The 121,896-nt window shown below is 41.0% G+C and overlaps 4 protein-coding genes across 6 annotated transcripts; 1 reads left to right on the forward strand and 3 right to left on the reverse strand.

Annotated features, from left to right (window-relative positions):
* Positions 1–22,188: 22,188 nt before the first annotated feature.
* LOC137295699 (uncharacterized) lies at positions 22,189–31,128 on the reverse strand. 2 transcript variants are annotated; one of them, XM_067827194.1, is made up of 2 exons: positions 30,991–31,128; positions 22,189–24,266 (listed from the first exon to the last, which is right to left on the reverse strand). In XM_067827194.1, exon 2 carries the CDS (start codon positions 24,257–24,259, stop codon positions 23,660–23,662), a length of 600 nt encoding a protein of 199 aa, XP_067683295.1. In that variant the 5' UTR covers positions 24,260–24,266; positions 30,991–31,128; the 3' UTR covers positions 22,189–23,659. The 2 variants fall into 2 exon arrangements, with proteins under 2 accessions (XP_067683295.1, XP_067683294.1); XM_067827193.1 differs by lacking the exon at positions 30,991–31,128 and adding an exon at positions 24,615–25,112.
* Positions 31,129–41,206: 10,078 nt separating this feature from the next.
* LOC137295884 (A-kinase anchor protein 7-like) lies at positions 41,207–54,268 on the reverse strand. Its single transcript, XM_067827446.1, has 3 exons — positions 54,099–54,268; positions 45,188–45,346; positions 41,207–43,651 (listed from the first exon to the last, which is right to left on the reverse strand). Exons 2-3 carry the CDS (start codon positions 45,342–45,344, stop codon positions 42,516–42,518), a joined length of 1,293 nt encoding a protein of 430 aa, XP_067683547.1. The 5' UTR covers positions 45,345–45,346; positions 54,099–54,268; the 3' UTR covers positions 41,207–42,515.
* A 1,961-nt stretch (positions 54,269–56,229) lies between these two features.
* On the reverse strand, positions 56,230–60,093 carry LOC137296163 (leukocyte receptor cluster member 9-like). 2 transcript variants are annotated; one of them, XM_067827865.1, is made up of 3 exons: positions 59,934–60,093; positions 59,244–59,449; positions 56,230–58,499 (listed from the first exon to the last, which is right to left on the reverse strand). In XM_067827865.1, exons 2-3 carry the CDS (start codon positions 59,398–59,400, stop codon positions 57,067–57,069), a joined length of 1,590 nt encoding a protein of 529 aa, XP_067683966.1. In that variant the 5' UTR covers positions 59,401–59,449; positions 59,934–60,093; the 3' UTR covers positions 56,230–57,066. The 2 variants fall into 2 exon arrangements, with proteins under 2 accessions (XP_067683966.1, XP_067683967.1); XM_067827866.1 differs by having other exon boundaries at positions 56,656–58,499; positions 59,982–60,059.
* A 10,603-nt stretch (positions 60,094–70,696) lies between these two features.
* LOC137296029 (sarcospan-like) lies at positions 70,697–118,999 on the forward strand. The gene is made up of 3 exons (XM_067827666.1): positions 70,697–71,182; positions 115,259–115,345; positions 116,547–118,999. Exons 1-3 carry the CDS (start codon positions 70,775–70,777, stop codon positions 116,898–116,900), a joined length of 849 nt encoding a protein of 282 aa, XP_067683767.1. The 5' UTR covers positions 70,697–70,774; the 3' UTR covers positions 116,901–118,999.
* The last annotated feature ends 2,897 nt before the right edge of the window (positions 119,000–121,896 follow it).

Consider the following 121,896-nt stretch of genomic DNA (forward strand, 5'->3'; position numbering starts at 1 on the left):
TGAAAACATTCCACGTTTCCGTCAGTATCCGCATTTGGCGTATGTTGGACAAGGAGACAGTGTAGGTGGCAACATCGGGTTTAGAGTGAGTGAGTGAGTTAGTATAGTTCTACGCCGCATTCAGCAGCAATATTCCATCTACATGGCTGCAGTTCGTATTTAGAACGAATTGGCCTTGATCCGGGTAACAGCTCGGCTTCAGGAACCCATCCTTGTCGGAAGAAGTCGTAGACGATGGGTTCGGTGGTCAGGTTTGCTGACTTGGCTGATGCATGTTATCGTACCCATGTTGGTCGATCGAATCGCCAAAAGACAGTCACTCGATTGTCTGATCTGGACTCGGTTATTCGGTGGACACCGTCATATAGCTGCACTATTGATTTGCATAAACAACAAACAGACAAAACTTAAGGAACATTTCCGCAGATATAACACCACTTACTTTTACTCTCCAGAAACTATCATTTGTTAGTCTGACTTTTTCACAAGATGATGTTTTGTTTGTGGTCTTGTTTGTCTGTGTTTTTCCTAAATCATAGTTATGAGAAAGCTCGGAGGGTGTTACTTGGCCCGCGGGATGGTCGCTATGTGGGTGAATGTACTTGGGTTTGTAGCCATCTGGTATGCTCGTGTAGATTGGAAGGTCTCATGAAAAGGGTGGCAATGACCTATGCGCGCCCACAGACAAACATCCCTTTCTAACTTAGCTGTATACATGTCTTCCTGTGTCTGCGTGCAACTAACCTTTTGAGATATTCATCGGGATCATATATCACATGACGTGCTGGTGTCCATAAAATTTGATGAACGGTTACACAAACCTTCAATACACGACTACAAACGATCCCCTCAGTATGCTGCGGTGACAACATCTCCACGACAACCAGAATCAGTCCCTGCGATTTGACTCTATCATACGTAACTTCACATAAGACGAGGGTCGGTTGCCACCTAGCGGTGCACAGACTGCTGAGCTGATCCCGGCACTCGGTGACGACGTCTAAAGGGGTGATTACAGAGACAGGTAACTAGTCTTTCATTATCTCACACAAACGGTTCACGGCGAGTCGACTGACACTAAACGTTGTTAACGCAGAACGTTGCTAACACTGATTGAACCCTACAGCACCACGTCTAGTCGGACGTCCGGGCAACCAGCCAGGAACGTCTTTGATGGTGATGACGTCTTCAGCAAATGTTGCAATCACAGTTGAATTGTTGAAGAAGATTCCCTGATGGAGATACCTGAAACCTGCAGGAAATCATCGAACCTTAAAGACGACATCGTCTCGCTATATTTTAAGATTCCAAGCTACTTGGGTATTGTTCAAATGAAGTCATGCTTGTGGCGGTATGTAGACAGCATGGATGGGCCGCGTAGGGCAGAAAGACTGTACACTGTGTCTTCTGGTCGAAAGATGACAATATTCAGACAACCTGTTTAGAACAGTATAGAGGGGCGGCAGGATAGCTTAGTGGTTAAAGCGTTCGGCGAACGGGTTCGATTCCCAACATAAGTACAATGTGTGAATCCCATTTACGAAGTCCCCGCCGTGATATTGGTTGAATAATGCTAAAACTGGCGTACAATCCAACTAACTCACTCACTCGGGATATAAAGGATGATATACAGACTCTCGGCTCAAGGTGAGTGAGTTAGATATAGGAATCGGCATTGCTTCAGCGATATCGTGATTATTAAAGCTGTAATATTGATAAAAACAAACCTGAACGATATAAATATGTCAAAAAAAAAAAAAGAAAAGTAGCAAAAGTAGAATTGAAGAAACACATTTAAATCTAAAACTAGCATCGAACCATAAAAAGGATATTATAGCCAGCATCAAAATATAAAGCTGGAAAAGAGCTGTGTTTTCGTGAATAGATTAGTGAATAGTGTGCATAGTTGTCATCGCGGAACAACGTGACATCCAGGCAACTTCGGTATTATGTCATGTGACATCTCTCTGCAAATTCCACGCAGTTTCCACATTTTGCCAACAATGTGTACATTCCCATTGGTTGATTCTGCCGGTGGATTAATAAATTGGTAAGTGGTTGGGCAGTACCAGCCCAGTAATCCAACTGACCCGTTACATGCCGAGATCGCGGATCCTTGCAACAAAGGGTTTATAGGTTTACACACTTGGTCAGCTCGTGCCCCATGTGCGACCTTGGTGATCTCGAGAGGCATTGTGTGACATATGGCGACGTTGACTTGTTCGTTGCTAGCGACAATTTCAAATGGAAGATTAATAAACACTTTTTGCGTCACTTATCACAAAATGTGGCTTCTCATGGCGACTGCACAGCCGTTGTAACGTTCAGCTTGCATCTAGGTATGTGCATATATGGTGTTGGACGCGCTCTGCACCATTATGGCCTGGACTAAGTACTAGAGATGCACGTGCGTACGCGTGTGTTCGTCAGATAGGGAAGTGAGCGGCCAGTCGGTGCCCGTGATGTAAAACTAGTGCACACATGATTTATAAAGTCGATGTGAGTGAGTTTAGTTCTACACCGCACTCAGCAATATGGCGACGGTCTGAAAATAATCGAGTATGTACCAGACAATCCAGCGATCAATAGCATGAACATCGATGAGATACGATGGAATGTGTCAACCAAGTCAGATGGCCTGATCACCCCGTCAAGATATTCGCCCCTTACCACAAGCATGTTTCACTGAACATCAGTTCTAACCCGTATCTTCACAGGTCGTTTTAAATCGGAATTTATATCAATACTCCAAACCAAAGAGTATGCGTGCTTCGACATCATATGCACGCGGACTTGACTCTGCATCAGAAGTATGTCAAGACATCCGACTAAAGACTTCACATTGTGGTAATAACATTTCATTGTGCATGTATGTGGAATGACATTTGAGTGTGGTCACACGTGTTGGTTGTTAAAGCAACCAGTCTGTGTGACGCAAATATGCATTCAACACCAGTTACGTATATAGCCGGGAGCCGAGCTGTGTCACCCAGGCAATATCTACAGAGTGTCATATCCAGTCTGCACCTTTACACCAAGCGTTCTGTTGCACCGAGACCCATAGACCGTGGTCGGTCAAAAACTGAAAACGTTTTCTTAGTGTCCACTTGCAGACATGCCGGCGACCTTGCACATTTAAAGGTCACTTGCAACCAAAAACTCAAACATAATGAAAGCGCAATTATCATTATTCATCACATATAATATGCATTGCTGATAACGAAAAAATCACAAATAAACCAAATTATAAGTGTACAACCGCAAATCAAAAGTGTTCAATATTTTGTACTTGGGTCTACTACGCTCGAAACAAAAGACCCGGGATACCGAACCCAGTCACAGCTGTTGGGTGTGCACTCAAGTGTTGCGACATCTTTTCATTGGCTGGTTCACTTAGCCGGCTCTTTGTTTGTGGCGTATAAGCCCGAGAGGTGTTAATTTCAAATTGCATGTGGTCAGCGATTGAAGTTGTGCATTGCGTATTGTCAATAGCAGAGAATAAGTGTCAGTAAAACAAACATTGAGTTTTCTCTGTGACATAGTCTGCTTATCACAATCAACATTTTTTTTACTTAACGAGTAGATTACTGACATGTTTTTGTACACAACGAAGATTAGACTGCTGCTCACGACCGCTTACTCCCAGCATGCATTCTGTTTCAAGCTCCGCGAATCTATTCACTGCGTCATACTTAAGAACGCAGGGCAGCACTGCTGTTGAAATAATTTTTTTACCCAGGGCTGAGTGAAAATTAGTGAATCGTTTGAACACCGATTTCGCGGGCTTTTTTTCATCGCGCTTTTCAGGTTGAATGGGCATTTTTGATGATTTGTTGCGATAAGTGCATACCGTAAGGTATCAGAATCTACAAAGTTGTGCTTTACGTTGCATGTGACCTTAAAGTAAAACAGAGTTGAAAACGAACACATCGTTTTTTACGTAAATCGTGTTCATAACTGAATATCCAGATGTCGGGAGTTTTCGTTTTTTTCACCTCAAGGAAAATCCAAAATGTTCATGATCATCAAACCTTTATTATTTGGACATTAAAATTTAAGCCAGCATGACAGCATAACACTTATGGTGATACCTTTATATTTACTCTGTCTTGAAAAAGTCTTTCTGTTATGGAGATTTTGTCCAAGATGTCACGGTCGCCGATGCTGTCAAACCAGCCGAGGAAGTTTTTGTGACGTTTCTTTGAATCAGCAAATGAGCAGTGTAGTGAAGCTGCCTGATTTTCTCTTGTATATTTGCGACCATGTGGATGATTCAATGACCCCAATGGTTCACCCAGTGGCAGATATGCCTACTACTCACCATCAATACCCTGCTGACTGGTCGAGTCATTAATCCCGATTATCGGCCGTTAGCGTTTTCGCTTTCACCAAAAGTGTCACCACTGTCAAAATTAGAATATATATATTGTTTATGGTTATCGCGGGGATTTAAGTCAGATCGTCCTGTTCGCTAACACGAGGGCGTTCGTCTTTTGCCAATACTCAATTAGACATCTATCGGCACATACATAATTTGATCCCGACCGAAGAGGCAAGAGCCCTCCGTTTCAGATATTCTTGGCCTTTGGCCGTGCTAATACGGATTATTGGATACTTGAGGATAAACCTTTGCCTGACACAACCACCCATTACCAGAACACTATAAGCAACCAAAATCACCCATCCCTGCATTCAATGCATCATCGCTCGCTTCGGGCAGAACTTTGGTCCTCTTGACTCTGTAATATAACCCCCGACTGCTGTTTCTGATACTCAGACAATATAGACATTGGCGAGATTACCTGATTTACACATTCCCCGCTAGATGGCGCCGAACAGGCGGACCTGGATGTAACTGATTTGTCTTGTATTGATTAATGGCGTTATTTGATGATCGTTACACAACGCTACAGAAGACGTATTGCTTTTATCCGACACTTACACACGTGCAGATAGCTTGGAGGGGCTGGAGCTCCGTTGATAAGCTGCTCGGATTGATTCGTGGCGTTATGGCCTCCTGAAAAGTACATACAAGGACGTAATTGCATTAGACACGACAAAACTCCCTTACTGCCCCAAACGCCACCAAAATATATCACTAATGGCCTTATTTAAGTGCTTTCAGTGTATTGGCCGATCACGCCAACAGAACAGGGCCATAAAGCGTTTAATGAAATTGAGTTAAATGTATTACTCAGCGTCTTTAAACGTTTTAAAAACGGACATTGACTTGACGAAAACAGCGGACTGACGGAAGGAATGTCATTTACTGGTTTAAGCTCCATACATCAAAGCCGGCTTGACTTCTTGGTGAATGTCAGATTAAAAATGTTATTTCAGTTCAAGGACTAAAATAAGCCCCATGAATGTCCTACACACTATAAAAATGGCTTAACAGTTTTCATTTCGGTCATAAATATCAGCATAAGAGAAGGTTATTTATTTCTTATAACTGGGAGCTGTCTTAGTCAGTGCAGTTTGTAGATTAGCCCTGGTCAGTGTTAATCCTGGACGTGACTGGTTCCTGGAATGGTAAACTAAATCTAAATAAGAGACGAGACTCAGAGCGAAGTATATGTCTTGCACGCTGCAGTCGAACAAAATTGCCCCATCTCTCATAAGTGTTCAGCGTCATGAATGGGGTCAGAGGTGGCCGGACACAAGGATTCACTGGGTTTGATCTCTCACCTAGTCTCCCTCTCTGTTAGTGACCTGACAACATGGGTCGTGCTATAAGAGCAAGTGCATCTGGACTGCGGTCATGTCTATTTGATCTCAGAAACCCTCGTTTTCGAGGTGCTCTCGGCTCGACATGTAAAATACCGTTTCAGGCAAAACCATCCAGTGGACACTTTGCGGGACTTCTTCCTCGCTTTGTTCTGACAACGCTTTTAAAATCGACATTTTTCTATTTAGCAATGATGAAAATCGATTGAACCTAAAAATCCCAGCCTTTTAACAGTGTCGTGAGTGAGAGACATCATATCCGTATAAGCCGACGTTGACGACAGCAGCGTCTGCCTACAACACTAAACACCCGAATTCAGCTCCAGTTACTTTTTGTAAAATTGCTTTTCTTTACGAACCCTCACAAAAGCTATATCAAATTATGTTCTTGCACTTTGCCCATTTCAGTACTGGTTTGAGTTGATGCGCTAACCCTAAATCTCCATTGATCGGAATCGTCCTTCAACCAATCTCGGCGCCGGAGTTGCCCTTCTTCATCTTCCGTAGTGCCTCGTGCCACTTATTGCTCCGATTAACTTACCACTCAGTTTCAGTCATTTCAAATATATATGTAACTACAAATAGAATTCCTTCGCTCAAACAACACACCGCATACTTAAATAAATGGCAAAGTGATTACCGCGTGTTACAACAATCTTCGATCCTGGACTCACGGACCTCAAAACATGCATTAAAGACACGTCTGGAGTGATTGGGAAAGTCTCATATTGGAACTGGTCTGGGCTCCTTTTCAATATTTTCATTTTTAGATAGAAATCTTTCCAAAAGATACATTAATTTGTGAGACAAAATGTCACTTTATTGTTCCCCTATGGTTGTACTTGGTACGCCGTGTTCAGGTAACAGTAAGGGTACATCACTAAACATATAGCTCGACCTCATGGAAGGGTTTTTACACACTGCAGGATTCAATAGCTATGAACGCTTTAAGAGTTTCGATTTGCAGTTGCTACCAGTCCATGCACAACCGAGACACGAAAGAGAGACTATGGAGAGACAATGGAGAGACAGTTGTGACGTTCGCGATAACTGATGAGTGAAGCGAATGATCCACACGAATGTAAAGTTGGGACCACGTGTTGCCGAATTCGGGGCTAGAGGTGACTGGCAGGGTTAAGGTAAACATGCGAATAAACGTTCTATTTTCAACATTATTCAGCCGAAATGCTGCAGCCAGCAGTGAAAAACGGCACCGTTGCTTAAGATATCATTCATTACCGAGTACACGTGGAAACAAACAACAAACCGATTAATACGTCTGATATAGATGACATGTTAAAGATACAGCATGTGTCTGCTCGCTAAATTCACAAACAAATAACATAGACGATCTATAGTCATTATATTCAAATGCACGCACAGTCGGGTCTTACCGCTGCAATACACATTCAAACGTTCACAACCTAACAGGGCTCACTTCCCGAAAGGAAGACATCGGCACGACATTGATCTTCTTAAACTATACGTCGTCAAATTAAGCACCCCGTTGAAACACAACACGAAATATTTAACAACTGGTCTTTTCTAATTTCCAAGAGGATGTAACTTCGGTCAGGAACTTTGCAGAAAACACTGAGCTTAGTAAATGACAGGTGTGTATGATTGACAAAATTTGGAAAGCACCGTCTTTTGGTCAAGAAGGACGGGCGAGCTAGTTCGACTTGGGTCAAGAAAGATGGGCGAGATGGTTCGGCTTTGGGGAAGAAAGATGGGCGAGCTATGTCGGCTTGGGTCAAGAAACATGGACGAGCTATTCGCTCGTTTGATACCAAATCATTAACTAGTTTAACAAAAACTGTATTACCCTGAAAGTCCTTTAGTATCCTCTATTTATTATACACAGGAATCAATACATGTAAATCTTGTGTATACATGTATTATGGGGTGTTGGTCCCATGCTGACTAAACAATCTGTAAAATCGGCATTTGAGGCATGACGTGTTGTCTTGGACAGCAACTGAACAGATGAGTGAGTGAGTTTAGCTTTACGCCGCCTCAGCAATAATCCAGCAATATCACTGCGGGGGACATCAGAAATGGCTTTCACACATTGTAAGCATGTGGGGAATCGAACCCGGGCCTTCGGCGTGACGGGCATTGTTAAGTGTGAACATCAGCAATGAGTCTTCGGCGTGATTGGTGGAGGCTGTATTCACGTGGCTACCCCATCGCCCCTGACCAAAGGCACTTCACGGAAATGTCAGCGCTATAGGTCACACAGACATTTCCAAGGAAGATTAGATGGACAAAAATCACAAAAGACATCAAGAACGAAAAGTGGAAAAAAGTGATAGCTCTTTCGGCCTATATCAAAGCCCTGCGGTTTGATGAAACATCATCGACTAGGAGTTCCTCTGCTATAGACGCCGAATCTCCCCCTCAGTCTGGTACAGAGCACGGGGTTGAGCGTCCAATCTGGAGATTACCCCAAACTGTTTGTCTCCTCGGGGAATACAAACCCAATAACACATCTATCTCGGCGGCTAATTTCCCCGCCCCTCCGTCCTGCAGTGTTTACGGATAAATAATACATCACTTGGTCGTGATTTACCTAACGGTACTGAACAATTCCGACGTGGAGGAACAGTCATTACAAGTCTACTACGTCTGTCTCAGAATTACTGCCAGCTCAGCTGATCGTTGTTTCGTGGTTATAATGGGACGTTTACACCGCCATTGTTCATCAACTACCTGAGTTCAATTTTATTACTTCGCTGTCGTTTATTGCAGATTTATAAATTAGGGAAGGGAATTTAGCTCAGTTTCAGCATTACGTAGCCATAATTGGTAGCAATGAGAGATTTGACCCGGGTTTATTGTCTGTGGAAGGTTCCTTCAGGGCTGGTTAATGAAAGCGTTTGTTCCTGTAGCCCCGAGTGATGCATATAACACGTTGCAACATTTCTCCGGGGATAAAATTTCATTATTTTATTCCAGGAAAGTGTGTATTACACGATAGACATGTTCCATTTGTTGTCATGCTGACATGTCCATGGCATCAGTACAATAGGACTCGAGACCAGGATTACGACGAAAGTCAATTTAGATTTTTGCATTCCACACTCGAGATTAAGTTACGGATACCCCAGGGGAACATCTATGTGTAATTTAATTACTGACAACGTAATTGTTTCTACTTTTGTGTTATTATTGGCTATTTGATCAGTAATTGCATGGAAGGTTCCTGGTGGGACGCGGGCTCCTAGCGGCTTATGGGTTGTTTCCTAGCTTGAGTGTCTCTAAAAAACCCGGAGACTAATCAGTGCAAAGAGCTCCCAAGGCTCCGCCAATATTGGCGAGATTCTCCACCCTGGGGAGTCCAGGTTTTGTCTCAGTGTCGGGCCGGGAAAGTGTTTGAGGTGCTGCGTTCGAGAAGAATGTTTAATTGAGAAGCACCCTGGGGCAACGACGGTTCTAAAAGTACAGAGGTCTATGTTTTTATTCAAACACTGCTGTAATATAACTATCGTCAATTATGTATACACTTTACACTTGCATAAAATGTGTGAAATACATATGCCCTACACTTTCAGATTCACCATCGTCATAATCATCATCATCATCACATCATCATCATCATCTTCATCATCATCATCATCATCATCATCATCATCATCATCATCATCTCATCATTAGCACGTATCTCATTCTTGGTACGTATCACAACTGTAATATTTTTCTAAATGGTTTCAGTAGCGTTCAGTCTTTGTTCTTGTTTTTCACTCTTCGTGGTTGACGCAGGAATCTGCATTCTGTTTCATAAAGGTGGGCTGTCTGAGGTAAATGTAATATTGTCCAGTGGGAACTAACACTGGCTCTCCACCTGGTGTTAGGGATATTGTATTACGAAATGTCATCCAAACGATCTGGCATTGATTGCGACAGAAACAATCAGCTGAATCAACACGCCAGCCTAGACGGTAGCAACAGCACCGACGTTGTTGACACGATACCTGACTACGACGGCAATACTCTAGACTCACCCTTTACATGCTCCATCCTGGACCGTCGGGTATTGATGACTAGTCGATATCTATGTTTGCCCTTTTCGATATCACCATCGATTGTCCAGAGACCGGAAGCGTGGTCATTTCCAAGAGCTGACGCGGTTGAAGGCAAGTCGTGATATGTCACCGGGTCATGTGCCACACTTATTTGTTGGATAGAGAATGTTAGCAATATCATGGCTTGCATTAGTGTATAGGCAACAACTGGGCACATTGGTAACTATCACCTATTCTATTTACAGAAATACGTGGAGATTAAAACGTGGTTGATGCAGGGTGACGTTGCGTCATCGCAATTGTGGCGGTGAAGGTTATTTTTATCTTTGCTCTGAAATAAGACACCAAGCTGTCAGTGTGGAACAAGTCCTGCGTGTAGCACTGTCAGTGTGGAACAAGTCCTGCGTGTAGCACTGTAAGTGTGGAACAAGTCCTGCGTGTACCACTGTCAGTGTGGAACAAGTAATGCTTGTAGCACTGTGAGTGTGGAACAAGTCCTGCGTGTAGCACTGTCAGTGTGGAACAAGTCCTTCGTGTAGCGCTGTCAGTGTGGAACAAGTCCTGCTTGTAGCACCGTCAGTGTGGCACAAGTCCTGCTTGTAGCACTGTCAGTGTGGAACAAGTCCTGCTTGTAGCACTGTCAGTGTGGAACAAGTCCTGCTTGTAGCGCTATCAGTGTGGAACAAGTCCTGCTTGTAGCACTGTCAGTGTGGAGCACGTCCTGCGTGTAGCACTGTCAGTGTGGAACAAGTCCTGCTTGTAGGACTGTCAGTGTGGAACAAGTCCTGCGTGTACCACTGTCAGTGTGGAACAAGTAATGCTTGTAGCACTGTCAGTGTGGAACAAGTCCTGCATGTAGCACTTTCAGTGTGGAACAAGTCCTGCGTGTAGCACTGTCAGTGTGGAACAAGTCCTGCGTGTAGCGCTGTCAGTGTGGAACAAGTCCTGCGTGTAGCGCTGTCAGTGTGGAACATGTCCTGCTTGTAGCACTGTCAGTGTGGAACAAGTCCTGCTTGTAGCACTGTCAGTGTGGAGCAAGTCCTGCTTGTAGCACTGTTAGTGTGGAACAAGTCCTGCATGTAGCGCTGTCAGTGTGGAACAAGTCCTGCGTGTAGCGCTGTCAGTGTGGAACAAGTCCTGCATGTAGCACTGTCAGTGTGGAACAAGTCCTGCTTGTAGCACTGTCAGTGTGGAACAAGTCCTGCGTGTAGCACTGTCAGTGTGGAACAAGTCCTGCGTGTAGCACTGTCAGTGTGGAACAAGTCCTTCGTGTAGCGCCGTCAGTGTGGAACAAGTCCTGCTTGTAGCACCGTCAGTGTGGCACAAGTCCTGCTTGTAGCACTGTCAGTGTGGAACAAGTCCTGCTTGTAGCACTGTCAGTGTGGAACAAGTCCTGCGTTTAGCGCTGTGAGTGTGGAACAAGTCCTGCTTGTAGCACTGTCAGTGTGGAACAAGTCCTGCGTGTAACACTGTGAGTGTGGAACAAGTCCTGCATGTAGCACTGTCAGTGTGGAACAGGTCCTGCGTGTAGCACTGTGAGTGTGGAACAAGTCCTGCATGTAGCGCTGTCAGTGTGGAACAAGTCCTGCATGTAGCACTGTCAGTGTGGAACAAGTCTTGCGTGTAGCGCTGTCAGTGTGGAACAAGTCCTGCTTGTAGCACTGTCAGTGTGGAACAAGTCCTGCGTGTAGCACTGTCAGTGTGGAACAAGTCCTGCGTGTAGCACTGTCAGTGTGGAACAAGTCCTGCGTTTAGCGCTGTGAGTGTGGAACAAGTCCTGCTTGTAGCACTGTCAGTGTGGAACAAGTCCTGCGTGTAACACTGTGAGTGTGGAACAAGTCCTGCATGTAGCACTGTCAGTGTGGAACAGGTCCTGCGTGTAGCACTGTGAGTGTGGAACAAGTCCTGCATGTAGCGCTGTCAGTGTGGAACAAGTCCTGCATGTAGCACTGTCAGTGTGGAACAAGTCTTGCGTGTAGCGCTGTCAGTGTGGAACAAGTCCTGCTTGTAGCACTGTCAGTGTGGAACAAGTCCTGCGTGTAGCACTGTCAGTGTGGAACAAGTCCTGCGTGTAGCGCTGTCAGTGTGGAACAAGTCCTGTGTGTAGCACTGTCAGTGTGGAACAAGTCCTGAGTGTAGCACTGTCAGTGTGGAACAAGTCCTGCGTGTAGCACTGTCAGTGTGGAACAAGTCCTGCGTTTAGCGCTGTGAGTGTGGAACAAGTCCTGCTTGTAGCACTGTCAGTGTGGAACAAGTCCTGCGTGTAACACTGTGAGTGTGGAACAAGTCCTGCTTGTAGCGCTGTCAGTGTGGAACAAGTCCTGCGTGTAGCGCTGTGAGTGTGGAACAAGTCCTGCGTGTAGCACTGTCAGTGTGGAACAAGTCCTGCGTGTAGCGCTGTGAGTGTGATACAAGTCCTGCGTGTAGCACTGTCAGTGTGGAACAAGTCCTGCGTGTAGCGCTGTGAGTGTGGAACAAGTCCTGCTTGTAGCGCTGTGAGTGCAACTGTTCATACTACTCGATCATATTTAGACAAGATTAACAAAACGTAACGACAGCTGCTTGAGATCAATGACAAAATATATATAAATCAATAAGTTTCGGATTTTATGTGATACTAGTCTCAATACAAGAAACTTTATACTGAAACAGATACACACTGATGCTGAGTAGTAGAAAGTGAAACTGCGTGATTGGGGAACGTCTCAAATCTCACGCAGTCAAATAGTCTCGGGTGACTCGTGTACAGGATGATCGCTGTATGTATGTAACATGCAGAAAGTCCGTGTAAACAGGAGTAACAATATGCAGGACATTCTTCGTGGACGTGATATCTCGGTTTGAAACGAATTAACATCAAAATCATTTCATCTCTGTCAAAGTTCTAGGGGAGATCTCTGCCATATAGCTAGAAATATTGGTAAGTGCGGCGTAAAACTACGCTCAACCACTAGGGGAATACAACACCCTTACACGCCCATATCCAAAAACGCTCACATCCAAGTACGCACACATCCTCACACCAGGCACTCACACCAAGCACCCTCATACAACGCACTCTCACATCCACAAACCACGCATTCTCAAACCCTCATATCAGGCACCTTCACCCCAAGCGCTCTCACACCAAGCGTTCTCGCATCCTGACACCAAGCACTCTCACATCCTGATATCAGGATACGTCACACCAAGCACTCTCTCACACACACACCTCGCACTGTCACACCAAGAAAAGACCCAAACGCTATATTTTCACCAGATATTAATAGCTGGTATATCTGATTTATGGTTTACATCTAGAATCTATTTCTGACATGAAGATGTGTTTCAGGCATCTGACATTTATGTTTAGGCACTAAAGCACTCTAAGGTCAGTAAATGGTATGTGTAGGATTTCTTATCGGATATATATATATATATATATATATATATATATATATATATATATATATATATATATATATATATATATATATATATATATATATATATGTATTCAAAATCTATACCAAACAAAATTCCTACATTTAAGAGGAAAACATTCCAGATTCATCTTTGGTTGAAAACAAGCAATCAATTACTATAACCATTTGGAAACTGATTCATGACATCTATCCTGACTCTATATTTGTATGAATCACACTTATCGATTCATCTGTCAAAGCTGGAAGATAAACGACACTATAGTTGGCGTAAAGATGATCGCTGGTGTTGATACCGACAAGGAGAAGACAAGAGTCTCCGAGAACATGTCTGGCAGCGCCACAGGGGCGGAGAGGCCAGTCACAACGTCAGCCAGGCACCCAGTGTACGATCATGCTGTCGTCCCGTGCACGTGACTGTCGTGTACTACATAAGCGACGTCGTGCACGACACACGCCCCCGCTGTGCGGCAGGGTTACAGGGTGCAGACTAGTGAGGTAGAGAGTGATGGATGTTCACAATTTGTAAAGCAAATATACGAAGTCCATATACTTATATCCCGTCTTGCTTTAATTTCTTTTTCCAATCAGTCGGTGAGTAGAAGTTTGATTTGAAGTGTTATAAAGATTACCACTCAAAACCGTACTTCACAGCTGTGCTCAAGGATCACAACATGTGACAAGTCTGCAAAATAACAAACAATATCTATAGGCGGGCTTGGACAGCTCACATTAACAATGCAACTTTGGCAATTTAAAAACCCGCGAGACCAGAACGAAAACAGTGAACTCTAATAAAAATAACGGCATTTCAGAGTAAGTCCAGTGGTTGATATAGTAGACTATGTTAGTTCCAGTGTTAACAATGAGGTCACTTGGGTGGCTGTGTAACGAGGTTGTTGAGTTGTTGTTTTTCGCAATACTCGGCAATATTCCTCCTATATGGCGTGCTTAAACCAGACAATCCAGTGAGTATCGATCTACGCAATTGGGATACAATGACATGCCAACCAGGTCAGCGAGTCTGACCACCCGATCCCATCAGTAGCCTTTTGCATGGACTGAAGATCATTCAAGCCCGGATCTTCAAGATCCTTCTGTATAACAAGTGACTACCACCGCCACACTGATTGTTCTATCAGGATGAGACATAGTGAGTGCCGGGCAATCTGCTCCTGTCGTGGACACGTAGATAACGATTTATGAATGAAATTACGGGATGTGAACTTGCACGTCGCGTGCCTCGGTGCTTGCAAGGCAGATAGATGACATATTGTTATCAGCACTTGAAATTTGACATAACGTGTCAGTCTTTGTGCTATATGCGATGAAGCACGGTCACCACTATCGTGTCAACAACACCGAGTGGTGCTCGGACACGAGCAGTACTCGAACTAGACTAAGGCTTAGTCTCTGGAGATATATAATTTTGATAGTAACAAGCAAACCCATTTTAATTGAAAAGGAGCCCCAGGCAGACCAGAGATTCAGAACCTGGGGAAATCTTGCTTCATTTAAGTCTTTAGCACTGTAGAGAAAGCTTGGCAGTAGGGGAAACAATGTGGTTCATTGTGTGTGAGACCGACTATATTCGGACACGTTTCTACGACGTTAATGCTTGACATTAAATAATGCTTGGATCTTGATCTTGAATAATGCGTGAACGCGTTGACATCACCCTAATTTCGAAATAGCAGATGGTGATTTACAGCAGATCTGAGTTTGTATATAAAACAAAATCTCCAGTACAGATGTTTGCAGTGCCGGATGGAAGGCAGTGAAAGCATTGGATATAACCAGAGATTTTACGTTTTCTTCATCAGATGCAGTTGCGACGGCCCCACAGAAAGGCGCGGGTTCCCAATGTCACGTGAAAACGTAAAGGTATATCACGCGAACAGCTGGTACAACCATTCACTTTCTGATTGTAATCCCTTGTCGTGGAACTGTACACGGTCACAGTCCGTTAGGTGGCGCCCGGCAGGCACCAGATGACAGACCATCCCCCAGGTGGGGAGACGAATATCAGGGTGGAGTTGCTAATCCGGCGAGATGTGTCGCCAGCAGAGGACAGTGTTGGGAGAAAAGATAACAGTGCACAGATAGCGCCATCCTCACACGTGGCAGGCGACATCCGGCGAGACAGATAGGGAAACAAAGTCTACCTGCCCTCTCACACATCACAATGAACTGTCATATAGATCACCCTCGGTCGGGGGATATATAGAACATGTGTTACGATGTTTTTCACTCGTTTTTCGTCATATCCATTTTGAGGGTGAAAACTTTACGACATATCTACTACATCGGTGATGAAAACAATATTTTAGAACACATTGGAGATTATTATACACGCGTGTGGTTATCGTTTTTTATTGCCACGTGGGCAAACATATCACGGTTCATATTTTTCATGCGATGCCCTAGGGCAACAATCACCTTGTCATGGTGACGTGACGTCATGAACAATGCTATGACGTCACGTTTCCCATGTGATGTTGCGTTCTACATGCGGCAACAACGGGTATCTTTCCCGAGAAAGATATGAGTACGTGAATATTTACACATCTTCGACATGTGTGCGATTGTAATAGTCGCTTTAGTGTTAATATATTATCATATTATACTTGTACATTTAGATGGTATAGATGTAAAGTAACATGGGCATCACATCTACGAAGCCTGTTTTCTCAATTAAGCTTCGTGAGGTGAAATCAAACCGTTGGTGATATTGAGCCCTTTTTGAAACAATTTCGTGAGTGATATACAAACACGTTTCACCAAGAATGACATTCCACGCATAGTTCAGTGTGTCTTGTATGGAACTCTGTGAGTCTTCTTTGACCAGGAAAATACTTCTTTAAATAAACATCAAATCCCTTAGTTCGTATGTCGCGAGACCGAGTGTGAGCATCACTTCACTTCTCCCCATCACAGCCAGAATACAGTTGTAGGTGCTCTGCATTATATACAGATCCCCAACAAGTGCCCTGACTACTTAACTTACTTACTCCATTATGTCCCAGCTTGGCAACTTCGTTCCCATGACAGCAACGCCCACACAGTTCCTTCCTACAGACTAAAATCCTTTGACTACACATCTCTTAAGTGCTGTGGAATATTCGTCCACCTGACGTCAAACTGTGTCCGATGTTCGAGTGGGCGAGTGAGTGGGTGAGTGGGTGAGTTAGTGAGTTTAGTTTTACGCCGCACTCAGCAATATTCCAGCTATATAGCGGTGGTCTGTAAATAATCGAGTCTGGACCAGACAATCCAGTGACCAACAACATGAGCATCGATCTGCGCAATTGGGAACCGATGACATGTATCAACCAAGTCAGTGAGCCTGACCACCCTATCCCGTTAGTCGCCTCTTACGACAAGCATAGCCGCCTTTTATGGCAAGCATGGGTTGCTGAAGGCCTATTCTACCCCGGGACCTACAGGGGTTGCTGAAGGCCTGTTCTACCCCGGGACCTACAGGGGTTGCTGAAGGCCTGTTCTACCCCGGGACCTACAGGGGTTGCTGAAGGCCTGTTCTACCCCGGGTAGACCTTCACGGGTCGTGTCCCATGATCGAGCAGTTCAAACCAAGACTCAGAAAACACCTGTTCTCTAAATGCATCTAACGTTTCTACTTACCTTCCTATCAGGTTCAAACCTCTACTTCTGAGTCTTAATGGTTACTATGTAACACAATGGGCAGGCGTTATCTATGGATTGTGCGCATTACAAATGCACTTTTATTATCTATTGTTATTTCCTTTTGATGTCATGAGATGATAGATGCATCATATTTCACTATACGAAATATTATGCTTATCACACCTTTCCAGGTTCTGTTGAATTACTATTTAACAATACAAATCCGAGAAAACTCGATTAAAAGTATCCACATTTTCCCATTGAAAACAAACGTTTCAAGACTGAACTTCTTTGTTCAGGAACATTTGTATCAGTTGCTATCTTAGTGTTGTATGAATACAATTAGCACATAAAATTATACCTACCAGACAGCGAGGGCAAGTTGCCCCTTTTCACCCTCTCAGTACTGGTGTTTCGGAATGGCTCGGCGGTCAGCTGTTCGGTTCGAATTTCCTTGGCTAGAGGTTGTTTATCAGATGCCAAAGTTAGCTGACTAAATGCATTTGGATACCGTTCTCGTGTTGCGATTCCCAATATTTAGATAGATAGGATATTTATATGGCGCACATATCCACGCACTAGTGCATGCTCAAGACGCTGGTATTTTTCCCTCGATCACAGGATGTCAGTCTCAACAGCACATCGTATTTCCATCTTAACTCCCTGGGGAGTATACAACTCTTGCTGCTACTAGGCGCACCGAGTTTATTGTGGCTCTTTCATCCAAACAAGGTACCCAATTGACAGCTGGATGGACTGGGACACATAGTCACAGCACTTTGTCCAAGTTTACTGCACGTTGCTGTACCCGCAACTAGGTGTATGCACGTGTTCATGTGGCCACCATCTGGTCATATACCAACGGATTCGTGGGTTCTTTTAAGTGCACAGGGTTGTGTACTGTACACTAGGGGTTGTGACAACACTCAAAGAGTCTGCACACAAAGTTGACTCCAAGGTTTCACCTCCGGTCACAGGTAGGCTCGATCCCGACACCTCAACCTCGCCGGATCACTTGCCTGGCGCCTTAGCCAGCTCGCCCACCACGCCCCCTCATATTTGTAAATGTATGGTTACCCCCATTGCTGGAATATTGCTGAAAGAAACGCAAACCCAGATTCATTGATTCACTCACTCACCCAGAACTTGATTTATTACTGTCAAGTGATATCACATCTGTGTATTGACCTCATTGTCTAGACTGTTTGTATACGTTTCTGTGCCATCAACAATGACAACAAAACAAGATGTAGGTAGTCTGTCTGAGTCCCTGAACCACATTAGTTTCCCTACTGCCTTGCCCTCAATATACTTAGATTCAGGGACTAAGCGTTAGTCTAGTTTTAAGGTTTCAGCTGATTCTGCAGATTTGTAAAGACCACCCCATGGCACTATAGAGCATGAGACAAAGTAGCCGACTAGTTCGTGCGTCGAGCGGGAACTCATTGTTCGACTCCAGTCAACATTCCGTGAAGGTGCGGGTAAGCTTTCAGTAACCGATGCTTGTTGTAAGAGGCGCCTGGGTCTGAGATTGGATGGTCAGACTCCGTGACTTGGTTGACACATGTCATCGGTTTCCATTTGACCAGGTCGATGGTCATGCTAATGGTCACTGGATTGTCTGGTCCAGACTCGATTATTTACAGATCGCTGCCATATAGCTGAAATATTGCCGAGTGCGGCGTAAAACTAAACTCACTCGTTCACTCATTCCAGTCAACATATTCTATTGTGAAATTTCGCAATGCGACTACGTTGTATCTCTGGTGTTACAGAAGGGACTACTGAAATAACGTACTTCTGAAATCTGCTTTTTAAACTGGGAACTTTAAAACTTAGGAGTCAAAGTCGAGAGTGTTGATCAAAGGGACGCAACTCGTGTCTTAACCACATTGAGAAGCGCTCCTACCTGATCATGTCCATAGTGGTGACGTCTTTTACAGTCAGAGGCGAGTGGGAGGGCTTCATTTCGGTTTCGTTTGTAGTTTAACACCTGGCTCATCAATATCCCAGCTAGCTGGCAGTAATCTGTAAGTAATCGAGTTGTGGGGACTTAAATGTGTTTACTCTAGGTCAATCACATCTTACTTCCTACAAGGAAGTGAAAGTTTCCTGGTGCGCACGTGTGTTAACTGAATGACGGTGGAGTGGCATGTTGGTCATGTCGGATGTAGAGTCCCACGTGGGTACAATGTGTATGCACTTTTCTGGTGTGTTTGCTTGACTGTAGCTCAAAGCGCCGTAAACTCATTCACTCAAAAGGTTGTAAACGTTTCGTTGTGTGACCTGGTTCTGATGGCCTTCATAGTCACTCCAGCTATCTATCACTGGTTGCCATGGACCTGACTCTTACGGACATGATTGGTTGGTTGTTCTTCAACGCCGCATTCGGCAACATTCCAGCTCTATGGCGGCGGTTTGTAAATAATCGAACCTAGACCTGACAATCTCGTGATCAACAGCAGCATTGGCAGCAATTTACGCAATGTCCATACGACGACAGGTGGCAGCCAAGTCAGAGCCTGACCACCTGATCCCGTTAGCCGCTTCTAACGACAAGCATGGGTTACTGAAGACCAATTCTAACCCGTATTTTCACGGTTATTTACGGTCATACTATATCAAAGTCTGAAGGTATTCTACTTTGTATGTAAACCACCCTTCCACAGATTAAAGACACGTGACACATTCGGATATAAGACAGGTTATTATTTATAGAATACACGGCACATTCAGTAGAGTTGAAAATATTCCTGGACACGTCAGCACAACAGGTTGAGGTAGTCGCGCAGATACTCCGGCATATTGAGACGCTGAAGTCCCCTGGGGAGCTGGTCTCTCCCCAGCAACACCTCCCTCACCGTGCACCGACACAGGTGTTTCAGCGAGCAGGGTCGGGTGTAGAATGGGGGTATGTAGTCGGTGACCTCGTTGTTCACGTAGTACACGTGTCTGGCCGGTTTGTCTAGGATCCTTTGTCCCTCGAACCGTAACGTGAGCCGCGGCACCGTCCGTAGACAGTACATGAAGCATTCCACGAGGGTGTCGACGCTGCCGAGTCTGAAGCCGACGCTGGTGGTGGTAATGGTGGGGAAGAGGTGGAAGCTGCTGAACATACGGAGGATGTACTCGAGCGGGTGGCCTTCCGCCGTGGCACCGTGTTGCAAGAGGAGAAGCACAGCTTTTGGCTTCATGTTGACGATGGCGAGAAGCAATGGTGAAGCGCGGAGGTGGGAGCGGTTCACATCCACGTCGGGTGGCAGAGTCGGGTATGCAATGGGTAGATCTAAATACAGGCATGAATCTCCCCGAATCATTTCCCGCCACATGACGCTCTGTGGACCATTAAAGACACAGTTTTTAAGGCTCGGGTCACTGAACTCTATCGTAAAACCAGAACATACCTCCAAAAGATGTTCCGTCTTTTCTGGAATTCCGGCATGCGTTTCACTGAAATCAAACAAATCTCTCAAAAATATTCCAAAATCGACCCCTCGACTGTAAAAGAGAAGTTGCTTTAGAAGTTTCCGTGGAAGGTTGTTAGCGACATCTGCCTTGTTGCCGTAGCAACACAGCCCCAAGCCAAGGTGAAGGACGAGCCAACAGAAGTATCGCTTCCTGTCGTCACTACTCTTACACTTGACATATTGGAGAATGTCTTCAACGACTCTGGTCAAAGTGATGTCCCCAGTCTCTATTCGGACACACAATGTCTTTCCAATCACCTCACATTGTTTCTCTGGCGATGGGACTTTGTTGTGGAGACTTCGTCGCACTGTTTCAAAGCTGTTATGTCTCAATGCCCAGTAGTTCGTGAGGCGTTCCATGCCGCCTTCTCTGACTGGGCGGCAACAATAGCGTGACGTCATGATTGTTGTGACGTCATCAGTATTGTTACGTCTCGGGTTAAACTGATGACAAAATGTGCGAGGAACCGCAAATGTCATATTTACAGGCATGGACGGACGGAACAGTTTCTCTCTTTGGTACGTAGCATGTACTACAGACGTTTAAGCGCGAGCGCGTGTGTGTGTGTGAGAACGATCCCTATCATTCCAGATAGTAATATTGTGATTCGAGTGAGATACTCACTTTTACCTTTGTATGTCTCACATTTACATTAGCTGCTTTCAATATTAATCGGGACACATTGTTCTTTTCATTCAGATCAAGAAAAGATTATGGGCGATTTTGATTTATAAAGCCTTTATCCAGTAACCGTTCGTCGCGTTTTCTTAATAAAAGACAACACATATCAACAAACATCACCCCGTTTAACAGTTGAAAACAATTTGTTCGCGCATTGCCTGCAATGACACCTTGATGGTTGTTAAATTTCAATCAGTAATGACTTGCACATCTTCTTGGGCTGTGATTCACGGAGTGCGCTGTCTGCTGAACTTTGACATGCTCGAAACTGGCAGCACTTCAGCGTATGATGCCCAGTGTTAACTGTTAAAGATTCAGTGACTAACAGACTATGGAAGAGTTGCGGAAAACCCAGGGATGGTGAGGATCGACCCTAGTCAATGAGAACAGGATTTACTGGCTTAACAAACTTAAGATTGCAGATGTTAGGCGTTAGGAATGCAGATGTTAGGCTTTAGGATGGCAAATTTTGGGCTTATGTAGTTCGAATTACACGCTATACGATTAGAAACATACGTAGTCCGTCGAAATGACTGCCGCTCACGTGGCATGCCGTCCCTGACACATCGTCATTTTGGCAATCGACGTCAATGGTGGACACAACTTCGACACGCGCGTCGTCGCTCTTCTCTGACCGTCTGAGAGGCGTGCGGGTCGACGTTTTGTCTCACAAGAAGACAACGTTCCCTGGACATTCAACGTCACCCATGTTGGTGGGAGGTGAATATTACCATATCGGCCTTTATTGCTACTGTAGTACTACCACTTTATTACCCTTGTAGTGATTTGTATGAACATCTAAACTGAGAATACAAGTGTTAACTTACATCCCATCTTTGTTTTGTGTTTGTATTAGTTTGAACTTGGAAATAAACGCATAACAGTGCTGTGACATGTATTTTCTGTTTGAACTATACAGTTGTTGGTCGAACTATACTAGATGAGCCCAGTGGTTACAGCGAAAGACTCGAACATGGGTACAAAGTTGGAAGCCCATTTCTGGTGTCAGGCGTCGTGATATTGCTGGAATATTGCTAAAATTAAACTCATTCACTCACTCGATCTGCAATAATTGTGTTAGAAGCATGTGTGGGAAAATGGCCAGCAATGGCAGATGGAGCTGCTGGTATCAAACCGAAACGACCGAGTTTCATTCAGACGATGACCTACTTTTCACCCGATCCGAATTTTCTCGTGTAAAAGTGAAAAGAGACACAATATGCAACTATGGTTATACTTCATTCCAAGAAAATGGTATTTACAAATTAACTATGTTTTAAAAAATAGCATTTCCATATTTTATACAAGGAGTAGGCATCAAGTCGTTAACTATTAAGACGTGACACACTGTAGTTGTTTGAAGTGGTCGTACAATGGCTCACAATTCATCTGGACCACTGGTTAGACCCGATTTGTGTTCTTTGTGCTTACTAAATGTATTTTGTAACGTACAGTGTGATTCACATATCAAATCCGCACCAGACTCCCAAACCTTTCTTTCAATATTTCCACGATTTCGGTTTATTAGACAAGCACGCCGCACGACGTGCTTGCAAGGATTAGAAGGTGCGTACTGTTGAAATGAAATGTAAGTGATTAGATGTATCAAATATTACTGATTAATACTGGTATCTCTAGCTAAATGAAATGGTCTCCAAATTCTGGACTGGTCATTGTTCTAATTTAAAAAATGCACAGTAGGGCAGAACCCAGCCAGCAGGAAACTGTGTAATCAGTGTTTTGACTGATGATTCTGAATCCAAGCAGTGTGACGTTAGCGTCCGTAGAAACATCATTTGGCACTACTACCCACGTCTCCAGCTAGATGTCTATTTATGGACAGTCCTCATAGAGGCCGCCGGCCGATCTGTAACGGTCCCACGCCAAGATTGAAGGATCCAAACCACAGGTTCCAGCCACCCACCCTGGTAGCACCAAACCTTGCAAAACAGGTGTATCCACAAAAGCAGTTCCATGACATTTGCGCGCCTCTACATCCGTGCACCAATTCTGACTCAAGAACATTCACCTCGACCTCCAGTAGTGTAGACTAAACGCGAGTGGAGAGGAACCTTCTTCACCAGCGAGTCACGGTTCTTTCTTCCCCAAACTATGAGTTTAGTAGTAGGCTCGATGACTAGTCACTGAATCCCAATTCCGTAGAACGATGTCCATGATGTTGATCACTGGACTGTCTGGTCCAGATTCGATCATTTACAGACGGTCGCCACGAAGCTGATTTTTTGCTGAGTGAGGCGTAAAACAACCAGCCTCATATGGTTCAGTAAAATCGTTGTCTGCAACAATGTCTTTACAGTCAAACGCCACTACCGGTTGTAGCTTCAACTAGAAACTAATATCTCCAACAATGTTGCAAATATTGATGTTTTATTGCCACGTATCCACTTCTTTATAAGAAGAGTATCAACCGTCTAGAAGTTATAGCGGGGAAGTATCTTTATCACAATGCATAAACTATCGAGATTCCACAGTAAGGTGTATGAGAATATTATAACAAATATACCCTATTCGGTAGGTTCACACTTGGTAATATTGCGTTAAATTGCTGGTGCCAGCACAGTCTATCAATTTCTCAGTGAAAAACAGCAAGTATCAATCCAACACACGGCAAAAAAAAAAAAAAAAAGAACTCACTACCTCACTCACTCACTCACTCACTCACTCGGGGGTCTACACGACGACAGTGGCATCCGTGACGTAGAAGCCATCGGGGCCCCTCTCGGACCCCATCCGACACAGTCTGACGGCATCAACATGCTCCTCACCAAAAACGACATCGGTGTCAGCGTTGTACACGGTGTTGGGGAAATGTGTTATCCCGGTCTTGTGGGTGAAAGATTTCGTCACTTTCGCTATTGTCATGTGAGGGCGGAACTCCCTGTCCAGCCAACAAATCCCTTGGGCGTCTAGAAACGAAACGATCACAGACCGGAGTACTGATAGCTCACGTGCATAGGCAACGTTACCGTACACGACAACGTCGCCAAACGTACCGATTCCTTTCACTTTTAACGTTGTCTTGTTTTGCATAGACCGGATGTTCTCCGCGGCACTGTTGAGAGCCTCCACCGCTGTATGGAGCTCGGTCTGTGTCTGAATAGAGAGATGGCACAGGCTGACGTGGAGATCATCCCTGGATGAACACACTGTCAAGTAGTTGGCATTTTCCTTAATCATTCTTTCCCGAACTCTGTCGAACGTCTTTTTGATTCCGTCGTCTGTGACACGAATGGCAACAAAGTAGTTGGGGCTGATAGTCCTGGAGGCCATCTCATATCTGAAACATGAAATTCTTTTTTTTCACAAAAAAAATTTTCTTTTTGTCTTTTCGCTAAATCGGTAACTACTCTTAATATGTTCATAATAATTATACTAGTTTGACTTTCCTGTGAAGATCCGAGTTGAATTGGTCTTCACCAACTTCTGCTGCCATTATTCAACCAACGGAATAGCTAGTCAGGTTCACTGGCGTCATTGGTGCATATCACCGTATCCCCACCGCCTAGATCGACACTCGTGATATCAATCATCTTATTTTCTAATCTAAAATTTACACACACCATGGGTGTAATGTATAAAGCCTCTAGTGGTGCCCTACGGCGGGAGTTTGATAAGGGTCACTTACTATACACGTCACCGACTGGTCAGATCAATCCACTTGGTTCTTGGAAGTCGGAGCAGTTCTACGTACTGTACTCGCACACTACCAAAAAGCAACTGAACATGGACAAACATACACTGGAGTACATAAACACTGCGGCTATAGTTTCCACCGAAGTCCGTGGCTGATCCTGAAACTGAAAGTAGACTTCTCCGTCTGTACTCCGACAAACCTGACAGCCTGGTTCCCTGGGTCTGTTGCGCTTGTGCTAACGCTCCCACACGCAACAGACCCAGGGAAGCAGGCTACCAAACTGATGGCAAGTGTCACGGGATACTCGTCAGCGCCTATAATTAGGGCGTTGTGTCATCACTTATTTGTCAATGTCACAGATGCCTGGTTGCATCATATATCCTATTGTCGTGTCGTGTCCTTCCTCATCTTAATGATGTTCCTTGTCGTGCTGAGGAAGTTGGCGACGTTTTTCCCAGAACACTACATCACAGTTGTGTAATATGTACTGATAATAACTGCTGATTAAACATTAGTGTCGAAACCACGTGACGGATGTGGGATATTTATGACCTGTAGGTTACACGACAAAGCAAATGAATTCGCAAAGGCTCTGCAGCTTACATAATTGTTTCATAAATATATATGCAGTGAGCCTGTGTTATCTGGAACACCCTTATGTCGACATACAGTTTTAGACAGATGTCAGAGAGTAGTGATAACTTCAGTAAGTATTTGTACTCGCATATAACCCAAATTACAGTTTGAGAGAGAAACAGGCTTTACATATTGTTCACATCAGGGGAATTGAACCCGGCTTTCTGAGTGACGAGCGAACACTTTTACCACTAGGCTATCCCAGCGCCCGCTGTATTAAGAACGCTAACGATAATTGTGTTCAAATATATGGTATAAAATATTTTGTCTGATATTAGTATGGTATATATTCCAAATGCCCCCAATACAACATTATAAGAAACCTTTTTTCATAAACATCACAGAAGGCCTGGCCGTCATATCGACAGGAACTTCATCTACCCTGTCAGTGAGTGAGTGGGTGAGTTTTACGCCGCTTTTAGCAATAGTCTAGCAATATCACGGCAGGAGATACCATCAATGGGCTTTACACATTGTGCCCAAGTAGGGAATTGAGCAAGTCTTCGGCGTGGCGAGCGACCACTTGACCCACGCGGCCAGGAACAACCGTCCTAATGTATTTCTCCATCATCAAATCTATGAAATGTGCTTCAAACTCGGGAGCTGACACCCTGACAATATACAGTTGTGGTCCGTGCCCTGAGTAAATGAGACTTCCTCACTCTGAAAAGTGAGGCCTGTGTAAAGCGAGACATTGCATAATTGAGACCCGGTGTGTAACTGGAATATCGTCCCAGACGCTTCAGTTTATGTAAGCAAACAGCCAAGGAAAATGATAATTTGGATGACTCGAACCAGATTTGTAATATGGGCGTCACCTTGTAGGTATATATAGACAGCACACACGGAGTCAAAACAATCCATAAACAGAAACCTCATTTCTCATCCATAAAATTTTATCCTTATCTGATTTCACCAACTTCTAAACATGCCTCTCTGTTGAGTAAACTGCAGTTATAGTCCTTCGTAAGGATTGTACGTACGCATTATTAGCTTTTACATTTATTGTTTTGGCGGTATGTAAAAGACAAAAACATAATTAACTCCCTTTATTTTTTTAACGGAAGTGATTGTGCATGTGCTTTTCATGCGTCAGTTTGAGGGCAGCCGTCAGCCGGTGTGGAGGGCCTCAACAAAACTTTTAAACTCAACGTGCATGCCACTGTCATTTAAGAGTAACAAGCAAGATGTCAACACTCTCAAAAACGTTATATACCGAAACCTCGCAGCAGGCCTTCAGCCTGCAACAGAAATACCCCTACACATTGATGTTTTGGCCGTTACACACCATGTAGATTACCGTGGTAGTCGTGGACACCTGCTGATAGCCGTGGACACCTGTCGATAGTCGTAGACACGTCGTCAGGTCCTTTGTCGGGGATATGAACAGTTTCACGCAGGTTCGCAGAATATCTACACCAGTCTCACTTCCAGGAATTAATGCGCTCAGGTATCAGCACCAGCGTTCTGGGAACTGAACTGCTGACACACATGCAGGGTCCTCAGTGTGTTTGGGCGGGCCTCTAACGATATGTCAATAATGACTTGGGTTCAACAGAGCTGCACTGTCAACACTCATAGATACAACCAAGATCATGTATATGTACTTTATTTGATTTGTCCCAATGAGACGGGGATAGACACGATACATCCATAGTGACATAACACATTCATCAAGACATGCACGCCGGTCGAGAAGAGTCAGTACTGATGCTCAGCACTTTCCTGAGAGAAATATCAAAATACAACGACATCAGAATCAATGTGAGAATTGTTTGTAGCAGATGCAGTTTTCATTGACAAATACGGCTCTCCCAACTCGGGTTGTGTCATTTACCAACTGTCGTATCATTTTCGTGTTGTAGTGTTCTTACCAATACACCAACCCTTTGTCAATGAATATATATGTTTGAAACAAACAAATAATTCATTTTAAATTGAAAAGGAGCCCCGGCGAGATGGGAGATTCAGAACTTGCCCAATCTAGCTGACTGGCCAGCTAATCCCGAGGGCGGGTGGGGGTTGGGGTGTTGGGGTGTTGGGGTGTTGGGGTGTTGGGGTGTAGCTGTAAACGTTCCATGTGCAACAAAGACACAAATAGATGCTCTAACCAGTCATCCTCCTAATATAAAGTCTAAATGTAAGTAGTTCTACTTTCAGCAGTAATGTCTGAACTTTTACCACAATGCGTGGATGTGTCACATTGTATCAACATGCTTTTTCTTCAGAATAAACATTAATCATAATGTCTCTCATTTGGATTATATTTTTATCCCTGCCCGTTCCCTGGGTCTAGGACTGTGGAAATGGAACCATGAATTGCGCCGCCCTGTTCACGGGGATGGGTCAGACAGGTTGCACCAAGCCCAGCGAATGAGTAATTCCGGGACTTGGGCACGACATTAAAATATACACTCACATTTATCATAATAAGTATCTGAGTGAGTTTGTGAGAACATGGGTGAGTCAGGTGGGATGTACGCTGTTCTCAGCAATATCACTGTAGCATCAGAGAAGGGGCTCTCAGTCTGTGTGTGGGGTGACGTGAGGTGTTCGTTGGGTTCGATCCCCTACATGGGTGCAATGTTTAAGCTCTGGTGCCCTGTTGTATACCACATACATACATAACCAGCATGTAACACCTACATATATTTGTGATCTAACACTTTCATAGAACCGTCACGTAACACCTACATATATTTGTGATCTAACACTTTCATAGAACCGTCACGTAACACCTACATATATTTGTGATCTAACACTTTCATAGAACCGTCACGTAACACCTACATATATTTGTGATCTAACACTTTCATAGAACCGTCACGTAACACCTACATATATTTGTGATCTAACACTTTCATAGAACCGTCACGTAACACCTACATATATTTGTGATCTAACACTTTCATAGAACCGTCACGTAACACCTACATATATTTGTGATCTAACACTTCCATAGAACCGTCACGTAACACCTACATATAGCGGTAACATAACACCTTCATATAGCCAGCATATAACATTTACATATATTGTGAGTGAGTGAGTTTAGATTTACGCCGTGCACAACATTATTCCAGCTATACGGAAATAATCAAATTTGGACGAGACAATCCAGGGATGAACAACATGAACATCAATGTGTCAACGAAGCAACTTAACCTGACCACCCGATCCCGGTTACTGAGGATCAATTCTAACCCGGATCTTCGCGAGCGCCTCCATATAGCTATCATAAAACACCTACAAGTAACCAAATATAGCACCTATGTATAAACATCCCATAACACCTACATATAAACATCTTATAACACCTACATATAACCGGGGGGACTGGGCCGCCTCGTGGTTAAAGGTTGGTTCGTCACACTGCATTCCGATCTCTCCAGGGTAAACGCTCCGATAGCTCTCCACTACATACACAGTGGAGAGTCATCTGAACGTTTACCCTGGAGAGATCGAGGATGGTCACACTGAAACACTGGGTACGATTCCCCACATGGGTACAATGTGTGACGGCCATTTCTGGCGTCCCCTGCCGTGATATTACTGGAATAATCTAAAAGCGGCGTTAAACCATTCTCACTCACTCACTATATATATAACACATAGAGCCAGCAACGTGTTACAGCGTTATACACGTAATGTACCCGAGCCACTTCAGCGACGCCCTGTCAACAGTGTACACTGACCATGAGATAAGGGAAGTTATGATAAGACGGCAGTCCGTTCCTGGAAAGTTCAACAACCAATACGCTTCTCTTTCACAAGTGGTTATACAACTCCCAACATGGCGGCGTATGAAGCACGCCTGCACTGGCAAACTCATACATGTTACTCCCATGAAACATATACCACATAGTGTGTAGGTATACACCATCTCCTGGACGTAACAGCTCCGAACCAATAGTCCTGAAATACTGCCAAACAACATAAACTGAATAAAACAAATACCTAAGCGCACAGTACACCCATGTACTGTATACACAGCCTTATATGTAATATGGCACTGTTAGATTCGGAATTTGTCGGGAACAGAAAAATGTACCCTCTTGCCCAGGGGTAGTGCCTTGTTTGGTTGTCGTAACACGGGTTACTAAGCGACACACTCGGTGTACACCCTTAAGAACTACAGCGGAGTCCACTCACCAGACAATCAGGTCATGAATTACATATTTTAACGGCATGCCTGCCAGCTCGGGTATATGTTAATGTGAGTCTACTGATGAGTGTTGTGGGGTACAGATTAGTCGCGAGATGACTAACTTAAGACATTGCGGGATTACTGACCAAATGACCGAGGGACGGACTGCGTTCCAAAATGTCTGACGACAAACCGTGACCTTGAACCTTGGGGTGTTAAACCTGGGATAATCAACAGCGCCTTCTATTCTCCCTAGTTAAACTGACACGGAAAGTACACGGGAACACCCTGACGTTTACCTGCATGACGGGTATTGGGATATTCGTTGTCAATGGCATGTTGTATCAGGGATACTCTATAACATATAGGCTCCCTGGTTGTATTAAACATTCTCTTGTTGTTCAGCATATCTGACCTCTATATAAAATATTCGATAACACCACCTGGCTACAACGTATTGGATTTGTCTGGTTTCTGGATTCCTCCCAAGAAGGCGAAATGTGAAAAGACTCCATGCTGCATTACAGCATGAAGATTTCCTTGTTTCACAGTGAAGATCATCTCCTTCCAGTTTGGGTCATCAGCAGAAGTCCCACACATATGCACTCACATCCTAACCGCATTGTCACGAGACAAGGTCATGAGGAGGTTAGAAAACCATCCGTGATTATATTAACCTCTGTTTTGAAGAGACAATGCTTGCTGTTCCAATAGTGGTCTCGGCATGACTCTTGTCCTGCACATACTTCATCATTATGACATGCTAAGGGCGGGGCTTGTGTCTGTATGTTTTCCGTGGAATATGCACGTACCTGATGTATCTGCTAACTCATGTATCACCTTTCCAGGTTACTCGTTAACAGACACGGCGTAATTCACAGCACGCATGAAATATCATCTATAAATTGACTTGAATCAAGGGTACGCGTTTGAGAGGGTCACACCGCGCCTCTCCCCATTACTTAGGCCTGGGCCAGGTCGCTTGCAGCTATGGTAGACGAACGTTCTATATTTTGTAAATATATATTGACTGGATGGAGCAAATCGGAAAGCAACGATATTATCCACTCTTTGTTATAGGGCGCGAAACTGCAGATTAGATCTACTGTACCGATGTTAGTAGAGTGACAACGTACCGCATGCATGCCGCTTAAAATCTGGCGCCTGTACTCACCACGGCAGCATGCCAACTCAACCATCGATCATCGACCGTTCCCAGGGACGTTTCTATTTTCATTGTAGTAACAACATTGAGACAGGTACATGTATCAACAGACAATTTGCTACTGAGTACACCTCTCAGTCAAAATGAAGGAGAAATGTATTTCTTTTTAAATCACAAGGTTACAAGATTGGCATCACACTCTGCATTGAGTATTATGACGGGGGTGTCTCTGAGTGCGACATCGGATCACGTGACTGCACTGTCCTCAGCATCAGGCTCGAGTTTGAATCCGAAACTGCATCAAGAATTACTACACTGCATCACATACAACTATGGCCTCTGCTCCTAAACTAGCTATGGTCTCGAAAAAATAAAACAATCGAAAGTGCCACCCAGATGAAAATAACAATTTGGCCTACCTGACAAATGGTAACTCCGTGAAGATATAGCTCTACTTTCTGTGAATATTATCCTCAGCTGTCACATGCCACCGATACATTTCAAACACTTAATAAGCAGGTGTGTTGTCACTTCCTGGAGACAAACGCTTCGACTGTCAGGAACAGATAACTCTAAACCATGTTTCACGTATCTATGACTTACACTGACGATTTTATAAACGCTTTAGTTAAAGGGGCACTGATGCGGAGCGAATAGTGTTTCTCGCCAACGGTCTAATTACGGAACCAAACTGCAAATTGGTCAGCGCCGGCTCCTTCAACCGTGACGGACAAAGGAACTGGGCTCCTGTTCATATTAGCAGAATTTCTTCACCCAAAAGAGTCAGGATGCCCATTATATGCCATTATTTAAAAATATCCATGGTATTCCTTGTCTGATCGTAACAAAATATCCCAGCAGTGTAGTTTTTTTCGGATGCTTGGATGGTATAGTTACTCAATTTGATCCTATTTCTGTCTTTAACCTCGATATTTAATCATGTTACATGAAAATATGATGCTTGGATGGTATAGTTAGTCAATTTTATCCTATTTCTCTGTTTTTAACCTCGATATTCAATCATGTTACATGAAAATATGATGTCTACAGGCACGTAGCAAGCCATTTGTTTCAGTACGGAAGATTGCAAAGCTTTATATTTAAGTAATTTTGAGTGTTGGTTCAGCTGTGATAGCAACTATCATACGTACATTTTGGTAGCTATGGTAGCTACAATGGTTTATTATTTATGATAATAAAAACACATAGTTGATTTATTTGAATTTGTAAACAATAAACGATGACTTTGCCTTTGGTAGAGAAATCTGAAAATTTTCTTACGTAAATAAAAAAACCCTTATTTCACCTATTTACCCAAGTACACAGCAAATGTCTGTATGTATTCCTTATGTAACGAAATTCCGTTGGTATCCTCAAAACACTTTCGGCCCATAAGTGTTTTCAGGCTGCATGCGACACAGAGATTACATCTTCCTTGCTGTAACTCGCGTTTGATGGTGTAAACCTACACGTGTTATTTGTCATCATTCTCTGGATGGTCAATTAATGAATTCATAACAGGTATAATAAGTAGTAACACCACTCAGGTTACTCAACAAAGGTTCCCATTTGGCATTTCTCCTGTCTGGAGTAAATACTCAACATTATAAATTAAGGTCTGTAACGGCAAATTTATTGTATGTTATGTAATATGTGTATGTAAGTGATGCAAGAGGGTTTATCAGCTGAGTTACAAAAACAAACATCGATCAAAAGATTAACCGATAACACACTGATTGATTAATTACTTTTGTCAAAAGGCAGTGTGTGTAGATGACTACACCCTGTCGTAAAGTGCGATTGTAAAAACAACATCCTCCCTTCAAAGAATTAACCACCCTTGCGTTGATTGATTGATTGCTCTTTATTGGTTAACTAAATTACTTAGAATAGCGGACATCATACAATTAGTTGCCAGGTGTGCTATCTTGGGTGACCAGTGAGAGGTTTATCAGGTTTTCACCAACGAATGACGTGAAACGATGTGTTGCTTTAGACAGTTGTGTAAGACACGCGACACAGAGCAGGATTATTTACCAACTGCAGATGAATGGAATACGATTTCTTTTACGTGGATATTGACGGATACGTTCCTGAACAAGGTAGTAGCCTGACATTGTTGCTATAAAATTAGTCTGTTTTACATTCATTATTTGCATTTTGTTTTAATTTATTTGTTGTAGCATTCAGCAGAATCTGTATGACAGAAAACACACACTAGATCGCGTATGTGTGTGAAATAGGATCCACATTGGCAATCTACACAATGTATAAATGTTGCTGTTATGTTAGAAATTTACTATGAGTATAAGCAGATCGTGTGTTCTTTTATTAATTTTCAGAATCATACAAATATGACAATAAACTAATTAGGGTTTAATATAGAGATGTACATTGGCTTCGTTATTTTTCCGTCCTAAAAGTTTTTTTTACCATTTCTACCACTGGCAGATGATTAACCTTCAAAGTGTTTCATTTGTTTTCATCATACATTTGTAATGAAGTAAAAAGGTTGGCTAGGTTGATCTGTCTATAATTAAACTATCAACTGCGCTTACGGAATGCGCAGCAGAGGTCACGAACCAGTCACGAATTCTGGGATATCATCCGGGTACTCACGGGAGAAAAACAATAACAAAAGTTTACACCAGTCCACGCAAATTGCTCCGCATCAGTGCCCCTTTAATTTTCGTTTGAAACTGTTCAAATCATTATAATCAGAACTCCAGAAAAGTCGAGTAATTGCGTATTTTTTACTCAATAAAAATCACACTTGCACAATCAATTAAACATCTGGGAGTAAAAACTACAAAAATCACGGAAAACAGTATAGGTCTGTAATACCAGGTGACTTGCGTACTTTTTACACAATTATAGTCTGGTTCATAATTATTGAGAATTTTTCTTCTTACTTTGAGCTATCCTAACACCTCAACTGATTCACTGATACTTAAAACTAAGTAATGGTATAAGGGAGGTAACTCATCTTGACCTACTGAGTATAGTACAATTAGAGTTACCTCCCCTGAATTTGTAGCAGACGTCATTTTCCTCAGCACTGTCAACAATGTCTGCTGAGGATAAAAGAAGGTTGATTTTTGAGTTGTGTAATCAAGGAATTGATGATGTAAATACATTGGCAGAGAGAACAGGAACTCCTCTTTCTACTGTGTATAGGATTAGGAAGAATTTTAAAGAGGGAAAGGATTTGGGGCACCAGAAAGGAGCAGGGAGACCCAGAAAATTGGACTTCTCAGATCGCGTCCGGCTGGGAATTTTAGCGTCTAAAAAGCAAAGGGCAAGCATCTCCAACATCAGGTATGAAATGATAGAAAGGGGATCAACAGTTGTATCAAAATCTACAGTTAGAAGAAATTTGATTGATCTTGGATGGGAGAAAAAGACTGGAATTCCTTCTCCTCTCATGAAACAAGAACATAAAGACAGGCGTGTTGAGTGGTGTTTGGCACATGAAAACTTTGACTGGGAAAATGTGATTTTTACTGATGAAAGCTCAATATGGGTATATCCCAATAATGTGAAAATATGGACAAAGTCTGCGTCAGCACCGTTGTATCGACGACCTAAATACAGCCCAAAGTTTCATGTATGGGGAGGGATATCCTTATTAGGAACGACCCCGCTGTGTGTGTTTGAGGGAAATCTGACAAGTCAACGCTACACTAACATATTAGATAATTTTCTCCTTCCATGTGCACGTGTTTTATGGAAATGACTGGATTTTGCAGCAAGATAATGATCCTAAACACACCGCAAAACATGCCAAGCGGTGGTTTCAGGAGAAAAATGTGACTGCATTACCATTTCCTGCATATAGTCCTGACTTAAATCCCATTGAGAACATTTGGGGGATGATGAAGGAATGTGTGAATCAAAAGGGGTTGACAAAAATTGAAGACATGAAGAGAGAAGTGGTCCGATACTGGGACAGCATAACTCACGAGACACTAACCTCTCTGATAGGAAGTATGCCTACCCGTCTTAGACTGTGCCGTGAAGCTCAAGGAGACTTGATAAAATATTAAATTGTTACCTACACAACATGAAAAGGTCAGTTCACTTTCACAATACATTCAATTTTATCTGATTTGTTCTAGTTTAATAATATGAAATGCTTTAGCTATTCTCAATAATTTTGAACCATACTGTACCTAAACTGACCTGCAGTTGATAATTCCTCCTGTCGCCCGAACTCAACAACAACGTTAGCAAATGTTAAGCAATGCCTATGTGCACATATGCTATAACAGCCAAAGCCACTGTTCGGAGTTAACTACTGTAGTTATGTCTCGTACATGCTGAGTGTTTAAAAATAGCTTCCAACTATTTGACAATAATAGAGTTATTAAGAACGTAAGTCTTTTGAGAATAATTTATTTTCAAGTACTTAAAACAGCTTCTTACACAAAAGGGGTAAAAAACCCTGTGTAAAAGCACTCAATTCTTTAAACTAGCAGGAGTATGCAAAATGCTAGTTACTCCTCAAAAAGTGCCACTATTCATACATAAACAGACATGGGTGTAAATATTGCTTGAAAAATTATCTGGAGCCCTGTCATAATTGTTAAAAATATATATTCTGACGTGAAATTAAATGTATATGTCTTTGAAGACAGAAGGGCACTTAATTACTTCATGCCATTTGTATAACAAGTTGAGATTTATAAACCACATTTGGGAATAAAAGGTGAACAGTTGGTTAAAAAAGAAGAAAAGTTGAGAAACTAGTTTTTATCAAGTATCAGAAGAAGTAATTTATGAAACATAGACTAATTTAAGAAAAATGATCAGGTTTTGTTCAGAGAGGAATAATCATTTTCTTCTGATGTAAGTGGCATATTCATCTAAAGTATTGAGATTTCTAAATTCAAAGTTGTATCTCTTTGGTGCACCAGAAACCTGAATGTTCACATCTGGCTGTGACTTGACTATGTTTTTCAGTTTGTCAACCCCATACTTATCCACCCGAATTACATGAGGGAGGCAAACAACCAAGGCCTGCATAACTTCAGGCTTTCTTTCAACACAAAGCAGCCCTGGATGATATCACTGGAGTACTGTTGAACTAAGTATGTATACAGACAAGGAGTGAGCCGACATGGTTGTGGTCCCAGAAACTGTAATCGTATGGTCCACCCTCAAGCTTTCAAAGATGACAACAACAGTACCTCCACAGTTGTCTTTAAAAACAGAAGTCAATAAAGTGCACGTTGACAAACAGAATATATTGTTCAATCAAAATCTCCATGGTTGAACAATTTTGACTTAGTTGTATACAGTCTTCGAAATAACCACTAGCTCAGAAGCCCAATGCTAGTTAAAACTTCCACAGGCTAGCAAAAATAGAATCATGGTAGCCTGGTTCGCTAGTGAAAATTTTCAGTCTGTGTAAAACTCTCTTCATGGCCTTTCTTCATCAACATTTCCTAATTCTTTAGTATTTTTTGTTTTGTTTTCAAGCCGACAATTCTGAGCTTATTGAAACTACATACAAGTCTGAAATCCTTACCCATTTCTAAGACGTGTCATGATAAGAAGTGACTACACTAAGAAATAAACACCAGTCAAAATACCCCACGCATCCTTCATCATTTGCAAATGGTGCGATGGTGTCATTTCCCTCCTGATTGACTGAGAGAGAGCATTCTGGACTGTCGCTGTCCTAGCAGTTATAAACCTGAAATTTGAGCTGAGTCATCTGGTCCTGATAATTTGTGTAAATGTTGATGTTTAACACTAAACTTTATAACAGAAATAATAAATGACTACTTTTGAGAGTTTTGTAGCTTTATTTGGTTTGGCTAGTAAATTTTCATTCAGGCTAGTAAGTTTTAAAACATCATAGCCTGGTTTGCTAGTGATCCTGAAAAATTATTTCATGCATAACAATCTCCAGCTGACAATTATGTATAAGTTCCAGACATCTGATTGTCCATCTTGCCCCACCATACAACTTGCATGAGGCATATACTACACCCCTCTCAGCAGGTAATCAATGTCTGTACAAAGGCCTTGCTTGAATTTACAAAATCACAGTTACTATGAATATTAACATATTTCCACAGTTTATTGCCAAGGGGACTTATTGTAAAACTACAACAGATGAAGTAAGCTGGTTTGTACACACAGTCAGGACACATGGCAACAGGAGGCGGATACAGATAGCACTGGTAGAACAATATAAGCTGCACACTTCACTCCAGGGTAATACTGTCTGATGAATGCTTCTTTGAAGCAATGTCTTTATCACACCACCATGGTAAATGTAGAAAATATAATACTTTATTCGAGAGATCACTACCAAGACATGAAAAAAAAATAGTGTCTCCCTCTAAACAGGTTTTTATAAATCAGTGAAATATACGCTGACAAGCTTAAACCGGCCATAAAAAATGATTAATTATGTTTGAATGTGCAAATGATTCAATGTATAAAATAGTTTAAAGAAATTGGTGAAAGTTGGTGAAAAAAACAAAATTGAAGTGTTATACATGATAGTAAGATAACAGGACAACACTGAGCTCCTCACTCCTGGAGGAAGGGATCATGGTGAAAAAAATAAAATTGAAGTGTTATACATGATAGTAAGATAACAGGACAACACTGAGCTCCTCACTCCTGTAGGAAGGGATCATGGTGAAAAAAACAAAATTGAAGTGTTATACATGATAGTAAGATAACAGGACAACACTGAGCTCCTCACTCCTGTAGGAAGGGATCATGGTGAAAAAAACAAAATTGAAGTGTTATACATGATAGTAAGATAACAGGACAACACTGAGCTCCTCACTCCTGTAGGAAGGGATCATGGTGAAAAAAACAAAATTGAAGTGTTATACATGATAGTAAGATAACAGGACAACACTGAGCTCCTCACTCCTGGAGGAAGGGATCATGGTGAAAAAAACAAAATTGAAGTGTTATACATGATAGTAAGATAACAGGACAACACTGAGCTCCTCACTCCTGTAGGAAGGGATCATGGTGAAAAAAACAAAATTGAAGTGTTATACATGATAGTAAGATAACAGGACAACACTGAGCTCCTCACTCCTGGAGGAAGGGATCATGGTGAAAAAAACAAAATTGAAGTGTTATACATGATAGTAAGATAACAGGACAACAATGAGCTCCTCACTCCTGTAGGAAGGGATCATGGTGAAAAAAACAAAATTGAAGTGTTATACATGATAGTAAGATAACAGGACAACACTGAGCTCCTCACTCCTGGAGGAAGGGATCATGGTGAAAAAAACAAAATTGAAGTGTTATACATGATAGTAAGATAACAGGACAACACTGAGCTCCTCACTCCTGTAGGAAGGGATCATGGTGAAAAAAACAAAATTGAAGTGTTATACATGATAGTAAGATAACAGGACAACACTGAGCTCCTCACTCCTGTAGGAAGGGATCATGGTGAAAAAAACAAAATTGAAGTGTTATACATGATAGTAAGATAACAGGACAACACTGAGCTCCTCACTCCTGGAGGAAGGGATCATGGTGAAAAAAACAAAATTGAAGTGTTATACATGATAGTAAGATAACAGGACAACACTGAGCTCCTCACTCCTGTAGGAAGGGATCATGGTGAAAAAAACAAAATTGAAGTGTTATACATGATAGTAAGATAACAGGACAACACTGAGCTCCTCACTCCTGGAGGAAGGGATCATGGTGAAAAAAACAAAATTGAAGTGTTATACATGATAGTAAGATAACAGGACAACACTGAGCTCCTCACTCCTGGAGGAAGGGATCATGGTGAAAAAAACAAAATTGAAGTGTTATACATGATAGTAAGATAACAGGACAACACTGAGCTCCTCACTCCTGGAGGAAGGGATCATGGTGAAAAAAACAAAATTGAAGTGTTATACATGATAGTAAGATAACAGGACAACACTGAGCTCCTCACTCCTGGAGGAAGGGATCATGGTGAAAAAAACAAAATTGAAGTGTTATACATGATAGTAAGATAACAGGACAACACTGAGCTCCTCACTCCTGGAGGAAGGGATCATGGTGAAAAAAACAAAATTGAAGTGTTATACATGATAGTAAGATAACAGGACAACACTGAGCTCCTCACTCCTGGAGGAAGGGATCATGGTGAAAAAAACAAAATTGAAGTGTTATACATGATAGTAAGATAACAGGACAACACTGAGCTCCTCACTCCTGGAGGAAGGGATCATGGTGAAAAAAACAAAATTGAAGTGTTATACATGATAGTAAGATAACAGGACAACACTGAGCTCCTCACTCCTGGAGGAAGGGATCATGGTGAAAAAAACAAAATTGAAGTGTTATACATGATAGTAAGATAACAGGACAACACTGAGCTCCTCACTCCTGGAGGAAGGGATCATGGTGAAAAAAACAAAATTGAAGTGTTATACATGATAGTAAGATAACAGGACAACACTGAGCTCCTCACTCCTGGAGGAAGGGATCATGGTGAAAAAAACAAAATTGAAGTGTTATACATGATAGTAAGATAACAGGACAACACTGAGCTCCTCACTCCTGGAGGAAGGGATCATGGTGAAAAAAACAAAATTGAAGTGTTATACATGATAGTAAGATAACAGGACAACACTGAGCTCCTCACTCCTGGAGGAAGGGATCATGGTGAAAAAAACAAAATTGAAGTGTTATACATGATAGTAAGATAACAGGACAACACTGAGCTCCTCACTCCTGGAGGAAGGGATCATGGTGAAAAAAACAAAATTGAAGTGTTATACATGATAGTAAGATAACAGGACAACACTGAGCTCCTCACTCCTGGAGGAAGGGATCATGGTGAAAAAAACAAAATTGAAGTGTTATACATGATAGTAAGATAACAGGACAACACTGAGCTCCTCACTCCTGGAGGAAGGGATCATGGTGAAAAAAACAAAATTGAAGTGTTATACATGATAGTAAGATAACAGGACAACACTGAGCTCCTCACTCCTGGAGGAAGGGATCATGGTGAAAAAAACAAAATTGAAGTGTTATACATGATAGTAAGATAACAGGACAACACTGAGCTCCTCACTCCTGGAGGAAGGGATCATGGTGAAAAAAACAAAATTGAAGTGTTATACATGATAGTAAGATAACAGGACAACACTGAGCTCCTCACTCCTGGAGGAAGGGATCATGGTGAAAAAAACAAAATTGAAGTGTTATACATGATAGTAAGATAACAGGACAACACTGAGCTCCTCACTCCTGGAGGAAGGGATCATGGTGAAAAAAACAAAATTGAAGTGTTATACATGATAGTAAGATAACAGGACAACACTGAGCTCCTCACTCCTGGAGGAAGGGATCATGGTGAAAAAAACAAAATTGAAGTGTTATACATGATAGTAAGATAACAGGACAACACTGAGCTCCTCACTCCTGGAGGAAGGGATCATGGTGAAAAAAACAAAATTGAAGTGTTATACATGATAGTAAGATAACAGGACAACACTGAGCTCCTCACTCCTGGAGGAAGGGATCATGGTGAAAAAAACAAAATTGAAGTGTTATACATGATAGTAAGATAACAGGACAACACTGAGCTCCTCACTCCTGGAGGAAGGGATCATGGTGAAAAAAACAAAATTGAAGTGTTATACATGATAGTAAGATAACAGGACAACACTGAGCTCCTCACTCCTGGAGGAAGGGATCATGGTGAAAAAAACAAAATTGAAGTGTTATACATGATAGTAAGATAACAGGACAACACTGAGCTCCTCACTCCTGGAGGAAGGGATCATGGTGAAAAAAACAAAATTGAAGTGTTATACATGATAGTAAGATAACAGGACAACACTGAGCTCCTCACTCCTGGAGGAAGGGATCATGGCGAAACGTTTTATCATCTACCATAATGTCTAATACACATAAAGCAATACGTTAAAAATTGATAATATAATAATATTATATGTGATGAGCATGCTCATAGGATAATACACAATTAAATATACATTACGGGTTTGAATGGTTAGTAGTAACAGCTCTTGAACAATAGGTTTTCAGGGATTTTTGAAACTTGTGAGAGAGCAAGGAAGTTATTTGTTGACAGGTGGAGAATTCCTAAAACATGCAGATGCGTGTCGGAAAGATCACTTGCCAACGGAAAAGCAAAACAAATCTTAACTTGTTCTGATACCATGAGTTGGTTCTGGAAACAAACAGTTCTGGCTGGGGTGTATTCTGTGATGAAATCCTAGAGATGAACTGGTGGAAGATTGTGTAAACACTTGAAGAGTGAGTGAGTTTAGTTTTACGCCGCACTCAGCAATATTACAGCTATATGGCGGCGGTCTGTAAATAATCGAGTCTGGACCAGACAATCCAGTGATCAACAACATGAGCATCGATCTGCGCAATTGGAAACCGATGACATGTGTCAACCAAGTCAGCGAGTCTGACCACCCGATCCCGTAAGTCGCCTCTTACGACAAGCTGAGTCGCCTTTTATGGCAAGCATGGGTTGCTGAAGGCCTATTCTATCCCGGGACCTTCACGGGTCGTAAACACTTGAAGACAATGCAGATGAGCTTACATCAATAAAGATGCAACAGGGGCCAACATAGGATTTCAGAATGACCATTATGTGATTGGACATGGATTTTAATGACACAATGCAAGCGGCTATATTCATAACTTTTTGCAGTTTGTAAAGCTGAGCTTTGCTAAGACCTACAATCAGTACATAACAAAAATCCAATGAGGGTGAGACAAGACACCTGACAAGAACCTGTGCACTTTCTGCTTAACATAAAGCATAAGTGTTCTTGTATAATGTGTTTCTACAAACCTTAGTCAGAAGGAAGTAGCTGGATGAATATATGTATATTTATTACTCGCCCGTTGAAGATACTGCTGTGCAATATTTTCACTTCAATATTACACTAGTGTAATACCTCTTGACGTATGACGTCAAAATGGTTCAAAGTTGTGACGTCACAAAGCTAATGTTGATGTTGCGATTTTACTAGACCTTGCTTGACTTGAAAGCTGAGAGTCCTCACAATGTAGGCAATTTCGCCGCAGTTTCTGTCAATTTATGTTAGCGAGTAATAAACAGAATACTAAACTCTCTTCCGTGAAATACCATTTTCATTAAACTCGTTAAAGATTTGGTATGAAACGCGCTTTCGCTCGTTTGATGCCAAATCATTAACTTGTTTAATAAAAATGGTATTACACGGAAGGTCGTTTAGTATATTCTATATATATAGCTCATATCAATCATTTCTGAAAACTGGTTTCAGTCATTTTATCCAGTTTTTATCCACAAACGGTTGCCATGTTTCCCATGCAGTACTATAACTGCATCAAGAAGCACTACCATCTGTGATGGTGAATCATTCCGATCATGAGCATTTTCTAAAACCTTTCAAAGTAATTGCAAGTACTGGTTTCTGAAATAGGCCAACATATCTGTTCATGATGTTTCTATTGTTTGTTTGCCATGTATACATTGTGATTGTTGAACCACAGGCAAAGTGTAGCGCAAAATGGGTTGCGCAGCAGAACGAAACTGACCAGTCTTCGTATATGCGAGCAAGGCTTCGCTCGCATATACGAAGACTGGTCAGTTTCATTCTTCGCTCACATATACGAAGACTGGTCAGTTTCGTTTTGCTGTGCAACCCATTTTGCGCTACACTTTGCCTGTGGTTGAACTTGTGTGTATATTTGCAACTTTACACAGTGATGTTTTACAGGATAGTTGTGTCAACAAGTCATGCTCTGGAGTTTGTGATTGTTGTCATATGTTACTGTTAATTTGAACTATGTTCTAGTGCTGTGTCTAACTGTTGTATTGCAGTGTTCTCTTTTAGTTTTAAGCTCTTGTAGTGTAAATTTGTTCTATGTTAAAGGGTTGGGTTATTGTGTTGAGTCAGAAGATTGTGTTAATTTGTTATTTCTTGAAGTCAATCTGCGTAGGACAGATATAGAAACCATCAGCTCTCCTGTCATGGCCCATCTGACACAAGTGGATTCCCTTCACACCCTGCTGGCCGAACTTATAGTCCAGGAGAGACTCGTACACTGCACGGGAGATATTACGCAATCCTGTCTTCTTTGTGAACCCAACATTGACCTTGGCAATGGTCATGTGAGGATGGTAGTCTCCAAAGTTATCCTTTGGGTAGATGCCTTTTCTTTCGAAAGCCCATCGCACAACCTTTCGCAGCAGGAGGACATCTTCTTCAACTTTCACCTTGCCAAACACAACCTTGCTTCCTTGGAATTCATCAATGCCGCTAACTGTGAGACAGGAAGTTGGAGCATGATTGATCAGCACCTCCCGCGCATCCTGTAGAGCTGCAACAGCTTTGTTGATGTCGCTGTCTGAGTGCAGTGCAACTGTGGTGAGGGTGACGTGCACCTCATTGCGATTGTAGCAGATTGGCTGGTAAACATTATCCACGCTCAACATCTTCTTCACAACCTCTGTTACACCATCCCCAATATCACCATTGGTGCAACGTATTGCAACAAAGTAATTTGCGCGGCGAGAGTCGACTGGCACATCAAACTTTGGCACTGAGTCCAGTGTGAACTTCACCTGACTTACTTCCTTTGAAGCTTTACTTGGCCTTGGCCTTGACTTTGACTCTACAACATTCCAGTCAGAACTGGTTTCTTCATCATCCCCAGGGTTTGACTGGATGACTGAATCTGCCCATGACTGCCACTGGCCACTCTCTCCTGTATTCTTCTCTTTTGATTTTCTTCCACTTGGAGTGGTATCCCTTGGAGTGCTTGGACTTATCTCCCTTGGAGAAGCAACCAGTTCAGAACATGGTTGCAGCTGCCAGTCCTCTTCTCGAATTTCATTTCTCTTGGATGGTTTGCTTTCACTTGTTTTTTTTCCATAATTCTCTTGCAGCCACTTACCAGCATGCTCCAGCAACAATGGCAATGTTTGTGAGTTGCTGTATTCCTCTGCCTTGCCCTTACGATGAAGGCTTTCACTCAGGTCTGCTTTCTGGTCCTCTGTCAGGGTGGCAGATGAAACCTTTATTTTTGGAATCCGACTTGGATAGGATTCTGAAACATTACAAAATATCTTACACACAAAAATACTGATTTTTCTTCTACATTCACAAATTATGTAAAGTTGTTTAGGTGTTTTACAATAAACTGACAAAAGTATTCATGAAAATAGACATTATACTTAAGCTTACCATTTCTGATCCTGTTTCATCACAATCAAGTTTTAAATTTTCGAAGCTTCCTTAGCACTAAGACAGTTGTAAGTGCCAAACATTAATATTAATTTACGACTATCTAAGTGCTGAGAGAGCTTTGAAAATTGAAGCCCTGGTTTGCTAACATCATTCCAGTGCCCATGGGTTTAAGCAAAGTGGTAAAACGTTAGACCTCCATCACCTTGGGCTTTCTGTCTGCATTAAGCTGACATGTAGTGGTATAACTGGAGTCCTGATCAAATCTCTCCTTAACCCAACTCAAATGGTAATTCAAACCTTTTCTTGGTAATCACTGTAAGGTCCTTTTTAGAAAAAGTGAATCATAAACCCTCTCAATAAGCTCAACTAAATTATCTTTTTACAAATGTGATCTTATTTTAGCTTTACAATACATTTTTCTTTGGCCAAGGCAAGACACTGTCAGTGTGGCTGAGTCAGTAATTTAGACAACCGTTTGGTATGTGGATGTGCAGTTAGCAGGCTGTCAGCCATCACACTGTCTGCAATAGCCACAGGCCTGCTGAGATAACGACCAGATAAATATATTCATGGTATTAGCAGCTAACTCGTGAAACGTGTGTGTACATAACACATTAGACAAGTATATGGATGTTTTGTCAACAAGACGACAGCCATGACCAACTCCTCTTTAAAATACTCAGGTATGAATTTATAATAAAAATCAGATTGTATGAACCACACATATCTTCAAATGGAAAAACCTGTTCAAAACAGTTACAACGTTTTGATTAATTCCCCCAAACTGTACAATCAACTAAAAACTGCACAAGTACAGAATAAAATATATTTTGAAAACTGCCAGAAATCTGATTTTCAGCAGTACTGTCTTGCCAGTCATATTGAAAATCAGATTTCTAAAATAATTGGGATGCTATTATTGGTGGGAAAAAGCATGTGAAGTTTAACCTTTCCAGAGAGCATTGGGCAGCACAAGACAAGAAGGCCAGAGCAAATAATAGCTCTTTTGACTTTCTGTCAGGGAAGGTAAATCTGAGTTTGTGGATACTGACATAAAACGTTTTTGCATAAACTGCAATTGAAGCTATGCTGAGTCCAAATTTAAAAAGTTAGAAAACTGCAAACAAACTTTACCATACAAAGAGATTTACGGTTTCTATATTTCTTTCTTCAAGAATACCCATGAAGATCTAGGTTAGAAATGATCTTCAGTAACCCATGACTTGGTTGACACGTCAACATTTCCCAGTTGTATAGATCGATGCTCATGCTGTTGATCACTAGACTGTGAGGACCATACATCATTATTTACAGACCGCTGCTATATAACTGGAATATAGCTAAGTGCAGCATACAATTAAATTCCTTCACTTACAAGAAATCAGAAAATACTCACCATCAAAATAGAAGAAGATCTGTGTGTCCTTATGGTCAGTCTGAAAGGTGACAATATGCAGGATGCTTCCCTCGGTCTTCACAGAGAGTCTGTTTGGGAACATCGGTTTTGCAAGCTGATATCCAGCCCCAAAGTATTTCAACGCCAGTTCAGCCATGGCTGGAACAGCATACACACGCATATTCACATTACCCAGCAGCTTGTAGTAGGGAATGGCTATTATATACTTAAAGAAGGACAATGAAAGGTTCTACATACAGTTCAGGTAACAAGTATAGGCAGATCCAGCGGGAGGTGCAGAGGTGTGCACGCTCCCTTTTGTCCAGTAGGTCTAATAAATGGCCATTGAAACTCTTGTGAAAATGAAGTGTGCACACCCACACCCACGAACACCCCCATCATCTCTTCTCATATCTACTTGTTTGGGGAGTATACACACTATATGATCACTAAAATGATGTGAATATTGAATATGCAACAAAATCAGCTCTAGTCACGAAACTGAAACTGCACGCATTATGAAAATTTGTCAATATTAGGGACATGGTGTCATACCGACAAAATGCAAATCTGATTCTGATAAATTTAAAGTTCCAGTTTTAAAAATGTCTACCATTTGTAAAACAATTGTAGTAATAAAACAAGTTGCTCCATATTAATTAATTATTTTCTCAAATGTCATTAACCAATGTCATAAACTGGATTCAGTGTCTGTAACTTCAGGATATAGTGAACACAAAGCTCCAGGTAAGATTTACTTCATGTGCGTACTGTACTCATTGTATTTTCATGGTTTGGGTTTTTCATGTTCATTCCCACTGTTTTCAAATATGTGGGTATTTCAGTGATTTTACTCACCTATGTCATTAAAGGTCACAGGCAACATAAAACACAACTTTGCAGATTCTGATACCTTTTGGTAGGCACTTACCGAAACAAATCATCAAAAATACCAATTCCACCTATAAAGTTGAAAAAAAAACCCATGTGAAATCAGAGTTCAAACGATTCGTTAAATTTCCACCATCGCTTGGGAAAAAGTGGTTTCAACTGCTGTACCCATAACGCATGCGCATTGAATAGGTTCATGGAGCTTGAAACAGTATGCATGCCCGTAGTCAACACTTGTTGACTGTGGTAAGCAGCCTCTGGCACAGAGAAAGCTTTTTGTCTTGTTTATTGACATCTCTACTGAGATGATTTTTGATTGGATTGAGTGCAAATTCAGGGAACATGTACTTACAAAACCCAACATCTCTATATACATTCTTTATGGATAACAATTTCTTCTAGTGTATATGATTTAGTTTGACAACGGTATATGAATCCATACTGAAATGACGAATCAAGTACAATAAAAGAATTTGGTATCCATAAAGAATCTTACTTTCTTGTGACTTGCCATACGTTTAAAATGCCTATCAAACAGATCATTTTTCTGTACACACAACGAGCCCTCAGCGTATCAGCAAATGAATCACCCAGAGCCCATCGTTACACTTGAGTGCACACCCACCCACTATGGCTGGGTTTGGCCTCCTGAGCGCTTTGTTTCGGGGGAAGTAAGCCCAAGTACAAAATATTGCACTTTTGAATCGCGATTGTATGCTTATAATTTTGTTTAGGTATTTTTTCACAAGCAACAATGTATATTATATCTCATGAATAAGTAATAATTGTGTTTTTATTTATAATGTTTGATTTTTTGGTTGCATGTGACCTTTAAAGGTCACATATACTCTAATAGGGTACAAATGCAAAATCTTTTGCTGACATCGTTATAAATGAAACCCCGTCATTAAAACTGCTCATTTCGATCTTAATTAGCTTAAATTGACCTTTTTGTCAACAATGCACAATTCTCAACCGCAAACGAAATTTCAACCAATCAGAGCGGCTCATCTCCGTGACGTAATAGTGGGTATAGAAATGAGGGTCTGTGCAGTATTCACCTACATTTCAGGGGTTAAACTATTTTGTTTACAGGTTTGCACAAACCTGAAATCACAAAATCTGTTGAGAAAAATGAAAGCTATATGTTCTCACAATCTACTATCATTTAGTTTTGTCTCCTGCTTTGCCTAGTTTTCGAGTTACAACCCTTGTTTTCATAGACGATTCTGTCAAAATCACTTGGTGTCGCAAGGTTGTAATCCGTGTTAGGTGGTATAAACCTACATGCTATTTGTCATTATTCACTTGATGCTCAGTTAATGAATTTATAACAGGTATAATTAGTGGTAACGCCACTTAGATTACCCGACAAAGGCCCCCATTTGGCATTTCTTTTGTCTGGATCGATCAAAGGATTAACCGATAACACGCTGATTGATTAATTAGTTTTATGGGGATTTAAATGGGGGATTTGTCAAAAGGTAGTGTTTATGTATGTACATTTACTAATCTATACTGAATACACTCTGTCGTATCTGTGTCTATGTAAAACAACACCCTTCTTTCAAAGGATTAACTGCCAATACATCGATTGATTGCTCATTATTGGCTAACTAAATAACTTTTTAAAAAGAATGACGCACATTACGCAATTAGTTGCCAGGTGTGCTATCTTGGGTAACCAATGAAACTATACAGCAATGTGAAAAACCTGAAATGATACATCACCTTTTCGTATATTAGACTGTTAAGAGACACATCACTTGGGAAATCTGCAGATGAATTATATATCCCTTGTGTCTGTGGATATTGATACATTCCTCGAAGAAGGTAATAGCCTGACATTGCCCCTATAACTTTAATTTTAATATTTGCATTTTTGTTTTTAATAAGTTGTTGTAGCAGAAGTTGTTGTACAGAATCATTGTTTTCGTTGTTAAGTGAAATGATGCAGACGACGTACACTAGGGCGTGCATGCGAATTATGATTCATATAGGAAAGCTATGAAATGTCTACATATTACATTCCTGTTATACATTCGCAGATCGCTTCTTTTTATTAAGTTGCAAGCAAATGCATACAAGTATGATTATAAAGTAATTAGGATTATGGGACCAAGTATAAAGACGTATATTGACAAGTGTCTACATACTGGTGAGCGAACGTTACAAACCAAGTAAATTTAGCAAATGAATAAATTTATCGCGCAGTATTTTCACTTCTACCCCGACCTCGCTTAGGTTATGTTACAGGTTGTGTCATGCAAACTCCTTTTGGTAATGATTCAAATACATATTTAAGTAGTTTTGATTTTCTAACTTGATGAGAACAAACCATACATAATCTCATTAATTGAAAATATGTATTTTATTGATGGACAATAGGATTTTGCATGACATTGCTTATAACATAACAATTTCACTCTTGGAATTGAGGTGGAGGTCAATATAACATTGCTTGCAATATAAATGTCACTTTGACTCCCACCTTGCTTCCTTGAAAGAAGTCCTTATGTTAAAAGTTGTGTCATGCAAAATCCTTTTGGCCATGATTCAAATGCATATTTAACTACCAGTAAAAAGTAGTTTTGATTTTCTAACTTGATGAGAACAAATCATAATCTCAATAATTCTAACGGACTTTAGCCCGTGACTTCACGATTTTCAAAAATGGCGGCGCCCTGTCTGATTATGAATGCTATTTAAGTTTGTTTTCACCAACTTACAAAATCAAAATTACTTTCTACTGGTAGTAAAATATGTATTTTATTGATGGACATTAGGATTTTACATGGCATTGATTATAACATAACAATTTCAGTCTTGGAATCGGTCAATATAAGGGGTCAGTATAAGATTACTTATGACGATATTGTCACTTCGACCACAACTTCGTTTCCGAGGAAGAAAGCGATATATCCATGCAAAATCCTTTTGGTCAGCAATGTGTAGTAAGCAGTCTTGATTTTATAAACTCGATGAAACTTGAACTCCATTTTCTATCCTGGGAGCATGGTAGGGGGCGAATCATCCGATTATTTATATACCACAGGCTTCCACAAAGCTCACCTCGCACACATTAACAACCAATTTAAGCACACCTCGGAGTCTGGTAGAAATCTGTGCATAGTGATACCATCACCCGACCCCAAGGAACAATTGACGGCAACACAACAATTCGGCATGTCTTTGGTGACGTCGAGAAATCAGCAAAATGACGAGCTTCCAACACATTTTCTATACATTTAACGGGAAATCGTTCCTTCTATGACGTCACTGTAGGGCTCTGGTGACAGAGATACGTAACCTGTCTGCGGTTTCGTTTGCGGGCGAGAGAGAAGCAGACGGCTTTTTAGCAACTTTTTAGCGCTTAGTATTAATTAACCACAAGTTTTTTTTAAAAAATGGTGTTTCGTTTATGACTAACCAAAAGTCTTTCATATGCAGCGATAAAAAGAATACCAAAAAATTGAGTTCAGTGGTCCTTTAAGTAGGTTTACTATGCAGGTATGTACTGTCTTATGTCATACCTAATCAGAACTAACTTAAACATAATGGACATGATTGCATAAAACATCACTCATCCTATACGGACAGTACAACACTAGTACTATACGGACAGTACAACACCAGTCCTAAACTAACAGTACAACAATTGCCCTATACTGACAGTACAACAGGAGTCCTATACTAACAGTACAACACTAGTACTATATGGACTGTACAACACTAGTACTATACGGACAGTACAACACTAGTACCATACTGACAGTACAACACCAGTCCTAAACTAACAGTACAACAATTGCCCTATACTGACAGTACAACAGGAGTCCTATACTAACAGTACAACACTAGTACTATACGGACAGTACAACACTAGTACTATACGGACAGTACAACACTAGTACCATACTGACAGTACAACACCAGTCCTAAACTAACAGTACAATTGCCCTATACTGACAGTACAACAGGAGTCCTATACAAACAGTACAACACTAGTACTATACGGACAGTACAACACTAGTACTATACGGACAGTACAACACTAGTACCATACTGACAGTACAACACCAGTCCTAAACTAACAGTACAACAATTGCCCTATACTGACAGTACAACAGGAGTCCTATACTAACAGTACAACACTAGTACTATACGGACAGTACAACACTAGTACTATACGGACAGTACAACACTAGTACCATACTGACAGTACAACACCAGTCCTAAACTAACAGTACAACAATTGCCCTATACTGACAGTACAACAGGAGTCCTATACTAACAGTACAACACTAGTACTATACGGACAGTACAACACTAGTACTATACGGACAGTACAACACCAGTCCTATACTAACAATACAACACTAGCCCTACACTGACAGTACAACACTAGTCCTTTACTGACAGTACAACACTAGCCCTATACTGACAGTACAACACTAGCCCTATACTGACAGTGCAACACTAGTCCTATACTGACAGTACAACACTAGTCCTATACTGACAGTACAACACTAGTCCTATATTGACAGTACAACACTAGCCCTATACTGACAGTACAACACTAGCCCTATACTGACAGTACAACAATAGTCCTATATTGACAGTACAACACTAGCCCTATATTGACAGTATAACACCAGTCCTTTACTGACAGTGCAACACCAGTCCTATACTAACAGTACAACACTAGCCCTATACTGACAGTACAACACTAGTCCTATACTGACAGTACAACACTAGTCCTATATTGACAGTACAACACCAGTCCTTTACTGACAGTACAACACCAGTCCTATACTGACAGTACAACACTAGTCCTATACTGACAGTACAACAACAGTCCTATGCTGACAGTACAACACTAGTCCTATACTGACAGTACAACACCAGTCCTTTACTGACAGTACAACACTAGTCCTATACTGACAGTACAACACCAGTCCTAAACTGACAGTACAACACTAGTCCTATACTGACAGTACAACAATAGTCCTATACTGACAGTACAACACTAGTCCTATACTGACAGTACAACACTAGTCCTTTACTGACAGTACAACACTAGTACTATACTGACAGTACAACACTAGTCCTATACTGACAGTACAACACTAGTCCTATACTGACAGTACAACACCAGTCCTTTACTGACAGTACAACACTAGTACTATACTGACGGTACAACACTAGTCCTATACTGACAGTACAACACCAGTCCTTTACTGACAGTACAACACTAGATCTATATTGACTGTACAACACTAGTCCTATACTGACAGTACAACAATAGTCCTTTACTGACAGTACAACACTAGTACTATACTGACGGTACAACACTAGTCCTATACTGACAGTACAACACTTGTCCTATACTAACAGTACAACACTAGTACTATACTGACTGTACAACACTAGTCCTATACTAACAGTACAATACTAGTCCTATACTACAGTACAACACTAGTCCTATACTGACAGTACAACACTAGTCCTATACTGACAGTACAACACTAGTCCTATACTAACAGTGCATATCATAGCAATCAATGTCGTTTCCATTATGCAAGAGATTTTTTTAAAAACATATTCTGTAAGCATATGTTTCAAACTTTTTGTGTATCTAACATTTTAATTGCATAATTGGTATACAAAATTATTTTTTGATGCGTAATTGGAAATTTTCTATGCACATTTTACCCAGAACATATATTCTTTATGATCTAAAATAATATTAAACTAGCTTAACCAACATCATATATCACTGTACCCCGCTGCCAGTGGCAATTCTCTATCTTGAATAACACTGAATCATGTATGATGCAAGAAAATTACCACTGTTTTACAAATCAATGGTAGGGAGATAACTCTAAATCTGTTTTTCCTGTAAGCAAAATCTAGCAATGGCTACAAAAGGATTTGTACCTCTGCTTCACACAATTCAACATTAAATTCCTTCAAATGTGTGTGTGCATTTAGAATCTACATTTCATAAAATGTATGTCATTTTCATTAATACTATCAGTTTTACTCTATAAGGTAGAGTTAAATTGCTGTATTTTACCTGTTAACCTGTTCATATGAAAGTGCAATTGTAGTCACAGCTTACTGAATACTGTACATCACAAGAACTGAAGCACATGTTGCAGTAATGGCTACACGTGATCTTCTAACACATGTGTAAAGACTTAATGTAGATACTGACTTTAGTTTCATGAAAAAATATCTGAACAAAATATACATCATAATAGTGAAAGTGTAATCGGAAGGATAGGGCAATTGTGTTTATTCTTGTTCAACTGACCTTCACCTAAAAGAAATTGCCTAATATATGCAACAATGTTTACGTGTGACATCACTACCAATGGCCGATTCCTTACAAAATGGCGGCTTTGCTGACACAGGATTTTGTGAGGACTCTTCCCTTGATTCAGGAATTGTTTGTACATAAATATGTGATGTAAGTAATCAGAATGGTTATGACTACCGGTATCTGTGTATTGTTACATGTCTTTTATCGTTTTCATTGTAAATATGAGAAGAGGCCAGAAATGCAGATAATTACCATTGTCGTCCAGTGTGATTTTGCGTCGGTGATGGCGTGATGCCGCACAGAAACTTCTTATGAATTATCAAATCGTTGCATGGTATTTTGTTTCAGTTTGCTATTTGTTGGTACGATACTCTTCCCCTACATATTCTAAATGTATTGAGCTATTGTAAGCAATGACTACACGACTGAATTTCCAAAAATGCTACGTAGTGTAAAATCAGGATTTTTCTTTGTTTACATTTCAAACAAACGCAGTCTTTCAAAAACACTCTTTGTTTTCACATCCAGTTTTTTTTGTTTCGTTTTACATAGACAGTTGGTAGTGGTGACAAAGACCATTTGTAATCTGATTCTAAAATGTGTGGGGAACTCAGTGAGGCATTTGTGGCAGCTGATTATGAAAAATGTGTGGCGTCTCAATACCGGGCTTCGCGAAACATGATTTTGTAAGTGTTCGTGTAAGTGTATTTTCGAAAACATCCCAACTGATTCAGGGTTCATTGGCAACGTTTCAGAATTATCATGAGCGGTTATATGAAAACTTGATATCAGTAATCATTAATATGCTAATTTTGAAATTCAGTATTCTCAGTAATTATCTGATTTTCACATTACAAAAATACAGCAAATAACGCAGTGAATGGCTATTTCGTAGTGTTCAAAATGGTGACATTTACAATGAACCATATTTTGAAAGGTTATTTTAAGAGGTTTAGCTTTGTCTGAGATAATAGTGGATGGTAACAAGAAACAGGAAAATTCCACAGAATTCAAAACTGTATATTTGTGTGCGTGATATATTTAGAATTTTATCTGACTTCAAAGTGAGAGTTGATGAGGAAGGATATATACATGTCCCTGTGTCACCTAAGGGGTTAAGGTGTTCGGAAATAAATGTATAGTTCACCGGCCCCTGGGGTCCATTGGTTGAGGTACCCTCCGTGTTTGTTTATGTATGCATCTGTTTTATAATATGTAAGCAGATTCAATGCACTTAGATCAACAATAGAAAACCTAAACCTATTCAGCGCTATCATTACGTCATTTGAAACAACAAGTGATTAAAACGTGTACCGTGGTTACTTATCACATGTTGGGTTCGAACACGAAACAACTAGTATCGCCGTATAACGGTATATTAACGGCAAGCTGTGCCGTCACCGTTGCCTGAACATGCACAGATTGCGGTTAACCTCGCTCGTACACAAAGTTGCGATTCTGTGTCTTCTCATTTTGAGCAGGAATCATCAAGCATTACGGAAATTATTCCCCCAAGCGCTGTTCAATTTCTGTAATCTTTCCATCATAAAGCTAAGCCATAACAGCATCCTCCAACGCGACACGCGTACTAGCTTGTTGGTTACATCTTAAATTAACTTAATACAAGAGTGTCAAGACAAGGTCTGGAAGTGGTTGCAAAGTCATGGGAATAAACGCTGATTCGTGGCTTACCTAGTTGATGACAACTTCGGGAAGATGTAGAACTGTAGTCTCCGAATACTTCCAGAAAGTGTTACATGCAACCGATTGCAGCCCTTCTTATTTAGCTGATCTCATGTTGTGCAATGTTCTCGTTTCGAGTTTCTGGACATTGCATTTCCTTGTCAAGGGAAGATAACTCTAAATAATGTTTTGCACAAATCTACATGTGTGTTTCTGGTACACACGTTCGAGCCTGTGAAATGTACAAAGCCTTTCCCTTTTTTCCATAAGATATCTATACTTTTTCATATCCACAAGAAAATTCATTCTTTTCATTGTTTTGTAAATTCAACAACTAGGTCTTTGGGATTATCCATATCTATCTTTATGCAGAAGGTGAATACATGACGAACATTTTGCTCACTAGAAATATGAATCAATTATCAGATTATATTATTTCCCAAGCCTTTATGGAGAAAAGGAGGTAATTTATATCTTCTTTCATAAATGGCTGCAGTATTCTTCATGTCCACAGTCCCAATGCCTTGTGACTGATCTTTGACAGGCTTCTGTTACTTGCTCAAGGATTCATTTGGTGAATATGTGATGGCAAGTCCTTCATGGAATTCAACCCACAGACATCCTGTTCCATTGTCAGACACCTTCTCCTCTTGACCTTAGGTTCAATGAGAAAGTTGAGCTTAATGCCGCTTTAGCAATATTCCAGCAAACATCATGGCTAGCTACACCATATATGGCTTCACACCTTGAACCCTGGTAGGTGAGAATAGTGAATGCTACTAGACTCCCCCATCCATGCTTAACCCCCATGGGCAAGCTGAGTCCCTGCTCCCTACCTACAATCACGAATGTAACAAAGTCAGAATGAAGGAAATACCCTAAGTGATTCAGCAATATAGATTTATATTTCTCAGTGATTCATGTTTCTCCCTCTCCAAAATTATGATTTTTGTAAGCAGTTTAAGCCATAACAATCTTGCCTTGTCAAGCAACAAAGACACTGTATATTTCAAAAACTTGCAAAACTTGCAAAAATAGGACAAATGAAGGCACTTAGTAATATCATACACATAGGAGGAAGAGTGTTAAAAAAACGGTCAAACATCAATAAAACCAGAGACCCTAAGTCCACCGATAAGGCTTAAACAGTTTATATGAAAGTGACTGCCTCTTTGATTCTGTCTTCAGTAAGACATCTATAATGCGTTCTACAACTGGAATGGTCTATTGAGTAATGTTTTGAACTCAGAGGCACACGAACCAATTACTTGGAAAAGAAGATGGTTAGGGGTACTTATTGGATCATGTACTAGGCAGTATTGTTAGTTATGTTTGGTTTATAGAGTCCCTCTGTCTACAATACTCAGTACCCACTGTCTACACCTGTGGGAGGGCAACACAGATCTCCACTGTCTATTCCTGTGGGAGGGTAACACAGATCCCCACTGTCTACATCTGTGGGAGGGTAACACAGATCCACTGTGGCAGGGTAACACAGATCCCCTGTGAGAGGGAAACACAGATCCCCTGAGGGAGGGTAACACAGATCCCCTGTGGGAGGGAAACACAGATCCCCTGTGGGAGGGTAACACAGATCCCTACTGACCCATGTCTGAGTGTGAGAGTTCAAGGAACAGCTGGTGTCCATGAACATGTCATGGAAGGTTTGATGCATCACCTGACCAGGCACCTTGATGATGTGGATCATTACTCAAGGTGGAAAAGGACTGATCTACATTCATAAGCATCAACACAGTGTGGTGTCAAGTCAGCTGGGGTTAAAAAAATCCCATTGCCCGACACCTGGGCATGTCAGTTTTCATTTTGGGCAATTAGATAAAGGCATCTTACTTGTCCGTGGGCTACTAGCTAATTTCCACTTACATTTTCCTATCTGCTCATAATGTAGCTATTACATTTTGCATTTATAATAAAGCAGAGTTATCTTTCTTTGAAATTTATCAGTCATAGATAAATAGTCCAGTAAGCATTTACATTAAACATTGTGTCATAAAATCAGGGCAAGTGGAAAATTAGTCAGGACAAGTTACTTTCTTGAAGTCACTCGCCCTGTGGCAAGTGGCTATTTTGGAAATTTTTGAACGCATGAGTCAGAGTTGGAAAAAAGACAAAAATATACTGATGTTGGTGACCATATAATCATTGTTATCTGCATCTTCTACAGACCATCACTGTATGCACCAGCAATGATCTGTTCTACTGTTTCTGGTCTCTTCTTCTGGTCTGGTATGCTGCTGACTGCTGACTTGGATGTTTGATGGTGAAAAATTTGGTCACTTGGTCCATAAAAACAAACAAATTTTGAAGACTTATTCAGTAATCTAAAGGATAGATTTGAGATAGAATGTCTTGGCCTGTTTTGGTCACAAATCCAAAACATGTTCTGTAAAACAATTAATCTTTGGAATGATTTATGTTTTGGCCATTTACAATCATTTGGAACATTTTTGTTCTAAACACAATCTACTAAGCATATTGTCAGTTGAGGTCAGCGGGTGTGTAAATCCAGCTGAAGTAATCTAAGACCTAAAACAGAAACAACCTATGAGTTCAAGTATAATGATTTAATCGCACATGGATCACAGACAGACCACTTGAAACTTGATTCAGTCAAGTGGAGAAAACATTGATCAAAGTTACCCACTCAGAAATGCTGTATAGGAGCAAAAATCAATTTAAAAAAATACTGAAACCACACTGGTTCGTGTTCCTTTTACACAAACCAGACTGACAAGATTGTATTTTCACTTTAACAAGACATGATGTCCTTTGCATGCCCAGCATCACATTGCAAGATGAATTCCCTTTGTATGTCAAGGTCAATGTGCAAATTCCACTATCAATCAAACAGTGAAAATCATTCTTTGTACCATTCTGCTTTCGCATCAAAATATTTATGTTTCTGATTTTGAAAGTACCATATCACAGTACCAAAAAGCACTGACTGTTTTGTAATTTATTCTGAGTGTGTGAAGTCGATGTGACAGGGAGACAAGTAGAAACCATCCTCTCTCCTCTCCGTTTCCATAGAGCAAAGATGGATGGCATCTATGGTCTGTGAACCAAATGTCATATCAGCGAAACCATCGTAGAGAAACGGGCTGACTTCCTTCGTTCCCATCAGCCGAGAGACTGGTCGTGTTGTCTTCATGATGGTCATGTGTGGAACAAACTCATACCCGTCCCGAATGTCCACACCAGCTTCGTTCAAACACATCTTTACATGGTCCACAAATGGGACGAATGTTTCTGGGCATTGCACCTTGGCATAGATGACTCTGTTGAAGAAGTTGCCCACCCCAACAAGCCTCAGTGGCTCTTTTGGGACAGAGGCTTTCAAGTCCGACTTCATTTTCTGGAGAGCCTGCACAGCATTACTGACTTGCTCAGGTGTGTCAAGTCCCAGGGTGCATAGCGTGATGTGGAGGGAGGCTCCAGGAATACAACAGCTGCTGTACCGTGGTTCATTCTCCAGAATGTAGTCCTGGACACTCTCAAGGTTCTCCAGCACCTCCTGGTCTGTCACCCTCACAGCTACAAAGTAGTTTGGTCGCAGTTTGTCCTTCCAGAAAGGATTGAACTCATTATCAGTTTGCCAGTCATCAACTTTGCTTCCTCCAGCAACATAGTGGTTGGTGTCTGATGTAGGTTTCTGGATTGATGTACCGCTACTGATGCCACCAATAGTTACAGTGATGCCATCATCGCTGTCGCTGTCACTGTCTTCATCTTCATCCACATCCTTGTCTTCATCCTTGTCTTCATCATGGTCTTCTTCCTGGTCCTGATTCTGTCGGTTCTTCTCGTATCTCTCAATGACATCTGTGATGGTCAGTTTACTCCCCGTTGACCCAAACACATTGTCCAGTCTGGACCCCTTGTCCCAAACGATCTCGGTTTTATATTTGAAGTACTGGATCCTGTGCTTAGGTATGGCCAGCACAGTGTAGTCAACAGATGCAATGTCCTCCCAGGAGAAGGCGGAGAAGTACTTCTCCATGATTCCACGGAAACGATCCCAGTATCCAACAAGGAAGTCATCACTCTGCAGGGTGCCATCCCACATGATACGCTTTATAACATCATCAGCCGTCTTCATGGACACCAACTTCTCCTCTACAACATCATCAACGACCTTTTTCTTTCCCTTCCTTTTCTTCCCATGGGTCCTGGTGGCAGACTGAGCATCACTTGAGCGTCCTGACTTCCCTGATCTCATTCCATTGCTCTTGAGCCAGATGATAGCCTTGTCCACCAGAGACTGAATCATTGGTGTGTTGAGACTAACCTCTGCTTCCTCCACGAGATATTTCTGTAGTTCCAATTTGTCATCATCAGAAAGAGCCTCGGATCTCACAGTTACAGTTGGAACCTTGCTTGGATATGAAGCTGCAAAGAGAGAAGAATATAGGTGTGGTAATTACAATGTCAGTGTCAGATAACGTAAAGCTACATTGTGACATCACAGATATTCCTATAGTATAGGTGACCTTGACCCCATTCTTGTAGCAAGAACTAACGATGAATCAAGCAGTAAAACATCACAAAATGACTCATGTTACATCATCATACACAAATGATGTGGACAGATGACAATGCTTACTGTCAGAGGTTTGTCTGGTCTAGAATGGACATTCCACTGCAATATTACTCGCGTGTGGTGATACCAGCACAAAACTCCCTCGCTGTCAGCACAGCTTATGGTATTACAAGGGTCTGTTGTAGCACAGCTTAACCACTATCTACACCAAATAACATCAAGTCTCAATTGTTACAAGATTTACATGTGATCACTGGTTTATGATACCATGTGTGGGGTGATTGCCATGTGTGTGGCCTCGCCATTGAATCTGTTAATGCTGAAGACATTGCTTCACAATTCAAATTCTCAAACTTGAAACTTGGATGCCCCCCCACCCCTATTAATAATTTCCCATGGGTAATTCATAAACAATATCTTTTACTGAATAACTATGACAACACAGAGGAAAATTCATTATACTGTACTGAGTTTGAAGTACCTTTTGCAGATGTGTACACCTCACTGGAACTGTAGCTTAATGAGAATTTTGATGCAGGGTTCCTTTAGAGCACATAAATGAATGACTTAAGTTTACAGTGTTTTATCCCTACCTTCAAGCTGGAATTTGATGGTTGCATCCATATTCATGGGTTGAACTGTGACCACATGAGTGAATCTGCCAACATCAGTCATCACACGACATCGACCTGGGTGGGCAGCTTTGATGGCTGCAGCTTCTTCTGCTTGTTGAGTGTTAGTGGCCGCCATGGTAACAAGTGACGATATTCCCTTAATGCCCTCAGAAGCCAGATTGGACCTACAAATGTCAGTCATGTTATATGTGACAAATCAGGAATTTGTTTATTTGTTTTGGGGAGGGAGTGTACAAATACAAACTTTCATAGGTAAAATGACATGTCTTGGATATATCTATGGGAGGCAAACGTTAAAATGGTATATAGTGGTTTCGAACACTGGGACAGCAGATCCTCTTGTATATGTTAAACAGACTCTATACAAATGATGACTGATTGCGGTCATCAATTGACTAGCACTGGAAATGTACTTTTTCATAATCCTGAAAAGTTTATTGATCTGTTTTTGATGGGGGACACAAACAATCTTTTTTAGCTTCCAAGTGTAAATTTTGATGTGACCATGCGATAGGAATCTGCAGCACTGTGTATATGGATGCACTTTTCTCTTCCTGGTTCGGTTTTCACAGCTTGGGCATGCAGCATCCTAGATACATTACCAGCGATGACACAATTAACGTCTGCCGAAACTGAAATTACCCTTACCTTCTGTAGCGAAGATCAACCAAAGATGCAGGTGACAACGCCGCCTACCTGCCTTATATTGATGTGTATTGCAGTGTTTATAAATAGAGTCGTTCCGTTGTCTGGATTTCCCGGTAGTGGTGCAATGACTGCGCTATGATGTATTGGGCTATTTATAGATCTGCAGTAAGCTCTGTTGCAGCGTTGGGGACTTGTTGATTGCGTTGTTGAGCAGTAGATGAATAGTGAATTCGTAAACCCTGTGTGGAGTTTGAGACGGATTCTCCTTAGGAAACGGACAAGCACATGCCGGACAACTCTTAAAAGGGAGACAACACTGCAGTTAATAATTTCAAGCGCGCAGACGTGAATATTTGTTTCTGGAAAATAAATTACTGGCAGAAGACGATATAACTATGGCATAAGCCGGAAGTGTCGCTAGGTTGTGAAACATGCAGAACTTACATGTATTCATCGATGAAGTCAATAGACTGTAACATTCTTGCATAAATAAATACAAAAGATATCTTTGTGCCTGATCAATGTAACAATTTAAACTGAATGAATGCTTATAATTTGTTAAGCATCCCATTACAAAATTAAGAAACCAACTTGGCTTGATATATGTCTATTAAAGATTCCATTCTGTAAACAGTAACTGTCATAATGTCAATTCATATAAAACCATGTGACTTTTATAGACTTGAGACTGATAAGCTTGTTCCACAATCAAGCCATTCACAGATTGACAGAAGCAGTCAAATAATCATAACTAAAAGAAGAGACATAAAATCCTGAGATTCCCCTTCAGCATTCTGTTTTCTCTGTACTCTGTCCTGTTCATCGGTGATGTGTAAGGAATAGACTAATGCTTATTCTCTGAATATATAAAAATTTGATAATAACAAACAATTCCATTTAAAGGGGCCCCAGGGAGACCAGAATTCAAAACCCGAGGAAATCTACCAGAAAGGGCTTGGCAGTATGGAAACTATAATGTATTTCAGTTCCTGTGATACAGACTATATTAGGACGTGCTTGGCTTTCCCAGGTGAATGTTGTAAATCCCTTCTAAAACTCATTACAAACACAGTGACATATCATCACATGTGACTCCAGTCTTGTCTGAAATGTGACATATTTATGTCTGATTGCACCTTCTAAGTACAGTTTCAAGTACCTTTTGCAGGGCATCAGATAAGGGACATACTAGCATAGTGTAAGCCTAAAAATCTATTATATCCGACATAATATATCATTTTAAGGGTATCATACAGACATAAATGCCTTAGTATGTGAAACATATATAAAGTTTAATAGTTGAAAAGATGTTTAATATAATTTATAACAAACCACATCACCAGCTCGCTCAAACAAAAATATGTCAGTACTCCTTAAAAATTCTTAGTACACCTCTACTTGCAATATGAAATGTAAGTACACCAACACACCCAGAAGTCATCTGGAGCCCTGTCTTTGAGTTGGGCTCCATTTTGGAATTTAACCCTGATTATCCGAGCAAGGCACCTAATCACAGCACACAAGATTAGCACATATTCAGCATTTAAAGTCTGGTGTGTATTATGTTTGTCATTGCTGATACTTTTGCTGTACATGTTTTTCAGCTTTAATCGATAAGTCTGTCTCTTACCAAAGATGTTTTTCTAAGCTGAATCTTGATATTAGAATTGGTCCTCAGCAACCCATGCTTGTAGTAGGAAGTGACAAACTGGAACAGGTGTTCATTCTTGCTGATTTCGTTGACACATGTTATCATATCCCAGCTGCATAAACGATGCTTGTGATGTTGATCACTAGATTATTTATTTTCAGACCTCCACCATATAGCTGGAAAACTGCTAGTGCAAAGCATGGCATTAAACACATCATTTACCTCAGATAGATCGTGTTAGCATTTTGCAAAGTCATATGTAATAAGTCCTAGTTCTTGTTATCTTGGGTGGTTGGGTAACCTTATGTTTAAAGCATCATTTCGTTGTTTCAAAGACCCTGGTTCAGTTCCCCACATGGGTACAAAGTGTGAATCCCACCTCCTACATTTATGTTGTCAGTGCTCCTCAATTCGGAGGTCAATTAGGGTCATACTATTTTATAACAATACTCTAACAACACATTTTATTGGCTGGAGAGAAAAATAATTGAAACATGATATCAGCATTTTGATTTCACTCATATGTAACTTGTTTTCATATTATCTAATGTCATGTTTCAGCTGTGACAGAATGGTACTGGACCTAGCTGTATTATTTTTAAATACCAATGTTAAACTGAACAAGCAGTGTGCTTGTATTTTACTTTGATTTCAAGATAACTTGTCGACCATATTTAATCCAGACATTCTATTTTTGTTTAACTGGCATTATTAGAAGTTGGTGAGTAATAAGAGAGTAAGATTCTTTATGGATAACAACTTCTTTATAACATATAATGCGAGTGGGAGTGTTGCTTGACAATGGTATATCGATCCATACCCAGTCTGAGTAAACTTATCCTCAGTACTTTTCTTTACATTCCACTACTGAGTCTAATAAAACCTTATGGGAGGTCACGTCAGGTAGCCCTTGAGATTGACCAATCAGAACACAGCTTACCAAATTGCAAAAGTGGACATTCGCACATACCTTTTGAACTTTTTATCTCGAAAAGGTTTGTACCCGGACGATTCCGAATGCTAAGTAGCGTACGCTCGCTTCTGGGTGATGCACACGGCGTACGTACAACCATGACAGTGGTGAGTAAACGGTCGCTGAAAATAGTGTTTTTGGCAATATTCAAGGATGTCATCTTGTGAAAATATTAGCTAATGGTAACCATGTCAACAGAAACCCAAAGTGTATATACTGCAGGTCGAACATCTGCGTTAAATGTGGATATTTGTTTGTGGAGCGATCTGTGTCAGTGACCTGAATATTTTGAAAGTCCCTCCGATCCCTAAATAGTAGCGGTTGTCTGATTGGTTAAATCTATTTAACCATCTCATGTTTGATTGGATGGTCATTGGTCACTCAAAGGTTACCTGACGCAACCTTCTACTAGGTTTTGTTAGACTCAGTGGTGGAGTATAACAAAATACACTTAGACTTAGACTGGATCCGTACCGAAACATCGCATCATATGTAATAAAGAAGTTGTTATCCATAAAGAATCTTACTCTCTTACCAGACATTCATGAATCTGTAATTTTTGTCATATTAAAAGGCAACTTAAACTTATTCATGATAAGAAGGTTTCTTAAGATATATATTTAAGAAATATTTGTATAATTGGCATGTTCAGCAAGAAATACCGTTAACAGGAAGTCATTTCCTGACTAATGATTAGTCTTCATGCCTCATTTCATCGTTACTTTTGTCTTACATTTGGTGTTTACCTCTAACATGTGACGTCATCCATCCGTAGTTTGCCATACATTTGGTGTTTACCTTTAACATGTGACGTCATCCATCCGTAGTTTGCCATACATTTGGTGTTTACCTTTAACATGTGACGCCATCCATCCGTAGTTTGCCATACATTTGGTGTTTAACTTTAACATGTGACGTCATCCATGTGTAGTTTGCCATACATTTGGTGTTTACCTTTAACATGTGACGTCATCCATGTGTAGTTTGCCATACATTTGGTGTTTACCTCTAACATATGACGTCATCCATCCGTAGTTTGCCATACATTTGGTGTTTACCTTTAACATGTGACGTCATCCATGTGTAGTTTGCCATACATTTGGTGTTTACCTTTAACATGTGACGTCATCCATCCGTAGTTTGCCATACATTTGGTGTTTACCTTTAACATGTGACGTCATCCATGTGTAGTTTGCCATACATTTGGTGTTTACCTTTAACATGTGACGTCATCCATGTGTAGTTTGCCATACATTTGGTGTTTACCTTTAACATGTGACGTCATCCATGTGTAGTTTGCCATACATTTGGTGTTTACCTTTAACATGTGACGTCATCCATGTGTAGTTGTCTTACAGCAGCCTGATGTCAGAGTCTTCCAGTAAAACTCCCAGAGGAAAAGTGTCAACTCTGTTTGAAATGCCTGGAATGATTACATAAATGTGATATAATGGCATACATAAAAATATACATGAAACATGAGACACAAACTCATTATTAGCAAACTATGCACAAATCAGATTTGAGGTAAATTATGGTGGAGGTTTTGAGAGTTGATGCAGCATGTTCAGTAAATATATTTACTTCTGTTACAGCCTGACACTCGGGGGACTGATGGAGAGTACAGACGTTCAGCGGAAGATGATATGAGCTGTGCCATACTGGCAGGATGAGCTGCAGAACTGTAGACTCTGCTCCAGGTAGAGAAGACGTACGGCACTCCATCAGGTGATGCACCAGCCCATGCAGCAGTTAATCACAACATTCTGTATGAACAAGTTTGCTGTTTACTACCATACAGCAGGAATACTGCTGAGTGCATCATAGAACTGATCTCACTCACCATTTCTGAAGTATCTTAGGGATAAAAAAGACGAAAATTTGAAAACCTTGGCTTTTAAGTATGAAAACAGCTGAGAAATGAAAGTAAGCTTCCTGTTTCTCGATACACATCTGCCCATGAGATTTTCAGACAGGGTAATATATTCAGTGTCTCTGTCTGTTTAGTTCATGGAGCGTATCCCACAGTGTGTTCCATGTTTCTCCAGGAAATGTTTCACATATATCACATATATATCAATGAACCTTGTGCTCGAGTGTCACATTTAATAATTTTAGATTGGAAAAATGGTGTTTTCCCTTTTTTTCTGATTTCTTCGTGAAGCCTTGCACGCAACCTTGAATGAAATCTTGTCTCCTCTCATTTTTAATAAGTTTTTAGTAAAGATTTGACATAACCACTGAATCAATTCATCTTTAGAAAACAACATGGTAAAAACTGGTTTTGCTTTGATGTACACTTAAAGCAAAGAAATAAAATTTAGACGGACATGCTGATATTTACAGCTTATGATCCTTTGACTGCAAGGAATAACTTCACATCTGCAAATTGTTTTTTAGAGGAGAAATTGAAAGTGCTACAGCTCTGTTCAGCTTGATACCTTGGACCAGACTGTGAAACTTATGACAGTGATGGAAATGCTTTGTCATCTTTCCAAGTTATAGATCATAAGAACAATATTGTGTAGGGTGATACTTCCTAGGTTTTCTTTCTTTCTTGGATATGTCACTATTTTCTTTTAGCCCTAAACTGACTCGTGAAGAAAGTAATGTAACCCAACGTAATCCTGATTCTGTGATCATGAGAAAAAGTGATATTGGTGTATATTTCCCTGATTTTGTAATCAGTGAGAGTTATATGAGTATATATTTCCTTAATATCATAATCAGAGAGAGGAATACAATTATATTTTTCCCTGATATGGTAATTACAGAGAGGAATTCAGGTATATATTTCCCTGATATCATAATCAGAGAGCAGAATACAATTATATATTTCCCTGATATCATAATCAGAGAGCAGAATACAATTATATATTTCCCTTGTATCATAATCAGGAGAGAGGAATACATTTATATAATTCCCTGAGATGGTGATCATAACAGAGAGGAACACAGTTATACAATTTCGTGATATGGCGATCACAAGAGAGAGGATGCACTTACGTAATTCCCTGATATCAGGATATTAAAAAAGTCCCAAACCCAGCCACACTTCCAATGTTACCAGCCTGACATGGATTTAACCAGATCAGACACCAAGATGATCGGGCTGGCTGGTTGTAAATCTAGACTGTCCATTAGAAATCCACTCCGTCTTGGGTGGTTAGACGTGCCTTATTTCATATGCTGCTGATATGGTAATCAGGAGGTAAAGGAATACAATTATATTACTCCCTGATATGGTGATCATGAGAAAGAGAAATACTGTTATATATAATTTCCTGATATGGTGATCACAAGAGGAAGGAATAAAATGATATAATTTCCTGATATGGTGATCACAAGAGGAAGGAATAAAATGATATAATTTCCTGATATGGTGATCACAAGAGGAAGGAATAAAATGATATAATTTCCTGATATGGTGATCACAAGAGGAAGGAATAAAATGATATAATTCCCTGATATGGTGATCACAAGAGGAAGGAATAAAATGATATAATTTCCTGATATGGTGATCACAAGAGGAAGGAATAAAATGATATAATTTCCTGATATGGTGATCACAAGAGGAAGGAATAAAATGATATAATTCCCTGATATGGTGATCACAAGAGGAAGGAATAAAATGATATAATTCCCTGATATGGTGATCACAAGAGGAAGGAATAAAATGATATAATTTCCTGATATGGTGATCACAAGAGGAAGGAATAAAATGATATAATTCCCTGATATGGTGATCACAAGAGGAAGGAATAAAATGATATAATTCCCTGATATGGTGATGATCATGAGAATAAGGAATACAGTTATGTAATTCCCTGATTGGTGATAATGAAAGAGAGGAATACAGGTATATTTTACTGATATGGTGATCTTTAGAGAGAAAGATACAGGCTTAAGCTTATGGGGTTTTATTGACCAGAAAATGTGTTCAACAGATGGCTCGGATCATCCAAGATCTTCAAGCTGATCATGTTTCAGAGAATGTTGTGGACTGAAATGTGAGCTTTTCTCAAACTGTGGACTGTTTGGGAAGTCCATGGTGTATTTTTAATGTTAATGACTTAAGAGAGAATGGAGGAAGGCTCGTGGCAATTACTGCATGGCTTTGTTTGCAGCCATGTGTGAAATAAACTGTATTCGGATGTCTATCGGACCTTTGCATATGTTTGCAGTTCCAGCTGAACCATGCCAATAGTCTCCTTGGCTACTTTGCTGCTTCATGCAGGGGCATGACGGGCATGGTACAGGGCCATTCGAAGGGTGTTACATGGGCAGAAAGGGGCGTTACAGTGGCTATACAGAGGTGTTACAGGGGCATGACGGGCATGGTACAGGGCCATTCGAAGGGTGTTACATGGGCAGAAAGGGGCATTACAGTGGCTATACAGAGGTGTTACAGAGGCATTACAGGGGCATTGCTGAGGGTTTTGAAAGGGCAATGTAGAGGCATTATAAGGTGTTAAGGGGGCAATACAAAGGTGTTACAAGGGCCTTTCAAGGGTGGGCAGTACAAAGATGTTACATGGGCAGTAAAAAGATGTTACATGGGCATTACAAAGGTGTTACTGGGCATTACAAAGGTGTTACATGGTATTACAAAGGTGTTACGGGGCATTACAAAGGTGTTACTGGGCATTACAAAGGTGTTACGGGGCATTTCAAAGGTGTTACGGGGCATTACAAAGGTTTTACTGGGCATTACAAGGGTGTTACAGGGCATTACAAAGGTGTTACTGGGCATTACAAAGGTTTTACTGGGCATTACAAAGGTTTTACAGGGCATTACAAAGGTGTTACTGGGCATTACAAAGGTGCTACGGGGCATTACAAAGGTTTTACTGGGCATTACAAAGGTTTTACAGGGCATTACAAAGGTGTTACTGGGCATTACAAAGGTGTTACTGGGCATTACAAAGGTGTTACTGGGCATTACAAAGGTTTTACTGGGCATTACAAAGGTTTTACAGGGTGGGCAGTACAAAGGTGTTACTGGGCATTACAAAGGTGTTACTGGGCATTACAAAGGTGTTACTGGGCATTACAAAGGTGTTACTGGGCATTACAAAGGTTTTACAGGGCATTACAAAGGTGTTACTGGGCATTACAAAGGTTTTACTGGGCATTACAAAGGTGTTACGGGGCATTACAAAGGTTTTACTGGGCATTACAAAGGTGTTACGGGGCATTACAAAGGTTTTACAGGGCATTACGAAGGTGTTACTGGGCATTACAAAGGTGTTACTGGGCATTACAAAGGTTTTACTGGGCATTACAAAGGTTTTACGGGGCATTACAAAGGTTTTACTGGGCATTACAAAGGTTTTACAGGGCATTACAAAGGTTTTACTGGGCATTACAAAGGTTTTACAGGGCATTACAAAGGTTTTACTGGGCATTACAAAGGTTTTACTGGGCATTACAAAGGTGTTACTGGGCATTACAAAGGTGCTACGGGGCATTACAAAGGTTTTACAGGGCATTACAAAGGTTTTACTGGGCATTACAACGGTGTTACAGGGCATTACAAAGGTGTTACTGGGCATTACAAAGGTTTTACAGGGCATTACAAAGGTGTTACTGGGCATTACAAAGGTGTTACGGGGCATTACAAAGGTGTTACAGGGGCATTACAAAGGTTTTACGGGGCATTTCAAAGGTGCTACAGGGCATTACAAAGGTGTTACAGGGCATTACAAAGATGTTACAAGGTCATTACAAAGGTGTTACTGGGCATTTTAGTATTATGAAGGTGTTAAAGGGTATTACGAAGGTGTTACAGGATATTACAATAGTGTTACATGGACACTGGAAGGGTGTGACTGGGTCATAACAAAGGTATTGCAGGGCCAATACAATTCAAATTGTTTTATCACAATTCCAGTGTCTGTCCAGCATGTGTACATTTCATAGAAACTTTATTATTTACACACTGTCACCTTATGACTGTGATATTGCTGAGTGTGTCGGAAACTAAACTCACTCACCCAGTTGTAGCTACATTCAATTCATTAGTAGTGCTTTTTGTAAGTAGCATATGAATATGAATATATGAATTGAGGATGCTGGTTTGTGGGTTATTATAAAATCTGTCCTAAACATCTGACTGAATGTTGTTAGCTGGCCCACTCCTGGCCATATACTAGAATGAAGCAGACAGAAATTAGTTATTTGATTGAGATGTCTTTTGCTGAATTGTGATCTAACTTGGAAAAATGAAATTGTCTGTCAGTTCACCATAACTGGTGCATATTTAGTGTTTTTTGTTTACTCTCAAGTTAGTATCTTTCAGTTTCAACAAGTTATTGTGGATAAAGCCAGTAACAGGTGACAGAGTGGTCTGTTTACTTGGAGATTAATTGAAAGATCATTCGTCTGTCAGCATACAAATTAATTTTATGTGCTAGATAATGTCTGCATGAAATTTGACTGAAGGAGAATAGAGAATGCTGTCAGGAAGAACATCACTATGAAACGAGTGATAAATTGAAACTTTGAAAAGTATTTGGGTGCTAATTGTGTGTAGTTTTATGTTGCAGTTCTTGAGGCCAGACAGACTGGCTGGTGATAAAAGAAGTGTTATATTGTGTTGGATTTGCACCGGTAACTGCTGGCACGGTGCAGACAGGTGCACAATGTGAATGATGAACACCGCACAGGATGATGTGTTTGCACAGACGAAGAACAGCTTGTTGAATAATCACTTTGCATGGTGTCTCGATAGATTTAGCTACTTCTGCTGGTTTATGATGACGTATACAGGTTAGTCTGCCAGTTCTGAGAACTTCGTGAATGATGAAATTTGAAATTATCAGAGGACATATTTTATCGTCGATATTGGACATGTTGATGTTTAGGTAATAATTTGTGATTTTATTTGTATTGGGAAGTCTAAACCTGTGTGCCACAGAGTGTTACTGGTGTGTTTCACCACTTAGGTAGTATACAGGTGAGTATCTCCACTTGAGGTAGTTTACAGGTGAGTTTCACCACTTCAGATAGTTTACAGGTGAGTGTCTCCACTTCAGGAGGTTTACAGGTGAGCATGGTAGGGACTTTGTTAGGACTGACCGGTCTCAGTTCAGGACAAAATGGGTTATTCCTGCTTTTAAATTTTTTCAGGAGTATCACAAGAGGAGTCCCTAGAAATGGTCTTCACACATAGTATTTGTATGAGACTTGAACACAGAATGAGCAAATGCTTTGCCCACTAAACTACTACACAGAAAGGTTTTGACTCTAGTATTTGATCATCCACCTTAACGTGCAGTTGCTGACTTTCCTAAGTGGATTTAAACTAAAACTGATATGTATACATTGTTCCACGAGATTTAATGGAAAGAAAGAGAAGAAAATTTAAATAATGAGCCCAACATTATTTTGAAGTTAAATGAGAACTACAAGCTTATTTGTGAAGCCTGATTGCGGAAGTTATCACTATAACTGAACAGACTGTATCATATCACCCTGATGTTGCTGACATTAGCGTGTACAGCTTACCCAAAATAGACACTGGCGTGTTGAACTACTGTTTAAACAGTTTCTTTTCGTTCATCTGAATCGTCTTCTTAAAGAGAATAATACTTTTCGTTTTCATAACTCTGTAACACTTGATTAAAAACAGAGCAAGTTCGAGTTGATAGTATTCCTGCTGACTCGGAGTAGATCATGAATCTCACTTCCTCCATATCTAGTAACATATCAGGAGCAAGATTAGAATAAACTCCCTATTATCCCTGATCTGATCCGATCTGATCCGCTCAAGCTGAAGTGGGAGATAGCTCACAGCATGCAGACAAGCCACATGAAATCTAAACACACAGTTGAAATTACATCTGCATTTGCCATTTCTTGAGGAATCCGCCTGTACAGCCACCAAGAAGGGTCTATATTTAGAGACAGTGGTTATAGTGAGGCTGACTCCAGCTGTAGAATTGTAGGCTATGGTAGAGAGACATCTACAGGGACACAGTTTACCAGACTGGTGTTTTGACACTCCAGCAGTGTGATGTGAACATGTGCAGTGTCTAACATGTGTTGTGACTTCTTCTTCCGGAATGGGTCCACAACAGCGCTGACAACAGCGCCGACCTCCATCTGACCAGGCTCACCTGTGAAGCTCTGATTGTCAGAGAAGGTGGAACAAGATTTACTGTTTTTTGAGCTTGTTAATCAAGGCGCCGATACTAGAAGGAGGATCAAAGCAGCATGGTGATTACTGGGCGGCCTCGGGCTCATTCCGCTTCCTCTATAAAGTTCAATTTAGTTTCTCCTCACAGTAAACTCGACCGTGGTACGGCACACAGCACACCGGAGCTCAGATCTATGCTGGTGGAACTGGAGACCACTGTCCCACAGAACCTTGTCCCTCCCAACTTCTCCAACTGTCACCGGCCTCGCCCGGCCAGGAGGAAGAAGAGGAGACAAAGGGACGTTGACACGGGGCGGTGCTGTTGCTGTGGATGTTGTCGCTGTTGTCGATGTTGTCGTATTCACATTTTGTTGGTCATTCTTCAGGTGTTGATTGGCTCTGGGATAACAGCCTTATCATTCTACCTGGAGTTTTATCTACCTGTAATCAGAGCTAGAGAGAGGCCGTATTGGGCAGGCATTCCGGTAAGTCAAATTTCAATTACTGTTTAAATTTTGTCTTCTTCCTAATACAGGTATTCTGACTTTTTTTTATCATTGTCACAATTTTGTCTTGACATTATTCCAGATGCTAAAAATGTGGTCTATAAATGCCGAAACCCTTGCTACCAAAGCCACATGTCAACACTCTTCTTATTCTTCTCATTTATGAAAAAGTTTCATTCCTCAGTCAGACATCTTGTTTGTGTTTGGAACAGTGTTATGACGATAGCCACTGACTGGCATAGGTGACAATGAAATTCACTCAAAATATACTCACTATGTAGAGCTTGCTATCTTTTTGAGATTTATTAGACTGGATTATTTCTTCATCACATCAACACATTAATTTATTCAAGCCCCCAAGAATGGTTACATTATATTTCATGTGTAGTTAGATATTACCTGAAAACATATTTCCCTATGAAACACTGGAAAACTGGAATTATGATTTCAAAAAAATGTATATCATGAGAATAATTTAATGTTATGATGATATTGTACAGCAATTGTGAAGCAGTGCTGTAACTTCTCCATTACCATGTTGTCACAGGCAGGGTGGCATGAGTATTGTTTGTAGACTGTTCAAGTTAGTGATAAAACAACAGTCTGCTTGCTTCTGAACAAATGGTATAGATTTGGATTCTGTGCATAAAGATGGTGCTCGCATGATGAGATTCATAGGGCAGAGAGGAGACTGAGTTTGGTCAGGACATGCTTTTCCATGTGGGAGGAAATATGTGGCAATATCTGTGTAAACAAGGTACTACATGCTTTCATCTTCGTGGTGAGAAAGTCATGCATGCTTCCTGGCACGGTGCTGGTCAGGTCTGCATGTGCTTCATATGAAGGGGGTCTGTGCTGGTCAGGTCTACTTGTGATGTATGTGCTAGGGCTGGGCTGGGTCCAAAGATTTACCTGGGCACCCCACTCTCCTTTTACCTTTACGTTAATTCCTGAGATCGGATTTGTAAGAAATGACAAATACCTAGAATTTTGATTTTTTCAATATCTTAAGTATGTATTATATTCACAGCAGGTGACTGTAAATTGTGTCTAAATCTTCAGAGACAATACAACCTTTTCATCTTAAAAGAATAACATATTACATTGTTTAATCTGTCAGTCATATCATCATAACGGGTCCAGGTATTGAGATGTGTACTGGGGTCCAACTCATTACCGACTCGTTGCAGCTCTCTGGGTGCCAGTCAGGTCTGCATATGCTTCATATAAAGAGGTCTTCTTTTGGTCTTCTGGTGAATATAATACAGGTCTAGTGCCAGTCAGGTCTGCATACAGGTGTTGTGGTGGTCAGGTCTACCTGTGTATGTATACAGGTGTTGTGGTCGGGTCTACCTGTGTATATAAAGGTGTTGTGGTCAGGTCTACCTGTGTATATACAGTTGTTGTGGTCAGATCTACCTGTGTATATATACAGATGTTGTGGTGGTCAGGTCTACCTGTGTATGTATACAGATGTTGTGGTGGTCGGGTCTACCTGTGTATGTATACAGATGTGGTGGTCAGGTCTACCTGTGTATGTATACAGGTGTTGTTGTCGGGTCTACCTGTGTATGTATACAGGTGTTGTTGTCGGGTCTACCTGTGTATGTAAAGGTGTTGTGGTCAGGTCTACCTGTGTATATACAGTTGTTGTGGTCAGGTCAACCTGTGTATATATACAGATGTTGTGGTCAGGTCTACCTGTGTATGTATATAGATGTTGTGGTGGTCAGGTCTACCTGTGTATGTATACAGGTGTTTAGGTACATACAGGTTAATATGACTATATATTACTCCTGCTACCAGAGCCAGCCAGGTGAATATGACAGTATATCACCTATGCTACCAGAGCCAGCCAGGTTAATATGACTATATATTACCCCTGCTACCAGAGCCAGCCAGGTGAATATGACAGTATATCACCTATGCTACCAGAGCCAGCCAGGTGAATATGACTGTACATTACCCCTGCTACTAGAGCCAGCCACTGGTGAATATGACTGTGTATCACGTATGCTACCAGAGCCAGCCAGGTGAATATGACTGTATATTACCCCTGCTACTAGAGCCAGCCAGGTGAATATGACTGTACATTACCCCTGCTACTAGAGCCAGCCAGGTTAATATGACTGTATATTACCCCTGCTACTAGAGCCAGCCAGGTGAATATGACTGTACATTACCCCTGCTACTAGAGCCAGCCAGGTTAATATGACTATATATTACCCCTGCTACTAGAGCCAGCCAGGTGAATATGACTGTACATTACCCCTGCTACTAGAGCCAGCCAGGTGAATATGACTATATATTACCCCTGCTACTAGAGCCAGCCAGGTGAATATGACTGTACATCACCTATGCTACTAGAGCCAGACAGGTGAATATGACTGTACATTACCCCTGCTACTAGAGCCAGCCAGGTGAATATGACTATATATTACCCCTGCTACCAGAGCCAGCCAGGTGAAAATGATTGTGTATCACGTATGCTACCAGAGCCAGTGAGGTGAATATGACTGTGTATCACCCATGCTACCAGAGCCAGTGAGGTTATGACTGTATATTACACATGATCCCAGGTCTCTTATGCCAAAATCCTTGCTACCATAGCCATATGTCAACACTCTGTAAACCATCACTATAGCACTCAGCCATATTCTTCTTATTTATGAAAAAGTTTCATTCCTCAGTCAGACATCTTGTTTGTATTTGGAACAGTGTCATGAAGATGACCTCTGACCGGCATGGAGAAAGGTCACAGGCTATTGTATTGAGACCAAATTTACACATGTGTCCATTATTTCCACAAAGTATGGTGAGAATTGTTCTCTCTCAAAGCTCTTATATATTTCGCAAGGAATTGTTGACATTTGCTGTTTAAAAACTATAACATTTTCCTTGAAGGTTTTCATTAAACAGCTATGTGAGACCGCAGGGGTTCCCGTGCATATTGTCAGTGGCCTTTCAGTAAGCACATGTGGAAACAGTTCAGGGAAGTCGGAGTAGAGATTTCTATGGAAACTAGGAATAAATGTTGCAAAAATATTTCTGTCATATTTCCACAACACTCTTTGCATATATTATTGTGATATTTGTCAAGTAGATTGTTCTGTCAGTGACTTGGAGGAGTCAAAAAACAACCCCCTGATTGTGCTTCAAAGCCGTTATTTGAATGCTTGAAAGTTATCGTGGTATTGCTGATATGATGCGAACAGCAATTCTGTGTGTTAAAAGATCCAAGGTTTCAACAGAAGAGACTATAGACTGATATGGTTTGCCATCACCTGACCTGTATAAGGCAGACAAACAGATTTTGTAGTCTGTGATTTGAATAGGAAGGATGGGTTTAACCACCAACACACACCTTGGATTAACACCCTCTGATTGGCCACTGCAACATCTTAGACCTTCCTGTTGTATATCATGATTAACACCTACTAAAAGCCCAGGACAATACCTTAGACCTTCCTGGGGTATATCAGAATTAACACCCACTAAAAGCCCATGACAATATCTTAGACCTTCCTGCAGTATATCAGAATTAACACCCACTAAAAGCCCAAGACAACACCTTAGACCTTCCCAGCGTATATCACAACACCCACCAAATACCTATCACAATATCTCAGACCTACCTGCAATATATCAGAATTAACACCCATTGAAAGCCCATGACAATATCTTAGACCTTCCTGCAGTATATCAGAATTAACACCCACTAAAAGCCCAAGACAACACCTTAGACCTTCCCAGCGTATATCGCAACACCCACCGAATACCTATTACAATATCTAAGACCATCCTGCAATATATCTGAATTAACACCCATTGAAAGCCCATGGCACCACCTTAGACTTCTTGGAGTATATCAGAATTAACACCCACAGAAAGCCCATGACAATATCTTAGACCTTCCTGCAGTATATCAGAATTAATACCCACTAAAGGCCCATGACAATACCTTAGACCTTGCTGGAGTATATCAGAATTTACACCTACTAAAAGCCCAAGACAATGCCTTAGACCTTGCTGGGGTATATCACAACACCCACAGAATGCCTATTTCAATATCTTAGACCTTCCTGCAATATATCAGAATTAACACCCATTGAAAGCCCAGGACAATACCTTAGACCTTCCTGGAGTATATGAGAATTACCATCCACAGAAAACCCATGACAATACCTTAGACTTTCTGCAGTATATCAGAATTAACACCCATATGAAGCCCATGACAATACCTTAGACCTTGCTGGAGTATATCAGAATTAACACCCTTTGAAAGCCCATGACAATACCTTAGACTTCCTGGAGTATATCAGAATTAACACCTGCTAAAGGCCCATGACAATACCTTAGACCTTGCTGGAGTATATCAGAATTAACACCCACAGAAAGCCCATGACAGTACCTTAGACTTTCTGGAGTATATCAGAATTAACACCCACAGAAAGCCCATGACAATACCTTAGACCTTGCTGGAGTATATCAGAATTAACACCCACAGAAAGCCCATCACATTACCTTAGACCTTCCTGGAGTATATCAGAATTAACACCCATGCCAATACCTTAGACTTAGGTCTACTTAGGGTGGAATAGGTCTTCAGCAACCCATGCTTGCCATAAAAGGCGACTCAGCTTGTTGTAAGAGGCGACTAGCGGGATTGGTTGACACATGTCATCGGTTCCCAATTGTGCAGATCGATGCTCATGTTGTTGATCACTGGATTGTCTGGTCCAGACTCCATTATTTACAGACCGCCGCCATATAGCTCGAATATTGCTGAGTGCGGCATAACACTAAACTCACTCACTCACTCACCTTAGACTTCCTGCAGTATATCAGAATTAACACCCACAGAAAGCCCATCACAATATCTTAGACCTTCCTGGACTATATCAGAATTAACATCCACAGAAAGACCATGACAATACATTAGACCTTCCTGGAGTATATCACAATTAACACCCATTGAAAACCCATCAAAATATCTTAGACCTTCCTGGAGTATATCAGAATTAACATCCACAGAAAGCCCATCACAATACCTTAGACCTTGCTGGAGTATATCACAATTAACACCCATTGAAAACCCATCACAATACCTTAGACAAATTTGAAATCGAAAGAAATCCCATCACAATACCTTAGACTTCTTGGAGTACATGTATATCAGAAATGCCATAGACCTGTGCAAAGTATAACAGAATTAACACCTTCTGATAGGTCATCACAACATTTCTAACTCAGAAGGGCTTCCACTACACCCATCAGTTATGGAGGGCTGCTATCTCTGGTATATATCTTCTGTGTGAGATAGTGAAGGAGAGTTTGTATCCCCCCAGGATCTGATAGTGTGTGACTATTGAAGCTTGAATGGCTTGGTTAAATAAACACTGGGGGCAGGAAAACAACCAATCTGTCCCCCAGATTCTCTCTCCCAGGTAATCCTCCTCTGTATAACATAGCAGAATGTGGTGGTACGGTGGAGAGCGTAGGTGCTGGGGTTGGGTCCCATAACATACAAATGTTCCACAGTCTTAATTTAGGACTGAGCATGATCATATAGGCAGGTACATGGTAGTTACATGTGAAGTAAAATTTCATAAGGTAAGGTAGATACGATATTTATTGTATAGCATTCCATGAAGAAACAGTGGCAGTATTGTATAAACTACAACCATAAACATGGTAGGTACACAAGTATAGAAATACTCACATACTTTCCACATGTAGCTATTCCATTTTGCAACCATGTAGTACAGTGACAAGGAAACAGTATGACTATGAAGAGTTACAAGGTATGAGGAGTGCAAGGAAACAGTATGAGGAGTACAAGGTATGAGGAGTAAGAGGAAACAGTATGAGGAGTACAAGGAAACAGTATGAGTGCAAGGAAACAGTATGAGGAGTACAAGGTATGAGGAGTAAGAGGAAACAGTATGAGGAGTACAAGGTATGAGGAGTACAAGGAAACAGTTTGAGGAGTACAAGGTATGAGGAGTACAAGGTGTGAGGCGTAAGAGGAAACAGTGTGAGGAGTACAAGGAAACAGTACGAGGAGTGCAAGGTATGAGGAGTAAGAGAAAACAGTATGAGGAGTACAAGGAAATAGAATGAGGAGTACAAGGTATGAGGAGTAAGAGGAAACAGTATGAGGAGTACAAGAAAACAGTATGAGGAGTAAGAGGAAACAGTATGAGGAGTACAAGGTATGAGGAGTAAGAGGAAACAGTATGAGGAGTACAAGAAAACAGTATGAGGAGTACAAGGAAACAGTATGAAGAGTACAAGGTATGAGGAGTACAAGGAAACAGTATGAAGAGTACAAGGTATGAGGAGTGCAAGGAAACAGTATGAGGAGTACAAGGAAACAGTATGAGGAGTATGGGGAAACAGTATGAGGAGTACAAGGAAACAGTATGAGGAGTATGGGGAAACAGTATGAGGAGTACAAGGTATGAGGAGTGCAAGGAAACAGTATGAAGCGTACAAGGTATGAGGAGTACAAGGCAACAGTATGAAGAGTACAAGGTATGAGGAGTACAAGGAAACAATATGAGGAGTACAAGGAAACAGTATGAAGAGTACAAGATATGAGGAGTACAAGGAAACAGTATGAAGAGTACAAGGTATGAAGAATACAAGGAAACAGTATGAAGCGTACAAGGTATGAGGAGTACAAGGAAACAGTATGAGGAGTACAAGGAAACAGTATGAAGAGTACAAGGTATGTGGAGTACAAGGAAACAGTATGAAGAGTACAAGGTTCGGAGTACAAGGAAACAGTATGAGGAGTACAAGGAAACAGTATGAGGAATATGAGGAAACAGTATGGAGAGTACAAGGAAACAGTATGAAGAGTACAAGGTATGAGGAGTACAAGGAAACAGTATGAAAAGTACAAGGTATGAGGAGTGCAAGGAAACAGTATAAGGTATGAGGAGTACAAGGAAATAGTATGACGAGTACAATGTATGAGGAGTACCAGGAAACAGTATGAAGAGTACAAGGTATGAGGAGTGCAAGGGAACAGTATGAGGAGTACAAGGAAACAGTATGAGGAGTATGGGGAAACAGTGTGAGGAATATGAGGAAACAGTATGGGGAGTGCAAGGTATGAGGAGTACAAGGAAACCGTATGAGGAGTACAAGGTATGTGGAGTACAAGGAAACAGTATGAAGAGTACAAGGTATTCGGAGTACAAGGAAACAGTATGAGGAGTACAAGGAAACAGTATGAAGAGTACAAGGTATGTGGAGTACAAGGAAACAGTATGAAGAGTACAAGGTATTCGGAGTACAAGGAAACAGTATGAGGAGTACAAGGAAACAGTATGAGGAATATGAGGAAACAGTATGGAGAGTACAAGGAAACAGTATGAAGAGTACAAGGTATGAGGAGTACAAGGAAACAGTATGAAAAGTACAAGGTATGAGGAGTGCAAGGAAACAGTATGAGGAGTACAAGGAAACAGTATGAAGAGTACAAGGTATGTGGAGTACAAGGAAACAGTATGAAGAGTACAAGGTATTCGGAGTACAAGGAAACAGTATGAGGAGTACAAGGAAACAGTATGAGGAATATGAGGAAACAGTATGGAGAGTACAAGGAAACAGTATGAAGAGTACAAGGTATGAGGAGTACAAGGAAACAGTATGAAAAGTACAAGGTATGAGGAGTGCAAGGAAACAGTATAAGGTATGAGGAGTACAAGGAAATAGTATGACGAGTACAATGTATGAGGAGTACCAGGAAACAGTATGAAGAGTACAAGGTATGAGGAGTGCAAGGAAACAGTATGAGGAGTACAAGGAAACAGTATGAGGAGTATGGGGAAGCAGTGTGAGGAATATGAGGAAACAGTATGGGGAGTGCAAGGTATGAGGAGTACAAGGAAACCGTATGAGAAGTACAAGGAAACGGGAGTACAATGAAACAGTATGAGGAGTATGAGGAAACAGTATGAGGAGTGCAAGGTATGAGGAGTACAAGGTGTGAGGAGTATGAGGAAACAGTATGAGGAGTACAAGGAAACAGTACGAGGAGTGAGGAGAATTTGGTTATACATGGAATCTGTTCAACACTGTAGATCGGATGTAGATCTTAGATGTTGTCTCGACGTCTGTTGTAAATGTTGTTAAGAAATGTTCCTTATTACAGAATGAAGCAATTCTTGATCATGGATCCAGGTTAGAACTGGTCTTCAGTAACCCATGTTTGTCATAAGAGGCGACTGACAAGATCATGTAGTCAGACTCGCAGACTTGGTTGGCATGTCATTGGTTCCTAGTTTTCGAAGATCAATGCCCATGCTGTTGATCACTTGATTATTTACAGACCGCCGCCATGTGTAATATTGCTGAGCATGGTGTATAACTGAATTGACTCATTCACAATTCAGTAAACTGAGTGGAACAGAGGGAGGAGACAGAGGGGGGAAAGGAAAGGCACTTGCAAGTGGCCTCTGCCAAACACTGATACACATTGTTAAATGTAGCATTGTCTAATGCCCTGTTTCACTCATTTGTGAAGGAAATAGCTATTGTGATTCAGGATCCTCAACAAAAGGCATCTTTAACCAGCACAGGTTCTCGAGGATTATATTGCATGATACTGGGACTCCTTCAACAATGCAGAGAGTATACACAACATTCCCCCCACTGCCGCCCTGTAGGATCCAGATTGGCACAATTACATTGACAACAAACATGGCTTTGAAAATGAGGAAGCTTTCTGTTTTTATATTTCTCTCTTCAAACTTCAACTTGTTATCTTCAAGCTCATCAGAAAAACTGAGAAACTTTACATACCTGGCTAAACTGGTAGCTTTCAAAAATTGCACGTTCCTGTTAACCCTTTCCGGGCAGTGTTCTGCCAAGTGATGTTGGATCATTGTGAGTCTGTTTTGGAGTGGGTCTTAATTTAGACAGTGGTAGTGCTATTTCAGCATAGTGCTGAACAGACTTTTGACAATTGTGCTGCATTTTAATAAACTGAATGGAGCAAAGGAAGTACGGCGTGAGTGAGTGAGTGAGTAAGAAAATGAGCCTTAACTGAGTGGCCTCTGTGAAACTCATTAATTTGTGATTTATGATCTAATTCATTCATTTGTGAGGGGAATATTTCCAGTGTGCATGTTTGAAGTCCTCCATTTATTAATTGTTGACAGTGAAAGCCTTACAGCACCTGTGATGTCCATCTCCAACACATCAACACACTTGGGGATTAAAGGGAAAACTTGTATGAATTCTGATAAAATCACTATAGCTTTTAGTGTGTGAGTGCAACTGTCAACAAGGATCATGTGTGATTTAAATGGCAGCTTAAGGTGAAAGCGTATGTTAGCTCAAATATTTAATTTCCTTTTTAGATAGCTTTATTATGTATGTCACATGCCACTTAAGCTATCAGCAGCTGTCTCCATGGCTGCACTGGTTATGGAGATAACTTCTAAGGTGGTGCCAGTACTTAAAAAGATGAAGTCTGGCTGTCCAGATGCTTGTCACAGGAAACGTTGGGGTGAGGGAGCAGGATAGTTTTGAGGGGGGTGGGGGGTAGGTACCTTGACTTAATCGGAAGATAGTTGGAGGTGGCACAAGTATTGTTGTCTGTGTAGGAATGACATTGTTTCATGCCTTGTGGTAGAGCATCCAATATATCATTTGCTTTGTTAAATCGTTGTGGCAATATACATCTGCAATTTCATTTATCAAGTCTTTTATTGGTATATTATTTGTGTTTCGAGAAAAGAAATCAACAAATAATCCATTTAGCCAGGCATGTAGTGTTTAAATGCTTTTGGCAATGGATATATCCAGTTTTTCACTCATAATTGCTTTTTTAAATTTTAGAAAACAGGTATCCAATATTTCACTTGCCCAGTCTTGTATGAGTTTATGATTTCTGCCAGTGGGTATTCTCTGTTTAAATTGTCCAACCTTTTTCGTTTTAGTGAATATTGATGAAAGGCATGGAATATTTCACTCTTCCAGTCCTCTACTGTTTTATGACTTGTGAAACATGAATCAGGTGTTTAACTTTACTCTCATTTATCCAGCCTGTACAACCTGTGATTGTGGGAACCCCGCAATCTCTTCATTCGTTAGTTTATTGCTGTAGGAAGTGGCCTTTGCATCCTACAAGCATACACTGAGAGACATGAATTACAGGAGTAGACAGATAGATACCAAGTAAATATGTCTGCAGATATCTTTCCCTGTTGGGTCTACTGAATTTCTTGCTAGAGTACTATTCTCCACGAATTATATTCAACAAGGTCAAATGGTCGCCATCAAACCTCAAGGTTTTGTTGCGTAAATTTAAGTTTAATCTCTGAGAGACAGTTCATACAGGTTTTGTAGGAAATGTAAAGTAGGTTTCAGAGGGTAGATAAACATATTTTATTTTTTGTCCATAAACCTATCATATATAGTTATTTAAAGTGGTTGCAGTTTTGTGGCTGTGAACTTGTTGATAGGGATACATTATGAGTTAGTCTGAAACACTATGTTTGTAGCTCTGGCTTGTCCATCACATATATGGGTGGTCCCTGAAGCTGATAGATTTATGAGTGGCTACAACAAAGGTTTAGTGTGAATTCAGCTTACAAAACATTTTAAGGTTGTCAAGTAGCCATGTATGTTGCTTTTGGTTGCTGATGGGATCTTTGTCAAGAAGTTTTCTTGGGGTTTTGTCTTAAAAATAGAGAATATGAAATAGGAAATTATTTACAAATTATTTTGGGGGACGTAAGGACTAGATATGTGAAATCAAAATTGGGCATGGTGTTACCATGACAACTATTATCATTTCAGTGTATTTATCTCCAGAGAATACTGTAAAATCATCTAACCTCACTTTTTCTTCCTAAAGTAATTGTCTGCTGCATGGCTGAAAAAGATATTAATTTTTCAGTGTGAATTACATGTTTTGAGTCTGTCAGTGTGAAAGTAGTATATTTCAGTGATAAACTTTCATATTTTGATTATTGCAACCTGTAGCCAGCAGCTAGAGTCAAACATTTGAGTTAAAATCACCAAAACCTTGCTGAGGCAGACTTAGAAAACTTCCTTCAAGTTATTATAATCATCATCTCTTGTACATCAACACACTTGATGGATAAATGCCAGATAAACATTTAATTATCAGAAAAAGTGAGTTAAACGGTTACAGCTAATAGTCGCAGTGAAGTTGAAAAACTGATAAAAAGCCTGCAGTCTGTGAGAAAAAAGAAATGTGATGGCCTTTCATCATCAAAGCTGACATGCCATTAATGGAGGTATTTATGTATGTGTTGTTTCCTTGTTTATTCATCATTGCCATAATGTAGGTCAGGCATTTCTCTATCAGTGGGGTGACTGATGACTTGTGGGTAATCTGTCTTGTGGGTATGCAGGTCTATGGTCTCCCCTCCACATAGCTGGTTAATCAGGGGTGTAACGACCTGTAGCAAATAGCTCAACACCACCTTCAGATAGCTACCATCGCCATCCTCTCACAGCTATTCCTGGAGAAGGGAGGAGAGAGGATCACTGGGAGGCTAGGGTGCTTGGCATCAGCCTGTTTTATTACTGTAGTTGTGTCACTCATGGCATATTTTCACAGAATTATTACTCAAGTTAATGTTGGTTTATTGGACAATGACAGTTCATGTTTTTTTGTCCAGATGCAAAATAGAGGGGGTCCTCACTGAATTTGATGAGTCAAAACACTCCAGAACTCTCTCTTGAGCCAACACTGACATAAACTGTTGTACCCAGTGTCTTCAAATTTGGTGACTGCCTACATCGGGGGATTACACACCTTATTTTCAAGGTCACCATGACTCTTTGACCATTTTTCAAACTCTTGTTAATATGATATCTGACGAACTGTTGTACCCATTGTCTTCAAATTTGGTGACAGCATATTTGGGGAATTAGGCAGACACCAGTCGATTTGAGTGACCTTGATCTTATTTTCAATGTGACCACGATGCTTAATTCACTTTTTTAACTTATGTTGATGCATAAAACATTGCAACCAATGTCCTTAACTTTGTTGACAGCCTACATGAGGTGATTGATAATCCAGACACTAGTCATTTCACGCAGTTTGTGTGTGAGCAAAAAGTAGAAAGAAGTGAATATGTTGTAAATATTTCATTCTTCTTTAGCGGCGGGGGCATTGTCACATTAGTGGCAAATACTTGTTGTATTTAGTTTTGAGATTTGTGTCATGTCTAAGGGAACCCTCATCTGATATGGCATATTGACCAATCTGAGATTGGTCAAGATACCCACTATATTTCATGTGGAGGATTTACAAACAACCAGAATTTCTCCATTTGCCCTTCACACCCCACATGGTTCCGACGTGTATTTATAATTGATTTTCAAAATTTCAATTAAAGTGTACTATTTCAATGATTTCACAAGTAGTTTTTGCCTCTTACGATATGGGCTCATGTGGAAGACATCTTAAATTTGAACTAATATTCCTAATACCATTTTGAATGATCAGTCACGTTTTCAAGATGTACAGAAGGCTGTTCAGCATCACATCAGAGAAGGTTGGAGAAAGAATGTCTTAAGTGAAAGATCAAAGTATCTGTCAAGTGATGAGGCACCAAGAGAGAGATCCTCCTCTGATTGTGCCCGTGTCTCCTGCTACCCTGTCTTTTTCAGATTTAAATATCACTTTTTCTTTTTCAGTTTCCTTCAGGCTTATTGTGAAATTTTCTTACAAATTCTAATTATTTAAATCCCTGTAGTCACTCTTTTCTTCAAGGAAATCAAAACGAATCATCAGCTAAAGTTTCTTTTCCAAACAGAAAAGTGATGATAATTCTTGAAGCCGTCTTTAAGCATTCCTGATATCAAGTTGGTAGAATTTGACTAATTTGATCAGTGCAGACATTTTTGAGCACAGAGACCTCCTCTGTAGGTTGGGTAATAAATATAGGTTGCCTCGTGAGTGTGTTTAAGAATGGTTAACCTGCATTAGGAATAAACATTGTATTTAGCGAGAATTGGCGTGCTAAATACATAGTGTTTATTCTTAATGCAAAATATTCATCATCCCAAAACACACAAATGTGATAACCTATTTATCTTACAATGTCATTCTCACTTTTGATTAAAAAAAATGTGATTTCATTTGCCACATATCATGAAACTAAACTTTGTGTGATGTGCCCACAAATCTATGATGTCACAAATATGTGTGTAGTAATATGTGACATCACAAGCCTGGTGACATACTTTCTCCTGATGACTCAGCTGAATGCATCAGGTAATCTAGTTCCCAGTAAGTTTTTATGTTGTCAACAAATCTTAGATTACATTTGAAATATAACAACAAACTCATGTGGAACTTCACAAACCTTCATTTACCCCTTTGAACAACAAATGCACTTCCTGTGTGGATCTCTTGCTAACACTGACAGCTGGTTGGCGAACTGATGTTGGTATCCTCTTAAGCCTGTCATCTTCTATCTTTGCTTTGCAATCAACTCCATCTATCATAAGCAAGCATGAATTTTCTGTGAACAAAGCACTGACAGTACCAAAACCATGGCCGTCAATCCAGGCAGAACACCCGTGATATGATGTTTGTTACACTGTGAAAGTAGTCCCTAAAATTTGCATATGACCTCTCTAATTTGAATTGACATCTATATATGACCCCAACATATACCGAAAATATCTGTTGGCATTATCCTGCCAAGAACAGGATCCATTGTATGATAAATGTCTGTGTACAAAAACCCTGCAGTGATTGTTAGCTCCACAAGTTAGACAATATAATGTTAATACAATACATTTTACGATATGTAAAATTTTGATCCCACACATGCCTCCAGTATTGCTTGTTATGAAGTATACATACACTAAAAAGGCATGATTACACTCTTATCATTTTCCTTCATAATTTTTAAAAAATACTGCAGGTAGTCAGTACACAAGAATGTTTGTTCCACCCTAACTCAACTTGAAACAAATGACACGAGATCCAAGCATCCTATGGGCACTCCCTCCCCAACCAGTGTGGTGTTCCAAGAACTGAAATATGACCTTGAACTGTAGACAGATAATACCACTGCCTGACCTGTTCCACCACCCACCATGGCGAGTGTACACATATCAGAGGTAATTACCCAACTTATCTTTGACAATTGTTCTCTGTTAGTGAGAGGAATCAGTGGACAAGACAACAAGCAAAGGTCACATTCCTTACTTCACTTTCATTGTCTTACCAAACTTCAAGGTCACACTTAACTCTTAATATTTGTATCAATGAATGGCAAAATTTGGATAAAAACTCTGAGGGGTGTTTGCTTAAATATGTAATAAATGCTACTCAGAAGTTGTTTAAGAACACCCACGTCTTTCTATGGATATTGATGACAGGTAACAACTATGTGATGAGTCACACAGTTTGGTGTGATGTTTGTTGGGGTTGTTGACTGGGATGAGCATGACATGGAATTAGTCATGGCCTTACAGGTGGTAGATGGGAAGGGGTGCAGTAAATGACACTGGGAGATAGCTCTGCAAGGGTTAATACAGATGGGAGGATGTTCCCCGCTATTTCATCATGACCCTATTGTTTTACTATCATCCTGGAAAGGTCAGAGCAAATTGGTGACCTTGTATCAAATGTACCTAGTTGTCAAATCTCCACAGCTCATACAGCCTAGTTCCACAGATAGTTGGAGCTGTGTTGGGAGGAGGGTGCAGAGGGGCACCTGCTGAGTGGAGTAGGGGGCTGAGGGGCACCTGCTGAGTGGAGTAGGGTGCAGGATGTTCCTGTTTGGTGATTATGCTGAGTGACCCTGAGACTAATGTTTCCATCTAGTCTTCTCTTGTACAGTTGACATACAGGAGACCCTTTGAATCCAGAATACCTACATGGAAATTCTTGGTCTGGCTTTGCCAATGTCCCATCCAGAGTTTCTTATAATGTCTGTCAGTGCCTGTGGTAGACATTACCATTCATCTGTGTCCTGAGTCATGCTCCTGAAGCAGCTGTATACATGTGCCTTGATTGACCTGTTGTTGAAGACTTTCAGATAAACCTGTCTACAAGTCACTGTTACGGTAAGAGAAACTTTACTTGCACCCCAGGAACTACGACAGTTCACCTGGGTTTCTTTATTGGCCAGTTGTTGCAGACATTAAGGTGACAATGTAAAGTGTCTTGCCTGTGTTCCATGTGTTCTAGCTTGATCTATCTCTCAATTGTGTTTTGGTCACCTGTCAGCTAATGACCACGGTCCCTATCTCCAGGTGAACTGACCAGTGACAACCCCTGCAGGTAGGTACTTGCTGCTGCTCAACCCTCTACTTGTACCTGGAATAGTCTTCAGATTACCAACAAGATTACTTAGAAAATTATGATTAAGCTAATTTTGGTGGAAAGCTTTTTATGAGGGAGAGGCCAGATCAACAGATGAGACTCCTGCATTGTTGGGGATCTTCATGAAATTCTGCCAGTTCCATCAATGTGCTTTGTCATAGATAGAGTTCCAGCTATCCTGTGTATAGTCTCACCAGCACATAATGATGTCATGAGGTCATGCTGACATGCCTGGTTTGTGTCTGAAGTTGGTGGGGATTCTGTCAACCTGCAGGACAGGGCTAATATACATGGTTTATTTTGTGTCACTTGGGATAGTTTTGTCAACCATATTGTATTGGTCAACTGTACTTTATGTCAAAGAAATGAAAGATCATATGCTGGGTTATAAGTGCTTTCAGTCTCACAGAATATGTTGTGTTTGTGAAGTTCAGATAGGACTGACATATAGAGCAGCATAGGGCTGGTATAGACTTCATGAATCTTTAACCCTTTACATGGTAAGCTGTGAGAATATACAGGGTCAGTTTCCTCTGCCTTGTATGGGTTGACTCAGCTGGGGATTTAAGTGGTCAGGTTGTGTGACTTGGCTGAGTAGAGGTCACCACATGGATGCTGACCAGTCCTGACCAGTTGATATGTGACAGTGATTATATATGACAAATTGTTCACACTATTACAATTATCCTGTCTCTTTTTCTTTTTCTGTCTTATGTATCTGAATTAGGCAGTCTGTTTTTGTTGAAGAAACAGCTGAAAGTACTAATATTTATGCTGAGTCTGCATCTTGCTGCTTCCTCCTTCAGAGCTAACAACAAGACCGCCATTGTGTGCCTACAGTAGGCAACCACAAGGGCTCTCAACGTCACACACTCAGACAGACAATTGTTAATAAATAAATAAACATTTGCCTGGATCAACAGGTGTTATGCCATACAGACATTCCACCACACTAAGTCTGGACCTGAGTGCTGTCTGTGCCAGCACCCTCCGCTGGTGACCTTTACACCTACCAGGCAGTTATGGCAGAAGGGGCCATATGGACCCCTGTTTGTGTTTGTTATCTCTTAAATATCCTCACCTGTGACTGACTGACCTTTACCTCACCTTTGTGGAGGAAACACTAACAGAATTCTTGAGACCAGGCACATACTGGATCTCTGTTCAGATATGAGGGAACCTGCCAATACTTGATCTCTGACCAGATACCAGGGAACCTGTCAGTACTGGATCATTGATCAGATACCAGGGAACCTGTCAGTACTGGATGACTGACCAGATACCAGGGAACTTGTCAGTACTGGATGACTGACCAGATACAAGGGGACACACTAATACTGGATCAATGACCAGATAACAGGGAAAGAGCCAATACTGGATCATTGACCAGATACCAGGTTGACCATTTACCTGTCACTACTGGATCACTGTCCAGATACCAGGGAAAATGTTAGTACTGGATGACTGACCAAATACCAGGGAACCTGTCAGTACTGGATCACTGTCCAGATACCGAGAACCTACCAATACAGGTTCACTGACCAGATACCGAGAACCTACCAATACAGGTTCACTGACCAGATACCGAGAACCTACCAATACAGGTTCACTGACCAGATACCGAGAACCTACCAATACAGGTTCACTGACCAGATACCGAGAACCTACCAATACAGGTTCACTGACCAGATACCGAGAACCTACCAATACAGGTTCACTGACCAGATACCGAGAACCTACCAATACAGGTTCACTGACCAGATACCGAGAACCTACCAATACAGGTTCACTGACCAGATACCGAGAACCTACCAATACAGGTTCACTGACCAGATACCGAGAACCTACCAATACAGGTTCACTGACCAGATACCGAGAACCTACCAATACAGGTTCACTGACCAGATACTGGGAATCTACCAATACAGGTTCACTGACCAGATACCGAGAACCTACCAATACAGGTTCACTGACCAGATACCGAGAACCTACCAATACAGGATCACTGTCCAGATACCGAGAACCTACCAATACAGGTTCACTGACCAGATACCGAGAACCTACCAATACAGGTTCACTGACCAGATACCGAGAACCTACCAATACAGGTTCACTGACCAGATACCGAGAACCTACCAATACAGGTTCACTGACCAGATACCGAGAACCTACCAATACAGGTTCACTGACCAGATACCGAGAACCTACCAATACAGGTTCACTGACCAGATACCGAGAACCTACCAATACAGGTTCACTGACCAGATACCGAGAACCTACCAATACAGGTTCACTGACCAGATACTGGGAATCTACCAATACAGGTTCACTGACCAGATACCGAGAACCTACCAATACAGGTTCACTGACCAGATACCGAGAACCTACCAATACAGGTTCACTGACCAGATACTGGGAACCTACCAATACAGGTTCACTGACCAGATACCGAGAACCTACCAATACAGGTTCACTGACCAGATACTGGGAATCTACCAATACAGGTTCACTGACCAGATACCGAGAACCTACCAATACAGGATCACTGACCAGATACCGAGAACCTACCAATACAGGTTCACTGTCCAGATACCGAGAACCTACCAATACAGGTTCACTGACCAGATACCGAGAACCTACCAATACAGGATCACTGTCCAGATACCGAGAACCTACCAATACAGGATCACTGTCCAGATACCGAGAACCTACCAATACAGGTTCACTGACCAGATACCGAGAATCTACCAATACAGGTTCACTGACCAGATACCGAGAACCTACCAATACAGGTTCACTGACCAGATACTGGGAATCTACCAATACAGGTTCACTGACCAGATACCGAGAACCTACCAATACAGGTTCACTGACCAGATACCGAGAATCTACCAATACAGGTTCACTGACCAGATACCGAGAACCTACCAATACAGGTTCACTGACCAGATACTGGGAATCTACCAATACAGGTTCACTGACCAGATACCGAGAACCTACCAATACAGGTTCACTGACCAGATACCGAGAACCTACCAATACAGGATCACTGTCCAGATACCGAGAACCTACCAATACAGGATCACTGTCCAGATACCGAGAACCTACCAATACAGGTTCACTGACCAGATACCGAGAATCTACCAATACAGGATCACTGTCCAGATACCGAGAACCTACCAATACAGGATCACTGTCCAGATACCGAGAACCTACCAATACAGGATCACTGTCCAGATACCGAGAACCTACCAATACAGGATCACTGTCCAGATACCGAGAACCTACCAATACAGGATCACTGTCCAGATACCGAGAACCTACCAATACAGGATCACTGTCCAGATACCGAGAACCTACCAATACAGGATCACTGTCCAGATACCGAGAACCTACCAATACAGGTTCACTGACCAGATACCGAGAACCTACCAATACAGGATCACTGTCCAGATACCGAGAACCTACCAATACAGGATCACTGTCCAGATACCGAGAACCTACCAATACAGGTTCACTGACCAGATACCGAGAACCTACCAATACAGGATCACTGTCCAGATACCGAGAACCTACCAATACAGGTTCACTGACCAGATACCGAGAACCTACCAATACAGGTTCACTGACCAGATACCGAGAACCTACCAATACAGGTTCACTGTCCAGATACCGAGAACCTACCAATACAGGTTCACTGTCCAGATACCGAGAACCTACCAATACAGGTTCACTGTCCAGATACCGAGAACCTACCAATACAGGTTCACTGACCAGATACCGAGAACCTACCAATACAGGTTCACTGACCAGATACCGAGAACCTACCAATACAGGTTCACTGTCCAGATACCGAGAACCTACCAATACAGGTTCACTGACCAGATACCGAGAACCTACCAATACAGGTTCACTGACCAGATACCGAGAACCTACCAATACAGGTTCACTGACCAGATACCGAGAACCTACCAATACAGGATCACTGACCAGATACCGAGAACCTACCAATACAGGTTCACTGACCAGATACCGAGAACCTACCAATACAGGTTCACTGACCAGATACTGGGAATCTACCAATACAGGATCACTGACCAGATACCGAGAACCTACCAATACAGGTTCACTGTCCAGATACCGAGAACCTACCAATACAGGTTCACTGACCAGAGACCGAGAACCTACCAATACAGGTTCACTGACCAGATACCGAGAACCTACCAATACAGGATCACTGACCAGATACTGGGAATCTACCAATACAGGTTCACTGACCAGATACCGAGAACCTACCAATACAGGTTCACTGTCCAGATACCGAGAACCTACCAATACAGGTTCACTGACCAGATACCGAGAACCTACCAATACAGGTTCACTGACCAGATACCGAGAACCTACCAATACAGGATCACTGACCAGATACTGGGAACCTACCAATACAGGTTCACTGACCAGATACCGAGAACCTACCAATACAGGTTCACTGACCAGATACCGAGAACCTACCAATACAGGTTCACTGACCAGATACTGGGAATCTACCAATACAGGATCACTGACCAGATACCGAGAACCTACCAATACAGGTTCACTGACCAGATACCGAGAACCTACCAATACAGGTTCACTGACCAGATACCGAGAACCTACCAATACAGGTTCACTGACCAGATACCGAGAACCTACCAATACAGGTTCACTGACCAGATACCGAGAACCTACCAATACAGGTTCACTGTCCAGATACCGAGAACCTACCAATACAGGTTCACTGACCAGATACCGAGAACCTACCAATACAGGTTCACTGTCCAGATACCGAGAACCTACCAATACAGGTTCACTGTCCAGATACCGAGAACCTACCAATACAGGTTCACTGTCCAGATACCGAGAACCTACCAATACAGGTTCACTGTCCAGATACCGAGAACCTACCAATACAGGTTCACTGACCAGATACCGAGAACCTACCAATACAGGATCACTGACCAGATACCGAGAACCTACCAATACAGGTTCACTGACCAGATACCGAGAACCTACCAATACAGGTTCACTGACCAGATACCGAGAACCTACCAATACAGGTTCACTGACCAGATACCGAGAACCTACCAATACAGGTTCACTGACCAGATACTGGGAACCTACCAATACCAGGAAACTGTTACATACCATACAAGTTGGCCAAACAACTTGAATCATTCAAATATCATGACTCATCTTGAGTATAAGACCAGGATGAAACATTGGTAAACAATACATAATGATTAAAGTGTGGGGAACCCCAGGTCAAACCTCAAACACGTACCACCATTAAACTCATGTAAACTACCAGGATCCTATTTCATAGTGTGATCTTAGAGCTAGGGCTGCCAGCTCAGGTTAAGCTAGTCCAGTTGTTGGACTGCTGTGAAACTGAGCTCATGAGTCTGAGCTATTACCTGTATCTGTGACAGAAAGTGGGATGCACATCATGTGACATACCTCTCCTGGTACAGCCTTGCCTAGTCTGTATCACATTCCCAGCCTTGCTCCAAGTTTGTACTGATTGCTGTCCCAATGGATGTATAGTAATTCTATTCCTCAAAGAGGCAAGTCTAGATAAGAGGACAGGACCCCCGTCTGCTATCTGTTATTTTTGAGAACCTGTTATTTAAACTATTAGTTTTTTACCGTAGAGACTTGTTCATGTCTACCACACTCCCTGGACCATATTATTTTCCCAAGCCAAGCCATCCCTGCAATGTCTTAGCTCCAAATGAGGCAAGTCAAGGTTCTCCAAGTTTTGGTTCTGAATCTCTGACCTCCTTGGGGCAGAGACCATGTGTTAGACTAAGCTATGACAGTCTTCCTTAATTAAAGGGGAAAAGTGTGTTTCCCCTTGCCTCCATGTTGATGTGAGTTTGAATCCCAGCTACAGTCTGTTTGATGCTGAACAATGAATTGCAATGTACCTCGAAAACTGATGAACAGAAAATATTCAGTGAAATGCTGATCATGTTCAAACTTTCAGACCAACTCAGTGAGGGTTTGCAGAATATATATTCTAAAAATGAAAAAAAAGGGTTTTTAACAAACTATCATTGAAATATTGACAACGTTCGATATTTGTTATGAGGGAGGAGTGCACTGAAAGGAACAGCCAGGCACCAACAGAAAGGATGGAGAGGACACAGCACAGGTTAATGAATGAATAACTTTGTTGGCACTTGTGCACATGCTTCTCGAACACCTGGCTGTCCCCTTCTCTGCACTCCTGGACTGACTGTACATGCCAGTCAGGAAGGGTCCTGTAGGGTCATCTAGATGGTTATATCCCATCAGATCATCTGTACTGATAGTACTGGTATTAAAAACCCAGATACTCACTCACTCACTCACTCACTCACTCACTCACTCACTCACTCACTCACTCACTCACTCACTCACTCACTCACTCACTCACTCACTCACTCACTCACTCACTCACTCACTCACTCACTCACTCTCCAGTTCCTTTAGATTGGATAACCAGCTGAAACATATTAAACAAGTTCCAAATAAATTTGTCCCAAGTTAAAACATGAACTTTTTTATGAGATAAAAGCATCCAAATTTTATGGTTGAATGTTTTCCTGCTCTATTGTCTTTTTCTGTGAAGACTGTGATGAAACTCTGCTGGAAAAGTTGAGTGTAAGTTTTAGAGAAGTCAGTTTCCACCTCCATCCTGCTGATTATGTGAGTTTAGTGTAGTCTACCATCTGTGCGAGAGTTTTAATGGAGGCACACACTTCCTGCTGCGAGTAGAACTATGTACTGCCTTTAGACTTAAACACCCTGAAGTGGCTCAGGCTTTCAGTACTGCATACATATGGGCATGATTTCCTCTCAATATTCCTCTTGCTAAACTACACCATGTAATTGGTTCTAGGTGCACATCAATAAATGATTTCATTTTTCTGTTATCAAGAAGCATATGTATATTTCTGATGAGAAAAAAAAGAACATTTGATACTTTTTACCGAAGAGCTCCAGTGTGGACTGCCAAGGAATGGATGTAAATGATTAAAAAGTTTAATTCCTCTTTCATTAGAGATGAGAGTTTTCTAGTTTGTGTAAACATTTCAGTGTATACACTACATACCGTCACTGACTTGGAAGACAGTTACAATCAACTTGTTGCTGAAATTAGGCAATATCTTATCTGTAGACGAGAGTTAGGCAAACGTTATCAGACAGTTGTGACAGACAGAGGAAAGATGGGAGAAACTGTACCAGCTATTATTGGGGGAACCCTTCCTCCTGATGCACACCTCTCACTAGGAGATCAAGGGCAGGGGGGACGCAGGGTGTGGTGAGTGGGGGACTGGCGCTGTTGGTGGGGCGTGGCTGTGGGTGTTTGGGGAAGGGTAGCTGTTGGTGGGGTGTGGCTGTATGTGTTTGGGGGAGGGTAGCTGTTGGTGGGGCGTGGCTGTATGTGTTCGGGGGAGGGTAGCTATTGGTGGGGTGTGGCTGTATGTGTTTGGGGGAGGGTAGCTGTTGGTGGGGCATGGCTGTAAGTGTTTAGGGGAGGGTAGCTATTGGTGGGGTATGGCAGTGGTTGTTTCGGGCGAGGGTGGCTGTTGGTGATATGTCGATGCAGGGTGTGGTGAGTGGAGACCGGCACTGTTGGTGGGGCGTGGCTGTGGGTGTTTGGGGGAGGGTAGCTGTTGGTGGGGTGTGGCTGTGGGTGTTTGGGGGAGGGTAGCTGTTGGTGTGCTGTGGCTGTATGTGTTTGGGGGAGGGTAGCTGTTGGTGGGGCGTGGCTGTAAGTGTTTAGGGGAGGGTAGCTATTGGTGGGGTATGGCAGTGGGTGTTTCGGGCGAGGGTGGCTGTTGGTGATATGTGGCTGCATTTGTTTGCTGGAAGGCTGTGGGTGTTTGAGGGGATGACTGTGGGTATGGGAGTGTCTATGTGTAGGGGTGTTGTGGGTGTCCTGATGTCCCTTTCTGCCTACCTGCCTGTCTACCTACAAGTCATCAAGTCAAAGTGAAATGTTAGCAGATTTTCACCAGGATGACAGTCAGGCCAGGAACATTAACTTATAATGAATGGCTGAGACAAGCAAATCTTGTGAAATACAGGATTTCTTAGCCTTGCATATTGTGTTAAATTCACCCCACTGAACAGTTCACTCTATAATTGGTCTTAAACAGCCCAGATGAGAAAAAAAGTACAATAATGATTTTTTAACAATTAGGCCCCGTTTTGCAAAGCTATTGAAGCAAAACGATGGTTGTAGCTCCTATACTACAGCTAGCATAGGCTTAAAACAGTTGTAGAGGTACCATAGCTTTCTAAACTAACCCTGGTGAGTATCGGCTGTCTCCCACGGCTGGATACTGTTTGGTTTCCCGACAGGATGATCCAGATGACACGTGTATTCCATCTCCATGCAGATATCATAAATGTGCTGGTCTCACCCACGCTTCATGTTGTTAGTACAAGGGAGTGTCCCAACTTATTGCATACATATGACTCTGACTGGCAGTAAGTTTACATGTAGATCTAAGTTTATAAATTGGTAGGCTGGTTGTCTAACACTGCAATATTCCAGCTATTTGGCAGCGGTCTGTAAATGATATAGTTTGGACCAGACAGTCCAGTGATCAACATCGTAAGCATGGAAAGTATGGATATATTGAGCTCACAAGGTCCGCTAATGTTAGTTCATTATGACAGTTATGTATTATCTGGGTTCTAAATACAATATACAGCAAGTGATGGTGGAACAGTACAGATCTCTGTATCCATCATCAGTATGTCCTTTATAAAGGCAGTTAACTGTATTACCAAGTCTCTTGCTTAGTCCGACTCTCGCTACCAAACTCCACAGAGGCAGTTAACTGTATTACCAAGTCTCTTGCTTAGTCCGACTCTTGCTACCAAACTCCACAGAGGCAGTTAACTGTATTACCAAGTCTCTTGCTTAGTCCGACTCTCGCTACCAAACTCCACAGAGGCAGTTAACTGTATTACCAAGTCTCTTGCTTAGTCCGACTCTCGCTACCAAACTCCACAGAGGCAGTTAACTGTACTACCAAGTCTCTTGCTGCATCTGACTCTCGCTACCAAACTCCACAGAGGCAGTTAACTGTATTACCAAGTCTCTTGCTTAGTCCGACTCTTGCTACCAAACTCCACAGAGGCAGTTAACTGTATTACCAAGTCTCTTGCTTAGTCCGACTCTCGCTACCAAACTCCACAGAGGCAGTTAACTGTATTACCAAGTCTCTTGCTTAGTCCGACTCTCGCTACCAAATTCCACAGAGGCAGTTAACTGTACTACCAAGTCTCTTGCTGCATCTGACTCTCGCTACCAAACTCCACAGAGGCAGTTAACTGTATTACCAAGTCACTTCCTGCATCTGACTCTTGCTACCAAACTCCACAGAGGCAGTTAACTGTATTACCAAGTCACTTCCTGCATCTGACTCTCGCTACCAAACTCCACAGAGGCAGTTAACTGTATTACCAAGTCTCTTGCTGCATCTGACTCTCACTACCAAACTCCACAGAGGCAGTTAACTGTATTACCAAGTCTCTTGCTGCATCTGACTCTCGCTACCAAACTCCACAGAGGCAGTTAACTGTATTACCAAGTCTCTTGCTTAGTCCGACTCTCGCTACCAAACTCCACAGAGGCAGTTAACTGTATTACCAAGTCTCTTGCTTAGTCCGACTCTCGCTACCAAATTCCACAGAGGCAGTTAACTGTATTACCAAGTCACTTCCTGCATCTGACTCTCGCTACCAAACTCCACAGAGGCAGTTAACTGTATTACCAAGTCTCTTGCTTAGTCCGACTCTCGCTACCAAATTCCACAGAGGCAGTTAACTGTACTACCAAGTCTGTTGCTGCATCTGACTCTCGCTACCAAACTCCACAGAGGCAGTTAACTGTATAACCAAGTCACTTCCTGCATCTGACTCTCGCTACCAAACTCCACAGAGGCAGTTAACTGTATTACCAAGTCTCTTGCTTAGTCCGATTCTCGCTACCAAATTCCACAGAGGCAGTTAACTGTACTACCAAGTCTCTTGCTGCATCTGACTCTTCCTACCAAACTCCACAGAGGCAGTTAACTGTATTACCAAGTCACTTCCTGCATCTGACTCTCGCTACCAAACTCCACAGAGGCAGTTAACTGTATTACCAAGTCACTTCCTGCATCTGACTCTCGCTACCAAACTCCACAGAGGCAGTTAACTGTATTACCAAGTCTCTTGCTTAGTCCGACTCTCGCTACCAAACTCCACAGAGGCAGTTAACTGTATTACCAAGTCACTTCCTATATACGACTCTCGCTACCAAACTCCACAGAGGCAGTTAACTGTATTACCAAGTCTCTTGCTTAGTCCGACTCTCGCTACCAAACTCCACAGAGGCAGTTAACTGTATTACCAAGTCTCTTGCTTAGTCCGACTCTCGCTACCAAACTCCACAGAGGCAGTTAACTGTATTACCAAGTCTCTTGCTTAGTCCGACTCTCGCTACCAAACTCCACAGAGGCAGTTAACTGTATTACCAAGTCTCTTGCTTAGTCCGACTCTCGCTACCAAATTCCACAGAGGCAGTTAACTGTATTACCAAGTCTCTTGCTGCATCTGACTCTCGCTACCAAACTCCACAGAGGCAGTTAACAGTATTACCAAGTCTCTTGCTTAGTCCGACTCTCGCTACCAAACTCCACAGAGGCAGTTAACTGTATTACCAAGTCTCTTGCTTAGTCCGATTCTCGCTACCAAATTCCACAGAGGCAGTTAACTGTATTACCAAGTCTTTTGCTTAGTCCGACTCTCGCTACTAAATTCCACAGAGGCAGTTAACTGTATTACCAAGTCTCTTGCTTAGTCCGACTCTCGCTACCAAACTCCACAGAGGCAGTTAACTGTATTACCAAGTCTCTTGCTTAGTCCGACTCTCGCTACCAAATTCCACAGAGGCAGTTAACTGTATTACCAAGTCTCTTGCTGCATCTGACTCTCGCTACCAAACTCCACAGAGGCAGTTAACTGTATTACCAAGTCTCTTGCTTAGTCCGACTCTCGCTACCAAACCCCACAGAGGCAGTTAACTGTATTACCAAGTCTCTTGCTTAGTCCGACTCTCGCTACCAAACTCCACAGAGGCAGTTAACTGTATTACCAAGTCTCTTGCTGCATCTGACTCTCGCTACCAAACACCACAGAGGCAGTTAACTGTATTACCAAGTCTCTTGCTGCATCTGACTCTCGCTACCAAACTCCACAGAGGCAGTTAACTGTATTACCAAGTCTCTTGCTTAGTCCGACTCTCGCTACCAAACTCCACAGAGGCAGTTAACTGTATTACTAAGTCTCTTGCTTAGTCCGACTCTCGCTACCAAACTCCACAGAGGCAGTTAACTGTATTACCAAGTCTCTTGCTGCATCTGACTCTCGCTACCAAACTCCACAGAGGCAGTTAACTGTATTACCAAGTCACTTCCTATATACGACTCTCGCTACCAAACTCCACAGAGGCAGTTAACTGTATTACCAAGTCACTTGCTGCATCTGACTCGCGCTACCAAACTCCACAGAGGCAGTTAACTGTATTACCAAGTCTCTTGCTGCATCTGACTCTCGCTACCAAACTCCACAGAGGCAGTTAACTGTATTACCAAGTCTCTTGCTTAGTCCGACTCTCGCTACCAAATTCCACAGAGGCAGTTAACTGTATTACCAAGTCTCTTGCTTAGTCCGACTCTCGCTACCAAATTCACAGAGGCAGTTAACTGTATTACCAAGTCCCTTGCTGCATCCGACTCTCGCTACCAAATTCCACAGAGGCAGTTAACTGTATTACCAAGTCTCTTGCTTAGTCCGACTCTCGCTACCAAATTCCACAGAGGCAGTTAACTGTATTACCAAGTCTCTTGCTTAGTCCGACTCTCGCTACCAAACTCCACAGAGGCAGTTAACTGTATTACCAAGTCTCTTGCTTAGTCCGACTCTCGCTACCAAACTCCACAGAGGCAGTTAACTGTATTACCAAGTCTCTTGCTGCATCTGACTCTCGCTACCAAACTCCACAGAGGCAGTTAACTGTATTACCAAGTCACTTGCTGCATCTGACTCTTCCTACCAAACTTCACAGAGGCAGTTCACTGTATTACCAAGTCACTTCCTACATACGACTCTCGCTACCAAACTCCACAGAGGCAGTTAACTGTATTACCAAGTCACTTGCTGCATCTGACTCTTCCTACCAAACTCCACAGAGGCAGTTCACTGTATTACCAAGTCACTTCCTACATACGACTCTTCCTACCAAACTCCACAGAGGCAGTTAACTGTATTACCAAGTCTCTTGCTGCATCTGACTCTCGCTACCAAACTCCACAGAGGCAGTTAACTGTATTACCAAGTCTCTTGCTGCATCTGACTCTCGCTACCAAACTCCACAGAGACAGTTAACTGTATTACCAAGTCTCTTGCTTAGTCCGACTCTCGCTACCAAGCTCCACAGAGGCAGTTAACTGTATTACCAAGTCACTTCCTGCATCCGAGTCTTGCTACCAAACTCAATTTAATTTTTCTTAAAACATTTTTTGTGCTGATTTTAGTTTCATATAGGCAAATAACAATGTTATATATTTTTCACCCAATATATTTCAAAATGAAATGATTATCGTGTTATGTATAGTCTGAGGTCAAGGATGTTTATCAGAACATAAGAAGATATTAAACCCTAGATTACCGAGGATGGGTAATGAGAAGCAGGACTGGTCAAGTTGTGATGTTATTAGGCTGAGTGATGAGATGCCACCTGTAATATGTGAGAGTGACATAGATAGGTCCATCTATTCCTCTACCAGATAACTAACTGCTCTGTGATGGATGGGTAATGGTCTGCCATGCACAGCTCACCTGCTAAGGTGTTCGAGACTATTGTCAGTCCTTAGGCCTCAAGTCTGTGAATACCAGTTGTACCCATATATTTTGTTCCCTGCTGGTCCTTACAGCTAACAGCATTTTTTATCCCCAATAGCTAAGAGTATTATTCATCAGAAAATATCATTTAGTAATTTCTAGTTTTAATCTCGACCAGCAGCTGCTGCCTGTAAGTGGAATGACTGACATTTTTAGAGGCAATTTTGACATATTTTTTTCATATGGGAATTACTAATACAGTAGTTAAAACAACGGGGTCTTCACATTCTGATCAAGACCCACAACTTTTAATGGTTCTGGGTCCTTAGGGTCAGCAGCTTTTCAGGGTTAAGGGCAAACACTGGCTGATGTGCTGATGGTAGGCAGCAATACGTTATGTGTGTTAACTTGTCTTACTGTTGTTTCATGGATTGAGGTGACACAGTGGTTTAAGTGTTGGCTTAGCATACTAATTAGGCCCAGGTTTGATTTTAAAAATCTAGCCCAGACTTACAGCTCATCCCTGAAATGAAAATATTATCCAGAAAGAAAACAGTTCATAATGGGGAAAAATATAATGAAGAGAATCGAGAGACAGTCTTCATTTTCAGAAACTGGAAATTGAGACTTGCCACATTTTCTAGACTTATATGGGCTTTCAGAGTATATGTTCCATTGAATCTCCACAAGTACCCTGGATGCATCTATGGATGACAATTTTATTACCTCCCTTTAGTGGATCAGCATTCACACAGCAGCCAATCAGCTAACCTGCTGTTACAAACTGAGATTGCCAGTGTGAACTGGCCTTTCTTTTTAATCAGAGTTGATTGAAAAATGATTACTCATTAAATCGCTTGATCAGTCAAAATATCTGCCCAACTGCCAGGGATGGGTTATACCTGCCCAACTGCCAGGGATTGGTTATTTTCAACACACTGATTGCCAGATTATCAAATTCACCTGTGAAATGGTCGGGTTAAAATTTCGCCATGTAATTGAAGATATTTTGTGGACAGGTAAGTTTTGATCAGGACTGGCAAGTTATACATCTAACCAGCCCAGTGATCAGACTAAACTTTATTTGAGTTTCATACCATGGCTTGACATGAAAAAATATGTTGAATGGATGATCAGGCCTTCACACGTGTTGCAAGTGTTTACAAGCTTGCTGCCTGTATTGAACAGGAAGACATCAATATCTAGGGTTTTTCTGTCATGTTTTTCACTCTTCATGACATGACTCTCCCATAGAAACCCAAAATAAATATGAAAAAAATGAAGAAAAGAAAACGTCATCTCAAAAGTTGCCTGTTTTCACATTAGTTCAGTACACCATTAATGATTTGAAGCCTTCAGGGTTTAGACTTGAGGAGTGGTGCCATTGACAATAGTAGCACATCTTAGTGTGATAAGACTTAGATCTATCAAACACACTGTTTGTATGGTCATGTGTCGATAAGAACACACTTGAAGTGGTTCAGTGGTTAGAAGTACTCTCAGCTTGTTTGTTGGAGGCAGAATACTATTTGTGGAACAACTACTTCCAGTGGACCAGACATCATGTAAACCTGTAGTGTTGGAGCATGGTGTCAGATGACCTATGGTACTCAGTATTTCAAAGTGTTTCTCAACACAGCATCCAGCTTTCTCCCATCAGTGGGTACAGACCATGACCTCAACCTTGTTACAGTCTCTGGAACATAACTTAGACTCATCACACAAAGCTGTGGTGTTATGCTGGGCCTATTTGTGTCTCACTTATTGTTTCAACAAACAAATGATTTCATTTAACAGGTTATCAGCTATAAGTTGTTTCAAGAGCATTTAGAAGCTGGTGGAATCAGATGCTTCACTTCACCTGAAGGAGAGACTAGGAGCTGTCTGGAAATGTTGTGACCTTGTATAATAAACAAGTTGAACCAGAAAGCATTTTTAGTTTAGGTTATCAGCTTGTCACTGGTGCAAAGGATCTCTGGAAAAAACAGAAGTCCTCAGGCCTCACTTTCACATTTGATGGTTATCCTGGTGAGTGAGTGAGTGAGTGAGTGAGTGAGTGAGTGAGTGGGTGGTTGGGTGTGAGTTTTATGCAGTTTTCAGCAACATTCCAGCAATATCAGGAGGGACACCAGAAATGGGCTTCACACATTGTTCCCATGTGGGGAAGGAAACCAAGGTGATAGAAGACACTGGATGGTTAGCTTATGAGGGTGTGTGTCAAAAAGTAGTGAACCTAACTATATTCTCAATATCCAGTGTTTGTAAAAATACCATTTTATTGTGAAGGGATCATTAGCAAAGCCATATCCAGAGTTTCACAAATGTGGGTAATGTTTTTAATGAGATACGAGTCATCACAACACACTGGAGGATAATAAGATTTGTAAGATAATTGCAGGAAATGAAAACAATATATCATTTGGTACCTGTTGGATAATGGTATGGCCTCAGATAATATATAAAAAATGTTCAGAATGGTTTTGAATGTATGCCTGTCATAATCAGTTTGTGGATTGCTTGATTTAGATTTAGACAAAAGACCCCACTTTGATCTTTCACAAACACTGTGTTCAGATATTGGCACTGTTTACAGTATAATGGGAGCTGACACTTGTGTTACTATTCAGTATTTAGCTTTAACCTTTGGCATCATGTATGAAAAGTGAAAACATTAGAATCAGTTATGCCCCTAAGACTACGGCATCTGGAAAGGGGTGGGCACTGTGGCCATGAAGGGGGAGTCTTTTTAACATGTGAATGTAGTTTCAATTTGTTTTTTATGCACTTTAATATATTTGTTTGATTTTTGCAGACTTATTCCCACTTCAAACACACAAAATGTTTCTTGCATGTTTTGTTTCCTGAAGTTTGCAATGCATGTATTGCAGATTTTTCATTTTTTGGTTAGTACCAAGATAAGCAGTCAAGCAAAATAGGGATTGTGAGGCTGGTACACAGCAAACCAGTTTGCTTGAGGTTGACAGATATTATGTAGAAAATAGGAAAAAACAGCTGCATTTACATCATTGTCATGGTGAGGCTTGCTACTCTTTGACATCCCCTCATAGTGATTGGTCAAGTGAGATTAGGTTGTAAGGGACATCGGCAATATGTCAGCTGTATTGTGACTAAGACAAGTTATAGACAACTTCGTTATTCAGGATGCTTGATGAGGAGCCTTGTTCTTCAAGGATTGTTGTTTCTTCAGCTGAAAGACAGCATTGATGAGTGAGGCCAGTTCTTGGTGTCCACGGTCATAGGAGGACTTGCATACTGTTGAAACTGGTGTAAAACCTTTATGTCAGTAGTGGTGACAGTGAACATGGTTTCAATATAAGCTGAACTAATGATGAATACTGAATGTTACTCTAACTTAACATGTGCAAATATGCCAGAAGCTCATCAAATATCTTACAAATTAATTTGTGGTTACTGCACTGGATTATGTGGATGTATAGATTGGCTCATCTGAGATGATGCCAATGTGGCTTCCTGGGAACTTAGTAGACAGCCAGGGAATGGACAGCTGGTTCCAAACTTTCTTCAGACATTAGTGGTTAGGCTTAGATGGTCCTATATAGAAATGAAGGAACTGGAATTATGTGTCCCTGTTAAAGAACTGACTCCAGTACAGTGCTGGAACCATATTGTCACACTCTTATTTTATTGAGAGTTGCAGATGCAAAACATTGACCCATCAACTGAGATTAGAACAAAACTTCAGTTTGAATAATAGTTTAAAAGTTTGTCTCATTTTCTCTTTTTCTTTTATTTTACTCGATTTTTTTAAGAAACATTTTTTCATTGATGTTTGAAGAAATAATGAGTAACATACGAAATTTCCATGAACCACTTTCAAGAATGATCTATCAGTACCATTTCAAAATCACACCTCTCTGATGGTATGACCTGTGAATCTGTTTGAAATACATTACTCAGCAAGTAAAACTGGTCCTGAAGTTGAAAATCGTTTTAACTACTTTACCACTTATATTGACTTTCAGGCCAAAACATTTGCCAACTAACACAAAAAGAACGGAGATGACCTTCACAAATACGAAGGCAATGTGGCCATGTGGAACTGATCAGTGTTCATCCCTGTCTGAGAATCACTTGCAGTTGGACCTAAATACCGCTTTATCCATCTCTGACTTGTCCTGGAAAGACAAGGTGATCCATATGAACATGCCTCAAGATTATCTCATTTATGAAAACAAATAGGATGAATGTCTAATAATTATTTCATGGTGTCTCAATGTATGTTTTGCTGTTTTTAGTTGCCGATTCATATTAGTTATAGCTCTTCCATGCGGAATCTATGGTCTACTGGTATCAGTCAACACAAGCTCTCTAACTGTCGCAGACAACACATTTCAGCTGCTGGTTACAGGCAGAAGCTGGAGTATAGGAATTATCTTTGATGGCTTTTATGGACAGCATGGTGTTAGCATGTGTTTGTGCTCTACCATTAGACCACAAACATCTCAAATTAGGTGATAATTCGTGTAATTGGTGGTAGGGTTCCAGGGATGTTGAACATGTAGTTCCCCTCCCTGCCACCAGGGGGCAGATCTCGTTGACAGCTCGTAAAGATCTCATCCCCAGTAAATCTGTTGTGGGTGATGTTCAACACGTTGCTGGTGAGGCACACAGCCGTGCATGTGTTTAAGGTGTATACAGATATACATGTGTTTAAAGTGATAAGAGTGCAGGAAAGAGTAACTTCGATTCCAACTGTGGGATTTAATTTGTTTTTTTCATAATAACTAAGCTGTGAAACTGTAAATAGCATATCTTAAACTCTTTCTGTAATGGATGGAGTTTATGTCAAAAACTGAAAACCAATACATACGCTCACATGCGACCATGACTAAATGCCACATTGGAACTGAAACCAACAGTTGAATTTGCCGTTCAAGATGTTGTGGGTACAAAACGACTATGAAGGTATAGCACAGAAGGGGATGTATGTTTTTAACATGTGGAATTGTTAAAATCTAAACTATAATCTTTTGATGAACATAAACATAGGTAGAGGAATGGTTGTGTATTATACAACCCAAACTGATGTAAAAGTAGATCAAATTGTATAATCATAGTAACTGATACACAGCCAGAGACTCAAGTAAACTAGTATTGTTATTAATTCTGCTCCTTTTGTCATGTCCCAGAGATCCTGACTACTACCCCCAACATAGGAGACCCGTATCTTTAGGGGACTTCAATACACATTATGCTGACATGCTCTGACATAGGTTCTACTACAGACCCGTATCTTTAGGGGACTTCAATACACATTATGCTGACATGCTCTGACAAAGGTTCTACTACAGACCCGTATCTTTAGGGGACTTCAATACACATTATGCTGACATGCTCTGACAAAGGTTCTACTACAGACCCGTATCTTTAGGGGACTTCAATACACATTATGCTGACATGCTCTGACATAGGTTCTACTACAGACCCGTATCTTTAGGGGATTTCAATACACATTAAGCTGACATGCTCTGACATAGGTTCTACTACAGACCCGTATCTTTAGGGGACTTCAATACACATTATGCTGACATGCTCTGACAAAGGTTCTACTACAGACCCGTATCTTTAGGGGACTTCAATACACATTAAGCTGACATGCTCTGACATAGGTTCTACTACAGACCCGTATCTTTAGGGGACTTCAATACACATTATGCTGACATGCTCTGACAAAGGTTCTACTACAGACCCGTATCTTTAGGGGACTTCAATACACATTATGCTGACATGCTCTGACATAGGTTCTACTACAGACCCGCATCTTTAGGGGACTTCAATACACATTATGCTGACATGCTCTGACAAAGGTTCTACTACAGACCCGTATCTTTAGGGGACTTCAATACACATTATGCTGACATGCTCTGACAAAGGTTCTACTACAGACCCGTATCTTTAGGGGACTTCAATACACATTATGCTGACATGCTCTGACATAGGTTCTACTACAGACCCGTATCTTTAGGGGATTTCAATACACATTAAGCTGACATGCTCTGACATAGGTTCTACTACAGACCCGTATCCTTAGGGGACTTCAATACACATTATGCTGACATGCTCTGACAAAGGTTCTACTACAGACCCGTATCTTTAGGGGACTTCAATACACATTATGCTGACATGCTCTGACATAGGTTCTGCTACAGACACGTATCTTTAGGGGACTTCAATACACATTATGCTGACATGCTCTGACAAAGGTTCTACTACAGACCCGTATCTTTAGGGGACTTCAATACACATTATGCTGACATGCTCTGACAAAGGTTCTACTACAGACCCGTATCTTTAGGGGACTTCAATACACATTATGCTGACATGCTCTGACAAAGGTTCTACTACAGACCCGCATCTTTAGGGGACTTCAATACACATTATGCTGACATGCTCTGACAAAGGTTCTACTACAGACCCGTATCCTTAGGGTACTTCAATACACATTGTGCTGACATGCTCTGACAAAGGTTCTACTACAGACCCGTATCTTTAGGGGACATCAATACACATTATGCTGACATGCTCTGACAAAGGTTCTACTACAGACCCGCATCTTTAGGGGACTTCAATACACATTATGCTGACATGCTCTGACAAAGGTTCTACTACAGACCCGTATCCTTAGGGGACTTCAATACACATTATGCTGACATGCTCTGACAAAGGTTCTACTACAGACCCGTATCTTTAGGGGACTTCAATACACATTATGCTGACATGCTCTGACATAGGTTCTGCTACAGACACGTATCTTTAGGGGACTTCAATATCTTTAGGAGACTTATATATATGTAAATAAATATACAATTTAAGTTGGTTTTCACTTGCCATTTTTTACAATGGCTGTGAGTTTCCAAAACATTCTCATACAAAAACATGTGAGCTACTAGTGTTTGGTTCCTTGAGCTATTTTTGCTTCATTAGTAAAATTCTTTCAATAAAAGTGGAATGTTAAACTGAGAATGCTGCCATTGTTACAATACTTGTGCAAAAGAATTCCAAGCTTGGAATGAACACCACATCCAGGTTTGACCTAAGTCTGACCGATGGAGGCGTGGAATCCAGCATGAACTCACAGTGAGCAGTACAAACTATTTACCAGCGTAGTTCTTCCATAAGGAAACCATCAGGCCTGATAAGTTCCGGATCTATTTAATCTACTGTAATTCCTCCACCTCCAGGACCTACTGAATCATGTTCTCAGCAATAAAACAATGATTAATGTGAAGTTCTTCATTGCCAGGAGATCAAACCCAGGTGAGTCAGGAGTTGGCCTGGTGCAGTCTGTCTCCTTGTTCAGGATACTTACCTACATACACCAACTGTGTGATAACTACCTGAATACACTGTGTAATAATTACCAGAATATTCCAACTGTGTGATAATTACCTGAATACACTGATGGTGTGATAATTATCTCAATACACTGTGTGATAATTACCTTTATTTCTGTAACTGTTGGCTATAGATTAGTACTGGTGGCTTCAAGTTAGTACTGTTACCTGCAGGTTTGTAATATTGGCTGCAGGTTTGTACTTTTGGTTGCAGATTAGTACTGTTGACTGCAAGTTTGTACTACTGGTTGCAGAGTAGTACTGTTGGCTGCAGGTTAGTACTGATGGCTGCAGGTTTGTACTATTGGCTGCAGATTAGTACTGTTGGCTGCAGGTTTGTACTGTTGGCTGCAGATTAGTACTTTGGCTGCAGATTAATATTGTTGGCTGTGGATTAGTACTGATGGCTGCAGGTTAGTACTATTGGCTGCAGATTAATACTGTTGGCTGTGGATTAGTACTTTCGGCTGCAGATTAATACTGTTGGCAGTGGATTAGTACTTTCGGCTGCAGGTTAGTATGTTTGTATGCTGTATATGTCATGTTTAAGCATAGAAAAGACAATTTGAACACTAATGTGTTAGTAATTGTGGAAAATAGATATCCCAACTTTTGTGCAAACCAGAAAAATGTCACAGATTACATCATGGGCGGCAAAGCCTGATGCAGTGTTAGCTGGGCGTGGCACACAGCACATCAAGGTGTGTTTACACCCACAGAACATAGAGCAGAGTGCAGCAGGTGCTCAGTATATGTGATCAGTGTGCTGAAGTTCAGCATGGTTTGACCCCAGACACTCTAGCGACTGTAGAAACAGTTTCCTAACACAGAGGTCAAACATGACCCGTCACTGCTGGCATTTAACAAAGTTTATTTACCAACTCTTTCCCAATCATCATGGACTATTTAGCAAGTATACATTGTGACTTGTTCATACATCTCACTGAGTGCCATTCAGACATTAGGAAGCACAATATAGACAAACTTTCCTGTTGGAAATATCTGTAAGGATCTGTGTTGAAACATCGCACTCATGTAATAAGGAATAAGTTGTTACCCATAATGTTTGTCCATATTACTCATACACTGTTTTGACAGATCGTTAGATGTTGTCAGAACCTCTGTGTCAGATCATAAATATAAATCAGCCCCATAACTTTGTCCTTGCCAGCTGACTGTGGATTATGACCACTGTGTACATGGTACCTCTGTGGGAAGCAACATGGGAAACTTGTCTGTTTGGTTTACACACAGTCAGCACCAGAAACCCCCCAAGGGAGGTAACACTATACCCTGGTAGTGTGGCTCGCCCAACAAAACATGATTACAATATCTGTTCTTACTCCATGATGTGAGTGAAGTGTTATCAATGTTTTACAAGGTTGATGATGTGTGACATATTTATAATACTACTCAGTGAAGCTGTATACAGTGACTGGGTGTGATAGATAGACAGTCCACCTACTGTAGGTGTTGCCAGGGGTGATGATGTATAACATACCTTACTCACTAAAGCTGTATACAATGACTGAATATTATAGAGACATACAGTCCACCTACTGTAGGTGTTGCCAGGGGTGATGATGTATAACATACCTTACTCACTAAAACTGTATACAATGACTGAATATTATAGAGACATACAGTCCACCTACTGTAGGTGTTGCCAGGGGTGATGATGTATAACATACCTTACTCACTAAAACTGTATACAATGACTGAATATTATAGAGAAATACAGTCCACCTACTGTAGGTGTTGCCAGGGGTGATGATGTATAACATACCTTACTCACTAAAGCTGTATACAATGACTGAATATTATAGAGACATACAGTCCACCTACTGTAGGTGTTGCCAGGGGTGATGATGTATAACATACCTTACTCACTAAAACTGTATACAATGACTGAATATTATAGAGACATACAGTCCACCTACTGTAGGTGTTGCCAGGGGTGATGATGTATAACATACCTTACTCACTAAAACTGTATACAATGACTGAATATTATAGAGAAATACAGTCCACCTACTGTAGGTGTTGCCAGGGGTGATGATGTATAACATACCTTACTCACTAAAACTGTATACACTGACTGAATATTATAGAGACATACAGTCCACCTACTGTAGGTGTTGCCAGGGGTGACAGGTGGCGATGTATAACATACCTTACTCACTAAAGCTGTATACAATGACTGAATATTATAGAGACATACAGTCCACCTACTGTAGGTGTTGCCAGGGGTGATGATGTATAACATACCTTACTCACTAAAACTGTATACACTGACTGAATATTATAGAGACATACAGTCCACCTACTGTAGGTGTTGCCAGGGGTGATGATGTATAACATACCTTACTCACTAAAACTGTATACACTGACTGAATATTATAGAGAATTACAGTCCACCTACTGTAGGTCTTACCAAAGGTGGCGATGTATAACATACCTTACTAACTAAAGCTGTATACACTGACTGAATATTATAGAGACATGCAGTCCACCTACTGTAGGTGTTGCCAGGGGTGATGATGTATAACATACCTTACTCACTAAAGCTGTATACACTGACTGAATATTATAGAGACATACAGTCCACCTACTGTAGGTGTTGCCAGGGGTGATGATGTATAACATACCTTACTCACTAAAACTGTATACAATGACTGAATATTATAGAGACATACAGTCCACCTACTGTAGGTGTTGCCAGGGGTGATGATGTATAACATACCTTACTCACTAAAACTCTATACAATGACTGAATATTATAGAGACATGCAGTCCACCTACTGTAGGTGTTGCCAGGGGTGATGATGTATAACATACCTTACTCACTAAAACTGTATACAATGACTGAATATTATAGAGACATGCAGTCCACCTACTGTAGGTGTTGCCAGGGGTGATGATGTATAACATACCTTACTCACTAAAACTGTATACAATGACTGAATATTATAGAGACATGCAGTCCACCTACTGTAGGTGTTGCCAGGGGTGATGATGTATAACATACCTTACTCACTAAAACTGTATACAATGACTGAATATTATAGAGACATGCAGTCCACCTACTGTAGGTGTTGCCAGGGGTGATGTATAACATACCTTACTCACTAAAGTTGTATACACTGACTGAATATTATAGAGACATACAGTCCACCTACTGTAGGTGTTGCCAGGGGTGATGATGTATAACATACCTTACTCACTAAAACTGTATACAATGACTGAATATTATAGAGACATACAGTCCACCTACTGTAGGTGTTGCCAGGGGTGATGATGTATAACATACCTTACTCACTAAAGTTGTATACACTGACTGAATATTATAGAGACATACAGTCCACCTACTGTAGGTGTTGCCAGGGGTGATGATGTATAACATACCTTACTCACTAAAGTTGTATACACTGACTGAATATTATAGAGACATACAGTCCACCTACTGTAGGTGTTGCCAGGGGTGATGATGTATAACATGCCTTACTCACAAAAGCTGTATACACTGACTGAATATTATAGAGACAGACAGTCCACCTACTGTAGGTCTTTCCAAGGGTGGCAATGTATAACATACCTTACTCACTAAAGCTGTATACACTGACTGAATATTATAGAGACATACAGTCCACCTACTGTAGGTGTTGCCAGGGGTGATGATGTATAACATACCTTACTCACTAAAGCTGTATACACTGACTGAATATTATAGAGACATACAGTCCACCTACTGTAGGTGTTGCCAGGGGTGATGATGTATAACATACCTTACTCACTACAACTGTATACAATGACTGAATATTATAGAGAATTACAGTCCACCTACTGTAGGTGTTGCCAGGGGTGATGATGTATAACATACCTTACTCACTAAAACTGTATACAATGACTGAATATTATAGAGACATGCAGTCCACCTACTGTAGGTGTTGCCAGGGGTGATGATGTATAACATACCTTACTCACTAAAACTGTATACAATGACTGAATATTATAGAGACATGCAGTCCACCTACTGTAGGTGTTGCCAGGGGTGATGATGTATAACATACCTTACTCACTAAAACTGTATACAATGACTGAATATTATAGAGACATGCAGTCCACCTACTGTAGGTGTTGCCAGGGGTGATGATGTATAACATACCTTACTCACTAAAACTGTATACAATGACTGAATATTATAGAGACATGCAGTCCACCTACTGTAGGTGTTGCCAGGGGTGATGATGTATAACATACCTTACTCACTAAAACTGTATACAATGACTGAATATTATAGAGACATGCAGTCCACCTACTGTAGGTGTTTCCAGGGGTGATGTATAACATACCTTACTCACTAAAGTTGTATACACTGACTGAATATTATAGAGACATACAGTCCACCTACTGTAGGTGTTGCCAGGGGTGATGATGTATAACATACCTTACTCACTAAAACTGTGTACAATGACTGAATATTATAGAGACATACAGTCCACCTACTGTAGGTGTTGCCAGGGGTGATGATGTATAACATACCTTACTCACTAAAGTTGTATACAATGACTGAATATTATAGAGACATACAGTCCACCTACTGTAGGTGTTGCCAGGGGTGATGATGTATAACATACCTTACTCACTAAAGTTGTATACACTGACTGAATATTATAGAGACATACAGTCCACCTACTGTAGGTGTTGCCAGGGGTGATGATGTATAACATACCTTACTCACTAAAGCTGTATACACTGACTGAATATTATAGAGACAGACAGTCCACCTACTGTAGGTCTTTCCAAGGGTGGCAATGTATAACATACCTTACTCACTAAAGCTGTATACACTGACTGAATATTATAGAGACATACAGTCCACCTACTGTAGGTGTTGCCAGGGGTGATGATGTATAACATACCTTACTCACTAAAGCTGTATACATTGACTGAATATTATAGAGACATACAGTCCACCTACTGTAGGTGTTGCCAGGGGTGATGATGTATAACATACCTTACTCACTACAACTGTATACAATGACTGAATATTATAGAGACATACAGTCCACCTACTGTAGGTGTTGCCATGGGTGATGATGTATAACATACCTTACTCACTAAAACTGTATACAATGACTGAATATTATAGAGACATGCAGTCCACCTACTGTAGGTGTTGCCAGGGGTGATGATGTATAACATACCTTACTCACTAAAACTGTATACAATGACTGAATGTTATAGAGACATGCAGTCCACCTACTGTAGGTGTTGCTAGGGGTGATGATGTATAACATACCTTACTCACTAAAACTGTATACAATGACTGAATATTATAGAGACATGCAATCCACCTACTGTAGGTGTTGCCAGGGGTGATGATGTATAACATACCTTACTCACTAAAGTTGTATACACTGACTGAATATTATAGAGACATACAGTCCACCTACTGTAGGTGTTGCCAGGGGTGATGATGTATAACATACCTTACTCACTAAAACTGTATACAATGACTGAATATTATAGAGACATACAGTCCACCTACTGTAGGTGTTGCCAGGGGTGATGATGTATAACATACCTTACTCACTAAAGTTGTATACAATGACTGAATATTATAGAGACATACAGTCCACCTACTGTAGGTGTTGCCAGGGGTGATGATGTATAACATACCTTACTCACTAAAGTTGTATACAATGACTGAATATTATAGAGACATACAGTCCACCTACTGTAGGTGTTGCCAGGGGTGATGATGTATAACATACCTTACTCACTAAAGCTGTATACACTGACTGAATGTTGTTACAGGTATACAGTCCACAATAAATTAATCCTTTGGTTTTCTGCCAGATTTGTTTTAAGAATGTGCTTTTGTTTATGGCGTGTTTGCTGTGATAAGTATTGAGGTGTAGAGGGTATAACAGTCAGATGAAATGTGGCTTTTAGAATCTAATTTCAAGTTTGATTTTATTTTTTGCCTTAGATTGAAAAAGAAGAAATTGCTTGCTTCAAAACTGACTTCCTGTTCCAAGTGCAGTTAATGTGAGGCCATGTAACACAGTAAAGAAAAAATGGCTCTTTCAAAACTAGGTTATCAGGGACCGTGTATGTATTTATGTAATGTTATCTGGAAAAACCTTTGATTTCTCTAACAGGCAAAGATAGAATAGCAGCTTTCAGCTCCAGCATGGAGCAAGTTCATTTTAAATGACAGAATTTATTACATTGTTGAAATTTTCCCTTTTAGCCAAATATTCTTTATATTTTTATTAGGAATGAGTACTCATGACAGAAGTCACTGACATACAAAAAGGTCTAGTCTGTTTGTGAAATATAAGCAATTCTATGGCCTGTTTCAGTGAGCTTGACTTCATGTTAACCAGTGTTTGAAATACCTGCCTGCTCAACCGCCCAGGATGGGTTATCTAAAACACAGACTCCTAGATTCTCAAATTCACCTGCATGATGGTAGGATTATAATTTAAACTTGTATATATGAAGATATTTGGGGATCAGGGAAGTTTTGGGCAGGGATGGCAAATGTTGCATCTAACCAGCCCAGTGGTGTGGCTGAAGTTTTGGGGAGTTTCATACCATGTGAACTTTGTGCTGCAGTTTAACCAAGAAGACACCAGTGTTCTCACCTGTACTTATAATTCAAAACTTTGACTCAAAACTTGACCATACTTTTGGTTCTTTCGCAGGTTGTAATGGAACTGAAAAAAAAAATGAATAAAAACCCACTTAAAGTGGCTTTTAATACTGTCCAATCATTCAATCACATTCTTAAGAAAGGAAAGGGTGCACATTTCATTTTTACAAGAGTTTCAATGGTCATTTAATAAACTTTGTGCTGAACACACACACACCACACCCGAACCCACCTTCTCACCTCTGGATCTGCCTTTGGAATAACCATCCCAACTAGCTTTAATAATGATGCTGATCAGACATACAATAACAGAGGCATTCAAGGGCACTCAACATGTAATTATTGTTAAAAAAACTCCATGTAACCATAGCAACTGATCACTGAATTTTCCATGAACGGGATGAAGAATTTCAGGGATTTTAAAGCTAGCGTAAAACGTTTAAAACGTCCTGTGTGAGAATGCAGTCTGTCTTGAAGTGGTTCAAGTGGGTAGAGGATGAAAGTGAATTAACTGATTCTGTTGATTGGTCACACGGTTCACACTGATGGACAGGGTACTCCTAAACATGGAGGAATCACTGAGTGTTTAAACCATATATGTTAATTTTAGTTTGAAATTTCTATTCTCAACACTCTGTTCTAAACAATTTATGAGAGTTAAATTTTGTGATGTTTGCCAAGATGTCTGTATACTTCCCTGGTGAGTTCAGATGTAAATACAGTTACCGTATACAACAGGAGGCATCATCAGCTGGGGGAGGGTTGGGGGTAGGGGGTATAGCAGTCATATCAAGGTGTCATTATCTTGCCCTAGACGGATATTGTCTCTATATGCACCTACTAGTATATAATTCACAGTTTTTCTGAATCATTATTGATTAATTGATTTGATTTGTTTACAGGATGATGTACACATGTTGAAATGTATGTTTTGAGGGAATCCCATGTCTTTGTGTAGACAAGTGTCCATGATTTCTTTAGAAGATTACTTATTTTGTCTTGGAGACTCCCATGTCTTTGTAGCAGAGGTTCTGTGTCTTGTGAAGGAGGTTCTGTGTCTTGTGAAGGAGGTTCTGTGTCTTGTGAAGGAGGTTCTGTGTCTTGTGAAGGAGGCTGTGTGTTTTACGAAGAAGACTCCCATATTTTGCGCAGGTGACTCCCATGACTGTGTGTAGGGTAGTGAAGTCTGTGTTTGTGTTTTTTGAAAAAGACTTTGTGGAGGAGGCTCCATGTTTTGTGCAGGAGGCTCCATGTTTTGTGCAGGATGCTCTGAGGTGATCTCGGTTTTGTGGTCAGATTTTCTCAGCTATTCACCATCTGTGAAATATTATGTAACTCTGCTACAACTATTCACCGCCTGTGACACATTGTGTTACTGTGTTACAGCTATTCACCATCTGACACATTGTTACTGTGTTACAGCTATTCACCATCTGACACATTGTGTTACTGTGTTACAACTATTCATCGCCCGTGACACATTGTGTTACTATGTTACAAACTATTCACCATCTGTGACACATTGTGTTACTGTGTTACAACTATTCATCGCCCGTGACACATTGTGTTACTATGTTACAAACTATTCACCATCTGTGACACATTGTGTTACTGTGTTACAACTATTCACCATCTCTGGCACATTGGGTTACTCTGTTGCAATTATTCAGAATGTCTGGCATATTGTGTTACTCCATAACAACTGTTCACGACATGTGACACATTTTGTTACTCTGTTTCAGCTGTGCATTGCAGGAGTGTCGGGTATATACTACTGTGCCACAAACTTCACATCATTCTCAGGGACAAGGAAAGCATTTGTTACAAAGGTGGGTGTAATCTGGGTGTTTTTCATGTTGATGTGTGTGATACTTTAAGCTATGAATATTGAGACTCCTAGTTCATTTCATCATGGTGATCAGTTCTGTAGCCTGATGGTAGAAGCCATGATTAAAGTTTTTTTGAAGGCATGTTCGTGTGTACCACAGTTTGGATATTGATAGAATATTGAAAAAAGCGATGTTAAACCATCGTAACTCAAGGAAATTCAAATCTAACCTTAGCCCTGTCACATGATGTGATACAGTAAACTTGGACAAAGTGCTGTGACTATGTGTCCCAGTCCACCCAGCTGTCAAATGGGTACCTCGTTAGGATGAGAGAGCCACAATAAACTCAGTGCGTCTAGTGGCAGCAAGAGTTGTATACTCCCCAGGGAGTTGAGATTGAAATACGATGTGCTGTTGAGATTGACATCCGGTGATCGAGGGAAAATACCTAATGTAGCGCTTTGAGCATGCTTTATGTATGGAATTCAGCACATTATAAATACACATATTATTGTTATTATTACAGCTATTTGTGTAGAGTTATATCCCTTAATCAGGTTTGTCGGCAGAAACGTTTGTGGGTTCTTTAAACTAGGTGCTGTTTTCACACACTTCTTTGAGTGTAAGTTTTAGAGGATGGAGAGCTTAATAAGGACAAGCATGATGGATGAACAACTTGGTATTCAGGTGATGCAACATTTCAATACAGATTCTTGTATCGTTGTTAAACATGCCACACCAAACATATGTTACATCACGTGAATAAAGAAGTTGTTTGTCCATAAACTTTTTATCATGTCATGATGCATCTGAAATAAACAGAATGTTGAAAGAATCACTATATTTATTTGTTGAAGGGAACTTACCCTCAAAGCAGATCTACACGTGAAGGTCCCGCGGTGGAATAGGCCTTCAGCAACCCATGCTTGCCATAAAAGGCGACTATGCTTGTCATAAGAGGCAACTAACGGGATCAGGTGGTCAGGCTTGCTGACTTGGTTGGCACATGTCATCGGTTCCCAGTTGCACAGGTCGATGCTCAAGTTGTTGGTCGCTAGACTGTCTGGTCCAGACTCGATTATTTACAGACCGCCGCCATATAGCTGGAATATTGCTGAGTGTGGCGTAAAACTAAACTCACTCACTCACTCAAGGCAGATCAGTTCCTTCTTCTTCTATTCAGCTTGGTGATCTGTTGCAGGCCGTGTGTCTCTTCTTCTCCGTGCTGGCCATCTTCCTCTGCATCATTGCCACCACCTTCCCTGTCATCCACCTCAGCCGCATATTCACATTCGCCACATGTCGCCTCTCCAACAACAACTGCCTGTGTTCCATGACAGCTGACTTTGAGTCCCGTGTGTTTGAGTATTTTGAGGTGGAAGACTGTCATGTTGTCCAGGAGGAAGTGAGACTGTACCTCCTCATCATGGGAGGACTGTGTTTGTTAGGATTCATCATATCGCTCTGGTTCGTCATACTTGTCTGGCAAGCTCGCTATGGCAAGTTTTATTCAGGACTTCGCCGACAACAATCCTTAAAGAATTATATGAGGTGATGTGACAGAATCTATGGAGTGAATGACATGCTGATACTTATCTATGTTAAGGGCATGACTAGTTTAAGACTTGGCCCTGGTCATGGATAGGTATTAATAATCATCTGTATGTTGGTTTGCGTGGAGGTTACTACTACTTGAGGTGATGCGATTGCTCTGGTATGAATGATAGATGTAGTGAAATAGATGTGTATCCATGTTTAGGGCTGCACAATATAGAAAATATGCCCTTAACATGAGTAGGTAGCCAATTGTTATGTGACTGATTTACATCTGTCTGCCAGATTCACCTACATTTCAAGTTTGTCACGGAAACGGACATTGGATGTGCTACTAATATTTGACCTGATAGGGTGGTACATAAAACGCATTAAAATATGATAATAATATAAAATATCGCAGACATGGACAGTGTTCAGAGTAGATACAACCTGTTTGTACAATATTGACACATGCCAGGAAGAGTTATCTCCCATGACAAGGCTATTGGCGAAGATGTTTGTGGTATACTTATGTAAAGCAGAATAATTTCATCCTGTGTGAATCTGGTTTCCCATTCCCATTCTGTATTCCCATATGCCTTGGATCAGACAATCCAGGTTTCTTGGGGTAGACCGTAACAAATAATACACATTTTTGGGGAGAGTAATGAGAAAACAAACATTTTAGAATACAATGTAAAGTGCTAATTCTATTTGTCTTTTCAGTCAAGGAAAACATGTTCAGGAGAATGAAGAGGTTGAATCAGAAATATTACGAGCATTTTTAATGGGGATTCAGCATTTTTTAGTGTGGGGTGGGAGAATGCATTGGTTTATTGTTTGACAAAGTATTTCAACGTTTTGAGAGCATGTAGGTTGACCAGTGGTTGAAGTGAATGCTCACTGCGCTGAAGACCTGGGTTTGATTCCCAACATGGGTCCAATGTGGGAGACACATTTCTGGTGTCCTTCACCATGACACTCACTCCAACTGCTGTGATGCCTGGTTATTTACAACAAATGTAAGGAGCCCAGTGATTGCCTTCTTACACAGTAGGCTGGCTGGAGCTACTCTCAGTTGCTGGAAGGATCAGCTCTGGGTCTGTCAGGGAAACGAATACTATGTGGATTATCAAACACAGATGTTTAGTTGTCAGGAAAGCAATTTCAGTGTACTCCAATGATATACATTCATTTATCTCAACTCAGCCAAAACAGGACTTACAAGTTACAAGCCGGTTTCTATGGTGTTGTCTATAATGTTTACTAACAACTAGCTGTTGCATCATGCTCACAGATGACGTCTCATTGACTATTTATGCGTTACAGACATATGGAGAAGATCACACTTTTCTTAATCTACATATTGCAGATCAGTTGATCAGTATTCACAGTTAGGATTACACAGAGTGGTCACAAGCTTCATTTCTGGTATTTCAAACTTTTATAACACATTTTGTTATACACAATTCACAACTTGACAAATGAAGAACACTGTTTCACGATTCAGCACCTATTCTCAAGTCTCACCAATATGACTTCCTGTTTGTTGCTAAGTTACTCTCAGGTATTGCAAGCTGCTGGAACCTTGAATTCTGTATTGCTATGACAACCTGTGTCATGATATAACAAGGGAATTTTGTTTGAATCTTCGGTTTGTGGGATTTTTTTGTGTTTTTTTTTAATTTTTTGTTGACACATTTCTCTAATGTAAAGAGTTTGTTCAGTTTATGTAAGAGAATAATTATGATCGATAAGTATGCAACAGAAAAACTGCTTATTAGAGAAGTGTTTGCTCTTGGAGAGATGAAGGATCAATGGTTGAAACTGTATTTGTGTACATGAACTTGATGCTGCATCACAGATGTCCTTACTGAGGCTACTCACGCTACAAGTCGACATGGTCCGAGGGCAGGAGACAGTTCATTAATCTTGTTACTGCTGCAAGTTCATGAGGTATTTACTGTGTAAAGCTTGTAAGACATTTTGTATATATATGTAGCATTATTTATGATGTATTTTATGTTTGCATATGTTCAGTTTGCAGGGCGAGAGATTGTCTCCCTTTGTGACTGGTTCTCATTCTAGCGGTTGTGATTACATGGAAGTTCAGTCTGTGTCCTGTGTTCTGTCAGTGTGTGTTATCCTACTTGTTGGATTTCGTATACAAATAGTCTGTTTTTGTGAGATTGTTTAGCATAAAATAAAACTGAGACATAAAACAGATGCAATAACAACTACCAGTCAATGATAAATTTTGAATGTAAGTTTGGAATGTAAAATGTGACTTAGTTTTAACTGCTTGTTCTTTAACTGTCCCTATGCTGTCGCGAATATTACAGTTTGATCATGGGAGAAAATAGGACAAGAAAAACCAGTGGTTGATGTTCTGAGTAATATCCAACATCAGGATGTGATGCCTGACATAAACAGGGCGAACCCAGAAAGACATAACTGTCAGCCTGGCAACATTATCATGACCATCACTTTATCGCTCAAGCATTGTTAAAGATACTTATGTTTAAGTCACTGAAAAATGGCAATATATTTATTGAGGCCTGATCGCAGTACTTCCTGTGTTGTTTATGAGCAGATGATAACGATGGGTTCTGCAAGGCCTCGGTAGGATGTAGGATTACCGAGTTGCACATTACATTATACCATCTCAGATGATATTTGTTGGACATAGTAGCAAATAATGAGAGGTAAATACTTGGATCTATCACTGTGTTTAATATTGGTTCTCATTCCAGTCTGAATCCATGAGGATATTGGTTACAGTTGGTCTTTAATGACCCATGCTTGTCTCTGGAAGCTACTGACAGGATTGGGTCGTGAGGCCTGCTGCATCAGTGATTGCTTGTCATTGGGTCCCACAGATAATAATGTCAGTCACAGTATTGTCTGGTCCCAGGTGAGTGAGTGAGTGAGTTTGGTTTTACAGTACACTTAGCAATATTCCAGCTATATGGTGGCAGTCACTAAATAATTGAGTGTGGACCAGACAATCCAGTGATTAACAGCATGAGCATCAATCTGCGCAATTGGGAACGAATGACACGTGTCATCCAACTCAGCATGCGTGACCACCTGATCCCGTAAGTCGCCTCTTAAAGGCATAGTTGCCATTTATGGCGAACATGGGTTGCTGAAGGCCTATTCTTCCACGGGTCTTCACTGGATCATCTGGTCCCAGGGGTTCATTATTTTTTTAAAAGCCTTTTGCCAGAGGGCAAATGACTTTAAGAAAGTAACTTGTTCTGACTAATTTTCCACGTGCCCTGATTTTGATGACATAATCATGATGATGTAATTTTCAAAGAATAAATCAACATGGTATTTGATGTTAATGTTTAGTGGAGTGAGTGGGTGAGTTAATACCATTATGTAACATCTCATCAGCAATATTGCCACCATATTGTGAGAAGAACATGTTTGATGTTAAAATGAAATATGTATATATTGGAAAACCTTGCGGTCAAAGGACAGTAAAACAGCTAGAATATCACAGTTACAATTAAAACTAGTGTGGAAAGTTAAAACTAGAAGCACTATTTGGACAAAACAATATAAGATACGGGCTGTACATCACCACACTAGGGACCATGGGGACTTACAGTACATTTGCTTCCTGCATGAACCTTAGCTGGATTTACATCATCCCTTCAGCTGTTAGCAATTTAGGAAATCTAGCCATACATAAAAAAGACATGCATTCTACGATTAAAAACATGGAAAGTTGCAGTTTACTTTGAATGTCTATGGACTTAGGTACCCTCTCAGGAGCAAAGTAAGTTTACAATACTTTATACCCCCTCGAGGATACAGCCATTAACAGCCTCAGTTACTAATTCAAACTTCCAGTAATAACAAATTTATCTATTTACAAATCAGTTAGCAAGTCTAATTCTTTTTAAAATGCAATAATTAAATGAGAACTAATATTGTTAAAAAGATTCTTCAAAGTTTGTGTGTGAAAATATTTATCCTTTGTGATGAAATATTCAGCAGTGAAACAGGACATGCTGGGCTGTGATTCTTTCATCACAAGGGATGCAAAACGAAGGATCTTTGCCTATCAGTACATATTCATGAGTATATCTAGTATGGCCAATGCAACACCGTCACATAATGACATCTTCAAATCTGTAAATGTTTAGTGATTAATATAAGGGTAACGCTATGTTTCAGGGCATTATCATTTGCAGAAGCCCGTGGTCTTTCATTAACTGCCCGACGAAGGAGGGCAGTTGAAAAGACCAAGAACGTTTTTATAAAAGAACGTTTTTATGACGTCACCTAACAACGGGCTTGATAATGGCCCGTCGTTAAGCATTTTGCAGGCATTATCAAGTTACAGTGGACCGCTCATTTCTGATAACGTGCGGTCGTTTTAATGATAATTCTATCCCTTTTAGCTATAATAGCAAAGAAAGATAACTTTACTTTAATATTCTGAAATTTAATAGGTACATTTTGAGCAGACGCGAAATGAAATCCAAGTTTATTTGCATTATTTGATTGCCTGAAATGTTAACTGACTTGTCCCAGGTGTTGTGCGATGGGATTTTTTAACCCTTGGGTCCACATATGAATATTTACACACAACCTTCTCAAAGCTAGATAATCTCTGAATGTGGTTATAAACAACAAACAGAACCTTATTTCCTGACCAAGCTTGGATTTGTTTGTCATAATAGCCTTTCAGAGCAGCCTGCTTTGAGCCAACACCTTGTTGGGAGTCTGAGTTCCCACCTCATAGCCACACCTTATTGTCCCACAGATGCAACAGGCCAATGAGAGTCCTCTTGGGTCATGCTTGGTAACCCATTTTAGCACTGAGATATCACATGAGACATGAGTTTTCGGGTTCCATTGTGGAACATATCTGATTAAGCTGTGTAGTAGTATATACAATGACAGTTCTGGACCACTTTCAAGAAATGTCTCTACAAAGCCTTATTTAGTAAATAAGGCTTTGGTTGGGCCATTAGCTCTTGCTACTATTACCCCTA

This window comes from Haliotis asinina, chromosome 9 (assembly GCF_037392515.1).
Source record: "Haliotis asinina isolate JCU_RB_2024 chromosome 9, JCU_Hal_asi_v2, whole genome shotgun sequence".
NCBI classification, from domain to species: Eukaryota; Metazoa; Mollusca; class Gastropoda; order Lepetellida; family Haliotidae; genus Haliotis; species Haliotis asinina.

Bases quoted from the DNA above. Each gene is read 5' to 3' on its own strand.
- LOC137295699 (XM_067827194.1), bottom strand. From the start codon at position 24,259: ATGGCCTCCAGGACTATCAGCCCCAACTACTTTGTTGCCATTCGTGTC.
- LOC137295884 (XM_067827446.1), bottom strand. From the start codon at position 45,344: ATGGCTGAACTGGCGTTGAAATACTTTGGGGCTGGATATCAGCTTGCA. The intron at 43,652-45,187 runs GTGAGTATTTTC...GTAATGTTTCAG, and splicing joins GATCTTCTTCTATTTTGATG to AATCCTATCCAAGTCGGATT.
- LOC137296163 (XM_067827865.1), bottom strand. From the start codon at position 59,400: ATGGCGGCCACTAACACTCAACAAGCAGAAGAAGCTGCAGCCATCAAA. The intron at 58,500-59,243 runs GTAGGGATAAAA...CTCTCTTTGCAG, and splicing joins CATCAAATTCCAGCTTGAAG to CTTCATATCCAAGCAAGGTT.
- LOC137296029 (XM_067827666.1), top strand. From the start codon at position 70,775: ATGGTGATTACTGGGCGGCCTCGGGCTCATTCCGCTTCCTCTATAAAG. The intron at 71,183-115,258 runs GTAAGTCAAATT...ACTCTGTTTCAG, and splicing joins CGTATTGGGCAGGCATTCCG to CTGTGCATTGCAGGAGTGTC. The intron at 115,346-116,546 runs GTGGGTGTAATC...GATCTGTTGCAG, and splicing joins GGAAAGCATTTGTTACAAAG to GCCGTGTGTCTCTTCTTCTC.